Source organism: Amblyomma maculatum, chromosome 4 (genome assembly GCF_055883805.1).
Source record: "Amblyomma maculatum isolate TAMU_Amacu chromosome 4, ASM5588380v1, whole genome shotgun sequence".
In the NCBI taxonomy this organism is placed as follows: domain Eukaryota; kingdom Metazoa; phylum Arthropoda; class Arachnida; order Ixodida; family Ixodidae; genus Amblyomma; species Amblyomma maculatum.
Genome location: NC_139347.1, coordinates 180,230,050 through 180,374,228, shown reverse-complemented (window position 1 = coordinate 180,374,228; position 144,179 = coordinate 180,230,050). Strand labels below are relative to the sequence as shown.

General features: G+C 46.1%; 3 protein-coding genes across 3 annotated transcripts; all 3 read right to left on the bottom strand.

The window, feature by feature from the left end:
• Window positions 1-11,313: 11,313 nt before the first annotated feature.
• Window positions 11,314-33,048, bottom strand: LOC146193757 (uncharacterized). Its single transcript, XM_084600124.1, has 3 exons — window positions 32,647-33,048; window positions 13,692-13,891; window positions 11,314-11,567 (listed from the first exon to the last, which is right to left on the bottom strand). Exons 1-3 carry the CDS (start codon window positions 32,895-32,897, stop codon window positions 11,446-11,448), a joined length of 573 nt encoding a protein of 190 aa, XP_084456250.1. The 5' UTR covers window positions 32,898-33,048; the 3' UTR covers window positions 11,314-11,445.
• Window positions 33,049-37,028: 3,980 nt separating this feature from the next.
• LOC146193756 (glutamate receptor U1-like) lies at window positions 37,029-45,900 on the bottom strand. The gene is made up of 4 exons (XM_084600595.1): window positions 45,878-45,900; window positions 41,312-41,427; window positions 40,654-40,744; window positions 37,029-37,250 (listed from the first exon to the last, which is right to left on the bottom strand). Exons 2-4 carry the CDS (start codon window positions 41,365-41,367, stop codon window positions 37,029-37,031), a joined length of 369 nt encoding a protein of 122 aa, XP_084456721.1. The 5' UTR covers window positions 41,368-41,427; window positions 45,878-45,900.
• A 16,705-nt stretch (window positions 45,901-62,605) lies between these two features.
• LOC146193755 (uncharacterized) lies at window positions 62,606-143,742 on the bottom strand. The gene is made up of 8 exons (XM_084602820.1): window positions 143,518-143,742; window positions 127,266-127,475; window positions 115,356-115,430; window positions 113,272-113,310; window positions 101,811-101,894; window positions 99,173-99,272; window positions 95,368-95,473; window positions 62,606-64,072 (listed from the first exon to the last, which is right to left on the bottom strand). Exons 1-8 carry the CDS (start codon window positions 143,599-143,601, stop codon window positions 63,862-63,864), a joined length of 909 nt encoding a protein of 302 aa, XP_084458946.1. The 5' UTR covers window positions 143,602-143,742; the 3' UTR covers window positions 62,606-63,861.
• Between the last annotated feature and the right edge of the window lie 437 nt (window positions 143,743-144,179).

Genomic DNA, 144,179 nt, shown 5'->3' with positions numbered 1-144,179 from the left:
TACCCACTGCAGGGCGAAAGCCTCTTCCATATATCTCCAATTAACTTGGTTCTGTGCTAGCTGCCACTTACGCCAGGAAAATTTTGTTGCTGTCGAACATCTTAAGCCCCCGATGTGCGGCCACCGTAAATCAAATTGACAGGATAAGGACAGTGAGGTCAAGCATAGATTGCAAAGAGAGGGAGAACTATAGTACAGGGGAGAGCTATGTGCACGGTTTAAAAGGTTCAAGAAATGAAGGAGACGCTGTTCGCACACAAGTTTAAGCGACTGTCCGTGATATAAGCGCGTGCGAGGGACCGTTCCTCATATTTTCAAAGCAGGAAAAAGTGCTGCTTATACAAAGCCATGCACTCGTAGCCTATGACACCAATTATTCGCGCGCGGCACATTGCACAAGTGGTGGCGCCACAGGACGCTGGGAACTCTCATGCATGTGTGAACTAGCCACCACGGCTTATTAGGGATCGGTTACTTTTGGTCGAGGTCCTTTATAACTGTTTTTGTCTTTGCCGAAGAGGTTTAATGAGCCGCAAATGGCAGTGGCTCATATTTTATTCTTTTTACATGCACAGCCCATACAATTGCCTCAAGCACATCATGCGAAACGAGCTCGGAAAACTGTTTTTTTTTTTTTTCAAAATATTTGAACTGCACATAAAACCTCTTGACAGCTGTAGTTATGGAAGCAATCTTGTTTGCGAGAAGTCAGTTCTATTTCGATGACGTTCTTGTGAAGAAGCTGACCTGGAGAATTTCGCAGGATGGTTAGACTCAGTATTACACGACAAAGGATGGAAACAAAGAGAGAGTTCGTGTTGCCTTGAAACCAGTGATCCGCAGGAATTGGCGTACCTGATGCGGAATCGGTTCAGAGATTTCAACCGAACCATTTGCGTATGGCGCAAGATGGTAGGACATATCCACAAACAGCTTCGGAGCAGAATGCACTGCTGCACTTTTCTCTTGCATTGCAAGCATAAACATGAATAATTCCAAATTAAACATTAAAGGCTAGGTTATGATTTAACATCTACTTAGCGCATGCCAAGAAAACAAAATATCTTCAGGTTTTTTCCAAGATTTCCGGAGCACTTACCGTATCTATTTGGAGCCTGTGGCTGGCTATTTTCACCCAGGGTCTCAAAACACACTAGTTTTTTTGTTTTTTTTTCTGGCTCTTGGAGCTCTCACGCCCCTTATTTATATTTTTTTCGGTGATCAAAGAGAGGAAACTGAAATTTCTCCATCAATATAGATGATCTCGTGTCTTGGCTCGCTGACTTTACTCTAAACTTTATTTTCTGTTCTCAAATGACTAATGCTATGTTGCCAAAAATACAACTTTCTAAATTTTTATTGAATCCTCGCTTTTACTCTGCCTCATCTGCATGCTTCCTGCGTCAGGGAAGCATAATCGTAGCGGTTGAGTTAACTGGATTCAACGCTTCTACTCCCCGGCTTACTACGGCGGCGTATTCATGAAACTGGTAACCTGGTTTTTGCCGTATAACTCAAGTCCACCCAGCCCTGTCCAGTTCATGTAAACGGCAGTGTAGTATATCATGCATAGCAAAGCTGGAATTCGTTATTGCTTCCGCAACGCTCGAGTAAGCAAACGGAATCCAGAAATCGGCAAATTTCATCGTGCTTGACTAGACTACTGATTCAAGTTCAAAATTCTCTACACGTGAACAGAAAAAAACGGCAACAGAAGCATGTACCACAATGTGATATCAGCAAAAGTATACATACAAAATTTTGTCGCAGGTTTTCTTTCAAGAGCAACGTTCTCGTTACCTTCCCACTTGCTAAATGAGCCTTCAATCATTTCTTCACTGTAGTCCTTTCATCAAAGTGATGCGCTATAGATTAATGAATGCTGCTTTATTGTCAACGAAGGCTGGACTGAAAAATCTGACCTTATGACTCATACAGGAAATCTTTTTTAGGCTGTGTCCACAACGGTGGCTCATGATGGTGATGTGTCACCACCTTTTATATTGAACTTCAAAGAACGCACCTGTCCAAACTCCGACAGCAGTAGATACTGGATCATTTCAAGCGGGTCGAATGAGCCCGGGTTTTCCACTGTGGCATCTCTGAAAGCGTGGATACAGCTTGGTGTAGGTGATCACCTCCGCTCTCATGTGACGCCCTCTACTGAGGTCATTTGCACAGCTGCAAGCTCTTAACACAATCGCGGGCATACCTTGGCATGCATTTCGTGGTTTCGCGACACTCTGGAAAATTGTGCTTCGGTTTTAAGTGCAGTATAATACTTTCTGCGTACACAGCAAAGCACTGAAAGACCTTAAAAGAGCATATGGGTTCTTCCAGCTTTAGGCAACAAAGTCCGCTTTTTGGCTCGTTTAAAACACGTATATACTCAATTAAATATTCTGCTTTTCAAAAGGTCGTGTAAAATGTTGCATCCGGGAATGTCATAGTTCATTTCTTTAACGGTTTTCGTAACTAAAAAAAAAAGACTGGACATGGTGTGAAAAGTTCTACTTTTGTCTCGTTGAGAGCTGAATAACCAAGGGACAAAAGCCGTGAAATCGTCACGCCCTTATAGCCGCAATGAGTGTGACCGCTTCTATAGGAGCAAAGTATAAAGTGAGGTCTCTGAGTAACTCTCCTGCACCACTTTGTAAGAGCAATAATCAACTGGATGTATGTAATGTACTTACCTTACACAAACACCGTTCCAAGAGCTTTGGCGTTTGATGTGAGTGTGAATCTCGCCATACGAAGTCAGGGCTCACTTATTATTTATTCTGTGCTAGCTTGTCCGTCTTTGGCAAATCGCTTTCAATGTACTGACCACAAGGCATTGTTTACTTCACGTAAATGTTTCTGTCACCTCTTTCCATTTAGACTTCCGAAGCAGGCGACAAGGGGAGTTCCCAACCTATCTGGTGAATGGAGCAAGTCGTAAGAGCGTCGAGGGCCAAGCGAACATGGGCGTGATGCCGTGCTGCTTGCTTGGCTGTAATGCTGGAATTATGCTTGTGTTCGCGGGGTTCCGGACGGCCTCATCTGCGCTAAAACGGCGAATGAGCAGAAGGACGTTTTCTTCTGGGACATCACCAGACGGATGAACATGCAGCCACATATAAGCTACTGCAAAAGAAAATGTTCTGTATACTCCAACAACCCAGAAAAATTCAGGAGTACAAGAAAATAAACGTGTTTGTAACTGATTCCACGTTTCTTATTATTTGTCCGACATCCTACGTGTCTTGTTTTCAAACGTCTTAATATCCCCTTTTCCTCCAGCCACACCAGCACCTTTTCGTATCTACAACACAACACCAAGACACCAATGCGAATCAACATTTTGATTTTTTCAAGTAAACGACTGTACTTCTGCAATCCAATATTTCCTGAATGCAGTATAGGCATTTATTGCTATGGTGCTTTTGTTGTGTAAAGTAGTATGTCACGCCCTGCTTGGTGGACTAAGACTGCACAGGCAGGGTTGCTTGGATGAAGCCTTATTTTGTCCATATATTCATTTCCAACTTCGATAGTATGGAAAATAACAACTGCAGCTTTCATGACAAAGGAGGGTTTGCACTGAACGCATTAGCTTCCGCTGTTCACTTGTGCGCGTCATCTGAGCGTTTCAAAATAGTTTGATAACAGCGTAATTCCTGAACGGGGTGTTATCCGTAATACAATACTAGGTGTTATCTTTTTCAGCTTATAACAAGGCAATATCGCAGCTACTATAAAGCGGGGAAGTCGGATATAAGGAAGTATACCATGGAGAAAATTGAGCATTCCCCATTGCAATCGAGCAATGGGGAAGCCTTAGCGGCGAAGAATGAAAGTGGACATAGGCAAAAACTATATATACCCTAAAAGGCAAGGCGGGAAACATCTTCGCGAATATAGACCAGAAAACCAAAGTAGTTGAGGAGCTCTACACTGATCTGTAGTGTAATTAAAGTAGGCAGGACAATGATGAGATTAACAGTACGAAAAAGCAGTCAGACATTTGGCTAGTGACGAAGGACGAGGTTAAGAATGCTTTAGAAACTATGAAAAGAGGGAAAGCAGCAGAAGAGAATAAGGTAATTGCAGACTTGTTGAAGGACTGGGGGGGATATCGTGTCATCGACGGTACCGGAACCATAGAAGAATGCAAATTATATCTTAATTCATGAGAAAGGGGACGCTAAACCTGAAAGTTTACAGACCAATCAGCTTACTATCTGTTGCATATAAGCTATTTACTAAGGTATTGCTAATGGAATCAGGGCAACCTTAGACGTGACTCAAGCAAAAAATCAAGCAGGTTTTCGAAACACGTAGTCTACTATCGATCATATCTATACCATCAATCAGGTGGCAGAAAAATGCTCGGAATATCAGCAGCCCTTATACATAGCATTCATTGATTGCGAAAAAGCAATTTACACAGTAGAAACCTCGGCGGTCATACTGACTGTGCGAAACTGGGGTGTAGACGAGCTGTATATGAAAGTACTGGAAGAAATATGCAGTGGCTGCGCAGCAACCATAACGTAGCAGTCTGGACGTGTTGGTTATTCGTTATAAAAATATACAGCGCGAAGACACACTAGGACAAAACGAAGACACATAAGACACACGAGCCCTAACTTGCAACAGTCTATTTCGAGCCTCGGAGCCGTATATATTAGCTTACAAAAGCCAACATCACACATGTGCAGTAGGCGAAACATTCCTATCTTGACGTAAGTATACCAGCTCCTTACGAGTAAGAGCGATAGAAAGCTTAGCTACGCATGATCTACCCAACCGATCTATTATCTCGGCTTCTATAATATTTCGAGTCAGTTGACAGCGGTTCTTCGCGATAACAGAGCATTCTTGGTATGCAGGCTGACACACGGATATTTAACCTGAATCGTTTTGGTTCCTATTTTTCCATTTTGTATACGCTGTTTTGTTTAGATTTCCAGTATTGTGCATCGAGAAGCCCTTCTCGCTGATCAGACACATTGTTACAATGTTCTCGGAGGCGCTCGTTCAAGCACCAACCGCTTTGCTCAACATAGCTTTTCCCACATTTTAAGGGTTGCTGTAAACCACAGAACGCGTACATTTGACAAACTTCGTTCGGTGCTTCTTCTTTCAATTAGGATATCTCGAACCACCGGGCGCATGTGTGATGATGGCTTTTTTTTAGCTATATATACGGGCTCCGAGACTCAAAATAAAATGTTGCAAGTCAACGCTCGTGTATCTCATATGTCTTCATTTTTTCCTTGTCTTTCATTGCGCTGTATATTTCCAACCACTACCATAGTTTTGCATAAAAAAAAGTTACAAAATTCCTATAAAGAAAGTTGTTAGGCAAGGAAACACGATCTCCCCAGTACTATTCACAGCTTGCTTAGAAGTACTCAGAGACTTGGAATGGGAGCAGTTAGGGATAAGGGTAGATGGAGAATACTTCAGTAATCTGCAATTCGCTGATCACTTTGCCTCGCTGAGTAGCTCATGTGATGAATTGCAAGAAATGGTCGATGACCTAGAGAGGAAAAGAAGAATTACGTATAGGCTTGAAAATCAATGTGCAGAAGAAAATGTAAAGTTCAACAGCCTCTGGAAGGAACAGCACTTTAGGTAGGTAGCGAAACACTGGAAGTAGTACGCGAATATTTCTACTTAGGACAGGTAGTAACCGCAGATCCGGACCATGAAAAGGAAATAACAAGAAGAATAAGATTGGGATGGAGCGCATTTGGCAAGAACTCGCAGATTATGACTAGCAGCTTACCGGTATCGCTCAAGAGGAATGTGTACAACAGTTGCATCTTACCTGTACTCACCTATGGGGCTGAGACGTGGACGCTAACCAAGAGAGTTCTACTTAAGTTGAGGAAAACCCAGAGGGCTATGGAACGAAAAATGGTAGGGGTAACATTAAGATATAGAAAGCGTGCAGAGTGGGTCAGAGAAATAACTCAAGTTACCGACATTCTAATGAAAATCAAGAAGAAGAAACGGGCATGGGCAGGACATGTAGTGCGAAGAGAGGATAACCGATGGTCGCTTAGGGTAACAAATTGGATTCCAAGGGAAAGAAACCGTAGCAGGGGGCGGCAGAACGTTAGGTGGGCGGATGGGGTTAAGATGTTCGCAGGAGTCAAGTGGACGCAGATAGCACAGGACCGGGTTAATTAGAGGAATATGGGAGCGGCCTTCGCCCTGCAGTAGGTATAGTCCTTCTGATGATGCTGGTGATGACCAGGATTTGTTCGACATCGAAGTACGCACGGGTACTGTTTTCTTTATTTAGCTGGCAAAATTTGACAATGCTCAAAACTTCCATAAAGTAATTACATCCATGGTGTTGACCCGAGCGACACAATTTAATGTCATCAATGCTAAGCTGCAGAGCAAAGCGCTTCATTTGTGAACAGATTATGCTCAACCAAATAGGGTAATAAGCGTTCACTTTTCAGTTTCCGCTTGAGAAATCGAACAGTCGAAATATGCACTACCAGTGTCGTAGCAGAGAGGAATTCACCACAGATTATTACACACGGTATTTTTAGGTGGTCTGTCTCAGTTGCTTCTATTTCCTGCCACCAATCCCGAATGCTTCGGATCATTCTGTTATATTTATTCTCGTGACAGCTTAGCAGAGAAGATGTATCCAACAGAGTCACCTTAGTGTGCTACTGTAGTGCATCTGAAGGAGCACTAACAAGGGTCAGAAGAGTTCAAACCTCAGTTCGCCGGTCGAGCCAAGGTTTCGACAAGACGACTTGTGACTTGTCTTCGTCTGGGCATAGGCATCATTACTGGCAGGGGTTTAAATACGCTCTTGCTTCTGAAGAAGAAAAGCTGGGGAGGGGAAGAGTGAGTGAGAAGAAAGTAGATGATGGAGTGAAAAATTATAGAAAAAATTTATATATTTATTCAGTATGTATTTCTCAGCCTCGAACCAGGGATCCTGTGGACTGCAAAAGAAATAAAAGAGGTAGTACCAGGGAAAAATACGTTAGGAGTTGGATGATTAGTCACCACTTAAGCAAGTTCGGTGCAGATACACCTTTCTTAAAAAGGGACAGGCTTTGCAAAGGGCTCTGATAAGGAATATATCTACAGTTGAACAATTAATAAAGCTTTCCGCGAAGGAAGGGGGGGGGGGGGTAGCAGGAAAATAACCAGAATAATAACCTTACAGTGAATCACAACTAACACGTCAAAAAGCGTTCGAGGGCAAACTCAAGTAGCAAGGGATATGAAGGAAACATGTTTGGAGAAACACGTGCAGCTTATGCTATTGCGGAGGGGAATAGAGCGTACATGTGCTGTGAATAAATTGTACAATTAACGCTATGTGGCATTTATGATTACTCTTTTGGCAAGTAAAGTTGTTACTTTCTCTCTGCGATAGTTATGGTCAACAAGGAATATATTTAAAAGATTCTAATGTTCCTTTATGGGTATTTATTCCTGCTGGTTCCAATGTTCTAAATTTATGAATTAGATATGCCTCTCTATATTTTCTGTCCCTTCCAAATTGAAAGCCTGACTGGAGAATATATAATTTAATGTCTTCGAACTTATGGGCTTTCTGATTGAAATACTGGGAAACTGCTTTTGGGAGGTTTTTTTGGCTGTTTCTGCTCAACGACCATTCAGCCTTATGTTCAGTGGTTGCTCTGTCTCATCGAGGTACTGCTTATGACAGAAGGAGCATTCTAGAAGGTAAACAACGTTTAAAGATGTGCAGTTTAAGCCTGATTTTATGTGGAGCATAGAGGCAGGAAGGTCATGGATGTTGGCACAGTAGCCACAACGGAACTTTTCAGTCCAAGCATATTCATTGAATTCACCGTTTCCAGAAACTCACGCAGCGCAGGTTACGTTTAACGATCGGTTTCTTGGTGCAAGAGCCGCTACACTTTTTTAAATTAGCGCAGTACTGAAGTCTTAAAGAAACCATACCCGCGAGTATTGCAGATTGTTTAGAGAGCAGGCTTTGGTTCGGTAAAGAAACTCAAGCCACTCGTGGATTTTGCGAATCGGCGCTCTAGCGTATCCTAAATTTCACGGAACAGGGTGGGTTAGGGAACAGTGTTTCGTGAACACAACTGATGATTTTTAATTGAGATGGAAAGAACTGCCTGTTAAATAGGGCAGGCTCAGCTATATTTATCAGTTTACGACGTACTGAAGTGTCCGTACTGTGAAACAATCAAGGTCTCGCTCACAACTGCCTGCGAGATATAGTCCTACTCAATATATGTAGTGGCCTTACCTATATCGAGCCTGATGTGAATGTATGCGCCAGATCTGAAGGCACAACCCAAAAGTACGAGCAGACAGGCCCGAAAGGGGCATACGTTTCATCATATCAACCAACTGGCCCTTATGTTAGTTTTATTACTGTCGAATACATCTGTCCTTCTTACGCATGTATACCTAACTAACGTTTAACGCAGTTTCTTTGGGTAGGGCATGGTTGTCGGTGGCAACAATGGGATCTTGTTTGCCCTGCATTTCATCCAAGTGAATTGATCATGCAGGCTCTGGCTCCACTTTCTCCGATGTGATGATATAACCTCTTTTATCTTGATGCCACTACCTAGACAATAACTTTTAAGGATGGGATTAGTTTTCAGTATTTTAATGAACTCCGGACAAAAGCTTAAATCTAGCTGCTACTTCAAGGCCATACATAACACATAACAGCATAGCAGCTTTATATGAGTTCAGCGAATATGCTTTCAATAAGACGCAAAGTGGCGACTGTGAACGGCGTTGTGTATGAAAACACAGGTGGCTTTCCCTTTTAAAAAACAAAATAATGACTTGCAATTTAGCATACTGAAGGTCAATAGTGAACCAGGAGGATTATAGAACTTCAGTTTTCACTTCCGTTTTACCTAATACACACTGATTAGCATGCAGTTGTGATCTGAAACGTTATGTGTAGTACCGCCAGCCATAGAGTAGTAAGAATGGGACTGCGTTATCTAAAAACAGCGTGCTTGACTCGGATTCAAAACTCAATTCCCGTCCAAGAAGCGCTGCAAAGATTGACACCCCCTGCCGATTCGGCCATGACATGTCGCGTGATGTCGCACAAGCCGTAAAAAGGGACACGACTGTCCCTCAGGAGCAAGCACGTAAGTTGTAAACATCACATAGCGGCTAACTGTCGGAGTTGCAGCTAAAGTACTAATATATATAGGCATGAAGAGATGATGCACATTAAAAATAAAGATGCCTTTCATTTGAAAATTTCGAAACTGAAGCAAATATTTTCAAATAATTTGATACCTACACACACATTATTCAGACGCGAGTTAACATTACTTTGGGTGAAGAAATATTTCGTATATGCATTTCACCAATGAAATGCGTTAAGACCATAATTGGTAACTACGCTTACCAAATGATTTCCCAGTCAACTTGAAGCCAAGACCTCTGAGCTAGCATGTCATTTCTTTTCACAATGTTACATCAAAACCAGTATCCAACGCGAGTTACCATGTCTTTCTATTACCTATGTAAGTAGCGTTAATCTGGCTCTTCTTGGTCGCGTCTCTGCTTACTATAATTATCTCTTCCCTCTTGTAAAGAAACCCGAAAACCCATTTACCCTCTGTCCAGTAAATCTAAGTAATCGTGTGATGATGTAACTCATAGCTTTGTCACTGACTTTAGCTAAGGCTATTAAAAAAGGCGCATTGAATAATGGATGGTTTTAGCGGCATGATAGCCGACCGACGTCAGAGTTGTCGGCGTCAGCGTTGTAGTTGGCGTTGTGTGCGACAAATTGCGAGCCTGGCACCAGTAGGTGGTAGCTGACATGCTCGCGCGCGTATTGAACTTAACTGGCAGCTGATGTTGCATTTGACAGGCATTGTCAACTCAGGCCTCTCTCGTGTCATCTGTGAGGATGATAACAATATCAGCCTTCCAGCAATCTTCTATTACGAGACAGACACTTTACACCTACGCCACGCAGGCACCTTCATGAGGCATGGTTATAGAGGGTTTTAATGTCGGGTGAGAGCCTACGTTATCACTTCATACCCTTGGTCAGAGCTTGAGTGTGCTCATAGTGTTGTAGCGAAAAGCTGCACTACGCGGGTCAGAGCCGAGCCTCAAGTGTTCTGGAGCCGCCAGTTGTGCGCATGGGCGTGAACCAAGTGACGTCACGAGAGGCGCAGGTGCGTCGCTTCCTCGTCGCAGCCTTCGCCGACTCCACCGCCTGACCCACAGATACGCCGCGCTTTAGCCAGGCCGCATTTTACGACAGATACGCCGCGCGCTACTGTGCATGCACGAAGAGGGTGGGCGGGCGTGTTCGGCATGGAAACCAAGGATTGTGCCGCTGCTACTTAACGACACAAAAGAGCGGATAAATTGAGGTCTTCCGATCCAGACGTAGTCGCCTGGGAGCTGGCCTCCGAACAACGGAGGAAATATCAAGCCAAGGCGAAACGCGCATCTGAAACGCATGGAAAAACGCCAGGAACGCCTCGCGAAAAGACGTAGGCAAGAAGGCGAACGGCGCGCTATGGCCACCGCTGCGGCCAGAGGTAGTCAACAAAGTGAGGAGGAGGAGCAGGAGAAGGAGAAAAACATGGAAGAAGATTCTAAGTCACCGCTACACTGAACAGGTGTTAAGAGTGAGTGGAAGCGCGAGTGCGTCCAGAGTGTTTACGTCGGACTTATGAACAACCAGTTTGGCCATGTTTGTGAGGTGCGTGAGAGACTATGGTACTTGAGAGACTTGACTCCGGTAAGTGACAGTCTGCTCGAGACGCTGAGTTTGGCATCTGTCGAGTTGAGTGGAACCGTGGCTAGGGTGGCGGCGATGTGTAAGAGATCTCTAGTGAAACAGAAACTTCCTTTCTATAGTGTTACCAATGGGTATCGCTATCCACCCATGCCTCCCTGTTTACCAGTGTTAAACGACGTGGCGGAACCTTTGATTTCACCTCGCTTTTCACTACGTATATTCAGGCTTAACTTTAGCTAAGCCACATCTAATTTCTTAGGACAATTATGACCTCTGGTCCCGCAAATTTACTGAAATGCAACGCTCATGGACTCACTCAGGTTTCAAAGCTGACTTAGCGCCTTCTGCTCACTAAGGCATGCATTCCTGCTTGACGCAAAATATATGCAGGAATTGCCAATGATTACTTTGATCATAGAGAGATTCCATGGTGTTAAGTGAAGCAAGCAGTTTATTAAATTCTTCAGAATTCAAAATCCGACAGCTATGAACTAGAAGCGAAATTCTAGATTTCTATAACTGTTTTACTCCATACTCCACTAGGTTGTTGCGAAGGTCAATCAGATGTGGTCATAACGGATATCCTGGTGCCACATGTACGGGCAAGCTTTTAGCCTATGTGGGCCCTACCTCTACAACCGACATAATTGAAATACCATCTGTTATCATGCAAAATATCAGCGCAAAAAGAGTCTAGGTCTTGGCGTGTTTGCGAATGTATGTGAAGCTCTCCTCCAAGCATTTGGGTCCGCTGTGACAAGGATGCGAACGCTTGACTTCTTCTTCATAGACAGCAGTCCTACGAGAAGAAAATTATGCACAATGTAGTAGGGTATGACCTGTGAGCAAGTTGGCTTGCGCGTTAAGTCATACATGACTTTCATGTACCAAGCACGTTGCAACAATGAAACCAGGCATACTGTTATTCAAGCGAAAATTGGTTTGTCCTGTAAACAAAGGAACTCAAGGGCGTACAAAAAAAGGGGTCACAAAAAATCGGCGCGACGTCATTGGGACAATGCGATGGTACTGCCATTGCAGTATATACACCAGAATAGTTGCCATGCATCTCAATCCACCCCACAGTTCTCCGTAATTCAGCGCAACCTAAATTTTAGCTCCGTGGTGGTTTGTCTTTTCTGTCGTTCAATGTGTTAGCGCGGTGAAACCAATCTAAATTTTAGCCCGCTCAAGTCTACCTCTTATTCGATTTCAGGCTTTCGAATATAAACCAGGTTAGGAGACATAAGCACCCTCCGACATTTTTTTTTTAATTACAACCATGTATACCACCCAGCTCGTTTGATGTTTATCTTTTTCAAGTGTGAAAGTGTTCACCTTCGATGTTATTTATGTGCAACAGTATTCTCATTTTCTATACAGCAAAGCAAGAAGTGAAATATGCAACACACAGTGTCTGAATCTTTTCCTGAATATATCTTCGTATCACCAAATTGAAGGCTGCGCTGAGCTTTTGAAGTCCGAGCTTCATTATCCCACCTCGGGCCAAGGTTATGACGCCTCACATTTAACGTTCATTGAGCCAGAGGACAAAGCCTGTCTATAAGCAAAGACCATGCACCACTGGAAGGGCGTCGCACCACCTTTCAAATTTGATTGGAAGTGTCTCTGTAAGCAAATACCATACTGACACTTAAATCAAAACTGTTCCTATCGGCAATCGAGCGGCTGTCGCTCCTATCCCCAGCCCAGCGCACAAACATCTACTCCAAACCGGGCTCGTGAGAGAGAGATTGTGGTTCTCCTTGTCTATAGCGAGGATGATAGTAGCGATGACAATGACGAAGCAGTTTGTGGCAATGTTGAGGATAATAGTAGCTATGAATGGCGCTTCAGTCTGGGATAATGATTTTATGGTAGTATTGATGACAGTTACCGTGAAATGAGTTGCCGGTGATGATGGCGATGATGAATAACAAGAAAGGTAACTAAACATAATGAAACTTTCGCTTCGTCTGGGTTTAGCAGTGTTAAACCACAGCACATTTTGGAACGATAACTTCACTGCTAAGTAAAGCCTGGTTTCGCCGGGTGTTTCGTCGGTTTCTTAGATCGCTGTGTGTATCCCAGCTCCTTCACCACAGTCAAGTTAAATGTCCAATATCAAGATCAAAGGTGAAAATCAGAGTGTGGAATGGGTGAGTTATATTGCGGGGGCACTGTGTGCCAGACGTGCAGCGGCACCCTGTGATCACTGAAGTCGTCTCGATTAAAATGGGAGTGTGGAGCATCTCCGGCCAGAGCCATGCCATGCAGGCCGATGAATAACCGTATAGCAGAAATAAATAGTTTACCTGGTGTAGCCGCGTGAAGCTATCGCGACATACTCAGTTTAACCAAAGCTAAACCACAGCCATTTTTTATGTGTAGGCAACAAAGTAACGAATATTAAAACAATTACCGATCATAAATAAGATTTATGTGGCGGTCTACGCGATACCATCGGTTTATCCCTCTGACGGAACAAATTACTAGAAGGGAAATGATCCATTACTGCTGCCCTTCATGACAGCGGCAACGGTTCAAACTAGCATCGTTCACTTTACACAGGTCCAATCACATCAAAGAGAGGAGAACTGTCAAGAAACACCAGGCCGCTTCTAGGAGTGAAGAAATGAAAGAGCAGGCGCCCCGTTGAAGAGTAATAGAGCGTGTGTGCCCTGCAAACCTCTCCCAGTCTCTTAATGGCTGCCAAATTTCCTCCGCTCTGCTGAACTTCATTCTTTGATTCTAATTGGTTCCATTCCTCTAGTGAACATTCCACCACGTTCCTTGCTCTATTCAACTCTGGCTTAATTGCACTTGACGCTGCCGGGTAGGTTCTTCGAAAGCGACAGTCGTAACGCTAAAACAATGGTAAATAATGATTTCATGTGCTCACGTCAAAATATCTCTATCATACCAGCAAGAAGCAGTTCGAAGACAAAGGCAGCGGCAGAGCAGGCGCTGAACATGAGGTAGATGATGAACACGGACTGCACCTCGAACAACGACAGAGGACTGTACGCGTCGTCACCAGATCCTGACGAGCATGTCTTCCAGTCCCCGTACTGTTCTTCCATCCATGCCTCCACAAGTCCACTCTCAAGCATCCAGCTAATGCTGCACGGTAGGAAAAAGGGGATCGGAAAGCACGAAGAGAAAACATGGATACGTCTGACAGTAAGAAGAATTAGAGTTTCTGATTCTAAGAACCTCGAAACGTCATTCGTAAATACAAGGCTGACACACATACCGTAAGCACACAAAACGACTGCGTTTATTGCTCAAAGGTGTTAAACTGTACCAGTTGAAAGTAACATCAAGCGACAGACCAAAAATTATAATAGCAGAGAAAAACAGGCCCTACATTGCACCTTGTAACAAATGTCAAGTTTATTGTAGGCACACTTTAAATATGAAACCTCTAAACAACTCGGGAACTCCTTTGATCATGTTGCTCTGGCGAAAAGTGTGATATTGTCACGGTGTTGGCGACTGGGGCTAGGTTAACAGAGCCGGTACAGGTAGAATTACACGGTCCAAGGTTTAGGTACGTGCTGCGAGTCCGGAGCCGATTCACTTCAACGTCGTGTTTCACTCTGAGCGCCCCCTGGCATTCCTCCCTCCTTAAGCGTAACGCACCAGTTACACGTGCACACAAGCGTACAAAAGCAACCTCCCCCCCCCCCTCAAAAAAAAAAGTTTGTAGATGTAGTTTGCCAGTCACCGTGCAAAGTACGGCTTCAATCGCAAGACATGAACTGTCTCTGGACGAGGTAGCCGACGGCCTGTGTACTCTGATCCATCCGGGAGCACCTCGTAATTGACGTTACTGACGCGTCGCACGATTTTATACGGTCCGAAGTAGCGGCAAATTAGCTTGTCTGAAAGGCCGCGGCGTCGAACAGGAGTCCACACCCACACCTGGTTCGGGGTGGCAGAGTGACTCTGTCCTCATAAACTCGAAGCATACTGAGTGGTCGCTTTGCACCGCTGAGGGCCACTGCTTTCTCAGTAGAAAACGAGACCTTAGAATTCCGGAGGTCAATAATTGCGCCATATTCACGAAGAAAATCTACGCCCAGAATCAGGTCACGCGAACAGCTTTTCAGAACAAGGCAGCTTACCACAAATGTTGATTCTTGAATTTGTACTCTGGCCGTGCACATGCCCAGAGGAGTAATCAGATGGCCACCCGCGGTGCGAACGTTTGTGCCAGCCCACGGAGTCAAAACCTTCTTGAGAACTGCGTCAAACTGGCTGCTCAAAATAGAATAATCAGCGCCAGTATCCAACAGAGCTCGAACATGGCGACCATCCAGTACTACGGGTATGTCCAACGAAATCTGCTCGCGAATGTCAGGCTTCTAAGTCTTTGAGTGCTTTGCGTCGGTGTACGCGGTCTGCTTCATCTGCAATTCGTCGCCGTTGCAGGTGCGTTGTTGCAGCGTCCGTTCCACCGGCAGTTCGTCGTCGTTGCGGGTGCGTTGTTGCGTCATATGTCCCACCGGCAATTCGTCGTCGTTGCGGGTGCGTGGTTGCGTCGTTTGTTCCACCGGCAATTCGTCGTCGTTGCGGGTGCGTCGTTTCGTCGTCGGTTCCACCGGCAGTTCGTCGTCGTTGCGGGTGCGTTGTTGCGTCATATGTCCCACCGGCAATTCGTCGTCGTTGCGGGTGCGTGGTTGCGTCGTTTGTTCCACCGGCAATTCGTCGTCGTTGCGGGTGCGTCGTTTCGTCGTCGGTTCCACCGGCAATTCGTCGTGGTTGCAGGTGCGTCGTGGTGGCGTCGAGGTGGCGTTATGATCGGTAACCACGGACTCTTCCAATGTCGATGCGTAGTCTTTCCGTGTCCGCATCAATGGGGGGTCTCCCGCGCCGCGATGTCCAGCGAGCCTACCCCCGAAGGTCGCTGGTTTCAGTTTTCCCTCTGGGGACTGGGCGAGCGGCCCTGCGCTGCCCATGAGGAACTCGTAGCAGATGGCGACGAACGAGACCTGGGTGACGTTGATCTAGATGGTCGCAGACGAGATGGAACGATCCGGCGCTGATCATTGACGAAATCTTCAACGGCTCGAGGCCGTTCGCCGTAGCGAGGCCGCGGAGAATCAGCGGAAAACCCTTCGAGACCTAGTCGACGGTAGGGACAGCGCCGATAGACATGACCCGGTTCGCCGCAGTGAAAGCATAACGGCCGTCGGTCGGGGGTACGCCATTCGTCTGCTTTCCGTGTAGGCGGTCGATGATCTGTAACGTACTGGATCACGGGGGCTGCTGTTTTCGGCCCAGCTACGTTCGGAGGAATCAGGGACGGCGACGAGGGCGGAGAGTATTGCAGCACCTGGGAGTATGTAGGGCGGTGACACTCTGGTGGTGTAAGTGGAGGAGTATGGCGAGGTTCACCGATTGGAAATGGAGGCCGTAGCGCTTGCTGCACCTCGTCGCGGACAACGCTGGCAATGGAGGAAGGAGCTGGTTGAGGTGTGCCATACATCAGTCGGAGTTCGTCGCGCACAACGGAACGTATGAGCTCCCGTAGCGCCGATGTGTCCATGCTATGCGATGGGAACTCAGCAGAGACGGAGGCGGCGTGGATGGTGTGATCCCGTGCCGAAGCTCGCTGCTGAAGCACTTTCTCTATAGTGGATGTTCCCGCAAAGAATTCTGCAACCGTTTTCGGCGGGCTGCGCACCAGGCCAGCGAAAAGCTGCTCTTTGACGCCACGCATGAGGTAGCGCAGCTTTTTGTCCTCGGACATCGTAGGATCCGCACGCTTAAACAGGCGCGTCATGTCTTCGATATACGCCGCGACGGTTTCGTTAGGCATTTGGATCCGAGTGTGTAGAGCGCGTTCGGCCCGTTCGCGGCGATCTGAGCTTCCGTAAGTTGCCGCAAGATGACGTTTGAACTCACTCCAAGACGACAGCTGCTCTTCATGGTTCTCGAACCACGTCCGAGCGCCATCCTCGAGGCTGAAATATACATTTCGAAGCCGTGCGGCGTCATCCCAGAGGTTGAATGTAGCTACCCTTTCGTAGTGCTGCAACCAGTCGTCGACGTCTTCATAGGTGTCCCCGGGAAAGGTATTTAAGACGCGGGGGTTTTGCAACGTCACGTAGGTGGGGGTCGCGCCAGGCATTGCGACGACGTCGTGGCTACTGGTAGTCATGCCCGAGGGGGAAAACTCAGGTGGTAGGCCTCGTTGCCTGCGGCTAGTGCGGTGAACGGGCGTTTCCTGGAATATATGACCAGCACTCCTGCTTAGCGTAGGGGTACGGGACATCAGACCTGACCTCCACCAGATTTGTCACGGTGTTGGCGACTGGGGCTAGGTTAACAGAGCCGGTACAGGTAGAATTACCCGGTCCAAGGTTTAGGTACGTGCTGCGAGTCCGGAGCCGATTCACTTCAAAGTCGTTTTTCACTCCGAGCGCCCCCTGGCAATATGAAAGTTAGAAGCTAAACATTTTCAATGATGGGACTGTCAGGCTTGGATTCATAACAAAACACTTTTTATGTTAAAGGAATCCGAGGTTTCGGCTAAGAATTTTTATTTTTAAGGGTGGGGGGGGGGGGGGGGAGAGCCTTCAAGTTTACAAAGTGCTTATCTGCATTGCCCCTCAGCGTAGTCCTAAGTAGTTCGTGATGAATAGCTATCTTTTTTCACATTTAGAGCATTTTCTACGTTAGCGTAACCTGTCTACTACGCCTATCACCGAGGAGACACATCACCACAGTCTTATGAGTTCCCTTCCTTTATTTGCCCTTACTTTGGCTGCCTCTTCAAAAGGTTGCATGTTCACATAATTCAATGAATTGGCTGTTCTTGGCGAATCACTTTATTGAAATAATTAAGGCTCATCGCCTAGCATTAGTTGGTCGACTGCGCAATTCACAGATTCAGGATTTATTACACATCCATGTATCCCAGCAGCTGTTTAATGACCGTTGCCGAATACTCCACTCCGTGCAGTTATTCATTTGAGTGTGTGAAAACAATTAAAGAAAGAAGAAAACTGGATTGAGAAGGCGCGAAAATTTCCTATTCTCCCCAGTCTTGGTAGATGCGATGCTGTGTTGAAATTTATAAAGGCCCTGGATTGCGTGATTACCAAGAGTACTTAGTTATGCTTCTAATTTAGAAGCAGGATATCACTGCGCATCACACGATGTTCTTTGCTAAGAAACGTTTTGATCCACTGTACCTGCTGCAAGTAGAGTACAGTAAAATCAGCCCAAGAAGCAGCAGCCTAACGCGTCCACTGGAGTGCTACCTTCTACCACTTTTCAATCTCGTATAACATAATCTCCTCCGCCAACTTGGCTCCCTGGCATCGCCGTATGGGTACATTCTATTGAAATCAACATCGCTATCCTCAGGAACCACCGTCGCTTACCTTTTCCGTGGATAACGGGTCCTTCGCATGTCCATGTTCTTCTCCAGATATGAACTATAATATTGAGACAGCTGAACCCGAATGTAATGCAAACGAAGGGGATCGTGAAATAGTTCGATATAACGATAATTCAGTATATAGGTAGAAGGACGCGCCTTCTTTTTGTCGTTTTTCTTTTTTCAATTTGGGAGGCAGAAATCGCGCTCTTTTCCAAATTGCTAATAAGAAAAAAAGTCTAGTTTTTCGCACAAGCATTTCGAAACTCGGGATTTTTCGCTTAAATTTAAAAGCTGTAATACTTTATTCGATTTTCAATCGGAGCTTAACGACTATGGCATTGTTTCAGGCTGGCAAAAGAGAGGAAAATTGTAATTCTGAAAAACATATTCCGGAATTCCGCGTTTCTGGGGCGAAAAAATTATTACTGACAGTGAAGTTCTCGTCACAGAAGCTTATCACGTACTTTTTACGCGTCCTTGTTAACATGTGAATTCATCTGAGAGCTGAGAGAACGTTCCCTGAACATCACAACTAACACGTAAGAACGATGACAATACGGCATTTTCGATCCCGTAGCGGCACAGCTGTGTCGTGTAAATAGTCGTCGGCTTCAACACCTGCGGTAGTTCGGCTTGCTTCCCACGAGCACTGGCCAAACTCCTCGCGAAGCGAGTCTGCATCGTCGGTCACAAAAACCGGAGGGTCGATAGTCAACAAACGATTGACTCAGCAACCGCTTCTGAAACGGATCTAGTACTGGTTCCAATTTCTGTAACGTCACACTGACTTTCTTATTTGTCTTAGACGTTCCGTTTTTGATTCTAGTACCATTTCTTGGAGCCTTGCGCGCAAACTTCATCACAATGTTTTTAATAATACACACCTTCTTGCCTGTTCGCCTTTAGTGCAAAGGTTTTAGGGCAATCCTTCAAGGAGGAGTATAATTTGTAATAAGGTAGTGATTGCTAATAGAGGGTTTACAAAAGTACGTCTGGCAACCGTGAGCAGCACCCTGATCCCGCGCTGGCCGCCATATTTTGTTCGCTCCATCCGTTCGCTTCGTGTCCGTCCGTCAGCGCTCGCCGTTCTGTTCGCGCTTTTCACGTTTTAACCTAGTGTGCTGTGCTTGGACCTCTCTTCGGTCCCTGGCAGTTTTTGTTAGAGACGCCTAGAAGCGTATTTTGACAGCCGAGACGTGGCGAGGCCCACCGGCTGCGCTGCCGAGCGCAGTTACAAATTGCTCTACGAGTCGTGCATGCCCCCCCCCCTTTCTCGGCAATCCGCAGCGTCATCCCTATCCAGGTACAGTATCCAGAGTTCTGTAATGTGGATTTTTTTTGTATATGCGCCTTTGCTGTTTACTTAAATGCCTATGAGAGATCATCGCGAGTTTGTTTACTTGGTTTGCGCAATCACCGTCGCTCATCCCACTGGAAGATACTTGGTTGGTGAAATGAGCGAGGATGCATTTTATTCTATGATAAAAGGATCATGCGTAATTTGACGTAAGTTGGACTGGCGCATAGCACTTTCCTTCCCGTGCCGTCGACGCAGTAGTTGGCATTAGTCTCGGAAATAATCGGGGGCTGCGTAAAAAAAAAAGTGCCATGGTAGTTTGTGCTTCCAGTGATTGAATATTGATTGGTGTGCGACAGGCGATGACGAGTTAGTAAAATCTTTGTAATTAATTGATCAATTGATGAAATAAAGAAAAGAAAAAAAGTAAAAATTGGAAAGTAGGGGTCTAAAGGTGCCAGAATGAAAAACCAGTGCTTGGTGATGCTAAGGAAGAGAATTTAGAATGTGTAATTGATTAATTGAAATAATTGAAGAATGTTTTCAAAAGTGTCAAATTGCTCAGAATGGAAAGCCGATTGTTGCTGACGCATGCGTATTGATGTATAAAAATATAAAAATTCAAATAAAATAAAAATAAATAAAGAAATGATAGAAATGTAATATAACATACATAACATAGAAATATAACATACATAACAACATATAACATACTACACTTGTGTGTAGTATGTTACTTTTGATGAATTCATATTTCACTGCATTGTATTATTTTCGCCCCTCCTGCTAGGGCCCAGTTAGGGCCTGCAGTATTTGATAAATAAAATAAATAAATAAATAAAAGAGCTAAAATATAGCACGCGAAGGAAAAAAACATCATGCTTGTGTGTGTATGAGAGAGAGACACTATCGCGTTATACCTTTAACGGCGGAGCTTAAGTGACCCCCTAATTTGTCTATAACGATATGATATAATATAAATTTGATTTTATGAACACAGCCAGTTGCACAAAGCACAAACACTTCGCTGTAATGTGAGTTAACTTTTCAAATTTCTTTTCGTTTCAGCCGAGTTCTTCCTCCCCCGAGTTCCTCGAAGCTTCCAATGTCAGCGCTTTCATATGAGATTACGGCTTCAAATGTTTACTTCCTGACAGAGGGAATAAACAAGAAATCGACATATTTAAAAATTCCAGTGAATTTCAGGTAGCTGTAAATTACCAAACCATCAGGTGACTCGAAAAAACACAAAAGTGAAGCGCACGCTTCGTTATTTTATCGGCCGCACTGGCAGGTATAAAACCTGAGCTGCGCGCTCTGGACATGGACCGGTCGAAACAGGCTGTACGTGAGCATGTTACAACACACTAGTGGGATGTCATCTTCCGCTGCTTTTCTAGACGCCGCGGGTTTGGCAGCCGCTTGCTTTTGCCGCGTGAAACACGCGCCTCGGGCGCACTAGACAACCGTATTGCTCTCTGCACCAAGCACTACCATTTCGTACGAGTGCAAAAATTAGTTTCGGTAATCATGCGCTTGTCTTAAATCAAATACAAAATGGTAAATGTAACCTACGTATAAAATGTTTCAAAAAACGTATTTGCACGACAGTGTTCGTTACACATGCATTGCTCCTTCTCCCGTGTCCTCCATCGCAGCATAAGCTTATCCTTCAAGTTCACAAGGCTCTATAGCGCGCAAAACAATTAACCTTCTGTTTTAGGTGATAGCACATTCTGTGAGCTAGCTCCCAGTAAGAGGGACGTGCAGTAATGCTTTACATGATGCAAGTGACCCTTAAAACCGATTAGGACTGCAAACGAACAGTCGCATACACGCGTATACCTTGATTCCGTACGCGTCTATGACTGTGCGCTGGCTGCAGAAGGGCACGCAACAACATGCTGGCATCATTCCGAATAGAGCTTGGAGCTAACAGCGACTGCTGTGATGTTAAAAAATGAAACAATCGCTTGTGAGCATTCCAATGCACCTTTCGGTGCATGCACGGGTTCTACGAAGGCGCACGTTGACAGCGTACTCGATGGGAGGCGCGGGCGGACTGAGCAAAACATGGCCGCCGCGCACAGTTTCTGTTTCTTTCACTAGATGGCGCTAACTTTTGTAAAGCCTCTATTGGCACCCAGCTAAGCGCAATCATAAGGCTACAAAGGAAATCTGTACAGCTTTCTCAGAGACTTCTTACTTGAAGAAACATTCGCCCTTCTCCGGGGTTCGAGACCGGGATCCCCGCCTTTCCGGGCTGTCGCTCTACCAACCATGAAGGCTAGCAGATGGGCCAGATCGGAACGTCGGAACATGTGCGGCTCGCGTCAGGAGACGCGCGTCACAACTGCCTCTAAAGTTGGCGCTCGCAATAAAGCTACAGCGGACGGTGCTTTAGGGAAAGCCACCTTCTACTCCTAATAAAGCACTTCTTGCTTTATGAGTGGCGTGCAAGCGAGGTGTCGCCGTGAGGTGTCCTCACGAGCAGTCAATAAAGAAAAATATATAAATTCTGTCCACGTCAGGACTCGAACCATCATCATTCCGTTCCCTAAACGAGCGCAAAAACAGTAACTCTACGCAGACTTCCTCAGAACGAGTCCTTAATTTTGCTTGTGTAGCGTAAGGATCACTGAGGTCCGGAGGGCGCTAAGGAAAAGAACAGCGGCAGTAATTACGAAACCAATGATGAGAAGAGGCCGAAAAATAAAGGACAAAACAAGAACATTAGAAACAAAACACACAATAAAACATTAAAAATTCACATAAACAAACATAAACATAAACAAAATCAAAACCTATTAATTAATAAAAAGCGAAAACACTAAAAAAAAAGTTATTAGGGTAAATTAAAAGGCATGTAGTAGATCGGAAAACAGCGAAGTGCTGAACTAGCTCAAACGGAACTAGGCATAGAGCTCGCAAACATTCGTATTTCCGCATATAAAAAGACTTAAATACACCTATGTAAATTTTATAAGATATTTAAATCCACCTATTTTGCACTCTAAATGCAATCATAATGCAAACTAAAACAGGGTACAGTTATTTTCTGCATCGCCTTCAGCAGCAAAGCTGCCCACGCGAAAGGCGCCGCAAGCTTTCGGTCAAAGATGGTTTCACCGCATTACAAGGTGCGCTTGGAACTCTGGCTACTTCGCGTAACATGAGTGTCCCGCAAAAAACAAGCACGCTAGAACAGAAGGCTGCCACAACTTTTATAGTATGTTGGTTTACAATGGAAAGGCACAGAATCTCTGACACTTTAAGTAGACAGCTGAACCGGGCTTAGAACGGTAACTTATATATTGTAACCGGTATTGAGCCAAACGTCCAGGCAACGTCCTGAGCCTAGAAGACTGCCGAAGTCCGAGAGCGGTCCGAGCAGCGGTCTGAGCGCGGTTCCAGGCAACCAACTTCGTCGTCTACGCCAACTAGCAACCACTTCGTCTACGTCTACTATCCATTGATTGTCTCCGCTTCGTCGTCGACTATAGTTTGTATCAATATATAAACTTCTACCATGCACCAGAATATTCTGCTGATCAAACACATCGATAACCAATACCGCGGCATGCACGAACACGAAGACTGGCACATTCATTCGTCGTGATAAGCCAGATGCTCTAATCCGTAGCTGAGCTCCACGTGACCAAAACGAAGACATTCGTCAGACAAGCTTACAATGCGCCCGAAAATCATGCATCTAGTGCACAACCAGGCCTGACGAACCCTGCGTAAAGCACATTAGAATGAATGTCTACGCATACGCCGCCGAGTGTTCCCACGCCTCATTGCGCTCACTGCGTGCCCTCCAGAAACCTGCAACACGCATCAGGCTCAAAGCCGAAGAAGCCGAAGGAGCCATCGCGCTAGCGATATCGTCTTCTACTGCCATTCTTGCCTTGTGCGATTCCAAAACCTCCATCCAAAATTTGGTTCGCAGAAAGATTTATGCTTGCCTCTACGAAATTCGCACTCCAACCCTCTGCCCCCCTCTCCTCTTTTTTTTTTAAATAGTCTGCGCACAAGCCCATTTGGGCAATTCCGGTAACCAAACTGCCCATTCCTCTGCTTGAGCGCACGCCAACCTAGAGCGCTTAATGAAGACCGGGCTGTGCGAGAGGCCGGCTGATTACATATCACGACGTCACGCTACACAGCCCCGAAGAACGTCTACTTTACCCCACGGACTTCACTCTGCCACACGTTTACTTTGCCACACGGACCTCTCACAAAACAACAAAACTGAGACCGCCTGGCGACAACTCCAGGATCGCACCTTCCGCTCCCCTTTTGTTGCGAAAGCAACTACGCAAGCCAGTTCGGCTCGTCGCGTAACGGCGCGACGGCTGTGGTCGCACTCTAATCTTGAGCCGTTAGCTACCTGCCGAAGCGGTCGGCGCGCCGGGCGGAGCAACGACCGCAGAGCCGCTGCCGCTCGCTGAGACAGTTGTGCGCATGAGCGGTAAACGATAGGTGGTGTCGCAGTGTGTGCACATATTCCTTGGTATAGCGGGAGGCGAGTCCTTTACGGAGAGCGACAAGTCGGTTACACAGAAAGAAGTCAGACTTCGGCGTTGGAATGAAGCATGGCTTCTTCCAGTCATGAGGACAGTTCATACACAGAACCGGAGATGAAAAATGGGGAGACTCGGCGTCCTTCTTCCATTGCGCTAGCTCCCTGTTTGCTGTGCAAGGGTCAGGGATGTGACTTTTGCTGACGCCGATGAGGCAGAGCTCCGGTCTGCCTCACCATCCACTTTTTTCCCCACGGTCGGCTTGCTCATACTGTAATACGGTTCACTGCGAATGATCTCAGCGTTCCAGTTCCTCCTCGTCCTACTCTTCATCCTACCCTTCCGACCCCTCTACTAAAGAGGAGTTTCCCGACTGCGCGGTTGAGGCAGCTTCAGGTCCTCAAATAAGGTTTTCTTTTTTGCACATCTCTTGCTCCAATCCTTCCGCCTTACGCGGGACTTTCTTGTTTATTGATTTTCAGGCAGCTTCTTTCTTTCCATCCACAATTGCATCGCTTACGATAGCTACTTTGAACATTCGAGGCATGTCCCGTCGCCCCAAGCCAGCTGAGATTGCTCAGCTCCTTCTAAACACACAGATATTTTGCTTTTGCAAGAGACCTACATCCATCATCTCGGCCGGACCAGGAGCTTCGACAGAACATTTGGTACCAGGTCCTACTGGAACTATCGCACGTCGGGGTCCCGTGGTGTTGGCATTATTCTTATGTCACGCTTCCGCTGCTCGGTTTTGGGCCACTCCAGGGATACTGAGAACCGCGCCCTGTCTATGGATCTTGATTCTGGCATTTGAATAGTTAACGTCTACGCTCCGAATAATGGTCGTGTTCAGGGAGCATTCTACAAGCGCCTTGATTAACAGTTATTAGGTCCATCCAAGGGAGTTCTGGTTGGAGAATTCAACTCTGTCCTCGACAGGGCGGCTCGCCTCTCTTCTCGTGGCACTCCGCCTAACAAGCAGGATAAGCAGGGAGCGCGGGCACTTAGGGTCGAGGAGATAGATCTGGTTGATGCCCAAAGGCTGCTCCGCTCGGTAGTGTCAGGGATGACTTGGACTGAGAGGCACCTTCAGAGCAGGCTAGGCTGTTTCTATATTTCACCAACACTGGTTTCTAGCATGCACTCCATGTGGTTTGTCCCCTCCGCGTTGAGTGATCACAGTGTGTCATCCTTCGCTTCAGTGACGGGACCCTGGTCTCTCGCGGGAAAGGGGCTTGGCGCCTCAACTCGCAGCTTCTAGAGGACCAGGAAATTGTTAAGGAGGTCTTCGGTATTCTCAGAAATTCCCTCATGTCCAACTCAGGCTTAGACGGCGCTGGATGGGACTGCATTAAGGCTTAAGTGCGTGACTCTTTCATGGCGGCGGGAATGAGGCGGGCACGTGACGAGCGACAGATTACCGTCGTTTGGGATGTCATCCTCCTGCTCTCTAAGCCTCTTTCTGCTGGCCGGAGGGTCACCGAAGCACTTGCCTCGCAGCGCATCCGGCTCTGGAAATTACTCCAACGTTACTGGGACGGCTATAGCATTATGGCGCGCTGAGCTGTGGGAGAGGAAACATTGGTGCAGCAGGTACCTCCTCCGATGCCGCTTAGCGCGCACGGAGACTTCCCTCACAGAATTGGTAAACCCAGTTGCGGGTTCTATCTCCAACACGCCAGACGCTGTTCTTGAAGCAGCATGGCAGTTCTATTCCACTCTTTATCAGGCTCCAGTTCCAAGCACAGCTACTTTCCCATTCGAAACTCCCTCCAATTCAGTTCATTTATCAGGGACTCCTTTAGATGAGATTGAACTCGAAGCGGTGCTTAAATGTTTCCATAAACATTGTAGCCCAAGTTCGGATGGCCTAACTATTGAGTTTTACGTCAAGTTCTGGGGGCAGCTCTGGAAGCCTTTCATCGCCCTTGTAAATAGACTCCGGGGTGAGGGGATGCTTTCAGATACTCATAGGGAAGGGCTGATCAGCCTGCTTAGTAAGGATGAGCCGAGACGCACTGACGTGTGAGCTTGGCGTCCCATCACGCTCCTTAATGTCGACTACAAGCTCAAAGCCAGGTGCCTGTCCTCCCGGTTAACTTCTTTCCTTACAGATATCATAAGTCCTTATCAGGCTTGTGTTTCGGGTCATCCCACTCTACTTCACAGTTTTGCCCTCAGGGACCTCTTCCTTTGGGCTCAACAAAGAAATCTTCAAGGTATTATTTATCCTTTGATCATGAAAAGGCATTCGATATGATCAGTCATCCATGCTTATTCCAAGTCCTGGAGGAAGCTGGTATAGACTCTAATTTCCCGCGCATGGACAGAGTTCTGTATATAAGGCTAGTTTCAGTGGTCACTGAGTTAGGTCGCACCTCGGGGTCTTTCGACGTGGGCCATGGAGTTCAGCAGGGATGTCTTCCATCTCCTGCTCTCTACGTGATCGCACTGGAACCCTTCTTACAAAGGCTCTCTCGGCATAGTCGAAGAATTTGATTTCCTTTGCCAACAAGTTCTCCGCCAGCGCCCATCTTTGCCTATGCAGATGACCTCACCATTGTCGTCCCGGATTATGAGGCTTATTTCTCCTCCGTTCTGGATGTCATGGAGTTGTGCTGTAAGGAGTTGGGCTAAAGTTAATTGGTCGAAGAGTGAAACCCTCTATTTTGGTTGGGCACCATCATGTCCTCAGCCTTTTCATGGTCTTCCTGTGAAAGCTGAAGTCCGCCTCCTTGGTTTTCGCTTTAATTCAGAAGGTCATTCCAGCAGGAATTGGTCCTCTGCTCAAGAGAAAATTGGATCTCGTGCAGGAGAGAACGAGAACCTTTTGTGTCCGCTCATGGCTCGGGCCACTATCACACGGTCCCTTCTATTCGCGGTGCTGACCTACGTCGCCGGCGTAACACCTCTGTCGGCACGGACGAAGCCTGGGGTGGATTATGTTCCGTTTCTTGTGGAGTGGAGCTCCGGACAAGATCAAAAGAGCTGTGATGAAGCTGCCTAGGGACAGGGGAGGCCTTGGAATTGCCGACCTGGGCATTGTAGCCTCGGTCTTACACGTCAGATGTACCCAAGTGGCATTGAACTTGGACATAACTCAAGCCTGACTTCGTTTTTTTTTATTATTCGACGCCGCCTCTTTGTCCAGAGCACGTATTCTCCTTAAGGCCACGGTCGCGCTCTCCATCGCCCTTTTATGCTCAGGCAGCTACTTGCCTTGACCGTCTCCTTAAGGAGGAGGCGGACATTGAAGTGGTTTCAGTTTCCCTCAAGAAATTGGTTATGCTTCTTACTCCAAGCCTTCCTCCTCACCTCCGCCAGTATGATCCTGTCAGGCCAAGCTGGCGTTACATCACGGCGGACTTTTTGAAAGCAAGCAGAGCATCATTTATGTACCGCTTCGCCCATAAGGCTCCAGCGTTTACACGGGCCAGCTTGCGAGCAACTTGTCCTATTTGTGGTGGCAGAGTGGACACTGTGCAGATGTTCTCGCAGTGCCTTCTTCCTGGAGCACTTCTCCGTCGTGTAGCTGACCTCTTCCAGCTTCCGGGTAGACCATACCAGACTGCAATACCTGAATGCATTGCTAAGCACAGTGGTTAACCAGTTCGTCCTCCTGCTCGTGGGGTGAGCATAGTATGGCTGGCACGCTGAGTGGCCGCATAAAGCAGCAGGGTTCCGGGTCTCCATGAAGTAACTGCAAAGTGGCGGAAGGAGGTCTGGTTTCACTTGTTGCGGGAACGTCGCATCCTTGGTGAGCGGAGGTTCTCGCAGATTTGGTGTCGGCCGTCTGTGGTTTTCTCGGTTATGAGCGAAACGCTCTCTTTGTCGCTATGAATTCATTGCAGGGAATGGTCATGCTTGATAACACCTGTTGCGTGGTCATGAAGGTCTGCCTCGTTGGCTTAATGCCACGATGGTGCTGCAGGCCGTCTTTGCGTAAGCTGCTACCCACTCCTTAGGGGGCATCGCGCGGCGGCCCCCTTGTCCGGGTAGGGCCCTCACCTCGAACACTAACCGCTTCCCCAGTCCCTCTACCGGAGGTGTTAAACGGATGATGATGGGCTGATGAGTTATGCGTGACTCTATGGCACGGCACTTTTGGGGGTCAATTCCCCTTCCCATCTGACAACGGCAGAAGTCAGCGTGCCGAAGAGAGCGAAGAGCGTGTCAAACGCCTAGATAAGCGTCGTAATGACGACGCAGCTAGACGAGCTTGCTTAGTCTCAGGCAGTGAATCCATGATCACAATCGAAGACGACGCTTCAGGTTCGGTGACTCTGAAGGCAGCCAGAGACAATGCCTAACAACAAGCGAATCTTAAGCGTAGCCAAGCAAGTTGCTTTCGCAACACCATTTGGTTCACTTTATTACGAAAGCAATACTACTCGCACTTTCAAGCCGTCAGCATGGTCCCGGCGGCAACCATGTTTGACGTTTGACCTCTAGACGACCCCTGTAGACAACCCCAAGCTGGCAGAAGCTGCCAGCTTTGGTCTCTCGTTTTCGTAGTCCGTAGTGACATCACTCAGTTTACATCCCCATTCCAAAGAAAGGCAGTGCCAAAGATTGTTCCAACTACCGCACGATCGCGCTTATTTCGCATACTAGCAAGGTGATGTTAAAAATCCTGCAAGGTAGGCTGCAGCAGTATGTGGATCGGGAGCTTCCGGACATGCAAGCTGGGTTTCGCAAGGGCAGAGGAACTAGAGACCAAATTGCCAACCTTCGCTGGATCATGGAAAAAGCAAGAGAGTTCCAGAAACCCATTTACTTCTGCTTTATTGATTATGCGAAAGCGTTTGACTGCGTAGATCACAGCAGATTGTGGCAAGCTCTCCAAGAGATGGGAGTTCCAATTCACCTCATCTGTCTCCTCAGGAACTTTTATGAAGGGCAAGAGGCCACAGTCAGAACTGGGCATGGTCTTACTGATTGGTTTCCGATTGAGAAGGGGGTGAGGCAAGGCTGCATACTGTCGTCCTGCCTATTTAACCTATATGCAGAGTGCATCATGAGGAAGGCCGGTCTGGACGCGTCTTCAGCTGGAGTGAAGATTGGTGGAAAACTTATCAACAACCTTAGATATGCGGATGATACCACTTTAATGGTAGAAAGTGAAGTGGAACTCAAGAGAGTTCTGATGCGCGTAGAAGAAGAGAGTGAGAAGTTTGGGCTTAAACTGAACATTAAAAAGACGAAGATCATGGCGTCTTGCCCTATCAAGTCCTGGAGCATCAATGGACAAGAAGGGGAAGCTGTGACAGATTTTCTGTTTTTGGGCGCCAAGATTACCTCGGAAGGAGACTGCAGCCATGAAATTAGGAGACGCCTGCTTCTGGGAAAGAGAGCAATGGTCAGCCTTGACCGCCTAGTAAAGAGCAGAGACATTAGTCTCCCAACCAAGATCCGTATAACCCGTGCTATGGTCTTTCCAGTTGTGATGTACGGATGCGAGAGTTGGACTGTGAAAAAGGCTGACCGCCGAAGAATTGACGCGTTTGAATTGTGGTGCTGGCGAAGACTCTTAAGAGTTCTTTGGACTGCCAGAAGATCAAATCAGTCGATATTGTCGACCATAAACCCTGACTGCTCATTGGAGGGTCAAATTCTAAAGTTAAAGCTCAGCTACTTTGGTCATCTGATGAGAAGAGAGGAGTCGCTGGAGAAAGATTTGATGTTGGGAAAGGTTGAGGGTCGCCGGAGAAGGGGTAGGCAGCGAACGCGATGGTTAGATGGCATTCTCGAGGCATTGCAGATGAAGCTATATGATGTTAAGAAGATAGTGAGAGACCGGAAAGCGTGGCGTGACATGGTCCATAGGGTCACGAAGAGTCGGACACGACTGAACGCCTGAACTGACTAACTGAGTGACATCACACCGAGCGGAGGAAAAACTGAAGACCAGCTCGGCTCGTTGGCGTGGTCCCGGCAGTAACCACGGCGCGCCACGTGACGCTGAGACGTCACGCCCCACGTGACACACGGCTGGCAAGAGCTGCCAACTTGGGTCTCGTTTCACAGGGGACGGTTATGTCAGAATCAGCCTGCTAGCACCCTGGCATTCACGTTACCCCTATAGGCCACTAAGGCACGTTCATATCGCTTGGTTAAAGCCGGGCTTTATATGTGGGCTGAGGAAGAAGAGAAGAACGCTTGGTCACCCGCAGCTAATGCTTTCGCTCAATATTTGGTGCTGCAGCGTTGAATCGTTGTAATTTTTTTACCCTTCTACTCACACCGCCGAATGCTCACCCTCTCTCGGGCCCGGAGAGCCACTTTCGACTATGACTTTACCCTGCCAATAACTTTAACTACCTCGTGTGGGGCATCGTGGAATCGGAGGTTTTGGAGGTCTTTGTCTCTGTCTGTAGCTTCGATCCGGCCTCGCGAATGAGTTCGTGATATTTGATTGTGAAGGCAACACTCCGACATCCAAATCAAGACCTCGGGTGGTCGCAGCTACGCCGTGAAGAGGCGTGGCTACGGTCTCGACATAAAAAAATCAGCCTCCCATGACTTTTGAATTCACGTTATCCCTATGCCACGGGCAGGAGCTGCCAACTCGGGTCGCTCCTTTCACATGGGAGAGTGATATCAGAATCAGCCTGCCAGAACCGTTTGCATTCTCGTTATTCCTATGACACACCGTCACATCCATACGGCTTGGTTGCAGCGTGACATTATATGTGGGCTGGTAGCTTACGCTCTCGTGTCATACCGAGCTTAAGTGTCCTTAATAATGTAGCACCTTACACTGATAAGGCGTGATCCGGGAAACTGTAGCAGGCAAAAGAAGCTTCCGTCGTTGCTTTCGCAATTCAACTAGAGTTAACGAGCTAACACACTATTTTTTTTATTCTTAAAGCTGTGATCTTGAACGGAGGGGACCGGTGGCTACATCATTGGCTTTAATACCATCAATAAACAGCGACCGCTCATGCATTTTCCACGCTGGGCTTGAGTGGTCCTATGGGTGTACTTCTGAGCACGCTGAAGCGAACCAGGTAGTGGTATTAAATATGCAAGCATTGTCAACTGCCTTGCAGACTTTCAGGCTATTTAAAACTTTTAATCTCAGGATCAGGATTAGAAGCTGGTGGAAGTAAAAGGCTAAGAGCAATCATTAAGTGGTAGCTCCACTGAGGCATTGGTTTCCGATATTCTTTAACCTGTGAACACGCAACCACAACGTTATGTCGATCAAGACAAAAACACAGCTCGTGTTTCGTGCAGCAGTGGTCATTGGACACAGTTGTGAATATCCTGTGCTTCGATTTTCAGGGGTACAGCCTCGCCCACGTATAGCTATAACACAATCACCTCTTTCAAAGTGCCATTGCGTCCGACCCGGCCGAGCTAAGTAGCACGCCATGCGAAGCATCACCTTGAAGTCTCTCTGGGCTTTCCTTCGATATGCGCCTAGTAGGACACAATTTTGCTTTCAAAGCTGTGCCCGTGCTAATGCGCTCTCATTATTCCTTCGCTGATAAGCGGATTAGGAAGAACTAGGTCCGCAGTTCAGATCTAAGTCGCCGACTCAAAAAAAATATTAAAATCACGGCCATGCATCAGGCAGGTTTACGTTTCTATCTACTATCTTTTCTGCAATGCGTTTGTGATTGAAATACACTTTTTGCGCGCACATTGAACAGACATTTTCCGAAGCAACTGTAGTCAATTATAATTATTGCCTAGTATTACTTTCAAAAGAGTTTGTAAACGTTATACGGCATTTATGGTGGAACCGCTATACGCAGCTAACCCATAGCCATCACGTGGATAAAGTGCGAAAATCTTGAAGTGAAGGTGCGCTACCAAAATGCACAGGGACAACACAAGACACCTCTGCTTTAAAATTATACAAAACCAGCAATCCAATTGAAAGCTTTGCTGAATGTTTTCGAAGCCCTCGTATCTAAGTGCTCCAGATATGAAGAAAATAGAGCAAAACAAAATCATGAATTGGCGCCTAATAGAAACGGCCGGCAGACAAGCAAAAGAAAACGGAGAGCTGAAAATACGCTTTCATGTCCGTTATCGAAGCGGCCGCGTAACAACCGGAAAGGGAGTTAAGAGGACGGATACGTAAGGAAATGCTTCGACATCCTGCATCTACAGAAAAACATAATAAAATGAAGACGTAAGCCATAGAGAATCAAGAAAAGCTAAATTTTTGCTCTAATATCATACTAACTCAAGCCCTCTATCTTCTCAACTAACTTACGGTTCGTTTAGGGCAACGAAATGTGGACGTGGATGTTTCTCAGTCTGCGTAATCAAAGCCAAACGCACTTGCTTGCACGGAGTTGTGCAAAATTAAGTGCAACATTTATTAATGAAAGTTTAAGCTGGTTCTTTAATAGTTCATTGCCAAGCTTAGCTATTTTGTGTGTTGTATAGGCTCTAATTATGCATCAATGTCATCGATATGAGGAGAATATACTGGTCAGTACCAGACAGCGGCATGTGACACTTTTCACGGCAGCTAGATCGATGTTGTTTTACAATAATTCGGACGAGTTCTGTTCAACCACTAGATCCACATGTCCCAATGAGGTCAAGAACTTATTTTAATTAATAAAACAGCCCACTGGGTGGCCTTTCATATTAAGAAAGCGCTTTTGAATGCCATTTCAAGCGTCACAACACTCACCGTTGATTGAGGGCGACGACAAAGGTCGGATCTTCGTTGCGGTTCAGGGCCACAGCAAATTTGTGCGGAAAGAACTGCTCTCGGGAAAAGTAGAAGGTCCCATGTCTCAGCTCGCGGCAGTTGGTGGCAACGTGGAAGCGCATTGTAGTCGCGTCGCTCACAATCACAGCTTCGCCGCGCTGGACTGCGATCAGGTTCGATTCAGAATACAAGGAGTTGGTGTCGAAGGTGCCGTTGCTCTTCTCAACCATGTGCCATACCGACTGGTACTCTGGAACGTTGCGAGAGTTCTGCGATTGCAGATACGTAATACCTTGTACCGTAATGCTCTTTCAGTGTTCATGCTGAAGAAGATAGTAAATATTTTACTGCCACTTTTACCACAGCTACTTTGTGGGCCAAGTTATTTACAAACCCAATAGTCAGCACTCATCTCTTGACTCATTTTCGCAAAGCAGGCTAAACCCTAGCACCCCTCCATTGTTCAAACTTGAGAAACAAAAGACACAAGCGCTAGTATTTACGCCTTAAAGACAAATATGTATGCAGAAGAAAATTGTTGACACGTAAAAGAGGCAAATTTGCAACTATGCAATATTTCATATTCTGGTAGTGTTAATTTGTTTTCAATAAATACGTTGTAATCAAGAGTTCGACGAAACATTGTCTGGTCAGGTGGTGACATAAAGAAAATTATAGGGTCACTGACCAAGTCAAAGTTTAATAAAGCTTTTATTAAACTTTGACTTGGTCAGTGACCCTTAATTTTCTTTAATAAATATGTTACATTTTTATTTTTCTGCAGAAAAATAAAAATGTCGGAAAAAACACCAGTCGGAAAAAACTACAGAAACTTTTCTGATGTTACGACAAAATTTCTGTGCGGTTTTTGACGGGAAACCTTTTGTGACAACAGAACATTCCTGTAGTTACAACAGAAAAGAGCTACAGAACTACAAACAGAAATATACTACACAAATACTACAGAACTACAGAAAAATCAGATGGTTACGACAGAACTACAGAATATTTGGTCGTATTTTTGACACAGTTCTGTAGTTTTTTTCGACTGGTACCGCCTAATAAAAGTTTTGCTCCCGTCACGTAAACAACAGCCAGAGAAAACTGTTAGAACGGAAATTTCAAATTTTTCTACCGGACACGTGAAAATCTTTCGTGGGTGCTCAAAATAGCTTCATGGGGCAGATAGCGCTAAATACTACTGAAGTAGCCTAAATTTTTTTCTTTTTCTTTATCTCATTTTCAATACCACCGTTCCCAGATATAGTGAAGCAAGGAGCCCTACGGGAGAAAAGTAAGCGCAATGCAGACGAATACGACAGCTTTGCGCTTACTTTTCTCCCGTAAGATGATGAATCAGACAGCCGAGCAACAAGTTTTACTTGAAGGAATCCTAGTCATGGCTTCCTATAGCTGCGCTGTTCAAGAGAAAACAAACTGCGTATACAACTACACCTACTGCTGGCATTTGTTACAAGACAACCCAGGGTTGACATAACCATCGCTGTTCATGCAGAAATAAAGGCGAGAAAGGGATGTCCCAAGTGCAGCGCACTCTCTCTGCAGCTTGTGGCAGTATATTTTTCCCTCTTTAGAACTAGTCTATTCCTCGGCAATTCGCATTTGCTTCCAGTTTGGCTTAGTTTCAGGAGATTAATTTCCCAAAGCGACTCAGGGTACCAGAGATGCCGTAGTGTAGCGTTCCAAAAGTTTCGACCACCTGGGGTTCTTTAACGTGCACTGACATTGCACAGCACATAGGCGCCTGGCTTTTTGCTCCACTGAAAAGTGGCCGCCGCGGCTGGTATTCCATCCCGCATCCATGGCCACTGACATCGAGCGCCAAAACCACTGCACCACCGACGCGGGTTCGCAACTGCTTCCTGTAGTTACAGGACACTTTGCCTGTAAAATGGAGCGTCTTAGGTGAGAGGTGTAATGGCGGTGTTTATTATAGTTCCGGTACTCCGTGGCCGTCAATATGTCCTACGAAAACAAACTGCAAGCCTTCCGATGGGGCCTCGTACGTGGTAAGTGCGTGCTCGCAAATTTCTCTTCATACAGACATTCTATAATATTCCCCTGCGGTCTTATTTCGAAAGCGCTGTCCACTGTCTAAATACAGCAGTTTATTTGAGCAGACTTGACGTGAGGGCACACGCGGTGGCGTGTACCCTCATGTTTGTCTAGGTGCTGCCGAGAAAATGATCTTTTGTAATCATAATTTTTACGCACTCTGAGCAGCGATTCGTATGCGGTACCCTTCCAGATGAACGTCTTCATGTGCTCCCGTTCGGCCAACTCCTTCATGGAGTCGATGCGATCAGGCTCGGGTCGCACCATCATCGTCGCCTTCATGTGACCCGTGAAGGCATTCATGAGCACCACGACTGTCAGCCACCAAACTGCGAAGACAATTCTGGATGCAATGTTCCTTGGCATACGTGGTGCAGCTGCGTAAAGAAGACGCGGTAGCCACGCACTATTGTTTTTTCACCGTCGCTGTAGAGCTACATTTTTAATTTTCCCTGCATCATAATTTGCAGTATCACTCAGTGTAGATTTCTACCATGCCCAACAATAGTTGTGCTGCAAGTGCGGAACATGCTTTTAAACAGATGCGGTGCATGGAGAGCATGCAGACTAGCGTTCAGGCCATCGTTTGGGTGGGCCTTCTTCCCGTAAAGAGTCTAAAAGCGGTTTCCCAGCCTCGGCGCTTCCTCGCAGAACACAGAGGGTGAAATTAGAGTTGTACTACACCGATGCCGCTCTGCCATGAGCAGACTGGATCGCATGATCCCAAATGACACATTTTGACAACTGTAAATTTTTTGACATATCCATTACTTCTAACCTGGTGATTATTACCTTCTACGGCAGATAAGCGGGAACGTTTTGTTTAAGAGATGGTGCGAATTTGAAAGCTTATTTTCAATAAGGTCAACTTCGTACAATCACCTACTCAACGTCTCTTAACTGTGGTTTTATCCTCTGTGTTCTGTGCTAGCGCCCAGTGGTTTCGCTAACTGCTAGGACTCTTGACGTCTGTAGTGCAGTTACATGGATCTCTACAGGAGCAGTAAAGGGCATTGAATATTTTCATTCTAACTGTCGTAAGCCACCTGAACTATCCTTGAAAACTACACTGACCTCCCTCCGAAAAACAGTGTGGCTGACACAGTCACCTAGCACACAATTTCTCTTCCCGAGCAACACGCCCTTCCGCTATTAATGTGCCTTCGGGGACAACCATGTCCAAATCCTTGAGAACAGCACCACCAGCAAAGACACTCGTATTTTCTCATTCTCAGTCAGTTTCGTCCATACCTTCGCAGAAGAGAGCGGAAAAATAAAGCCACCAATTTTTCAAAAGAAGATCTCTGGCTGGAGGCCTTTTCTCTTTTCTCGTGACAATGTCCACCATGGAAGCAGTGAAAACGCAGCCAAGCAAGGAACACACCAGAGCCATCCAAACCTGGAAATAGCGAAGGTTATTTTAACTGCGTGCCATGCCTTTTTTGGCTGAGCAGGATACATACACCGATTATCAGTAAGCCATCAAAATGTGCACTCATAATTTTAAGCAGTACTAGCAACCATAGTGATAGAATGCAGTACTGTTGAAAAAGTATCGCATTTAACAAGTACAGTATATTACAAGCTGCCTGTAACCTTTACATAGGTGTTTATTCAGTTATGTAGTCTATGTTTAAACCTATTTTGAAAACAAAAATTCGCTTGTTTTCTTTTGCTCATGTTGTGGCAATTACAATAATTTAAAAAGCTTCTGTCGCCTTATCTTTGTGTTCATGCTTTCATAACGTAGGACACTTCCAGTTATTTATTGTTCATTACATGAGTGCAGTCAAGGTACTGCAGAGTTGTGAGTATCTTCTAAATTGAATCTTGGTGACCTCAGTAAAAGGCAGCACTTTTTATGGGACTACTCTTTTTCATCTGTACTGTATACTCAGAAGCCATGCTGGGGGGGATATGCGCCAAGAAGGCCACGAACCACAATTTTAAAAATTCAGCTGGCATTCAGGCTGCTTTGCGCATGCCTTAATGGTGAAGCCTTATGTTTAGAATGCTGCACTTCGTTGAAATTACTGCTTTAACTTCTTTAAAGCGAACAGATAAAACACACTGCGGCAGCTTAAGTATTAATTTGTCAGCTGTATAGTAAACTGATATATGTTTTCATTAGGTGTGCGTAAAATTTTTCGGAGGTTGGAAAATTATTTCTTATACTGTAATATTCGTCAAGCTAATGCTCACTCTGCGGCTTTAGTAAACGTGAGGCATACAGATTCTTAAATTTCCACTCTTCTCAAAGAAAACCGGTGCCGTGCAACGCGTCTCTAGCGCGTTCTCTGCAACTGGACACAGCTGCCGTTCTCCCAATAGTCCTGCCAACCCACCTGCCACTCGAATGCCATAAGCGTGCCAAAGATGCTGGCTTGGATAACATTGGGAAAGCCGGCCAGTATGGTCAGGTAGTCCGTAGTTACTTGGGAGCTGAACGTAGTCACTCTTGAGCGACCGTATGTCATTACTATAGGACCCAAAGCAAGGTCTGCCCTCTGAAACAAAATAGTTGCATGCACAAGGGTGAAGCTGCCGAATCATGCAATCAAGAAGGCAAAATTGAGGCAAATATTCAAGCACCTCCAGTGTTGCATGTGTTAATTATTCGTTGCAGCAGTTGTTGAGCCTTAGAATTTGCGGATTTAAAAATTTAGTTTTTGCCCAAGTACGTGAGGGGAAGTTTTGGAAACGCGCACTATATCCAATGGCTCACAACGCAAGGCAAGCAACACGCAGTATGTCTACTCTATGAAAGATGTACGTCGATTTAGTTCGCCAACGTGCCTAAAACTCTTGGGTAGAAATATTTGGAATGCTGCGAACAAATTTCGTTTCCTTGTCTTCAGTCATTTCAGCGTTCATGCGCGTCATTTAAGGCTATTACTAGCTTTACAGTGCCAATCACACTCATGGTATACATGGCTTGAGACCACCAGAGTGCTTCTTGAAAGAAATTAACCAACGTAGGTTTATTTTAACCAAATATTTTTGAACAATTGCATCATTTCATGTGGCGACTGATTGAAGACATCAAATTTTCACCGTCATATCATCATGTGTTGCCGTCCTGCACAGAAGACGAGAGACAGGCGCTGCACAATTCAAAGCGCTAAGACTGCACAGCGCAAGTGGGCAGACAAAAGCATAACCCAAACGTTGGAACGTATTCTTGAACCATCACCATCGAGAACTTCACAAGGTCAACGCACCCTTGCTCTCCACGTTACGACTACTGAAGCTAATGAAGCTGGGCACGTGGATCTCAGCCGAGCCATGAGGGCGAGCCCTCGACATCTGACTCACACCCGCAAGCGCAGTTTCATTTTCTGATGTCTTGATGTAACGAGCAGGGAAAGAGTGTGCTGCACCGACCGTATTAAACTTTCAGTAGTGACGGTTGAACTTTTTTTTCAGATGCTCTAGTAACGACTAACTTGAACTATTGCAAAACGCACATATTGTTGATCCTTCTCTTAGGGATTTCAGGACATTTTTGCTCAACGTCGCACATGTTTGTGAGCGTTGTAAGCTGAAAATATGTGACTAAAAGCTTAGGGCAGATCTATGGAAGGAAGCATACTTTTTCTGCTCAAATAATTTCCGTGGGTGTCAACTGATTAACATTGATGAAGTAGTACAGTGTTTGAAAGATGGCCGGGAAAAAGTACTTGTTATCTCTCCAGGCAAGTGGCCCAAGAACGGAACTGGGGTTGGAGTCTGCGATTTATTGGGAGAAGGCCCAATAAATGATGTGCTGAACGAAGCTACAATCAGAACCGATTAGCTCGAAACCCCAGCGCGAGGCGAAGCTGAACTCGGCTGCGCCTTGGTACACCGTCACTGATGGTTGGTGCCGCCTGTGGTACGGGAGAGGAGTGTTGCTGCAACAAATCTTCTCTAGCGTCAGCTAAAGAGCTGAGCTGATTTTAAGCTCGTAAGGTAATGTAAACATGACGACATTCTTAAAGCTAAAGCCTGAAAAGAACTCCCTAAGTAAACATTTGTGAGTAAAGTCTTCACCCGCTCTTAAAGATACTTAAAGCGACAATTTTCTTACTCCCTCTAGCTCTCTAAAACCGCGATGGGAACAACAATGGATGGCACTCTCCTCAGACTACGCGTGATCAGGAGACAGCCCTCGTGCTTGCTTTCTCTAAACGACTCCAAGCGCGCCGTCTAAAACAACGCTCGCGGCCCAATATCTGCCCCTGGGACCAAATCCTTATGTAAAGCCGAAATTCTTATCTCGTCGACCTCATATGGGTCCTCGCTCATAGCAACACTTCCGCCCACAACGCCGCCCGTGAATTAGCCTAACTGCCAAGGGCAGGAATGCATGCCGTGGGGCAGCACAAAGAAGCGCTTACTAACTAACATAAAATAACGCAAATGTGTCGACTGCCCCGCAGCAGGTACCCGGTGGGACAAAAGGCGCTGTCTAAATCCACGAGCATGCCTCACGCGCCTGCAGACCATAACATATCCACAGCCCACTCTCTACGCCCACATCTAACCCAATCGTTACAACCGTCAGTGTAAGCTTAACAAAGCACCTGTAAGCGTGCCAACATTATGTGGCCACTTCTGCAGATACCAATCCCACACTGCTGTATACGCACCATGGGAGCCGCTGAAGCGCAGCTCTAGCCCTGCCCACTTACCGGTGCTATAGTAGTCTTGGCAGCGAAGGCCGCCAAAGCACGGGGCCTTCCGGCCTTTTGATTGACCATCCTGTCTATTGTAATTGCTAAAAATTAAGTATCCGTCAATCAATCAATCCTTTTGTGTTTTCGATTTGTTATATTTTCGGAAAATTTCTTCTTTTTTAATTTTCGAAGCAAAATTTTAATTATCCTGTACAAGGCGTCAGTTGAGATTTTTCTTTCTTCCTGTGTTAGAGTCTCTAGTTTCGATGTTCATCAGCGAAACATTGTGACCTCAAAGTCAGTGCAAATAAGTTGGCCACACTAATGCAGTCAGCTGCACTTTAACCCAAGAGTTTCCAAGACATCGTACAGCTAAGCATTCTTGCATAGAGTTGAACGAATCGTTTCTTACAGACATGAAGTGTCAATGCCTACATTTTCCCAACGTTAGCACATGGCCCAACTCTAAGGAGTTTTTAACATTCCATGCAGGTAGCATTTGAGGTAATTAATATAGTAGCAACATTCTAGGTAATTCTGCCTAAACCAGGGGCATAATTGCCTATTTTCAATGCTTACAACAAGCTTTTAGTGGCTATAAAACACCGTGTCGGGATATCAGTTTTGCATTACCGCACAATATATTACGAGTGATATTTCCCAAGATTACTAACTTCTATTGTAATCAGATTATAAACTTTCCGTGTCAACTTGTTATATTAGGTAAACAGCATATAAAGCATGGTTACCACCACCTCTTAACATTTCACCAATACAACAACCAGTATGTCTGTTGATACAATACTACCTCGAATAAACCGGAGCTGGCTGAATTGGGTTCTATACATCGATAGTCGTACATAAAATGACATTTTGTATAAAATTGTTGCCTAACATATTTTTCAAACTAAACTACCGTCATCATGTGCACTCTATAAAAAAAAGAAAGAAGCGCTTCACTCTCAACGCTAGATTAAACTTCACTCTTACATTTTTTTGTTTGTGGAGTTTAACGTCCCAAAGCAACTCAGGCTATGATAGACACCGTAGTGGAGGAACGTGAGCTGAAATCGCATAGCACACGTGTGCCTTGCTTGTCGCCTCCATGGAAAAGCGGCCACCGAGGCCGGGATTCGATCCCGCGTCTTTGGGAACAGTAGTCGAGCGCCGTAACCACTGCGCCACCCCAGCGGGGTAAACTTCACTGTTCGGACATTAAATGAAAAATAAAACACTTACTCCGGGTACTCACGTTGTTATGTACCATGCCTACCATACCACTCCAGTCACCATTAGGTAAGGGCACACCCCATTGGCCATCCTCAGGAGAGTACACCGTGTAGCTGTAGTGGTGGGAAAGGCAGCTGTAAGCTAGCTTCAGTAGCGTATAAGGATGTTGGAATTTTTTTTTTCTTCAAATAAGCAGCAAAACACCAGACATTTCTATTGACTAAACCTTCGTTCGGTACAAAGCAAACATGCGGCTCTTAATCTCGCAATCATCCTAACTAGGCCCTGAAAAGTACTTTATATTGAAGCGAGAAGTACAATATTTAATAATTCCCTATGCATGACAGCTACTTACGGCTCTTCCCTTCTTTCTTCGTCGCAAACTTTCTCGGGGTATTCAAGGTGTGCAAAACAATTTGCCCTGACTCCAATGCGATGCGTTTCCTTCTGAACTGTATGCCAAGTTAAGGGGTGCCACGTTTGTGGACAAGCCCGTCCTCCTGCTACATGATTGTGTGAAACATCATTCTCCTCTCGTTTAATTATAAGTGTAGCAGGCCTCCTCACAAACCGAATATTCACTGCATGCGCAAAATGTAGCTGATTTTTTTTATGAAAGTACGATGCTGATATAAAGCATGCTTATCCCATTTCCGCTTGCCAAAGTAGAACTTTCTCACTTGAATCCAAGTTTGTCAGCCAGAAGGTTCAAGAGGTTGGCCATAGGTCCAGACATATTCAAGTCTTCTCGGCCATGTCCATCGCCATTGAAGGCCAACTGAAGCCAAGGTATCCACTAGAGAACACACCGAAAATATTTAGCAATCTGTGCATCATTACCCAGCAGGAAGAGTTATGCGAAATCGTCAATAAAGAAGTCTCTTAGGCGATTACTTAAAGAAAGCACGCTGACTACAGTCGCCCACTTAGCCCCTTCGCTTTCTGGAACAGGATATGTAGTCTTGTGCTTCATGGCGCAAATCAAGTTTGAAAAAAAAAATGGAATTGAAAGAAAAAACACTTCCTCTTTTTCTAAGCAGTAAACTTAACGATGGCAAATGCAAAAATCTGAAACACAAATTATATGGTGATTTAAGTTGTCATGTTTTATTGACAAGAAAATGCCAAAACATAATTTCTGCAAGCAGGAATAATACGTTGTTGTTTTTTAGACTTTGCTGGTGGGCTGATAGGTTAACAAAGTTGTGCGGTGAATCGCCTAAATGTTCTGACTACGTTTCAGCGCCATATTATCAAGGGCCTAGTTCTGCATTGAATCCGGCGTCGGCAATGAAGAGCATGCCTCTGCCCTCTGGCAGCTGGTACGTGACAGGTGACAGTCTGGGCACATATCGGCTGCCAAGCTGTGTGACGTCAACATCATAACGCACGACATGGCCGAGTTGGCAGGAGCTGCCAACCCTGGTAGTTCTTGTGGAATGGAAGTCAGGAATAAGGTAGACGAAGGAGCCCGTAGTGGAACACAGTGTTTCAAATAACATTTATGGAAAAGAAAGGGATAAACAAGGCTGTGACGGAACTATCGCTGCAGTTGCGATTAAAAAAAAACAGAAATAGGATCTTCTTTTATCCCTGGACAATCAATACGCATGCGCCACCCCTGAAAGCCTATATTCATTTGGCTTATTTGTTGTTGTTTTTTTTTTTTCAAAGCTTTAAAAGTGCATTATTTGTGAACCTCTTGAGTGAAACACCACAAGTCAGTGGAGGCAGCAACATCGTCCAGCAATGATCCCTAAGATCACTGCAAGCTTACTGACTGAGTCAAGGCAGCAGCGATAGCCCACCGGGGTTCCCAAATAAGAATGTTGACCAGCGACTTCTTACCTGCTCCGTATATTTGGATAAACGTTTTCGGTTAATCAAATTCAGACACAAAAGGTGAGTTCCGCCTCTGCGGCTTTCACTTAAGCTGTGGAACACTTAAGTTTCGCCTTAAGCATGTGACAAGAAATGGTTAATGGATCCTGTTTGCTCACTCCCCCTGCGGACCTTGAGTCGCATGCATGCCCTTTGCTATTGCCCTAAAAGCGAATGTCTCAATTTCTGCCACTTTTATTATTCCGTACACGATCGTTAACAGACATTCGTAAAGTGCTACGTTATATGCAATTTTGGGTTCGTGTTTTATCCATAATAATAATGTGTAAAGTATTACTGTTCACGGATTACCACGTGATATTCGCCAACGACCACTGAATAATTTATAATCAAATTTCTTTTCTGGCTTCTTTCGGTCTTGCTTTTCAAAAGCCGAGCGATGGCTTTGACGTCGAAGTGAAGTCTAGGTCACAAGACGGGTGAAAAAAAAAAAAGACAGCGATATAATTGTTTCTGTGTCGTTTGAATTCATTACAACGCTAAATCCAGCCTGTCTCAAGAACAGGGACCTGAATAATTGAAGAATTGAAAAATAATTGAACAGGGATTGAATAATTGCTGTTTTTTTTTTCATGCCGTGTGTGACCTGGACTTCGATTGCTACTTCACAGCTGTCTCTTGACTGCTGAAACCGAAACTGAAACTGGTTAGAAAAAGAAAGTTCAATTAAAAATTATTTAGTGTCCGAAGGCAATACCCACGTGGTGATCCGTATACAGGTGTGTCATGCACATCATTAACAATATGAAAAGTGTCCCCACACTTTCGTTTCTAGACTGCCTTAGCCTAGCCGTGCGGACGTGCCTGCGTTGCCTATAGGGTTAGCATGTCTCAATCGGGAGCCAAGGTTTCCGGAGGTCTGAATTCTCACTTCACCTTCTTAATTGAAAAGCGACGCCTGAATTGTCAGCGCCTTCCAACTCGGCAATGTAACATGGTCTTATGACGTCACATGACCCCTCAGTGCACTGCCATCATCTTACCTGCCACCTGCTGGGGTCATGCCCGTGATTTTTTGCTAAGAACGCCGACGGCGACATCAACGCCGGATTTTTTTCGAAAGTAGGGCTTTCAAAGCTGCAGAATTTAAAGTTCGCAGTTTGATCATCGCGAGCACCTTGACTTATGGCGCAGATACGTGTTTTCCCGTGCAGTAGGACTCACGAGTGGTGAACGAGATGCGCTGTAATCCCTGCGACTCTGTTAATTATTTTTGTCAGCTCTGATCCAAAGCCCTTCAGTAATCCCATGGCTGCACGTGATTTCGCATTGATTCAGTATAAAAAGATTTTGAAATTCTACAGCATATTACGTTTGCCTGTCCAATATTGAAAGAAGGGCCGCTTGCAGTTTCTGAAATTTGTATTTCTGACACCTTGCGCTCCGTACAGCATATTGCACCTAAAATGAACAGGATACACATTTACTAAAGTCAGGAAATGCTGCCAATGATCCAGATTCTACCACTCGCCTACGCAAACGGAACAACGGTCATACTAGTTTCAGAATCATACAGGACATCTTCAGTAAAAAATGATGCTGCTTCTCTCCTCCCCTCAACTCAAGACACGCGGATGAACAAGAAAAAATGAAGGAAACAACTCGCGCTGCGACCTGAGCTCCCCGTCCTCCTGAGTGACTTCGGTGCTCCCCGTTATAGAACGAACCAAAATGTCTCACTTTGCATCAACGGGCAGGGGACGGATAAGAAGGCCGGTGAAATCACGCCCTAATCGGTCACGAGTTGCCATGAGGAACCATCTTTAATTTCGTATGTAATTTATAAGGTACAGGCGGAGATCTTAAATTTCACTCCAAATATTTACGAAAACCACTTCTACAGAGTTTTTGAATATGCTCATGTACATCTTTATTTTTCAGGATCCTTTAAGTTACACGAGTGCCTAGTTAGTCTAAGGCATATTGACCAACAACTCGGTCATACCAAAAGCCAGTTGTGTCAACTTCTATTCCGCCTATATCTGCTGGACTACTTAAACTATCGCAGCACATTTTATTGAAAAATCAGACATGTCGCATGCTCTAGGAAGTTGAACTCCCCGAGTGATTTACAATTGTACAATGTATACCTGCAGCAGTAGGCACCCACCTGCATCACACTAGTACTTTCAGGAGATGGCGGCAAATGCACTAGTGATGTTCTGATACTGATAAACACTGCAGATTTGTACTTCACTTTATTCGCGTGCGGTCCTGCTACTAAAACAAAGAAAATGATGCTCTTGCGTGTGCAAAACAGCTATTCGTGCTGTTCAAAGGTTTCGGATTTCTGCAAAGACTGCCGAAAATTTCATGAAGCATAACCCTGCCCAATGCTGAGCAACTTTACCGGAAGAAACTAGCGATTCTGATTTTTACGCTGGCAAAAACAAAGGAATTTGAGCCAGCTTACCTAACTCGTATCGGTTACAATTGTCGACATATAAAAAACACGATTTCAAGAGCTCAAACTAATTACGGATTCCTTAAGTTAACATATTGCCACGAACCATTCAGATCTTTATTTGTTTTTAACAACAGCCGCCAGCCTGCGACTTTAGCGCACAGAACAATTTTGTACTGTTACTTTATTTATACTTGGCGTCCCAAAATGCTGCTTTATCATTATTGATCATTATCTTTTTAACGGGAGATGCGCCGAGTTTAGTCTCGAATATTCGGAGGCAAGGATAACACCGTACAATTCCAGACTTTTTCAGTATCACTTATCTGGTTTATCTCGATGTTTCTGTGCCGTCTTTAAATTGGACACTACCCGAATGGAACGGGCATTCGTGAGCTGAGTACGACTGCTGCTATCGCCGGCGCCAAGTTGCTTAATTCGTTTGAGGGCGCAAATCAGCCCAATAAAGTCAAGTTCGATTGTTGACTATGGCCTCGTCACTACCACGTAACAATACCTTATACCATATCTGCGTGTGACTTGTCGGGACCGTCAAATATTTATTACGAGGAAATGTATGCCCAGAAAAATTTAAAATTTATGTTGTTGTTGTTGTGTAGGTTATTGTGAAATTTGAGAATTATTTGCTCTATTTGTATTCTGAACCTGAATATGCACTATGTTCTCTTTGTTTTATTATGGAACTCCAGAATGATGATTTTCTCTATTTTTTTTATCTGTTAGCATGCTCTTCTCCGAACAACGTATTGGAGTCATAATGCATGCGATTAAGTGCTTCACCGTGTAAGCACGTTTGATTGCTCAAGAAGAGAAGGCCATTGTCAGATGGGGAAGTACCTTTTGTTTGCTTTTCGTTGGTTAATTTAGAGTATATCAGAATAAACATAGTCGGAGGAATACACTTCGGCAGCATACTTACATGCAGTGCGGCAACTCTCACCGTCTTCCCCAAGAACTGTTTCGCTACAAAAATAAGGGCTAGAGTTATCCAAATATCGATCAAATCAGAAGTACAAGCTCTGGTTTCAAATAAACCTGGGAGCTAGAATTACGCTCTAGAACCTAGTTTTCCTATTAAAGAAACTCCCTCTCCCAAAGTAAGGCGAACAATACATTTAATATGCAAAAATAATAAAGAGTAGCAACACATCAGTCATACCAAACACCCGTCAATGCCCATGGACTCACTTTAGCCCTCGTATCCGGCTTTGGGCCCTTCCTACTAATTCCTGTATACGTGCCACCTTATCGAAGTTCAGGCTTAGTCAGCACTTCACGAAAGTGATTTGCACTACTCTCACTGAAACACTGCATCCACTCTGTGTAAACTGCACGCAAAACCGTTTCTCGGAACATTGGGATACTGAAAGCCTTCCTAATAGAACGAAATCCGAGAAAAGCACTTAGACATTAAGTTTAAAACCTGTACTAAATAATGGCCAAATTATGTCAGAATTCAAGTTCCCGTTGAGACCACGTCATTCTTGTTCAACCTTCTCTCGGAAATATTTTGGGAGGAGAGTAAGGGGTCATTAAATTATGTGGGGCACTTATCTGCGTCCATAAGAGTATGACGCGATGGAGTGGGTTACCGCAGCTCACATATAAATCCCCGCTTTAACCAAGCGTATGAACGTGCCTTAGTGGCGTTGGAGTAACGCGAATGCAATTAATGGTCCTGGCAGGCTGAGTCTGATATCACCCTCCCACATGAATGAAGAAGCAGCTTCTGCCCCACATTCTACGTCCAGTCACTGCGCCACCATGTCAGATGCCAGTTCCCACCTGCCAACGCCTTGACTGTGATTTTTCGCTCACAACGCTAATGCTGGCGGACGGCCGCCGACACCGGATTTTCGCTTAACCGGGTCTTTAACGCGATTGCTTAGAAACGGCACATTATATAGTCCACTTACTGTCTACCCAGTGTTATCCGGTTTGAAGAGACGCCTAAGCAAACGAAGTAATATCACACCTTTTACCCGCGCCGCTTATCCAACAACAGCTTCCTCTCCCTCACTACTCTAAGTAGTCAACCTTCGAATTCTACCGAGTGCAACATGTACTCCACAGCCAGATAGCTATGTCTTGCATGTCAATGACCTTTTTCTGCTAAAATCGCGTTTGAAACACTCACCTCAGCGTACATTTATCATTTTAACCTTTCAACCTCCCACTGTCTCGGACTACAGTGTTACCTTTTTTTAACAGCTTTGATCGGCAAATGTACGCATTAAAATTCAGCAAACGTCCCCTTAGTTGAATTCCTTCAAGGAAATGTTCAAATTACAATTAAGGCAGTTATCTGATCCGCAAAAATAAAGAAAAGACTGGGAACAGTCGTACAGCATTTCATTTATTCCTTAACTTTATATAATAATAGTTGGTCATAGGAAAGGAAAGGCGCAGTATCTGCCACACTTGTTCTGTCAACACCTGAACCGCGCCGTAAGGGAAAGAGGGAAGGTGGGAATGAAAGTGAAAGTGCCAAAGTTTATTTTCAGGTCCTGATGTATCCGGGTGTGAAAACCCAATTTCCTGGCCATCGGGTTCATGAAACGGGACTTAAAGCCAGGTGTGCTATCGGAGGTGGAAGATTCACCTCAACAAAGTAGATCAAGTTAGAATATTCTCTCTAAAGAACAGATTCAATAAAATGATTAAGTTTTGAGTTCACTGAGAAGCTTCCAGCTTACGCTGGGGCTACAGCTATTGTCGCTTGAAAGAGAAATAATGCATCATGAAAATGTAGAAGCATTTGTCTCCCTTTGTATAATTTCCCATGCAAATCGTCAATAGCGCGAGAAGATGGTTCATTTGCCGTTCAGTGCAAGCTCTGCTTAGGAAGCTGAAACTCTTGTGTCTGTCAAGTGATTTACCGCAGGAGAAACGTTCCATGTAAAGAATTCTTCAGTATAGCATTATTTCGTGAAGCCTTACGGATAAAGTAGTAAAACAATGGCACCACCCTCTGCGCTTATTAAGAGCGTTCCTCGGATGTATTGAAAAATATTTCGGGAACGTACCAGTTCTGTTCATACTGAACCCGGCTCCTTCGCAATAGACAGCAACAACGCTAGAGCCCACCGAATTGTTTCGCTGCTCAGGACTGACACTCAATTGCCGTCAAGCTGCGATGCTGACGCATATTTCCTTTCCAGTGGATGCCCTGCCTACGCCACTTATTGGTTCCTTGAAGCCACTGAGACAAACTTCGCTGCACGATATTTCTCTAGGCACTTCCACCAATGGGAGCAATGTGCCTGTCATAATCTATGCAAAGCTTGGGTATCGTTTGAATCTCGTTAGCGCAGACAGCGTAGGCTGATTGCTCCTGCTATTTGCGCAGGCTTCCTTCTTCCCCAGCTTTTCCTTCTTTGTTATAGAATTTATTTCCTTCAAGGCATGGCATAACGACCCTCGTCTTTGTTGCTGTAGGGGCCCAAGCACAGGTGAACTGGTACGTCAGTATATCAGAGTTCACGAGATCGTTCGGTATTTGGCGAAACTTTGAAGACAGATAAAACTACAGTGAATGCTAAAAGAAATTAAAATGATCCCGGCAGACAAGTAAAAAAGGTAGAAGACATTAGAGGCATGGGCAATAGTGGACACAACTGTGCCATTTTGAAGGCCTCTTAATCTAACGTAGAGCTCGAGAACGACAAGGAAACAAATGTCAAAGTCAAACGTCAAAGGAACAAACCACGCACCAAGTCTGGTACGTGATCTGGTCCCGTTGACCCCAGCACGAGACGCATTCATTACCGAGGAGTAGATTTGGTCGCGGTACCGCGGCATACACTGATTAATGACTTGCCCTCAGGCCCCCCAGCGGCTGCGCAGCAAGTCACAAGGTGGTCACCAACACTGCGTTGCAGCTGAAGGTACATAGGATCCCTGCATCAGGACAAGCCGCTGTTGGAAAGTGACTCTCTAAACGTTTAAGGCTAGAGTCCTACCCAAATTAGGACCGTCTAGCTGTGCTCTTTGGATAACTGGCGTGTAAAAGGATTTCATATAGGGCTTAGTGAGGAGGGGCCAAATGAAGCAATATACTGTACTAAAAGGCGGTCATGCACTGGGCTAGGGTAGTTTAGCCGTCAGGTGATAATTAGTTTTGGATCCCTGGTCAATAAGGATTTAGCTAGCAACATAAAGATAGAGACAATGTGTAACACTAACTAGAGGGGGGGGGGGGGGGGCAGGTATCATATTTTACTTTTTATTTACTCACATACCCTGCTAGCTAATACACTGACCCCAACCGGAGGGTCTCTCAACAAGTTCAGAAGCGAGTAAAAGAACATATACATAAAAAACGTCAAAACTTCAGGCAACAAATAATCATGAAATATGATAACCAAACTAAAGCTCGTTCAGGTTTATTGCAAAACTTCACAACCGACAATGCTGTCCGGAAGAGTACATCTTTCTTTTATCGTTTTCTGATTGCGTGGTAGTCCTAGCAAATATCTGAGTTGAAGCCTTTTGCTTAGTGTTTCTCGATTCTTCTCGTGGTCCTAGTCGTCGCTAACAAATTGGAGTTATACGTTGATGTTTCTAGAAACGTATTTATTAAGTAATGCCAAAAGACTCCTCTTTTTGCTTGTAACAGGCGGTAGAATATTGTTTTCTAGCTTTAATGCAAACGCGGAGTCTTCCCTTTTATAGTTCCCGTGTACATAAACTGCACGGTATTTTTCTGAAGGCGCTTTACTGGTTTAGTATCCTTAACACTGCACAGCATTTTTCGCGAATGTGAGTTCTGGTTATTGAGGATTATGTTATTTCCTGTCGACTCCTAGAGTAGCTCTGTCTAGATTCCAGTCAGTCCATGTGTTTTGCGGGAAAGTATATGATAAGGTGACTTCATAAACAGTCCGCATATTCTTCCAGTAAATATTATTTTCTCGGTCGAAAATTCTAAAACACGTCAAGTCTCAAGCTTGACAAAAGAGGGCGAGGTAGAGTGCATGAAGGGAGGGGGCTATAGAGGCGCTCTTAATGTTTTTGAATCATGCCCTCATATCTGGTAATCCGGTATGGCGATGAGCGACTGCCCATATTCTGCAACAAGTCCCTGCCGCGTGGGTTATCTTCAATGAATTGAGCTGCACTGTAATTGTTTATCGCCAAGGGTTCAGAAAGTCGTCACCGGCTTAAATGGGCTAAACATTGAGGCCTGCGATCCGCGTTCCCGCGCTTGCTTACAGTCGTTACGTCCACACTGCGGCACTGGGGGCAACGGCAAGGCCGACGCCGCTGCAGTAACAGTACCTGACGATTCATCAAAGCACATTACATTTGCATTCTCACGAAGAGATGCAGCCAGACTTGTGGCTGCCGAATCCTAGGGGTCACACCGCTCTCAGATTTGTGACCCGGAATATCAATACAGATATTTGCATTGGATTGACCCCCTTGTGACTTTCGAGGGCCACTAAATTTGAATAGGTCTCATCGTAATCGCATGCACCGAATTCGCTTGGACGAACATACCCTCTATATATACCTATGATGTTCGTGAAGACTTTGGACACTTAATATGCTGCTGTGAAATGTTTATCGCGCATCATAGGACATTGCGTGCTAATTTAAGATTAGTTAGGGAAATAAATCTGCGTCTTGAACAACGTCCTCGGTCCTGGTGCATCATCTACTGCACGAGCCGCAAAAGGCTTATTAACTTTTCCCAAGGCCGCAGGGTTGATAGACACCCTTGAAGCTCATCTGAACGTGCGTGTGTAGCTTTGTATGATATATTTCTCTTTCGTCCGTTTTTTTCTTTACTTCTTTTCCACTCTCATCAGGAGTAGCACGCCAAACTTTACCATGCTGAAATCACATGTTTTTAAAATGGCTTCCTCTCTCTCTATTTTCATCGCCCGTCATTGAGGCTGTGGCTTTATCCTTTCACCGAACACCTTTTTCTCGTTACAACTATCGAGCTTAAAAGAGGGAAGCTCAGCCTCACATTTGCAGAGAACACATTGTCTTACCCTAAACTATTATTCGAACAAACATACACTAAAACTTTAGATATCACCGGCACGGTTGAACTTGGGAAATAGTGGGCAAAACTTTTCTGTTATCGTTTAATAAGCAAAGCTTGATGTCTGCGGTCCTAACTTCGTGAGGGCTCAAAGGCAACTGGAACGAAAGATCCCTGTCTTGATACACTTCTCCGGTGATAGCCGATACTTCGAAGACGAAGACGCCATTGAAACAATTTCATCTGTTCTTAAGAAGACCGTTTACATTTTTGCTTCATTGAGATTTTACTGCTCCCAGAAAAATTTTATAAAGTGTTCCAAACCGCTGCGTTGCAAGCCGCACATACGTCCATGCTTTTGTTCAGCTTCTTCTATTAACATTGTAGCTTTCTTTCAAGATCTTACTTTAATTACACGTAGTGACGAATAACTCAGGACTGAAAAATAATTTCGAACGATACCTCTTAGCTAAGTAAACTTATCCGTTCAAAGCGCCAGGTATATTATGATGAGTTCATTGACCACCATTAAACAATTTACCCTTCTGAAGTGGCAATATCGACGGCAATGTTTTACGAAAAAGGCGAATAGGGCTCATGAAGGACGCTCTAGTAATGCTAGACTCTTTCAGTGAATATCCACTGTAATCCATCAAACATTTTTGGTTACGATTAATGTGCCGTATTTTATAATAGTCATTTTATTGAGCCGCATAAAAGACATCAAGTCAGCTACGTGATTTTTATGTTCTATTACCTCTTTGTTCTGCTATATTATTATTGTTTTTTTATGTTCCTATATAGTTTTGTACATGCTTTGTTGCTTTGGTTTATAGCTGCTTGACTTGTTTACAGAGTATTGGCATACTCGTAAATTTTATTCACTGTAACGCATTAGGAAAGCAAACAATAATACAACCATACGTAAAATGGAATGCATAAATGTGCTGAACACAGGAAGGCGGTAAGTTTACGACTTTAGTCGGGAAGGTTCTCTTTATTAAGTTTGTTCGTGCACCAAGCCCCTACACATGCCATGTATATAAGGCTTATAGTAGCATATCTGTAAGCAAGGTGGGCCACTGTACCATTCCTCGCGAGGAAGGATCTCCCTCCCAACGATTGAGAAGTCGTGCACACTGCACCGGCTGCTTTTATTTCTGGCCTTCATTACTTACCTTCTAAGAATGTCCGCCTAACTTCCTCGTGCACATGCGCAGTCGCGGTTTGTTTGTTTTTGGTTTTTGGTTTTTGTAGCAGGCACACTAATCAATATGTGAAGTCTTTGCTTACGCAGATAAACGCTTTATGACCCTTAAATGTATTATGGACACAGTTGCGGACATCATCGAAATAAGACCGATTAATAGGCTCTAGCTCTCTCGTGCATACTACAAACTGCTTATATGACCCGTGCCGACAACGAGGTAAAGCACCGCTAGTCATTTGGGAGCCCAACGTGAACCATACGCTTTCAGAAAGAGCCTACTAACTTATTCAGCATCGTTTCTCGGTGCACTCTTGAAAGACAGCACGCATATTGTAACCTCCATTTACGTCGATCGTTTCTAGCTCTAGGTTTTAAGCGTATTGTAACTGGACCTGGATATATATCGGCCTATCCTAAATTTGAATGCTAGGAAAAAAATAAAATCACTGATTTTTGATCGTACCGAGCGAGAAAAACTGTTTGCTGTTATTCCCACATGATCAAATAGCACCTGCAGCTAGGCTCCAGATTTCCCAATAGCATTCTTTTTATCTGGATCGCATGACGTCTAACTCAACATTGTCCTATGCGTGTACGCCACAGTCCACGCAGATATGACACAGACCCAAGGCTCCATCTATCACATCTCTTTTTAGTAGAAAAGTACCACCACGAAAGCTACGGCTAAATTTTAAGAAGTTTTTCGGCATGCGTTTCGGTAGAAAAGCAACGAAGCCGTTACAAACAAGCGAGGGCTCGCCCCTTCCCATCACGCCTAAGTCGAATGGTGGTGCTGTTTGGAGTAGTAGTTTCTTGACAATGCAATTGCGGGCTACCGGTTGCCAGTAACAATGCTCCGGTCATCTATCCTCTGAGGCAATCTGTTTCTGGAACGCCTAAAAGATTCCAACGGTTGCATGCTTTTTTCCTTAGCGTTTTGCTCACCTACGATAACTACTCTATAGACATCTCGAGATTTTATCGAGGCATCTCTACTGACTCAAAACAAAACTATAATATCAGGAGTCTTCTTCTACCTAGCGGTAAACGCACAGAGCATCGTTTACATGCCGTCCTGTGAGCCATCCTGTAACTACAAAATTGGTAACAATTTGTTCGGCGCTGTACACAATGCCAACATGTTGCATGGAAGATTTCAATGTTGCGCTACGCTGAGCGTCTTGTTGAAAAAAGTGACACCGTCATGCGCAGCGCTAACACCAGTTCTTGTTAGATTTCGTCTCCCGCATCTCTCTGATGTCCAAGTTTATCCTCTCCTGATCTCTCAATAAAAGCATTGTCAAAAGACATAACTGGCAATTTATCTTTATTATCTATTGTCTTTTGGTCCTGCCGTGCCCACAGCACAGTGTATCAATGGCTTATGATGTGCACTGTATGTGCTTGCTACTCTTGTGCGGAGACGTTCAGGTAAATCCAGGCCCTAATCCAGATGAGTCTAGCACTCGTGAGTCACTGGAAAAATTGCTTTTAGGTCAGAATAAGCTAGCTGAGGATGTGGCAGCCCTCCGTACACAGCAGAGAAATATGGAAAAACGGCTTGCGGAGTGGGATAACCGCTTCTTAAAAATAGAAAAGCAAACTCCGCGCGCGGACAGCCTTGAACGAACAGTAAAATCCTTGGAGGCCAAGATTAGTGACTTGGAGGACAGAAGTAGACGCTCAAATCTAGTGGTCTTTGGCGTGCCCGAGGACGAAGATGAAACAGAGGCTGAATTGCGCAACAAAATTCTAACTGAATTTTTTTCCACTAAACTTGAAGTCAAATGTAAATCAGTTGGCAGAATTCGCCGTCTTGGTCGGTCTGGCAGATCGCGACCAGTAACCTTGTACTTTCAAGATTACGAAGAAAAAACCACATTATAAAAAAATGCTTACAAATTAAAAGGTTCCAATACATCTGTACAAAATGACTATTCGCGAGATACGCTCAGGAAGCGTAAACTTCTGTGGAACAGTGCTATAGAGGAAAGACAACAAAAAAAAAGGAAAGTAAGCTTAATTCACGAAAAACTTCGCATTGATAATAATGCTTTTTTTGTTTGTTTTTTTCTTTTTTTTTGGGGGGGGGGGTGATACGGAGAACGCTCGAGTAAAAATTGGAAAGTACAACAATTCTAAGAAAGACTGACTTCACAATAGATGATGAAGTCGTGTTCCCACCTTCTTATCGTGTTTTTCGACGCGACAGGTCGACGAGAGGAGGTGGGATGGCTATGCTGGTAAAAACAAATATGCTATCCACTCTTTTGCCTCAGGCTGACGATATAGAAACTATTAGCCTAAAAATTTCTTGTCGGGAACAATCTTTCCTGTTGTTTGCCGTTTATCGAGCACCCGGTTCACCGCACCAATTTATGAGTAAGTTGCGTACGCACATCACTTCGTTCACGTACAAAAAAAAATAATTCTATTAGGAGACTTCAATCTTCCAGGCGTTAATTGGGAGAATAATACTCCTTGCGCTGAACTTACTCCCCATGTCAATTATATGCGTGATATAATTCTATGCCACAATTTACATCAAGTGGTAACTTTACCCACCCCAGTGCACGGATCGTCGTCATCGATACTTGACCCTGCGTTTGTGAATAGAAATGTCGAAAAGTTCGCAGTGTCTGTTGAACGCGGCGTATCTGATCATGAAATGGTATGTTTTTCATGCTGCTTGTAAAAACACAATCCCAGAAAAACATTAAGTGTTTTAGTGAAAGACTTTTAGCGTGCCAGGGACGAAACAATTTTAGAATATCTAGATTTTCAACTCAGCAACTTTAAAAGAAACAATGTTATAGACCATTAGGACAGGATTAAAGAACTTTGCACATACTGTTTTCACTTTTTTTTACCAAGCAAGACAAAGAAACCAGCGAAAGTTAATCCTTGGGTTAGAGGGAAGTCATTCACTTGAAAAGAAAGATTAAACGCTGGAGACGAAAGAACGCCCCTATAACACAAATTCAAACCGCGCGAGTTCATTTAAGCTCGTCTATTGGGCATGCTAAACGGCGATATTCTCACCACTCTGCCCAATCTCATTCGCACCATGCCACAAAAATCTTGGACATATTTGCATAAGAAAAACCAAACCAATTGAACAAAAAGTAGATGGCGGCGACCTTGTCGTCGAGAAGCAAAGTACTGCTGAGCCTTTCAATATATACTTTTTTTTTGTACGCAAGCTTGCTATAAGGCATATTATATAAACTCATGTAAATGGTTTTCCGTGAGGAAGCGGAGCAGGCTCCCGCTGTTAGCGTTGTCGGTGAGCCATTTAGAAAAGTCCTCTTCCCTTGTTGTGGTTAGTCCCACTTCGCGCAGAACCTGTGTCCTTGATGCCCTTGTCCCTGCACAAGTAGACGGCAGGTGGCAACCATCCACTTCTGCAGCTGGTGTGGAACACTTCGGGCATGTCGTTGGTCCGATGTCTGCTTGCGATTCCTATCGGCATTTTACCGACGGGGTAAGGGCCGCCCCAGCTCTTATCCTTCTGAGGGAAACCTCCTCCAATCTCGTTAAGTTACGAGGGAGTGGGAATGTACACGGGGGAATGAGGGCACGTGTACTTTTCCTTAAAGAGGATGCTAAGATGAGAACAGCGGAGCGGGCATCGAAAGGGAGCTTGGTGGGGGGCGCATTAGTGTTTGGAACTTCGTGTGTGATGTGGTCAACTTTTTTCTGCTCAGCGTTCTCAACATTTTCTTGTGTCCAATGTATCTGGATGCTTATCTCTGTTTTTTTATTGAGTGCGTGGATTTCCTGGGTAACACATAGCGTCTTCGTCAATTTCTTCAGTCGTTTTATGGCGGCTAAAGAGTCTGTATAGATGTGGGCTTCTGTTATCGAATCTATTTTATTTATGGCCTCCATAGCATCGCGCATTGCATAGAGTTCCATCACAAGCGGGTCCGGGTATTCTGAAACATATTCTTTATGTACCTTTAGTTCGCTGTGTTTTGGACTAGTAGCTGCTGTTCTACCGCCATTTTCTATAATTTATGCGCAAGTATATGCAATACAGGTACCAGGAAGTGCATCAACGAGAGGTCGATATGTCAGCTTTTCTTTGCGACGAAGCCAAGTGGTCTTGTTTGTCGTAATAGTCGTGAATTCCCACGGAGGGGGGGTCAGCCATTGGTGGTGTTCGAACTGCCACCTCGTTGTACAAGGATGCTATGGGCATAACGTGCTTTCGCTTCATATCCCTTGTTGTCTCTTTGTTCAATTAATTCTGTCAACGCATTTATCTGTGCAAACTCTTGGAGAATAGGGATAGGGGTAAGTTTTGGTAAGGCCGTGATAGTGCGCATTGCGTTTCTATTTATTGTTTCCAATTTCGCCCATTGCCGCCTCGTGAGTCTTTGGAATTGGGCCTGGTATAGTATCCTCGGCTGTAACACTGATTGTACAAGACGTCTTGCCATGTCCGCTCGAGCCCCTCCTCCCCTAGACGAAATGCGCTTTATCAAGTTTTATCAATATATACTTCCATGGCGTTTTCGCAAATACAACTGATGGCGAACTACACGCGTAGTACCTCTGTCGAAGAAAGGGGATCTAATACTGATAAGTAACAATCGCCCGATATCGCTAACGTCATCATGCTGTAAGATGCTAGAACAACTACATTACTAAATTACAGTGTACTCTCACCTGGGCAACATGGTTTTCGAAAAGGTTTTTCTACTGTCACCCAATTAACATCTGTTATCCATTCTTTTGCGAATATTCTAGACAAATCCAGCCAGGTAGATGTAATATTTTTAAATTTCAAGGAAGCATTGGACCATGTTTCACACTCCAAGTTAATTGAAAAACTTCGAATAATTAAACTTTCTTGTTTCACTGTTAATTGGGTTTCAGCATACCTCACTAACCGAAAACAGTTTGTTAGAATCGATACTTACCATTCCAATGTACTTCCAGTTCCCTCAGGTGTCCCTCAGGGTAGTGTTTTAGGGCCTTTATTATTCCTAATTTATATTAATCACATTGCCAGCGTTGTCACAGAACCAGTTCAAATAAAATTGTTCGCGGATGATTGTGTACTGTTCTGTGAGGTAACCGGTCGCGATGATCAGATAACCCTGAACAATCATCTTCAGAATCTTCTTTCTTTGTGAAATCGTTGGAACATGGAGGTAAATGCTAACAAAACAGTTTACATGAAGATAACTAAAAAAATAAATAGCCTATCTTTTCCTTGCACTCTTGGATCTGAGTCACTAACCAAGGTTAGGGAATACAAATATATTAGCGTCACAATAACTCATAACCTGAAATGGAACATTAACATTTCTAACGTATGTGACTCAGTCTTTCGTAAACTCTGTCTTCTACGTCATAAACTAAAACAAGCTCCCGCTGAAACTAAACTTTTAGCCGACACATCAATAATAAGACCAAAACTGGAGTATGCCTGCATAGTATGGGAGCCTTACACAAAAACGAATATTGATTCACTAGAAAGACTACAGCGTAAAGCAATCAGATTTACTTTTTCTAAATACCGTATGGACTGATTCCCCGACAGAAATAACGAGACAACATGGCATTCAGACATTGGAAATAAGAAGAAAAATACAACGGCTGAAATTTATTTTTCTTAAAAATAATCTCCTCACCTTCACTCCTGAGCCTTATGTAACGCCAATGGTAGCACGCAGAACACGTCATCGTCATGCTGACTCTCTGACTCCCCATAATGCCATAACTTAAATTTTTAAATATTATTTTTTCCAGCGCACTATAACTGAATGGAATAATTTACCTCAGTCGCTACTAAAAACTACTGATTCCATTGACCGTTTGAATTACGGATTTCATTTTCTTGCGAATTAGTAATTACTGAAATTGATCTTCGTGTTATATTCCTTCTCATTGCTTAAACTGTACTGACGGTTCATTTGTACATTTAATCTTCACTTTTTGTTTTCGGAATTGTTTGGTTACAAGACTGAGTGCTCTTTTTGCCCATTTTGTTCTCGCAGCTATTGCTATTGTGCACACTATTAATTTGGTCCTTTTGTTCTTACGTCTGCTAATGTAACTAATCTGTACTTTGTATGCCCCTCCTGCCAGGGCCGCAACGAGACCTGCAGTATTGTATAAATAAGTAAATAAAATAAATAATAATAGGACCAATCATAGTTTCCTTTGCGTCAGGCTTCGAGTACATCCCTGAAGCACTGCATATTTTTAACAATACATGATGAGATTCGTTCTCACATCAAGAAAATCTCACTGTCATACCGGAAAAAAAAAGAGAGAGAGAGAACAATAATTTGTCCAACAGAATGGCTATCCCACGCTCTGGGGGTTAGACCCCGAAGGTGGGACAGTCACCTTAGTTGCAGGCCGGTAGTTCTTATATCCCGCCGGCATATACGGCCAGTCAAACAATTTCTCGTGGGGCTTTTGGGATTAAGCTTCACAGAATGGTCTCGCAGGTGTCTTTTGTTATATTTTTATCTCTACCTGGCGACTGCTAATCACCCCTTCCCTTACATGGTTAATACGTCTTATTTTAGTTCTGACCATAACTTGGCTGACTAGAACTGGGTTTGGGTATGTGTTTGTAGTTTTCTCCGCGTTATTGCTTCTTTTCTAACGTGATGTTTGCTGGTGGTAGACCCTTTCTGCTCAGTCTGTAGTGCGTTGCTATTTCGCAATAGTTTTTCATGTCCTCTTGATTGTATTGCTCCGCTGGCATTCCTCCAACCCGGTTTGCGAGATCTTTGGCTAGTTTGCGTGTCACCGGAAAGAAGCATCTACTGCAGCACATCCCACTTCTTTCCGCAGATGAAGTTCATCTTGGGACTTGATAGAGTAATGATATTGCTGTGTACCGACTACGAGCGGTTATACTAGCATGCATGGCACCCAGTATATACATTTCTTCCAAAGAAGTTCTACCCAGCCGTCCACTACTCTAGTTTTCCACTGCTATATATCTATTTCATGCGCAATATGCGAAGCGTTTCAGATAGATTCACCTGCGCAAATAAAAACGTTCAGCAGAAAGACTGCTTAGGTGTGACATTGGGAAGACTTTATTTACTATTACATTACATTGCAAAGTGCTGACTCAGACCGACTTGCATAATCATTATTACTCATCAATACAGATTCCATTTGTACAAACTCTCCACCTTACATCACAAATCATTGCCATAAGGGGCATGTATTTTTAGCATTAACTGAGAATTAACCGAGAATTTTCCTTCCATTCAACTTTGTATATGTGACATCGCCTTAGACCTGCAGTTCAGAACAATAGGGATAGGTCACTAACATATCCGAGACCTAGTGATGTTGTCTACACTACTTAATATATGCGGGAATCCTGAATGCTAACCTGAAGTGGCAGTCATGTTCATAACACAATCTTGTAACGAACTACTCCGTGCACAAAAATGCGCGACGTGCTTTTCTCCTAGACGAGATGAATGGCTTATTGCTTTTTAGAATTCCCATCATATCTTGCATCTCAAGGAGGTGATGCTCGTGACTATGGATTGCATTTATTTTTGCAGCGTGACCTGCAGAAACAGCTCCGCGATAAAAGCACCCTGAAGTCGGAACAAGTGTGTACTCTATTACATCTGTGCTACCTATTTAGAGGACAACACAACGGAGTGATCGCACTGACCTATAGCATCGCGTCACGACATGTGGAAAAACGGCTTGCTTAAGTTTATAGAATTAATGTTCCAAAGATACCGGGACTAATAAAGGCGCCCTAGTGCAGACCCACGGAAATTTCCATTATTGACGGTTCTTTACCGTGCACTGATATCGCTTCTGTAGCCATCGAAAACGGCCGCCAAGGCCCGGATAAAACCCACGCAAACATTCATCTTCTGTGTTCAGCAGTTTGCACCCTAACCATTTCATCCCCACAGCCGAGACACACGAACCAAGACAAGGGCTATCCTTCAACCAGTCCACAGAGGCTCTGACTGGCGCACAAACGCCACAGAAATGATGTCTACGTGTGTGTGCGTGTATGTAGTATGCGAGAAAGTGTATGTGGGCATTTGCGTGCGCATGTTTGTGTATGTGTGCATGTGTTTGCATGCGCGCATGTGTTTCCTTCAATGAATGCACGCGTATGTACGTCATTGTATGCGCGTAAATGTGTGTATGGGTGGGTGTATGCCCCCCGTGTGTGAGAATATATATGTGCGTGGCTGCGTATGTGTGCCTGTATGTTGTTTGTGTGCGTGCGTGCATGTAGGCGTGGGTGTACGAGGCTGTGTGTACGCGTGGATGCGTGCGCGAGTGTTCTTGTATATGTGCGTGTGCACTTGTGAGCATGAGTGTGCGCGCATGTACGTGCACGCACGAATGTGTGTGCATGTGAGTGTGCTAGCGGTTGTGTGCGCGCGTGTGCGTGCGTGCGTTGGGGGGGGGGGGGGGTGCACGTGCTCTTTTACATCCAGACGTGCCTTCTGGAATCGGCAGCATGGAACTCACTCATTTGGAGAAAATATCAAGAATTTTACTAGGCGTCCGTGTGCTGAGCGATGTCAGTGCAAGTTAACTGAGGTAAAAATTTCCGAAGCACTCCCCGACTCTCATAGGATGAGTCGCTTTTTGGACGTTAAACCCAACAAACTAAACGAAACCAAGAATTTTGCACGATCTTATAAGTGAGCACACTTTTTTTTTAAGTTCATTAGGAAAGGGCTATATCAGAAGTTGTACCTCAAGTAAGTGTTCTTTCCCCCACGCTTTTAGGATTGTTTTCTCCAGACATAGACGCTGCATGAAAAATCGCGAGCATATACGTATGTCAGTTGTGCAGAAAACATTTGCCTTCAGTTTATACGGCAACGAATGTGAACTCTATCCTTCAGAGACCCTACTTTCAGTCCATGATTACGTGCAAGATATAAGATTGTTTTTATCAGTCGTAAAGTCGAGTTTAGTCTTTTTGCAGGTCTAGGAAGATGTTACGTGTGGTTCAAGACAGACATTGGTGGCTCGCACATTCACCAATTCAGTCGCATGTGCTCCCTAACCGTCATTACTGTTTTCTATCTTCAGCGGCGAAAAGCTGTGAACTTTATTGCAAACTTCTCTATATTTGGGTCTCAATGTGATCCTCAAGACCGCAGGTGAACAATGTGAAAATCATTCTTCTTCAAAGTCCAAACTTTACGGATCCTTGGTGATTAGTCGCAAAATGTACTACCTTTCTTTAATTTCCTCCTCTTCATCACAGCATTACCATCTAAAAATGTTGAACAGAAATGGCTTAAGGAGAACCCATGTGTTTCAGAGGTGACCAAGAATAATGCAGTTTACGATTCAGTATCAAAACAATTCATTATTCTGGCTCCATGAAGATTATTAATTTAACATGGCCGCCTTGCAGAGGCGGAAGCTGGCCGTGCTCTTCTACTAATACTGTCAAAATGATCGTAGTCCGGGCCTAATTGCTACTTCACACTTTGAATTTCCTAGGTGTCGACGTTAGCAGGCAAAGCAAGCGCTGCAAGCCATCCTGGTTATTTGAGAGTCTTGACTATGGTTTACCATCCCAACAAGTTCGAGCAAAGTGCGCCTTCGGCAGCAGCGTGTTCGCTCATGCTTGAGATTTTTTAGACAAAATTTTTTCGTAGCCTCAAAGTCTTCATTGATGGCTCTGTTTACAAAAGCCACTGAGCGTACGGGACGTCGTTTTATATTCCTCTTTGAATACGGCCTGATTTGTATACATTACTGTATTAGTGCCTTTCTCAACTGCTGAATGTCCCTGCCATGAGGGTTAAGAAGATATAGGGGCTCGACTGCTGAGCCAAATGACGCGAGATCAAAACCTAGCCATGACTGCCGCCTTTCGCTGCAGGCGATAAAGTGTACTATTCTACGTGCGTGCACGTTAACGAATCCCTGCTGGTCAAAATTTTCGTAGCTCTCCACCACGCTGTCCTCCTTAGCCTGAGGCATTTTGAAATGTTGTTAAGCCTTATAAACCAGACCTTCCCGAATTATGCCACTAGCCTTACGAAAGCTAGAGTCTTATATGGTGCAACCTGCTGTCATTCTTATGGATTCCAAATCTTCCTTTCAGAGCCTGGAGAACAGTTTCATCTCTGATTGCGCGTGTTTTAGCTCCATGCGCTTGGTTTATAATCTGCACAGCAAAGGTCTCCATGCACGTTTCCAAAGGGGTCACGGGGCACCTAAAACCTGCTTTCGCACATTGTGCGCAAAAATACAAGAACGAACAGGGAAAGGCAATGGCGATGTATCTTGCCAATGATGCGCTGTCTGAGAATTCATTAATAAATGTCCGTCAAGATACCAAGTGAATCTTAACAGAAACGGTTTTCAGGCCCTACGGTGACCCCCCAAAGATCCATTTGTGATGATAGGGGAACAAGACCCAAATATACCTTACCAAACCTCATTCGCACTGGCTCTGATCACTCCCTGGCATTCGTGCGAGATAGGACTGACGTCATATGTGCAATCTTCGTCTTGCAGATTGTCTAGGGATTCAGAGAACTATTCCATGTGCTGTCGCCATACAAAATGGAAAGTGGCGTCTTACCCGCAAGCCTAAAGAGGGATGGATTGCCGCACACTTCTCTTCGAGACGTTGTTTACCCAAGCAGCAACCAGCCATGTAAAACAGAGTCTTCTTATTGTCCTCTGAAATTCCAACAAGACTTTTAATCTGGACTAGAAATTGTGAGAGCAGCATTGGTCTGTTGTGGATGATTGCATATATAACGGCGCCACCTTGCAGGTCACCAATCTGTGTTTTAATTCGGACATTGTCTGCGTGCCGCAGTGATGGAAAAATTCCTGGCAACAGTTGGCGGTAGCAATTTCTGGTAATGTGCGAAACCCTCTAACAGGATATCGCACACATTGGTTTGATAACTAGCGTTTATCTTAAGAAAAATGCATTATATGCTGTTTGCTTTGACACATGCTACGCAAAAATTAAAAAGCGAACCGGCTCAAAAACATTACAAACTTAATCTCATTTCCGCTTCAGTGTTCTCCCGAAATGTGAATGTCTTCTCTGAGCTTGAATGCAAAATGCAAAAGAAGCATTTTTAGACACGCAGACCTCCACAACTTCATAGTGGCACTTATGTACAGGCGCGTACCCATATCATAAGGATTTAGCAATCACAAAATGGGCTGATATGATCAACCAAGGATCATATTTTAATAAAAACACCAAGCAAGGTTCCTTCTGTACGCAAATTATTACGACTTTAAGTGGTTTATTCGATGTTCGTGAAAAACATTTGCCACATAGAACGTCAACTGTTTCAGTAATTTATTAGTTTTTATGTTGAAATAGGAACAGCAAATTATTTGGGTCAATAAGAAAACAGTCTCGCCACATTTGGTTTTGGATGTCACCACCTTCCTTGAGATTTTTCTCTCCTGATGTTTTCAGGAACGAACTCATTTTCAGAGCACACATTCGTATACACACATTTTATATTTTTAAATCATTCACATCCAAAAGGCACCTAACGCCTGCTCTGTCAAAACCAGCTTAAAATCTCCCCCTGTACTGTGTACCTTCAAGGAAATATTCCGCAGTATATAAGTATGTAACAATTTGTATCTTCTCACAACTGGTTAGCTTATTATATGTAAGCGTGGGGCAATTAAAACCCAGGACAAAGCTGAAGTGAGCTCAATCGACGTTCGCATAGTTGGCAAAGTCGGGGAGCCCTAGCGATCCTTGAGCGCCCTGCGAGTCTCGCTGGAAGGCGGCTGTCGCTCTGCCCGAAGCTTCCGATGGCGCCTCGGAGATGACTATCTCAATAGGGGGCCGTATACTGGCCGCTGGAGAGCTGACGGCTCCGAACCGGAGCTTGGTGCGCGGCGTGGTGCCTGGGGCACGTCTGCAGAAATAAGCGAGAATTGGGATACCATGCAGTAAGTGTTGGCAAGAAGCAAAGCCGCCGGACAAGTTATCCACTCTGCCTACAACGCGGCCAGGCTCACAAGCGAGGCTCGATCAGTGTAAAGTGCCACTGTCGAGGCATTTGGTCCAATACTGTTCAAAATGGTCGCACAACAGCCATTTACTTTTTCCAAAACAGGTTAATCTCTATAATGGGTCAGCGCCCCGGATTCATTTCAACGTAACTGTAATAAACCCTCCAGATAACCTTGTCACCGAGAAAAACAATAAACGCGTAGCATGAAAGCATATAATTGAAAATGCCAATAATATTTTTCCCTGTTTGATGCATTGTTAACACCTGGGTAACATTTTAGCTAATATCAGATTGTTTTATGTACGGCGAGATCCAGTTCAATAACCGTACCGGAATAAAGTAATATAAAAATTCATTCGCACGCGGGGCTCATGAATTTAATTTGCAGGTACCAGTAGAATGCAAATCATTTCAGGCCGTGTTTAGTCAGGAAAACATCAAACACAATTACCTGTGCTTGTATTTTCTCATGCTTGCAAACCCACCCCTTATGTAATGCCTCCAAGAGAGGCCTTTAAGGAAATAAAGTGAAGTGAAGTGAAGTGATGCATTTATTCAAAAATAACTATTTTTAACGCTATATTGTCAAGATATTGGCGCGCATTTTTTTTTTTATCAAGCCGGTGTGGCGCGCAAGAATTGCGCGCGCAAAACAGTGGAAAACTCAAGAGGCGCGGAGTAAATTATCTCCTCCTTACTTGAGCAGCGCGTAACTGTAGGACCGCGTTCGAGGCTAATCACTTGCAGGTGCGCGTCTCTGCGTGCCGCCGCTACCCGTTTGGTCCCCTTCTACAAGCGCGCCGCGTGTGCGGAAAGTCGACCGGACCGTCGGCGCAGGATTTGCGGGACCGTTTTATCCCAAAGGTCATTCGCGGGGACAGGCGCAGCGGAACGTGCTGCCGGATGCTCGCATGAATGGCACCCTTCGTACTGGCCGGTAGCGAGCACCCATATAACATTTAAGCCTTTTTAGAGCGCAGCTCTTTGGCGCTCGCTCCTGGGTTTCGCGTCGGCGTCGGCGTCGGCCTCGTAACCAGCGCCTCCCCACTTTCATCCCCCCCAGTTCGAGCCGGCGCTTGGCAACCGAAGCCTCGCAGGAAGCGCGGAGCAGCCGGAGGACACAAGGAAAGGAAGGGGATTTTTTTTTTTTTTTTTTTTGGGGGGGGGGGGGGGGTCGCCGGAGGAAGCGCTAGCAGCGACTGTCTGACGCCGCTGCCGCCGCTAGCGAGTCAAGACAACGTGACCGCGTAGATAATAATAATAATTGGTTCGCAGGAAGGGAAAGGCGCAGTATCTGTCACACGAGTTTGTGGACACCTGAACCGCGCCGTAAGGGAAGGGAGGAAAGTGGGAGTTAAAGTGTGAAGAGAGAAAGAGGAGCCGTAGTGGAGGGCTACGGAGTAATTTCGACCACTTGGGGATCTTTAACGTGCGCTGACATCGCACAGCACACGGACGCCTCTTCGTTTCGCCTCCATCGAAACGCAGCCGCCGAGGCGGGTGGTGCAGTGGTAAGACGCCCGACTACTGTGCCGGAGTTCCCGGGTTCGAGCCCGACCACGGCGGCTGCGTTTCGATGGAGGCGAAACGAAGAGGCGTCGTGTGCTGTGCGATGTCAGCGCACGTTAAAGATTCCCAGGTGGTCGAAATTACTCCGTAGCCCTCCACTACAGCTCCTCTTTCTCTTTCCACTTTCATTCCCACCTTCCTTCCTTCCCTTACGGCGCGGTTCGGGTGTCCACAGAGCAAGTGTGACAGTTACTGCGCCTTTCCCTTCCTGTGAACCAATTTAACTTAACCCGGGTATTCCGGACAGTAGTCGGGCGTCTTACCACTGTACCACCCCGGCGGGGCATGACCGCGTAGAAAAACTGATTTATTTTTTATAGAAAGGGAAAGGTGCGGTAACTGTCTCACTTGTTTTCTGTGGACACCGCAACCAAGCCGTAAGGGAAGGGAGGAAGGCGAGAGTGAAATTGGAAAGAGAGAAAGAGGAGTCGTAGTGGAGGGCTACGGAGTAATTTCGACCACCTGGGGATCTTTAACGTGCGCTGACATCGCACAGCACACGGACGCCTCTTCGTATCCCGTTCCTCTCGCTCGTAACGCGTCCCACGGCTGTGACAACCTCGCGAGGCACTTGTATAGATCTCGTCTTTGAGAATCAAGCATTGGTGTACCAAGTTGAACATACATATATCAATCTATTTCTCCGACCACAAAGCTTCCTTCATGACTGTCAAGAACTGTTAGTGGAGTCTTTGTTAAAGGAATACGTGTGAAAAATAAAAAAAATTCTGTGATAGCGCATACATGTGTTGCTCGATTTCTTTGCCTCAGTCTATCGAAAAGGTGAAACAGCTTATTTGCTGCGCTCAAATTTCGCATTAGGAAGTAACGTAATCGTCGGTAATTTTTTTTTTTACACTGAGACTTTGAGCAGTTCGATAGGCAGTCTCGTTTATCCTGTGTGCAGATGCGACAAAGCGCGCCCGAAGCAGCATTCAGCTTTTGACTCGGGCATCGTTCTGAGAGCGGGCAAGCCAGAAAATCCCCTTTAATCCTGCGCCGGGCCATCAGCATGGCGGCTAGTTGATCTTTCCCTTTCCATGATACACCACAACATCCATGCCACCTATGCAATGCCACCAACTTTGACTGCTGCTGTGACGGGTGGCGTGGGGCAATGCACTGTGGAAAGGATTCAGCCAGCAGCGGCAGCGTAGATAGGGCGGCGGTGTGCGGGAGACAAGTGGGAAGAAATCCTCCTGAGAGGAGAGAGTTCGACACCCTCAGTGGAGGAAGAGTTTCGCCGTGCTCTTTGTTTGTTTAATTTGCATTACTAGTGGGGCCCTGGGTTAGAGGCTAAGGCCAACCCACGGGGCTTTGCCCATCTAGCATACTTCCTTATTGGACAGTTGATGTGTGGGGCTGGCCTCTGAAAATGACCGCCCCTATTTCTTTGTTTTATGAATGTGTAAAATGAGACGTGATCCAAGAAAGTTCAGTCCAGTCTGAGCTGGGGCTCCATGCGTAGGCATGTAACGCGGCTGTTCAGATTAGGCTCTAACCAGTTAGGTCGAAGAGTAAAGTAGCTCAGAGTGTTGTTTTTGCAAATTCATTCCAACTTCCAGTTCTACTCTCTGTATATATATATATATATATATATATATGTCATGCTGTAAATATATGCTTTACCATCATCACCTTCAAGTACGCCTCCTCGTCTTCTATACGCCGAACTACATGACAGGAAGGGTTTAAAAGAACCTTCCAAAAAGGAACGAACAAGATAAATTATACTGTAACCTTGCGCGTATTGGTCGTCACCTCTCCATATCCTTCGGAAGCGGCGGACACAGCCCGCCGCAGAAACAGCCGGCGTTTTAGAGATGTACTTTCGGGACCTAATCAATGGCGATATGAGTCTCGCGGGACGGAGAGAGGACGATTCTTCTCTTAATGCTGTAATTTGTGCACACGAGTTTTGGTGATGTGTAAAAAAAAAAAAGACGCGGTTTGTCGGCAATCCGTCCTCCCACGGTTCGATAATCGACGGATCTGCGAGGGAGTCGCGGCAGTCACCGGGACAGCCATAGCGTGACTTTTCTAGCGTTGGTTTGCGAGAGTGCATTCGACGAACAATTTGGTGTCGATTTGTTTCTTCCTCTCTCGTTTATTAAGGCAAAAGTCTCTTTAGGCTCACGGGTGTGGGCTGAAAATGTGCGCCCGCTCTAGGTGTCCACCCCAGCTAGCACTTTAACGAATAAGGATAGCAGAAAAAGAATCATTCTATGAGATGAGGAACAAAATGAACCTAGAAGCCAGGTTTGATGACTCGGATAGGTATTTAATTACATCCAAAAATGTCAAATTTGCGTCCAAATAGCGCCAGACGTCGACAGATTCAGGAAATATAAAAACAGCTCGGATGTCGAAAGAGCGCATAAAACGTCGAAATTGGGTTAAAAACACCGTATTTATGACTAATCAGACTAAGAGCATGCAATTAAATACAACTATACTCATGATCATTGGAGGAGCTATAATATGGGTAAAAAGAAAAACGAGGAAACTTGGAAATGACATCACATCTGGCGTAAAAACGTCGAGGCTGAGCGAGATCTCACAAAATGAGTAAAATACTCATGCATTTGCGTCCAAACATATAGAAACGTCTAATTAAGCGTAATTAGCACTTCATATCGCAAAAGGATTTATAGCGTGAATATGGGCAAAACATGACCGTGGCTTAACTCCGCTAACACGGATATAAAAAGCAAAAGCAGTAGTCGGGGATGAAATCGAATCTTTTCTTTGTTTTTGGTTTTGTGTGCCACAAAACCAAAACTGCTTTTGCTTTTTATATCCGTGTTAGCGGAGTTAAGCCACGGTCATTTTTTTGCTCTCTGTCGCCTTAAGTCGTCGCTTTGCAAGTCTCTTCTCGCTCTTTGGGAGGTTCTATCTGTCGTTTGGCTCTCTCAGCTTCATTTTTCCTTCGTGCCGCTTCTCCACGGCGAGACATGCCAGCAGAATGAATAGATTCGACATGCAGGGGAGCGTCGCGGGCGCTCGCACTTGTTATCAACATACGTTACAGAGGTGTATAGGGCACAAACGGAGCAGCCGCGATGGATGGCTGTTCATGAAGAATTGGTTAGATTGAAAAACATTTAACTGCGTCACGCCTGCCTATACTGGCGTGATTTAGCAGTGTCTATGTTTGATTTACTGTCCGAGAAGGCAATAAAAAAGCTGTGTAACTTGAGATAGGAACACGTTTGTTTAAGCGAAGTTTCTATTTTTTCAGGAACAAGTTTTCATGCAATAAAGAAAAAAACTCATCCATGGCCCAGCAATACACACTCGCTGCGATTCTCGATGTATATATACGCCTTCGCAAGCGAGCGGCTGCTCTAGGGCTCATATCTCCTGCTGCGGCGCAACATCTGAAGAGCACAGCGCATGCGCATTGAGGCGCATAGATAAGTGAGGGTATGCGCGGCGGTCCGCAGATACTGGGATACTACTTGCCTCAGCCCTCAAAATATCTTTTCGAATCGCCTGAGTGCAATTGTTTCTGAAATTTTTATACTTCAGAATATTAAAAAATTACTAACATCTTTCCTGGAGTATGTTCCACTGTAGGTTGCATTATGTGATGTTTTTTTTTATTCTTAACTGCCGCAAACACAGCCGAAACAGAGGCAGGAAGTGGCGCTATGGCAACGGTTACACTATAAAATTTTCATCACCGCATTCATTTCCTGCCTTCAGTAAGTTATACTATCTTCAAGTTTCGTTCACAGTGTAACCGTTGCCATACCGTCACTTCCTGGCTCTGTTCACGGTTGGTTTTGCGGCAAATTAGAACCAAAAACATTTTGTAATGCGCCAGAGTTTGTATATATTCCATGAATTGAAATGTGATACAACAGGATTATATTTAGACGAAATTGCTAGTGTAAAGCGGGACCAACAAAAACGGGACGCTGAGAGATACAGGCGTGCCAGAGTTCGATCTCGCACGAATCGTGCTTTGCACTGCTAGAATCCTACGCGGCAAGCTTTACTAAACGAACACCGTAAAGCTACTGCCAAGCTGAAAGCGTAAATGTCCAATGGAACCCGCTCCTGCTACTCGTAACTCGGACCTACTAAGTACCTTTACAGCTCTTAAAACTCATTTTTTAAATAATGAATGTGCTGTTATCAATCGCCCTGTCACGTTGGAAGAACTAGAACAAGCAATTAATCAAATACCTCTCTACAAAACACCTGACCCTGATGGCATCTCATACAAATTTTACAAAGCTTTTAAATCTTTCCTGAACCTGTTTTAATTCCAAACAGCACAGATAAAGAAAACTTGCGCTCAGTGGATAGCTACAGGCCAATCACGTTGGCAAATGTGGACTACAAAATTTTCGCGAATGTTCTGTCAATTCGTCGACATGCGATGGCGGTTCTGATTGGCCCTCTGATATGTGGTTTAAAGGGCCGCTTCCATACAAAGTAACATACATATTGAAAGTACAATCTTCGAATCTTGCTCTGGCTATTATAAACAGCTTGCTCTACTCCAGATTGACCTTGCCAAGACGTTTGAGCGTGTCCGGTATTCGCTCCTCTTTTCTGTTCTCGAGCATGCCAATGTTGGATCAACCAAAAAGGGGTGCGACTTTGGTTCGACAACTGTTTCACTCGTTTGATGTCTCCTCTCAGAGCCTGTGCCAATTCGATCGTCCCTGAGGCAGGGCTGTTCGATGTCGCCGCTACTGTTTGGCCTCTACCCAAAGCCACTTTGTTTGAGTGTATTGCGAAATAACAATATCCGTGGTAATGTTCCCTTTTGTAATGAAGTAAAAGTGCTTGCGTACGCCGATGATTTCGCATTCTTCGGCATTGATAAGCCCCGTATTGACAAAACTATAACCGCTATTGAGCAGTTTGCATCGTTTCTGGCGCTAAAATGAATGGCTCTAGAAGTTCGGGTCCGTAGCTCGGTTCATGGGGATCAATGCCGGCTCATTATGCTGGGCTTGAATGGTCTCGTGTCCCCTCTAAACAACTTGGAGTTCCCCTTCATGCACACAAGTCTAATGGGCGTTACTGCAGAAAGCGGATCCCGGTCCTTCAAAGCTATGCTCAGACATTTGTTCCACACCATCTATCAATTTTTTGTCGAGCGCAAGCCGGAAACATGTTTGTGTCAACATATTATGCTTTGCAGGCACTTCATTACGCGAGGCACTTCATCCAAAGATTTCACCGAACGTTTGAGACATTCATGTGGTCCTCCTGTTTCAAGCAGATGGGGCGTTATAACCTATTAGGGCCTGTTTCTGCTGGCAGGCTAGGCTTGACCCATCTCTATGTCAGACAGTTACTCATTCCTTCTTCTGCACCCGTTCAATTATCAGAGTATCCCGGCAAACCAACTTTAAAAAACCTTGTTCTTAACTTAGGAATCTGTTCCAATTTTACCGATCAGCCTTTATTATTTGCTTTTATGGAAGAAGTCTACAATTCAGTGCATTTTGTAGCAGTGCGCTTTTCATACGAGTACTTATTCTCTGCTTCGCGAAAAAATCTACGCAAGAAATTAATATATATGCTGTTACTGCCACCCTTATATCGTTTTCTCTATTCGAACGGTGTCGGGAATGATGTAAGGAGAACAGTACGTAAAATGAGATTTTGCCTTGTACTAAGGCGCCTTCCTTTGAATTTCATGCCGAAATTCTACCTGTTAAAGTGTGGCTTCACAAAAAAAAATATTTGTTTACTCTGCTAATTGTCGGCTATGCGACACACCTGAAGCCATCGAACACTCTTTTATTGCCTGCAAAGATGTGTTATTATTTTGGGTCGTTCTACAAAGAGCACTCAAGAAAGACTTTGTATTCGTCATTGTGTCAAATGGCCACCCAACATGACCATGAATCCTTTGGCATGATTTCCTCCGTTGACTGCACAGCCTGTGGGAACCTCACATGTTGGACCAAAATGCTTAGCCTTTAGTTTCCCCTAGTACTCATTTCGGCCAGGTGGCGCACCAGCTGACAGGCACTTATCAAGCTGGTGACTATAAGCCGCACTGGCTACCATTAATGATGTGTTGTTTTATGTGCCACCATTTTAGTACAGTTGTGTTAAGACGTGTTTTAGTTGTGTGGTGCTCTATATTTCAGTTGAACTTGTTCGGCTACAGGCTGACTACGTTGTAAATAATGCACGTAGATCTCAGTGCCATGCACACGCGTGCAATAAGCACAATGCAGAAAAAAAATACCGGACGTGGCGCAATTAGATAAAGCGCTCTGATGGAGATCCAAGGGATAAGTTTCGATTCCAGGTGGAGATAGGAGATTATTTTATTTATGGAGCTGGTTACGAGGGACAACGCCGATGGTGGCGCCACGGAACGCAGAAACCAGCGCCACAGAGCTGCGCTATAAAAAAATTAAACATGATATACGTAGCGAAAAGCAGTGACCGTACGTCGGAATCAGAAGTTAATTTATCCAGTCTTCTGCGCCGTTCGTCAGCAGCTAAGCTCTCCTGGGCTTCCATGTCGAGCGCGTCCAAGTTCACGGGCGTTCTAATAATAATAATATTAATTGGTTCACAGGAAGGGAAAGGCGCAGTATCTGTCACACTTGCTCTGTGGACAACTGATCCGAGCCGTAAGGGAAGTGAGGAAGGTGGGAGTGAAAGTGGAAAGAGAGAAAGGGGAGCCGTAGTGAAGTTCTACGGAGTAATTTCGACCACCTGGGGATTTTGAACATGAGCTGACATCGAACAGCACACGGACGCCACTTCGTTTCGCCTCCATCGAAACGCAGCCGCCGCGGTCGGGATCGAACCCGGGTACTCCGGCACAGTAGTCGGGCGTCTTACCACTGCACCACCGTGGCATACCTCGTTTACAGGAAAGGAAAGGCGCCGCATCTGTCCCTCGCGGAAAGTCAGAAACGCCGCCCGGCGGCGTTGGAGCGCACTCGTTTCTTACTCGTTCCCGCTTGGTCCTCATAGCTGACGGCAGATAGGTGACGTCACATCCTTGACGTCACCCTAATTGAGTGACTATTTTAGTCTTCGGTACTTAAATTTGCGCGTCAATCGCAGTATCGATCACGCGCGGAATCCCGCGATCGTCCTCACGGTACTCAAGCGGAATTACGAGCAGCGCTTCACGACTCGCGGCGTGGACCAATCACACTGGCAAATGTGCGAATTACAAGATTTTCGCCAAAATCGGTTTGGTTTGGTTGGTTTGTGAGGCTTAACGTCCCAAAGCAACTCAGGCTATGAGAGACGCCGTAGTGGAGGACTCCGGAAATTTCGACCACCTGGGGTTCTTTAACGTGCACTGACAACGCACAGCACACGGGCGCCTTGCTTTTCGCCTCCATCGAAAAGCTGCCGCCGAGGCCGGGATTCGATCCCGCGTCCTTGGGAACAGTAGTCGAGCGCCGTAACCACTGCGCCACCCCGGCGGGGTTTTTCGCCAAAATCTTATCAAATCGCCTACAGTTCGCAATGTCGGTTCTCATTGGCCCTCACCAGACGTGCGGCTTGAGGGGCCGCGCCATTCAATATAATGTATATATTGCACACGCAATCCTCGAATCGTGCTCCTGCTCTCATGAGCAGGTTGCTTTACTTCAGGACGACCTCACTAAAGCATTTGATCGAGCATTTGTCATTACTTCATAATGTTCACAGATTTCTGTCCGCACTCCGTGTCCGCATACCACGTCCGCAGGCCACGCCAGCAGACCGTGTCCGCAGACCGTGTCCGCAGCAGTTGTAATTGAGAAGCGGTAGAATTTAATGAGTGGTGACAATCGATAGAGGCTGACGTAATGTGTCCGAAAAATAGTTAATTATATGCGATTATTTAGAATAACTGGTCCACATGAAGGAAAGGCGCAGTATCTGTCACAGTTATGTGGACACCTGAACCGCGCCGTATGGGAAGGGAGGAAGGTGGGAGTGAAAGCGGAAAAAGAGAAAGGGCTGCCTTAGTGGAGAGGTAAAGGATATGATTCATGCAACCGGAAGTACAACCGAAAAAGGAAATAAGAAGCGATTGGCGTGCAATTTGAAAATAGCAAAGACTAAAATGGGTATACAAGAATTGAATTAAGTAACTAGAAGCAACCAGAAGAAACCGACAGGCGGTCCGCGTGTGCTATTTCGCACAATAACGGCCGATCGCCCGCGACAGCCGTCAGTGTTTTGTACGGTGCGCGAGTGCGTGCGTTGTGAACAGTTGCCTGGACGCAGAGCTATTGCGGAGGCCCGCCGGATGTGCCGAGTGCTCAGTGACCTAAGACAATTGCGGGTGGGCCTCAAGCAAACTACTGTATACTGTACCATAGTGTATATATTGCTTTTGTTTTAGAGCGCAGCTCTTTGGCGTCCGTTCCTGGGTTTGGCGTCGGCGTCGGCCTCGTAACCAGCTCCGCCCCCCTTTCATCCCCTCAGCGCTAGCAGCGACCGACTGATACCGCTGGATGCCGCTGACGCCGCTAGAGAGTCAAGATAACGTGACTGCATAGAACACCGTTGCCGCCATGCAGAAAGAGGAGGGGAGGGTCCCCCCCCCGCATCGGCGGCGTTGTCCCTGAAACCAACTAGCTGGGGTTGACTCACTATCGGCGTCAGCAGCATCAGTCAGTCGCTGCTATCTCTTCCCTCCTCTCTTTATCGCGTTGTCCGCTTGCTGCGCGCGCTTCTGCCCCCATCGTTTGCCGCTGGGTGTACACGCCGCCCCCCTCCCCCCACTTCCTGCGAGTCTCCGGTTGTCAAAGCGCCGGCTCGAACTTAATTCCTTTCTTCGCGAGCTCTAAAAAATTCTGTGATAGCGCATACATGTGTTGCTCGATTTCTTTGCCTCAATCTATTGAAAAGGTGAAACAGCTTATTTGCTGCGCTCAAATTTCGCATTAGGAAGTAACGTAATCGTCGGTAATTTTTTACTACCCTTTTCTTTCTCCCTATCGCTCACCTCTTTGATTTCCTCTACCTTTTCCTCGCTATCCCTTTATTTCCGCCGCCCCAGTTCAGGTGCTTCAGATATAAGATAGCAGATACCGGGACTGGCAAACAACTTTTCTTTCCTTTTGTATATACAATAAAAAACCACTACCACCACCACTTTCAAATTGCGCGCCAATCCCTTTCTTTGCCCTTTTTTCGGCTCTACTTCCAGTTGCATGACGTCACATCCTGACGTCATATCCACTTCCAGCACCCCTTTCTCTCTTTCCGCGTTCACTCCCTCCTTGCTCCCTTCCCTTACACGTGGTTCAGGTTTCCCCAGCCCCGCCGGGGTGGTGCAGTGGTAAGACGCCCGACTACTGTGCCGGAGTACCCGGGTTCGAACCCAACCTCGGCGGCTGTGTTACGATGGAGGCGAAACGAAGAGGCGTCCGTGTGCTGTGCGATGTCAGCGCACGTTAAAGATCCCCAGGTGGTCGAAATTACCCCGTAGCCCTCCACTACAGCTCCTCTTTCTCTCTTTTCACTTTCACTGCCACCTTCCTCCCTTCCCATACGGCGCGGTTGAGGTGTCCACACAAAACAAGTGAGACAGTTACCGCGTCTTTCCCTTCCTATAAATCAAACAGGTTTCCACAGAACGTGTGTGGCAGATCTGCGCCTTTCCTTTCCTGCGACCCAGTTATTCTAATTACCTAATTATCTTATTGGCCTAATTATTTTTCGCCAACAACATTACGTCATCCTCTATCGATTGACACCAATCGTTAACCTCTATCGCTTCTCAATTACATCTGCTGCCGACACTATTTTGCGGACACGGCCTGCGGACACGGTCAGTGGACACGCCCTACGGACACGGCCTGCGGACACGGTCAGTGGACACGGTCTGCGGACAGAAATCTGTGAACATAGCGAAGTAATGCTTTCGCATTAATAAAGTAACATCTTGCTACGTGCCGTGCTTGCCTCCATGTTCACACTGCGCAGTTGCTAGTACGACACGTCAGACCACTCCAGAATGACAAGGGAGCCGGGTCCTTCTACTGTCTCGGCCAAAGTGCGCTTTGTCGAGCGGGCCGAGTTGGAACTGGAGAGAAGATAAACGTGAACTCATTGCCTAACGTGTGTATATCCTACAGCGTAACCAAGTCGAAACTTAGAGCAACAAAAAAGAAATATCGACCAACAGCTAAACCGAATTGAACCGCGCTTTCGCACGTTTAACTCGGATCACCCTTAGTTGAAAAACAGCAAATTTTCATTTTACTGCGCGACGTATGCTGCCTTGCCCATATGTTTTATACCTAGAGGACAAGCCTTCATTTCTCCCATAAAGTGCTTTGTATCTGGGTCAAGTTATGATAAGAGCCAGATGCTTTAGAAGAACCAAAATGCGAGACGCCCTTGCTCACAGCTTAATAAAAATTTGACTCTCTGAGATCATACTCTAAAGAAACTGGTGCAAATTTTCGAGTTTTTAGACATAGCGGAAACTATGTGGCGCGTATGTATTGGGTCTCAACTAATCGCTACAAAACATCTTATTGCGGTTTTCGTGTCAAGAATACATTTTGCACGCGTTGCTTAATCTGTATAACAATCATCAGCAGAACATGGACCACTCTACAAAACATACTCATCTAACGCGACTAGGAAAGCAGCTCGCAGCCAAGCCACACCATCGAGTAGAAGCACGTAATTGTTAATTGTTGTAATTGTTAAACTGATTGATTTGGAGCTTCGAAAGCAAAGCGTTCATTTGCCTTCATTGAACGCAAACTGGTAGTTAGCCGAGCTGTGCAGACGTGCGCCGCATGGGCTCTGGCCTCGCGACCTTTTTGTGAAGTTCTGCGACTCCAATGTGCCAGGACAACGCTCGTGTTACGGGATAAGGAAGGCGACACAAGGTCGGATACGTTACCTAAATGGGTGAGTTGGCCAGCTGGCCCTGTGATTTGATTGTGCGTCCAAACCACCATTCTTGGCTCGCGTCACTGCGAGGACACTTGCGCGTCCGGCGCTCGCTGGCGCGTTCTCGCAATGCCAGGTGCCAAGCGGCTGAAGCCTTTTACGTTTTTCGGCCGTGTGCCGCAAGGCACCACAACACTAGAACTGACGAGGATCCTAGTGAAACGTTTTTCGAAAACGGGACTTGGTGGCGTTCAAGATTTCACAGGTGGGAAGTTCGAGATTTTCCTGAAGACTCGGGCTGCTGTTGAGAGATTCCTTAAGGATCCCGTCGTAGATGTTAAGGGAACTGCGGTGACTATTGAGTATCGGGGAACGCGCGCGAAGCTGGTGCGCGTCCTTGGCTACTCATCGGAATACCATAACGTCGAGTTGGCAAGTGCACTGCAGCCCTATGGAAAAATTGACGCGAGACCGTCCCCGGTTTCCCGTTCGTCCCCCGGGTTCGAACCCGACCACGGCGGCTGCGTTTCGATGAAGGTGAAACGAAGTGGCGTCCGTGTGCTGTGCGATGTCAGCGCACGTTAAAGATCCCCAGGTGGTCGAAATTACTCCGCAGCCCTCCACTACGGCTCCCCTTTCTGTCTATCCACTTTCACTCCCACTTTCATCCCTTCCCTTACGGCGCGGTGCAGGTGTCCACAGAGCAAGTGTGACAGATACTGCGCCTTTCCCTTCCTATGAACCAACCAACCACGGGGATCCGACGGATCAAGATAGAAATGAAATCTGAGATTCCAAACTTCCTGGATGTGATTGATACAACGATCCAGTGCGAGTATGAAGGAGTCAAGAGGGCATGTCGCAAGTGCGGATACAACGGCCACATGGGAGCGAGTTGCAACACGCCACAGTTCGAGCGTTGCGGCGCGTATGGACATGAAATGTGTAGTGCCCTATGCCCTAAGTGTGGTGAGGGCCACGCTGTAAAGGCGTGTAAGAAGAGGACATTTGCGTCTGTGTTAGGGAATGAAGACGTGAACAGCCAGCCGATTATTGGGAGCAGCCCGCACCCGCACTCACGCTGAAAACCTATCAAACACGAAAGAAACCGAGACGCAGGGTGACGCGTCTACAAACGCCATCACCAAGGAAGATAGCAGGGAGGCGACGGCCGCGGCCGCGCCATCTGAAGAATTCGAGGACAAGACGGCAGAAGTTGTCTATGAAGACCACGAGGTGCCCCCAACGTCCGCTGCCGGAAATGCGGTTACGGACATTGCCGCACCCTCTACAGCGCCCGAATAGAACCCCGAAAAGAAAACTGAAACGACATTACCAGGTGCCCTGAGTGGCCGCCACGGTAGAAGAAGAGTGTGCAGCCGGCGTCGCTGCCGCAACAAAGGACCGATCGGTTGAAACAGAAGATGAAGGGAGGGACATGGATACGACCACAGCCAGAACCACCTACTGCCACAGCGCGCCCCAAATGCAAGCGCAGTCCCAGAAAGAAGAAAACCAAAACATCAGCGCCATCAACATCATCGGAATCTTCCGCCGACGCGCCGTTCACGAAGCGTGCGTTTCTGAAAAGCCCTCCACCAGAGAGCAGCTGTGACACCGAAACAGAAATGCCGAACTAACCTCCCTGTCACATTTGCAACACAACGAATCGTTATTGCTACTCGGACACCTCGGACAACATCTACGAGAGCGATTCGACAGCGGCGTCACCTTCCTCTTCTCCTTCTGCTCATGACACCGCTTACGCCTCATGAGGTGGTCGTGCATTCCCTCCCTTCCTTTCTTTCGCTACATCCTGGCCTTTTCCTTCGTTCTCGCAAAGCTAAATATTCGCGGCTTTACCAAAGCCGCGAAACAAGCTGAAACAATAGACAGCCCACGCCAAAAAGATCGACATCCTCGCACTTCAAGAAACGTATATTCACCGGCAAGAACAAATTGAAAATTTTGACCTCCGTTTCAGCACAAAATCCTATTGGAGTTTCGGAAGGAAGGGTTCAGGGGGAGTTGCGCTCATCTTCCTGAGACGCCGGCCTGTCAGTTCTACGCCATGATAGGCACAACGCAGGACGCTTTGTCTCGATTGACCTTAACAATGGCATGCGCATCATTAATGTATATGCCTCATGCCGTTTTGGACAGCGAGAATTTTTGTAGGGGCTAAAAGAGAGATTTATTGGCCCAGCCAAAATAGTGTTATATGGCGATTTTAACTGGGTCCTCTTCAAGGAACACCGCCGCTCTCTTCGAGGTACACCGCGGCGGCTTGGACGAGACCGCAATGGCGCACAGGCCTTGCGTGATCTGGTGGAGGCGTCAGACTTAACCGATGCTTGGCGCGCACAACAACCTGGTCGCGCCGACATGACCTGGTCTAGCCATGGTCTCGAAAGTCATATTGGCCGCGTCTATGTCTCTGCTAGCGTAGCTGGTTCCCTGCACTCTGTGTGGGTATTCCCCAATGCCCTAAGTGATCACAGGGTGCTTATCACGCACTTGTGTGCGGCTGATATTACTCCACGAGAAAAGGGTTGCTGGAAATTAAACACGCGACTTCTGGATGACGAGCGTGTCCAGCAGGAAGTCGTCAAAAGTATAAAGCGTTACGTCTCCCCTAACATGGATGCAGAAAGCTGGGATAATATGAAAACCTCCATCAAGATTTTCCTCCAAGAGTGGGGGGAGAAGATGGCGCGGGAAGAGAGAAGAAATCCGGATAGTCTCGGATGCCATCATCGCGCTATCGGCCCCATTTTCTCAGGGACCGAGCATCCCCGCGGCGTTGGCCACCCTGCGTAAGGATCTCTATCGTCTTGCAAATCGGCGCTGGGGCAGACTTCGCGCAACAGCACGCGCTGAATGATGGGAAACCGAGGGATGGTGTTCCCGCCATCTGCTACGCCGTCGCCTTGCTAGAAAGAACGAAACCCTCTCTGCAGTCAAAGATCCACTCACCGGCCATATTGTTCCGAACCCTGAGCAGGTATTGAGTTTAGCATGCGATTTCTACATCGAACTTTAGGCTGCTCAGCCCTGCACCTCCACATCGTTCCAGCTGCAGGCAGCAACTGGCGCACCTAACCTGGACGACACATGGCTGTCGTCTGAAGAGCTACACACAGCCCTAAATCAGATGAAGCCAAACAGAAGCCCGGGTATGGACAGACTTCCGCCAGCCTTTTACATAAAGCTTTGGCCGTCGGTAAAGACTGCTTTCACCGACTTAGCAAACGATGCCCTAGAGCGAGAGGAACTAACTCCAAGTATGAACGAAGGCCTCATCACAATCCTGTGCAAGGACACCTCCAGGAGCAGCGACCTTAAAGCTTGGAGGCCAATAACCCTTCTAAATACGGACTACAAGGCAATTGCCAAGTGTCTCTCCTTGCACCTGACGCCTGCTCTATAGTCAATAGTAGGCCCGCACCAGGCTTGCTATGTCCCAGGCCGCTCGGTAGAACTCCATGGAATGGCTCTGAGAGACATTTTGACATGGATGGAATCGCGCAGCCTCAGTGGCTTTCTCTGCTCCCTGGACCAAGAGAAGGCATTCGACCGCCTCAGTCACGAGTACCTGTTTAGGACACTTGAGCTCGCGCGCATTCCCGTACAATACATTATTATGTGCAAGGCGCTTTACGCGGCACCACAAGCAGCACTCATTGTACAGGGGCGCCTCTCAATGCCCTTCCCCGTGGAAAGGGGTGTCCGACAAGGTTGCCCCTCTCCCCGTTGCTCTATGTCATAGCGATTGAACCCCTCCTGCAAAGGATTGTAAGAGATGGTGGCATCCGCAAAACACCATTGCCAGCGGGCCCTCCCTGCACTCCAGTGTTCGCCTACGCGGATGAAGTTCCTGTGCTGGTGCCAGACACCACATCAGTAGAGTGACTACCTGAACTAACTACGGAGTACTGCCAAGCGAGTGGAGCTCGCCTCAATCCAAAGAAGTCCACTGTTATGGCCTTGAACACGACCCCCTCCCCTACCGCTATCCAATCGATCTCTGTTAGCCGTGAGACATGAATTCTCGGATATTTCTTTGATTCCGCTGGACCAGCGCCTAGAAATTGGAATAGGGCTGAAGAGCAACTAAGCATCAAAACCCACAATCTTGGTGCTTTAAAATGTCCCCTGACTGCGCAGGCCACCATCATCACGGCAATGCTGATTTCTACCCTCAGCTTTGTGGCCAGCATTCTTGATATCCTCCCAGACAAGAAAACACAGCTCCAGAAACATATATACCGCTTTTTGTGGCAGGGAGCCCCCGATAAGGTAAAGCGAGCCATTGTCTGCCTGCCCAGATTCAAAGGTGGCTTGGGGCTGCCCGATCTGAATGTTCTCGCAAGGGCTCTGCACATCAAATGGACATTCAGAACCGTCGAATGCGACATGCCTTTAACAAAAACGAATGCTTCGTACTATCTGTCGAGACGGCTGCGAGCATTCACTGAGAAGGCCCTACACCACAACACCTCGCATGCAGGGTCACCCCTATCATTTTACCGAACCGCAGCCTCGAACTTGAAGTACCTGAAAGAAACCTCGTCTGATGTTGACCCACGAACCATGCACCTGAAAGATATCAATATGATCACCCGTCCGCTCCCTGCCCACCTATCAAGCTACATGCTACGTGCAGAAAGACCCAGTTGGCAGTACGTACCCGCCACTTCCTCGATGTATGCCGAGCCTCCCGGATGTGGAGGTTCGCAAGAGGCATCATACCAATCAGAAGGCGTGCCTTCGTCCCTGCGACGTTGGAAATTATTGACCTGTGTTCCTTCTGCTTGGCCCGAGAGACAGTGGAGTACATTTTACTTGACTGCCTAATTCCCGCAGCACTCCTAAATCATCTCAGAGATATGTTCGGCCTCCCCGGGATCCCATACCCCACTGTGCGCTACTTCAACTCGCTTCCAAAGGAAGGGCGCAAGCAGTTTGTCTTGACACTGGCAGAAGTAAACTATCATGTGTGGTTGGCCCGCTGCAAAGCGGCCTACTCGAACAAGACTCCGAGCCTCCATGAATTGAAGGCCAAAATAAGATAAGAATTCTGGTTCCACCTAGACAGAGAGAGGTGCCACTTAGGGAGAAAGTTTTTTGAAGAATGGGGACACCCCATGTTGATCTTTAAAGAAGAAAATGGAAAACTAGTAGTGAGATATTAGAAGACTTGCTCGCGTCAGGCTTCGACCCACCGGGGTGGTGCGGACGTGGTGCATATGCACTGCGACCCCGCCCCGGTGGGAATAGGCAGGATTGCATGAGCCCCTTGGCTGGGAAAAACCCATTCCCCGAAACAAACAAAAAAAAACCCAAACCTTATGGTGCGGGAGGCCTTGCCTGGGGTAGCCGTAGGATGATGGTCGCAGGTTGAGGTCTGTGCCCTCACAGGAGGATTGCACTATAGTGCATCCTTCCTTCCATCTGACAAGGCAAGCGGCTCACAGCAAATTGTCCCTCAAATATATGATTTAGTTTGGTTTATGGTGTTTAAGCCACAAAACGACTTAGGCTATGAGAGACGTCGTAGTGGAGGCTCCAGAAATTTAGACCACCTGGGATACTTTAACGTGCCCTGACATCGCACAGCACATGGGAGCCTTGCTCTTTGCCTCCATCGAAAAGCGGCCGCCGAGGCCGGGATTCAGTTCCGCATCCTTGAAAACAGTAGTCGAGCGCCGTAACCCCTGCGCCACCCTGGCAGGGCCCCTCAATTATATGAACCGTCTAGAACTATTTTTGAAGCTAGAAACTTAAAACCTAGTTTGGACACATTCTTTAACATACAAAGGGCATCAGCGAATTGTGAAATTTTTTAAACAGTTGTGAGGGTTTATATGCCTTGAATCTAGTGAGAGTGAGAGCTGTGGGCCGCACCATTAACCCATGTAACATCGAATTTGCAATGGGCAATTTATTCATTATTTTAAGGTAAAAGCATTTCTTGGGTCGTGATCAAAAGCTCACGTGCACGAGATTCCGCGAGATGTGTTCACCTGCCACCTGCAATCCCACACTTGAACGATCACCAAGGAACGTCACCCGACAGGAGAGACGGTGTACCGTCCAATCTCGCACTTGTGAGAGATATTGCTTCTTTCCCGTTAACCAATTATATATAGCGCTGCAACGAACGCACGGCAAGAAAAGGAAAATTTTACTGTGCGGCACGAGCCCCGGCCATGCTAGCAAAGGCTTACAAGCAGCGAGCAATATACAGTGTGCAGCAGCAACACTCGTGCTTTCGCATTTCTCCAGTGCAGGTTTTGCAGTGCTCTCCGATTTTGCAACGAGAGCTACATTACCTGCAGTCTCGCCGTTTCGCTGTGGTTCTCGCTTCGCCAGTTCTACGCATGCGTGAGGACCGATTGACGTCAGAGCTGCACAGCTGCCGTCGCGGCTTTAGTGCGACGCGTCGACAGCGGAGCCGACGCTGCTCGACTGCGACCATTGCCTCCAGAGGAGGCGATGCTTCGACCAAGGCGTTCCGCTGTCTACTGCGCATGTGCGCGTCATCGAGGAGTCTCGCATGCGCAAGATAAAGAAAGGATTGTATAAAGAGTGGACACTTGACAAAATCTGGCCCCAGGAAATGATCCATTACTGATAACTTTAATTCAGCGTCACGAAATGGATGGCACCTCCAGCACTGGTGGCGGGAGCGCGTACCGCCGGCGCCGACCAAAGCAGACTCCGGAGATCAAGGCCGTCTACGCGGCCTGCGTTTTGTTCACGAAGACGGACTGCGTATTTTTACAGCTTTCTTGGCCTTCGAAGTGCAACAACTGCAGTTTGTCAGGACGGCAATGGGAGGAACATTATTTTGCCACAAAACGCTGCATTTCAAGCAGTTTAGGCTGACCGCTCAGCTCGTGAACAGGCGCCGGTGCGCACGCCATTTCTTAGCCAGTTCGTAACACCCCGGGAGTTTCCAGCAAAGGCAAGATGGGAAACGTTTTCTGCTTGCAAACTACGCTGCATTTCAAGCAGTTTACCTCAGCACGCTGAATGGCGCGGTTGTAAACGGAAGGCCCATGTACTCGCTTATGACGCAACAAGGCGAGCCCGTTTGGTGCGCAGTTAAGAGCGAACCCACGCCTGATGCTCCTTGCTTGGTTTACCTACGGCACGTTTTACGTGTTGGGGCATTTTTTACGGCCTTCACCAGTGCACAATATATTTTAGGTGGTATGTGTTGGCAGGGTGAAATTTGAACATCGAAAAAGTATGCTAATGTGTTAAATACGAGCGTTCTCGCATAGTACATACGGGACCGTTATTGTTAATACGGTGGGGAAAAAAGGTAACGCGCTAAAAGTAGAAAAACTAGACACTTCTGTGTCGAAGACTCATCTACGACATTAAACCCTCCTTGCACATGCGCGCCAAGTGGATGAGCTTGAAAAATAAGCATAGGAAACGCCGACATCTTTCTAAAAAGCGTGATACTAAAAATGTGGCGCCCCGTTAACACAGTCCTCTTCTTTTCTGAAAACATGCATTCCAACTACGCAATTATTTTTATTGTTCTTAATGCACACCATGAACGTCTGTTTGGTAGCCACCGTGTTCCCGCACATGTATCAGACATCTTTATTAAATGAAACGCGTATTCGGCTGCCAATTCAACTTTTAAAACTAAAGATTAACATTAGTAAATGGAACAATGCTCGAAAATTACTGGTAGGGACCTTCACCGGGAAGCTTCAAATGTGCAATTTACTTCGATATCCACACGAGGTTCGATAAATCTTATTGACCACATTCGTAATTACAATCCTTTACAGCTTTCTCACCTTTAACCTGTTTACACAGTTTTGGTTTTAAAAGGTGTATCACGATGACAAATACTTATACTGTAAATTTTCCAGCTCATTCTAGGATACGGCAGTCTCAACTGCGCGCCCTGGTAAAACAACTGCAACTAGGTCCGGACCAATATTCCGCATCCCACGAGTAAATAGATTTCAGCTTTCACTTTCGGCTTATCATTTCACGTGACTTAATGTACACACAGGTATTTCTACAACGATATAAGAAACGCCAGAGTATGAAAGCTTCCAATTCAACAGACCAGATCGAATTGGCCGAGATATCAAAGCTAATCAATAAGCGCAAGGCGGCCGATATAAGGAAGTATAACATGGAGAAAATTGAGCATGCTGTAATTAATTGGGAAACTCTTAAAGCGGTAAAGAAGAAATTGGGCAAAGGCAAAAACCAGATGTATGCGATAAGGGACAAGGCGGGCAACGTCATCACTAATATGGACAAGATAGTCAAAGTAGCCGAGGAGTTCTATACAGATCTCTACAGTAGCCAAAGTAGTCAGGACAGTAATGAGATTGGCGGCAGGGAAAAACAGTCAGACGCTCCACCAGTAACGAAGGACGAGGTCAAGAAAGCATTAGAAACTATGAAAAGGGGGGAAATCAGCTGGAGAGGATCAGATAACTACAAATTTGTTAAGGACGGGGGGGGGGGGGGGGGGATATCGTGCTAGAAAAACTGGCCACCCTGTATACGCAGTGCCTGGTGTCATCGATGGTACCGGAGCCATGGAAGAATGCCAACATTATCCTCATTCACAAGAAAAGGGACTCTAAGGACCTTAAAAATTACAGACCAATCAGCTTACTGTCTGTTACGTATAAGGTATGTTCTAAGGTAATCGCTAATAGAATCAGGACAACCTTAGACTGCAATCAAGCAAAGGATCAAGCAGGGTTTCGGAAACGGTACTCTACTATCGATCATATCCATACCATCAATCAGGCGATAGAAAAATGCTCGAAATATAACCAGCCCTTATACATAGCATTCATTGATTACAAAAAAGCATTTGACTCAGTTGAAACCTCCGCGGTGATGCAGGCATTGCGAAATCAGGGGATAGACGAGCCGTACGTGAAATTGCTGGAAGATATATATAGTGGCTCCACAGCAACCATAGTTCTGCATAAAGAAAGCAACAAAATTCCCACGAAGAAAGGTGTTAGGCAAGGAGACAATCTCCCCAGTATAATTAACAGCTTGTTTAGGGAAAGTATTCAAAGACTTGGAATGGGAGCAGTTAGGGATAAGGGTAGATGGAGAATACCTCAGTAATCTGCGATTTGCTGATGACATTGCCTTGCTAAGCAACTCGGGGGATCAGCTGCAAATAATGATTGATGACCTAGACAGGAAAAGTAGAAACGTAGGCTTGAAAATCAATATGCCGAAGACTAAAGTAATGTTCAACAGCCACGGGAAGGATCAGCAGTTTACATTAGGTAGCGAAATACTGGAAGTAGTAGGCGAATATGTCTACGTAGGACAGGTAGTAACCGCAGATCCGGACCATGAAAAGGAAATAACAAGAATACTAAAATTGGAATGGAGCGCATTTGGCAAGCACTCACAGATTATGACTAGCAGCTTATCGGTATCGCTCAAGAGGAAAGTATACAACAGCTGCATCTTGCCTGTACTCACCTATAGGGCTGAAACGTGGAGGCTAACCAAGAGAGTTCTACTTAAGTTGAGGACAACCCAGAGGGCTATGGAACGAAAAATGGTAGGGGTAACATTAAGAGATAGAAAGCGTGCAGAGTGGGTCAGAGAAATAACTCAAGTTACCGACATTCTAGTGGAAATGAAGAAGAAGAAATGGACATGGGCAGGACATGTAGTGCAAAGAGAGGATAACCGATGGTCGCTGAGGGTAACAAACTGGATTCCAAGGGAAGGAAAGCGTAGCAGGGGCGGCAGAAAGTTAGGTGGGCGGATGAGATTAGGAAGTTCGTAGGGGTCAAGTGGATGCAGCTAGCACAGAACCGGGTTAATTGGAGAAATATGAGAGAGGCCTTCCCCCTGCAGTGGGTATAATCGGCTGATGATGGTGATGATGATGATGATGATGATGATGATAATTGTTAATCTGGTTTCCGATTGAGAAAGGAGTGAGACAAGGCTCCATACTGTCGCCTGCCTATTTAACCTATATGCTGAGTGCATCATGAGGAAGGCGGTCTGGACGATTCTTCAGCTGGAGTGAAGATTGCTGGGAAACGTATCAACAACCTTAGATATGCGGATGATACCACTTTAATGGCAGAAAGTGAAGTGGAACTGAAGAGACTTCTGATGCGCGTACAAGAAGATAGTGAGAAGTTTGGGCTTAAACTGAACATTAAAAAGACAAAGATCATGGCGTCTTGCCCCATCAAGTCCTGGAGCATCAAGGGACAAGAAGTGGAAGCTGTGACAGATTTTCTCTTCTTGGGCTCCAAGATTACCCCAGAAGGAGACTGCAGCCATGAAATTAGGAGACGCCTGCTTCTGGGAAAGAGAGTCATGGCTAGCCTTGACCGCCTAGTAAAGAGCAGAGACATTACACTGCCAACCAAAATCCGTATAACTCGTGCTATGGTCTTTCCAGTTGTGATGTATGGATGCGAGAGTTGGACTGTGAAGAAGGCCGACCGTCGAAGAATTGACGCGTTTGAGTTGTGGTGCTGGCGGAGAATCTTGAGAGTTCCTTGGACGGCCAGAAGATCAAATCAGTCGATATTGTCGACCATAAACCCTGGCTGCTCATTGGAGGGTCACATTCTAAAGTTAAAGCTCAGCTGCTTTGATCATCTGATGAGAAGAGAGGAGTCGCTGGAGAAAGATTTCATGTTGGGAAAGATTGAGGGTCACCGAAGAAAGGGTAGGCAGCGAACGTGATGGTTAGATGGCATCCTCGAGGCGCTGCAGATGGAGTTATGTGATGTTAGGAAGATAGTGAGAGGCCGGAAAGCGTGGCGTGATATGGTCCATAAGGTCACGAAGAGCCGGACACGACTGAACGACTGAACTGAACTGATAATTGTTATTCAACCTGAAAAATGTGTGAATAAGCATGAAATAAACTTAACAGGGCATACTCTGGGGCCAGTTGGTCGGATCGGAAGACTTGTCCCGACGAACCTACCGACGTTCTGCGAACGCATGGTTTCCGCTGAAATTTCTGCAGCCGCCGACAGTTGTGGCATGGCCGCACTCGTGGAAACAGGCGCCGATTTCTCAGTCATGAACAGCCAGCTAGCCACGACACTCCGTAAGGTTCTGGCGCCTTAGTCTGAACCAATGATGCGCACCGCCGGTGGCGATGTGATGACGCCGATTGACGTGTGCACTTGCCACAAAGATCCGCGGTTTTAAATTCACGGGCACCTTTGCCGTATTACAACAGTGCTCAAAAGACGTGATTTTCGGCATGGATTTTCCTCAAGAGTATGGTGCAGTTATAGACCTTCAAGACCCCATGGTATCGTTTTAAACCCAGCAAGCCGTGGATATCAACACAAACTTCCGGAAAACAATATTGCGCATATATGACCACCGAATAACGATCCCTGCGCGCGCAAGTTCGTCACAGTCGTGTGTGATCACAGCACCGGCACGCGCGGCATTGCTGAAGCGAACATGTCACTGCTTCTCACTCGACAAGTACATGTAGCTTCGAGACTTGCCGAGCTTGTCCATAGGCAAGCCGAAGTCTTAGTTAGAAGCTTCAAGTATGAACCCCACCATTTGGCGGCTAACATGACGGGCGCTTATTTCGAAGAACTTGGGGAGTGTACAGCCCAATGCGCTTTATCCAACACGTCAGAGCTCGACGATGCTACGCCTACGGCCATTAAGACCGATGTGAACCTGCATCTCTTGGCCAGTGCGCCGAAGCGCTGTTTGAAGAACTTTGTCAATTTCTTCCGCGACTGTTTTGCGTCAGCCTCCAAAGTCGACAGACACCAACCACACCAATGACCAACGAACACTATGTCAGCGTCCTTACGAAGTGTCTTAAAAAGAATCTCATTCCATTCGCCGCCAAACAACAGAAATGCTCCAGGACGACGTTATCCAACCGTCTACACGCCCGTAGGCTTCACCTGTTGTCCTCACTATGAAAAAGGATGGAACCTTAAGATCCTGCGCGGATTACATACGCCTCAACAACGTCACGAAAAAAGATATGTACCCCTAGCGCACATCGACGACTCTCTCGACCAGCTTGGCAATGCCACTTAATTTTTCGTCACTTAACCTCCACAGTGGGCATTGGCAAATAAAGGTTGGCAAGCGAGACCGTGAGAAAACAGCATTTATTACGCCAGACGGTTTGTATGCGTTTAAGGTGCTCCCGTTTGCCCTGTGCTCACCCCTTGCCACGTTCAAACGAAGTCTGGACACCGTCCCATGGCACGAAGTGGCGGTCGTGTATCGTACATCTCGTCGACGGGATTTTCTTGAACACGTTCGACACGCGCCTGCAACGTTTGGGCTCTACTTTCGAGGTTGTACGATCTGTCGGTCCCTCTCTCAAACCCGACAAAAGCCACTTTGCGTTTAATGAGCTGACGTTTCTCGGCCACATTGTCAGCGCTCGAGGCCTTATCCCGAACCCATAAAAGACGGTCGTTGTAGCTGAATTCCTCAAGCCAACGGATAAGCAGAGCTTGAGTCGATTTCTCGGCCTCTGCGCCTACTATCGGAGGTTTGTCCACAATTTCTTCAATATAGCTGAGCCTCTGACCCGCCTGACAAAAGACGCCGAACCGTTCTTTTGAGGCCACGGCCAGGAAAAAGCCTTCACGGAACTCAAGTCCCATCTCCAATGTACGCCTATATGCTTGGCCACAGACGAAGAGGCCAACACAAAACTGCACACTGATGCCAGGAACTTTGGCATCAGTGCGGTTCTTGTTAGGATGATGCAGAACGCGTAATTGCTTACGTCAGTCGCACTTTGTCCCGTTCCTAAGTTAATTATTTAACTACAGAAAAGGAGTACTTCGCTGTTGTGTGGGCAGTCATGAAGTTTTGACCTCACTTGTACGGCCGCCAGTTTCGCCTCGTGAGCGACCATCAATCACTGTGTTGGCTGGCAAACCTGAAAGTTCCATCAGGGCGCTTGCTAGATGGAGCCTCCGGTTGCAAGAATTTGACATTAATATCATGCACAAGTCCGGCCAGATACCACGATGCTAACTGTGCCTCGCGCCCCTATTGCCTACCACACAGACGGCTACGATGATTATTCTGATTTCCTTGGTGTTTATCACGACGTCCACATTCGCCTGAAAGCAGCGGGCCGCCTCCAAACTTCTGCTCCTCATCCAATACCTCGAAGGAATCGTACCATATCCTCCTCAGCTCTTCAGGCGTGGGCTGTCGTCCTTTTGCTTGCGAGACGGTGTGGTTTACAGGAACTACGGTCCATTAGAAACTGCCCATCTGCTTGTATTATCTACAACGCTTCATGACGAAGTTCTTCGTGCGTGCCACGACGACCGTTCTTCCGGCCGTTTCGGTTTTTTCCGCACATTGGCATGGATATGCCGAAAGTAGTACCAGCTGCCGTTCATCTCTACTTCTGTCCCTGCCATGGGTGCCAGTGACGGAAGACACCACAGACTAAACCAGCTGAGCTCCAGCAGTCTATCGATCTCCCGAAATTCCCATTTCAACTGGTCGGTATAGGCTTGCTCGGCCCGTTCCCGGAGTCCTCCATGAGTGACAGGTATATAGTGGTTGCCCCTCATTATCTCAGCTGCTACTGTGAGACCAAAGCCATTCCCCTTGGTACCGAAGCCAAATTTGCCCATTTCTTTATCCATTGCGTTTCGTCAAGGCGTCATTACAGTAGTCTTAACTGTCAGCGGAACCTCCTTTACGTAGGCAATCATGAATGAGGCCCTTCGACTCAGTGGCACCACCCATCGCAAGGCAACAGCCTACCATCGTCAAACCAACAGACTTACTGAGCGGCTTAACAAAGCAACTGCCGATATGATTTGCCTGTATGTAGCCGATGATCACGGGTACCGGGACCGAATACCATCGTACGTCACGTTCGCATACAACACTGCGCTCCACGAAACTACATTTCGCTTGGGCCATGGACGCGAAGCCTTGACTATGCTGGTTGCCACGCTTCTTCCGCATAGTGCTCCCTCCATTATAGTAGGCGCTGGCCAATTCATTGGTGATGTAGAAGCCGCGCGCCAACAGCGAACTCGGCACCAAGAAGAGCACTACGCCCAGCGCTACAATCTGCGCCACAAATAGGTGACTTACACACCTGGCGACCAAGTCTCAGTGTGGAGCTCGATCTGTTTTCGAGGGTGCTCTGAAAAGCTTCTTCGGCGTTACTTTGGCCCTATACGAGGAGCTCCGCCGCCTCAGCGCTGTGAACTACGAGGTACTCCCACAAGCCATTGTTCGCTCCTCTCAACAGCCGAAGTCTGATGTAGTTAACTTCGCGTGAATGAAGCCGTATTATAACCGTCGAACACTTTCTAGGCTCCAAACCAGAGCCAGAGACTCGTCCGTATAACTTTCCCCGCTTATCCATCGCTCCCCTACGTATCCGACATCGGGTGCCTCTTGGAAGGGAGGTGGCAGTGCCACACCGCTTTCCCTATTCTGACGACACAAAGTGGCCGAATCATATATTGGCGGCACGTGGCCGAGCCTCGTCTTCATATTTCTCTAGCTTCGCCTCATTAAAAGACCAGCTGGGTTGTCCTGCTGCTTGCCACGTTTGTAGGTGACAATATTAAAAATAAACTACCAATCATTAGTTAACAAGGGGCCCTATTCCATAAAATCCTATGTTCTGTTTCATTTGGTCGGGCGTAAGCTTGAGGGCAGCATCAGACGAAAGCCGAGAGCGGCCAGTCAGATAAAACACGGCTTGTAACGCTATCGGCGTTATCTATCGTCCTTCGCTGAAGGCGCCGGCTACATCATGTTCCAACTGCTGAGGTGCGGTCTCTAACTAGCAGATTAACCGGGCGCCCCTCTACTGAAAGTCGGTGTTTGGTCGCCGAAGGACAGTGACTAATGCCATAGCACCATATGGATCCTAAATATAAACTTATGGGATAAGGCCCCAGCTTACCAGTTAAACACTATTCCCTTGCTTTCTCTTCTTCGTGAAACTGGAACTATTGTGCCGCACCAGCCTCCTTGATATCTGAAAAGACATATCTTTAAGAATTAATGTCGGGATACCTTGAAGCTCTTGTCATCTAACGTTCTTCAGCGAAGCCTCGTGATGAGTGTTCCGCAGTGTTCATTTGTAAGGTTGGTTGATGTGGTATGGTGTAGAAGGTTTAAACGTCCCAAAGCAACTCGGGCTATAAGAGACGACGTAGTGGCTGGCTCCGGAAATTTCGACCACCTGTGGTTCTTAAATGTGTACTGTTATCGCACAGCACATGGACGCCTTGCTTTTCGCCTCCATCGAAAAACGGCTGCCATGGCCGAGATTCGATTCCGCATGCCTGGGAACAGCATTCTAGAGCCCTAACCACAGCAGCGGGTTCATTGCTAAAGGGGTCACGAAGATACGTTATGCTGTAGTTGTCCACGACAAGTCAAATGGTTCCCAAATGTTCACCGAGGCTCTACGGGTTTCGTTTAGAATGTCATCTTCTAGCAATCGATAATTTGTATAAGTACAAAGATATTACATACAGTGTTGAATCTTTAGCTCATGTAAATTTTTTGCACCTCTTGATACTGAACTTATCTCTGGCAATAGGCCTATATGGGAATATATGCTTGATAATTTAGACAAGAGCATCTTGCACTGACAAAACTTGTCACTTCGTTAAGATTTTCATGATTTCTCCCCGTAATCAACGAGGCGCCGCATATCCATAACCAAATAGGCACGAAAACAAAGCTACAGATGATTTTCAGCGCTGCGAGGGGCATCAGTGGTCCCCGGTGAAAACTGCATTTTCCTATTTTTCTTAAATTAAAACTGAGAGAAGAATGCTCGTTGACTCTCCCATAGAGTCGCCGCACTGTAGCATCACGCGTAATTTGTTGCTAACCGCATCTCCGTTGGTATTATACTCAAGTCTCCACTGAAGCGATTTATGTTCTTCCGAACGCAAGACCTTTCTTTTGTGCAGACACTGATCAATGACCATTGTACGAAACCAAACTTCAGCAATAGGATCCAGTACAAGGCGTGTTGCATGCTTTTGAGGGCATCTTATTGATGAGTGGCTTTCTCCGCCCACAGCACTCCCGTACACACGTCATTGCACACATGCTAAGGCCATTATTTGTTCTCAATATGTTCAGTTTGTCTCTCATTTCCCGAGCAATGGGATATTAGACGGGCATAATAGTGCCATTAGTTCTATGGGTACACATCGTTACTACAACTAACATCGTAACCTTTCAGAAGCGCCTGCATAGTTGTGATTTCAGTCTCTTCACCGCGACTGCAGCTTTGTTGCTACAAGTTCGCTTTGGTACACATGGTGACGGATACGTTAGTAAATGAGCGCCGTAAAATTCTCGCACATTGGGCTAACGCAGAGACAATAGAGAGCTTTAGTTTAGTGTTAGCGTAAGTAGCGGTGTTAACGGAAATAAAGTTAGCGTTCCGCAAAAGACTCACCATCAGAGCTAGTTTTATTTATTTATTTATTTATTTATTTATTTATTTATTTATTTATTTATTTATTTATTTATTTATTTATTTATTTATTTATTTATTTATTTATTTATTTATTTATTTATTTATTTATTTATTTATTTATTTATTTATTTATTTATCTATTTATTTATTCATTTATTCATTTATTTATTTATTTATTTATTTATTTATTTATTTATTTATTTATTTATTTATTTATTTATTTATTTATTTATTTATTTATTTATTCATATACCCTCAGCAAGAGTACGCAAACATGAGGTATCAGCGTTTGAGGATATATTCGAAGTGGTTGCCAGCGCCGCCTGGTAAGAGAAATGTTCAGTGAAATGAAACAAGGTGTAGGTTGAGTCGCAGGCAGCCGAGGCAATCTACTTTGAAGCCGCGAGCAAAGCGAAACGTTTAGAAGCAGACGAACCTGGAAGGGCACGCCTTCTGCTTTGGAAGCAGACGTGCGAAACGTTTGAAGCAGGTGAACGTCTACTTCTACAGGTGCTACAGACGTTCTTCTGCTTCTAAACGTTCCGCACATCTGCTTACAAAGCACAGACGGCGTGCCCTTCCAGCGCTGCGCTAGTGAACTGCACATTCTTCAAGCGTTTTTCAACTATACCGTCGAGCGTCTTGGATGAATCGCGATATCTGTCGGTGTTGACATGGGTGGAGTACGAAGAACTGTATCTAGGACCGCGTAAGTCAGCACGAGCTCGCGAGCTCGCTCGCGCTGACTTATTTGAAACCGACAGTTTGGACTTCTCGCTGCAAAGCAGAAGTGAGCTTACTATATGCCGCTACCGCTCGAAGAATGGTCAGTGGGTGTATCTGCTGTGGAGTCTATGCTGTTCAGATTGGCGTTCCGATTCGAAAAGAGGATTTTGAGCAACTGTACAAGTGGCTTGCTGTGCCAGACACTTTCACCAGCGCCCAAGCTGTTAATGTCCCTGGTCAACACTATTGCACTAAGACGGCTTTCGTATTCCAACCGCTGGTGCGATTTGGAACCTATCTTTGGTCTGCATTCATCAGTGATGTCCAACGTCATTGTTCAAACTACTGTGTTGGTAGTTTTCTGCACCTGTTTAGCGATGTCAATAATCACAGCTGGCTGGCGGAAACAACAATCATAGTGTGCTGACGGAGAAATTCGCAACAGTGAGTATTCACACAATTCATTTTTTTTTTTTTTTTACTGTACGTCGCTTACGTTTTGAATCAAAGCTAATACCACGTGAAAAGTAGCTATGCGCGGACCACGATTGTTAAGCAGCGGTTGTTCGGATGCTCGAAACAGATACAGGCTCCGCACATCTCGCAGAAGTGCGACGTTGTCATGAGCAGTGAAACGTACATGCATATTTCCGTTACACAGTGCTTCGACTCTGGCGTTGGATATTTTGATTATGGCGATTGTCGTCTGCTCTCTTCTGCTCTGAGGATTTATGGATGTATGCTACAAAAACCCCGCTTGCATGTCCTTTTGAAGTGAGACTTTGAACATATAAGAAGTGCATTGCAAACTTCACAGCCCTCAATACGTTCTCGTAAATTAAAGTTATATAGCAGCCAAAATTAGCAGTAAAATATAGTAACCACCGAAACGAGACTTTAAACCAATTCGCTGCGTTCAGAGCGGTTGCATCGTCGTAGGCGACCCTACTAGGCCTAGGAGCATCAGATTCCACACCGAATTTTAACGACAAAGTTTTTGTACACTCTGCACATCGTCGTCGAAGCAAGATTAGTGAAAGCGAAAAACGACAGTATCAGCAGTTGCCCATAAACGTGCCAACCGGAACTGCAAGCGGACGGCTGCCTGATCGAAGAACGCCGCCATGTTTTCAAGCTAAATGCGCAAAAGACGCGCGCTAACTTCTCAAACCTGCGTGCACGCGCTAGCGCTATTTTGCTGTTAGCATTCAGCGCATGCGCATTTCCGACCTGCTATTTAGCTAATCACGGAATCGCCGCAAAGCCCGCTAAACTAAATCTCTCTAATAACTATTGCGTGTTCCTCCCCCTGTCCAGGCACCTGCTGCGCTTTTTGTTCTTCCGCGCATACAGGCAACGTTTCATGGCTCCCATAGACAGTCCTTTGAAAATTCCTATAGCGTGCAGAAAATTAAGGACTGGAACAAATTCAACGCGAAGTTCATGTGCCCTTACGTTTTTATGCGCCAATATAAGCCTTTCCTGTGCATAGAAAGTGCGCTGTGAAGAAGGAGCAAGGAATGAACAGTGAACTCGCACGCTGTGCGCAGAGCCCGCATGATCAAACAGCGAGCCGCTGTAGTCGAGGTCTCCTCCCCAGGAGCGGCTCTTCCTCGGAGCCCACTGGCCGATGAAATGGTTCACTGGAAAAATTAGGCACACACATGCAGTTTGCCAGCTTCGGTATGAAGCACACGCGTCTATGGACTGTGTTACTCCTTCGATCGAAATGTGTTTTGTTTTCTTTCTAAAATAGGCGAATGGAGAGAGTGATGCACAGAATTTATGTTGTCATTTTAAGGCGGTAGCGTTAAGGCTCCGTTGCGCAGAAAATCCGAAGTCGGCCTTGTGAACGGAAACCCACGGTTAGGGATATAATGGAACAGCGAGGTGTGAGTACCATAAACCGCACCTCTCGCCCTTTCGGCACGGCATTCTGCGCGTGCACATTGTCGACCCGCAACTAATGACCTAACAACAATGACCTGCCTAACAATATTTCTCCTCATATTCGCCTCTTCGCTGATGACTGCGTCGTTTACCGAGCAATAACAAGTTCCGCTGACTCTCTCTAGTTACAAAGGGATCTTTCTCGCATACAGGACTGGTGTACCACTTGGCTCATGTCTTTAAATGTCTCTAAAACTGTCCACTTGCCCATTCACCGCCGTCGTAACTACATTGCTCCCGATTACTGCATCAATAACATCCAGATTACAAAAACTGAATCAGTGAAATACCTCGGTGTACATATTTCATGTGACCTAGCATGGATACAGCATACTAACCAGATAATAAATTCTGCTAACCGCGCTCTAGGTTATATACGACGTAACCTTTCTATCGCTTCTCCCCCTATTAAACAACTTGCTTTCCAAACGTTTGTGCGTCCTAAACTAGAGTATGCTAATGCTATTTTTGACCCATACCAAAATAACCTTACTAATGCCCTCGAATCAGTTCAGAACAGAGCAACAAGATTCATTTTGTCAAATTATTCCTACTATTCGAGTATTTCGGCACTAAAAGCACAATTAAACTTACCCTCCCTAGCCTCACGGCGTAGAATCGCGCGTCTTAACCTTTTTCATAAATTTTTTTATTCTTTGCCATCTGATAACACGTACATAAAGAGAGCCCACCGTATCTCCCGCTCCAGCCACATTAATGCAGTGTATCCCCCTCAAACTCACACTACTACTTTTCAGCAGTCTTTTTTCTTGCGCACCGCACAGGACTGAAATGGCCTGCCCACCGAAGTCGCTACAGTCATCGACCCCAAAATATTCAAACGGCTCATTGAAAACATCTCATATTGATCATCGACCCCCATATTTTCAAGCGCATCATCGAAAACATCTCATTAAGATTTTTGTTATACTTATATGCCCTGTAACGCCCACTCCCTCATGTAATGTCTCATCAGAGACCTTTGAGGAATAAATAAATAAAATAAATAAATATCGTCCTAATTGATAGGGCCCCTATATCTAAAGCTCTGTTCTCTTTCCTACTAAGCGACGCTAGGACCCAAGAATGCTGGGGGCACGGAGTACGTCACTGGATCAGTATTTGTTTTTCACGTAGTCAACATTGGAGAGACAAAGATCCATAAAGAAGGATGCTGACCGATGTTCAACCAGATACAAACTTTACCAAGCGCAGACAACCAATTCTTGCCTAAGGAATCTAGGAAAAGGGAACATAGACCACAGCTTATAATACTTGCCAAATTTTCTGCTCAGGAAGCGACACCATGGCACTGAGCAAGCCTTCTGTCGCCGGCCCTCACGCAAGATGACAGTTACTCCCATCGTTTACCTGGCCATTGCAGTTAAACTTGGTTCCCTTAATGTAAAATCATGTGCACATCTGTTTCTTTCCTTGTTTGTTTGAAGTATATTTGACAGCAGACTAAGGGGCATCAGGCTTAATCTGAATTACGCCTCCTGGGAAATGGTCTGATCAGCTAAACTGAACAGTATGTTGATTTTAAAACTGTAAGAAGTTCAGAGCCTTGGAGGTCTGCTTATCAGTAGTGTGTGTGTGTGTGAGAGAGAGAGAGAGTGTGTGTGGGTGAGAGTGAGTGAAAATGTGAGTGTGCGTGAAAGTGTGAGAGTGTGTGGGAGAGAAAGTGTGTGTGAGAATGAGTGTGAAAGTTGGTTTGGTTTGGTTTGTGAGGTTTAACCTCGCAAAGCAACTCTTGGCTATGAGAAACGCCGCACTGGAAGATTTGGGAAATTTCGACTACCTGCGGTTCTTTAACGTGCGCTAACATCGCACAGCACACGGGCGCCTTGCTTTTTACCTCCATTGAAAAGCGGCTGCTGAGACCGGGTTCGACCCGCATCCTTGGGAACAGTAGTCGAGTGCCGTAACCACTGCGCCACCCCACCGGGGCTGGGTGTGAAAGTCAGTGTGAAAGTGTGAGAGGTAGTGTGAATGTATGAGATTGTAAGAGTGAGTGTGAAAGTATAAGAGTGAGTGTGGAAGTCTAAGAGTGAGTGTGGAAGTGTAAGAGTGAGTGTGAGAGTGTGTGATAGTGCGTGTGAGAGTGCGAGTGCGAGAGTGCGAGTGCGAGAGTGCGAGTGCGAGAGTGCGAGTGCGAGAGTGCGAGTGTGAGAGTGCGAGTGTGAGAGTGTGATAGTGTGTGTGAGTGAGATTGCGAGTGAATGCGAGAGAGTGGGAAGGTGAGTGTGAGAGTGTGTTAGTTGTGAGAGTGAGTGTGTGAGTGAATGTGTGAGTTGTGAGTGAGGGTGAGAGCGTGTAATAGTGTGTGTGTGTGTGTGTGTGTGACAGTGTGTGTGATAGCGCATGTGTGAGAGTGAGTGTGAGCATGTGTGTGAGAGAGTGTGTGTGGGTGAGAGAGTGTGTGTGAGATAGTGTGAGTGTGAGAGAGTGTGAGTGTCAGAGAGTGTGAGCGTCAGAGAGTGTGGATACCAGAGAGTGTGAATGTCAGAGAGTGTGAATGTCAGGGAGTGAGTGTGAGTGTAAGAGAGTGTGAGTGTAAGAGAGTAAGAGAGTGTAAAAGTGCGAGTGTCAGAGTGTGAGTGAGCATGTGAGATTGAGAGTGTGAGTGAGCATGGGAGATTGAGAGTGAGTGTGAGAGTGTGAGTGTGAGCATGAGAGTGTGAGCATGAGAGTGTGGGCATGAGAGTGTGAGCATGAGAGTGTGAGCATGAGAGTGTGAGCATGAGAGTGTGAGCATGAGAGTGTGATAGTGAGTGTGTGAGTGTGATAGTGTGTGTGAATGTGAGAGTGTGTGTGTTTGTTCCATTAGCATTCGTGGACATTATTTCCATTGGCGATGCTAGGACCAAACGTATTTTTACCTTTAGAAGTTTTGGAACTGTAGGAATGCGTTACGAGCCGCACGCTCAGAATGAAACACCACGGGCTCTAAACCTTTGACAAAGACATCTTGTTACTGAGGGCAAGGCAAGCGCACGCAACCACCCTCATGAGACTGGTGCCTTGTGAAGGCATCTTCGCTATCTTCTCTCATGTGGCACATGCGGTCGTCGTATGAAAGGGAGGCAGAATGCACAAAAAGTAACGGCCGAGACTAGGAGTGAAGGAGGGCTGAGTTAGGTGACTAGTGGTGAAAAAAAGGCAGCAACTGCAAGGTTATGAACAGCTGGATAGACTCACATTTTATGAGTCCTGAATCACAACCCGAGTATTTCGCTCCGTACAAAGCGTGCGTATACATTTCCCCGCACCTCCTAACATGCTATGCGAGCCAGGTTCACTACCTTCCCTGATTCAACAATAGAAGCGCTCCATGCGGCACTCCTGCACATTGTGAAAAAACAGAATGCATCTAAGAAATGCATGCTCACTTGTATTCATCTTGTATTCCTCCAGGTTGTTGGCCCGGTCAAGCTTGGCTTGAACCTCGGCTTGAGATTCGTCGACACGATTGACCACAATCGCCGTGCACTGCGCTCCAAAACAAACAACAGGAGTGAGCAGACAACACCAGCTGAAAGTTATTGGTCTTATCGACACAGCTACAAAGATTCGCGACTTCGTAGATTGAATTTTTGAGCAAAATGAGACAAACTGCATTTTCTGATTTGTATGTCAACGAAAAAATCGGAAAGCCCTTATCTTCTCCCGAGTTAAAATGATCGCAAAAATTCCGAGCAAACATAGTATATTGGGGAAATGACGCATTCGTGAAAATTTGTAACAAAACATTCATTCTACTTATATTTTGTCACTTTTGTAATATTGCCGCTGTATCTTTAACCATGAATACTGTGTATCAGCGAAGCCCACAGTTAATGTTGAACAAAACACCGATTTTTACCTGTGTTCACTATGAATTTCTCTGCTCAAAAAACTTTTAATTGTGTAAAAGAATATTGCATACAACCATGATTTTTTTTCTGTTTTAAAACCAGCTGATATAAAACAGTGACAAGAAATACCTCAGGTCATAGAGCAATGCTCACATTGCGCAGTGCACGTACTCACATGCAGCGACGAATACGTGTCCCTTAGCGGCGCAAAAACCACGCAAAGTTCTTGCTCCTACTCCAGCCCGAGTGATTAAGCCGCAGCTATAAGACAGCCTGAACACTCATCTAGGCAGGTAACTGAAGGGCTTTGTCACTTAAGAAGTTTGTCACTTAGATGCATAGAGTTCCTTGCGCTAACTAGAGGGAAAGCTGAGGGCGCTGCACTTCAGCCACCATGGGCGCGCTAACAATCATGGGCCGGTTTGCTACTTGTTGCGGGACAGTCGGTTTTTCTCGGGTACGTGGAGTGGAGTCACTGCGATGCTTCTTTTTCGTCATCATCATCATTTGAAGGTGCGTACATAGACCGCAAAAGCCATAGTAGCGAAGGCGCAAAAGCAGACGTCGCCAATAAATGGTTTCTGTTTCCCGAAATGCCACTAAAAACTTTCTTAAGTGATTGCACAACGATAAATATTTTCATAACATTTTTTTATTTCAAAGTTTACCTATTAAGTGCGAAATAATGGTATTTGTGCTGCTCAAAACTAAGCCAATAGGAGAAAGAGCCATCGCTTATATTAGATAAATCTCACACTGACATGCTGTTTCTCTCGCTCAAAACTAAGCCAATAGGAGAAAGAGCCATCGCTTATATTAGATAAATCTCACACTGACATGCTGTTTCTCTCTCTTTTTGCAATTTATAGTCACAAAATTCAATCTTAGGACATTATTTACTGTAGAACAACGTTTATCTTTGCATTAGTTTTGGCCAAAAGTTGTAGTTCTGCACTCGGTAGCTCTCCGGCCCATGATGCTTTGAGCGCCCATGGTGGCTGAACTGGCCGTCTGGAAACTCCATGTAAACTCCCATAGACGGCAGCACAGCTTTCCCTCTAGGTAAGGTAAGAAACTCTGTGCTTAGATGTATTTTGTGTTGTGTTAGACGGGGTTGAGTTTAGTAGCGCAAAATAAATGGAGGCTACCATGCACCAAAAACGAGGAGGTGTTTGATTTGGTTTGGTTTGTGGGGTTTAACGTCCCAAAGCGACTCAGGCTTTGAGAAACGCCGTAGTGGAGAGCTCCAGAAATTTCGACCACCTGGGGTTCTTTGACGTGCACTCACATCGCACAGCACACGGCGCTTTTGCTTTTCGCCCGGGGAGGTGTATTTTTGTCTAGGTATAACACTCTGTGCGTTGTTCTGCCATCACTATCAGAGAAAGGCAAGAACGCCTGGTATTAAGGTAATACAGCTATGGAAGCTTCCTAGCTATTAGGGCTCAGCAAAGCTCCCAAATGGATTGCGAATACTGTGGTTAGATGCAGGCAATGCAGTATTGCTTCAAGAAAAAATTGGCGAGAAAAAATGACAACCAATAATAAAATAAGGCTTTTCATCCTTGTATTCATGGCATCCACTGCTGTCGTTCATTCACCCTGTTCTTTCATTGCGAGCTTTGAGTATAGTGCAGTTCAGAGGCAGTACTCATCTTGAATATATTGCAACACCGGCGGTCACTAATACTTTCTGAAGGTTTCTCACAAAGAAAGAATCCAGAACACGCACTCAAACTGGTTGGTTGGTTGGTTTGTGGGGTTTAACGTCCCAAAGCGACTCAGGCTATGAGAAACGCCGTAGTGGAGGGCTCCGGAAATTTCGACCACCTGGGGTTCTTTAAAGTGCACTGACATCGCACAGCACGCGGGCGCCTTGCTTTTCGGCTACATAGAAAAGCGGCCGCCGAGGCCGGGATTCGATCCCGCGTCCTTGGGAACAGTAGTCGAGCACCGTAACCACTGCGCCACCCCGGTGAGGCTGCACTCAAACTCGTGTTTCAACATGAAGCCAAATATATTGCGGCTAATTGAAGCAGAAAGGGAAATGTACAATGCAGGAAATATACCTCCACTCTTAAGCATGTCACTTCATCTTATCCTACTCATCTGTCACTGTGTGTGAACGTATGAACGGCTGATGTTGTACTAAAATGCCACACTAACAGCTTACCTGGGCAACAGTGGACGCCAGAAGTAAACTGCCTATTGCCGGAATAAGTTTGCCACAGACGAATATGATGTTCCGTAGGCAGCCCTGCAGACCAGAAATGTGGCATGGGAAGATTAGACATGTCACCGGTATCCGAAGTCAACAGCAAGTCGCGTCCGTTTGTAACAAACTGAATTTTGTTTTATTGATATTGTTCACGGTTGGAAAACGTTTCTAAGACTGCAGAAAGTCTAGAGGCAGCATCATCTCTGGCGCTCGCTCTGCAGTTGTCCTTTGAATAGTAATAATCGAGAGAAGGCACAGTACGTGCTCACCGGTGTGACTAGAGTGATCTCTTAAAAAACGCAGTGAATTACTGGGAATGCTGGAAAAGCCCAAAACCAGTTTGTGAAGAACATATCATAATTTGAAGAAAGAAGGAGGAGAAAGAAGGAGAGGAAAACGTGGAGGTAGGCTCAAAGAGCGCAAGGCACGAGCTGGGGAGAACAGGCGAGCAGCGGAGCCGATCGGCTGTCCTAGGAGCTCGGAGCGGTTCGTCTTCTGCCAGGCCTGACCCGGAGATCCAGACCTGGGGTCTACCGGCCGTATCCTGTCCTGTTCTCCTGTCGTCCACGAAACTCGGAACGGTGGTCGGGCCCGGGAGTGCCACAGCGCCCGCTCTTCACTGGCACGAGCGTTCGGCGCCGCGCTGAGCCCAGGCACGTCGGGGAGGCCTAACGCATCGGCCGTGGAAAGGCCACTCGAGGCCTCTTGCCTCTACTGGGCCCCGTCCGGTGACCTAGCCTTCCGCTGGGCTTACCGAGGCCCTACTGCACCAACCCTACAGAACTCTGACTACCCGGAGCGTCTGCACCGGCTTCTCCACCCAACGAACTAACTGGTGACTGTCGATAACTTAGTGTTAAGTCTTTGACCCACTTGATCGTTCTACTCTCGTCCCGTCCCTGTGTACATAAAAGTATTCGTTGTTAGCTTGGTCAGTCTGGTCGTCTATTTAGATTACTGTCTCGGAATAAGCCACAGAATAAGGTGGCCAGAAGATCTAAAAGAAAGAACCTCACACAATTCCACACACTCATTTTAAACTTGCATGGTACGTTCCTTTCACATTGACCTATTATGAAGAAACATTACTCTTCTCTCCAAGACTGCAATGCATGCTTATTTGCACTTCAATTTGAGGGGCTTCAGTTTTATTGCGAGTAGAAAAAGCTTAATAGCTCTCAGAAAAGTTCTTTTTAGCCCTTGCATGATACATTTGATTATAATACGCTGTAGTGGTACTCTAATCCGACCACACGAGGAACTATTTTTGCATCCTTGTACACAACCTCCCGATGACAAAACTGCACAGACTGCTGAACTTATAGTTACTGATGGGATGCGTATATTCACGGATGATTAGAGCAGATGATGAGGGATGGACTCGAGGTAGACCCGACAGCCAGGCCAACATCCTTCGAACTTCGTCCGCCTCCTCTTCTAGCCACACAGTCGCTTCCATTTCTTTTACTTCAGCTGCTGTGTAGCGCGTGACCATTTTCACCGTTGCAGACAAAGCTCGTTCTTGAGCAAGTCAGCTCGTACGACACACGCAGCGCTTAAGGCGAGCGACATGGGCTACTTGGGTGGTGCGAGAGCGGCGGTTGTAGGCGGTAACTTCGGCGATCACATAGTTCACTTCACTTAACCGAATAACCACGACGAAGAGAGTACTTGAACAAAAAAAATTCGGTACTAGCCTGGCCCAAAGTTGCCCAAAGCCACAAGAAAACTACAGGAGCATACGTGGGATGAACGTGGCGCTTGTCAGAGTTCTTTAGAGTGGAGCTGTGAGGATAAGGTACGGAAGCGGGCCAGGCGACGATCTTCATCAGCACTACATACCACCTAATAGAAGTGTCTTCGTGAAGTGAGAAGGGGAACATGGTGTCTAAAAACGTTCGGGGCACCCTGGCGTAGAGCAACTATAGAATGCGTAATACCCGGTGGTCGCATGCTTCATGATGTTGTACGCGTATGTCACGATTGGTAACGCGGTGTCTCAGTTCCGGTGGTCCTATGCAACATGCACGGACAACATGTTGGTGAAGGTGCGGTTAGTGAGTTCAATGAGACCGTTGGTGTAAGGGTGATAAGGTGTGGAGTGGCGGAAGTCGGAGCCATCACCCGACGTAATTCCTCTACGACGTCAGCAGTGAACTTCCGTCTGCGGCCACATGATGATAACACGGGAAGCACCATGATAAAGAATAATCGAGTGCAGCATGAACGACGATACATCACTGGCCTTGGAGGATACGAGCGCTGCGATCTCCACGTATCTTGAAATAGTCCACAGACTATATTTCATTGTTAATAAAAGCAGCGCGAACAGGCAGACACAGGACAAAATAAAAGTAAGCTACAGGGCAATCGCTGATTGACAACACAGCCTCAGCCCTTAATCTAAGGTCCAGATAAAAAGAAATGACGAAAACGAAGCCCTTTAGCGTGAAACATCCTTGGGTTCATCTGCTGATCAAAACGTCCCTCAGAAAAGAAACTTCTTGTGCTGTTATCATCTGTTTTGGTTTGGCTTGGCTTGGCTGGCAGCTGCGACTGCGATAGTGGCGCTAGTGTATCTGTGGCGCAAGTGTGGCGCAAGTGTATAAAAGCGGAGTGCGAGAATAAGCGGGGGTTCATTTCGTCGCTTGGGAGCTCGGTGTCTGGACTGCTTTCTCTGGCAGCGTTCCGGCGCGGGTGCAACGGCGCTCCCCCCTGCCTGGGCTAACACGACATGGTGTCAGAAGTGGCCGTCTACGACATGATGTCAGATGGTCAAGAATCTTCGCACTGAGCCAGGCACCTTCCATCCACGATGTCGAAGACGCCTTCAATACGGCTGCATGGACTGTAGCAACCGCCACCGCTGGACTTTGACCGCACGTCAGAGTGGCCGACGTGGATCGAACATTTCGACGACTTCCGATATGCAACGGGACTCAACGAATGCTCCGGGGAGGCTCAGGTACGAACGCTGTTGTACACAATGGGGAGGCAAGCTCGTGACATATTCAAGACGTTTTCACTATCTGACGAAGACGCCAAGAACTATGAAACCGTAAAGAAAAAGTTCGACGGGCACTTCGTAGAAGAGAGGAACATCGTGTACGAAAGCGCCTGTTTTCACAGACGCGTACAAATGCCAGGAGAGTCGGTAGACCAGTTCGTCACTGCGCTACACGGCTTGTCGGAACGTTGCGACTACGGTGAACTAAAAGAACGAATGATCCGAGACAGACTGGTTGTCGGGCTCCGCGACGCAAAGCTCTCGGAAGCTTTGCAAATGGATTCTCAGCTCACGCTGGCTTCGGCGCTGTCGAAGGCTCGCTTAAAGGAAAGCGTCCAACAGCAGCAAAGTACTCTACGAGGACAGCACAGCCATCAGTCATCGGAAATTCGTGACCAGGACTCCAATGTGGACGCGGTGGTTCAACAGAGGCACAAGGGACGTCTGCATGGGCAACGAACGCCGGAGGTGCGGTAGCATGGGCAACGAACGCCGGAGGTGCGGTGTCCTTTCTGCAGTGGCGACGCCCACCCCAGGACAATGTGCCCAGCCAGAGCTGCCAAGTGTCTTCACTGTGGCAAGAAGGGACATTTCGCAAAGGCCTGCTTGAAGAAAGCAACGGCTTCCGCTCAACGAAAGGTACGCGTCTCAGCGGTCAACCAGGAAACTGGAGAGTTACGCGTCTCAGCGGTCAACCAGGAAACTGGAGAGACTTTCGTGGGATCAATAGATGCATGCAGAAAAGCGCGATTTGTTCAGGTGCGCATTAATTCTGTGCCCATTTTTGCAAAGGTTGACTCAGGTGCTGAAGTGTCAGTATTACCAGCAACGTTTCCGGGATTACCGTCCCGACTGGTAAAAACCGATGAAATCTTGCTAGGTGCAGGAGGCAGTAAGCTTAACGTACTAGGCAAATTCGTAGCAGAGATCGCATGGAAAGAGAAAACTGTGTTCAAACATGCTACGCTGTCAGTCCGTTACGCGACGTCCTTCTAGGATTACCTGCACTTGAGGTCTTAGGTATCGTGAAATTTGCGGACGCGGTCGAGTCGGGAAGCCTGCAGTACGAGACGCGTTTTCCAGAAATGTTCCGCGGTCTAGGTACGATGCCAGGGCAGTACACCATCAGGCTACAAGCTGGCGCTATCCCGCATGCCATAAGCGCTCCACGCAGGGTACCAATTCCCCTGAGGGAATCCCTGAAGCGCGAAATAGATAAAATGGAGCGTTTAGGCATAATCAGGAAAGTGGATGGGCCCACCGAATGGTGCGCCGGAATAGTTCCGGTAGTGAAGCCCTCAGGAGACCTGAGAGTTTGCGTAGACCTCACTAAATTGAACAAATGCGTAGTTCGAGAGCGATTTACGTTACCAACTGTGGATCAAGCTCTAGGGTCACTGTCGGGAGCGAAATGGTTTTCAAAGCTCGATGCCAACTCAGGCTTCCACCAGGTGCGACTCAGTAAAGACTCGGAAGAGCTAACCCGTTCTTAACACCCTTCGGTAGATACTGTTTCACGCGACTACCCTTTGGAATTACCTCCGCTCCGGAATACTTCCAAAAGAGAATGTCTGAGATACTAGGTGGCCTGCCGGGGGTCGTTAATTTCATGGACGATGTCCTAGTGTTTGGCGGAAGCAAAGCTCAATACGATGAGCGTTTAAGTAACGTGATCACACGCCTAGAAAGGGCAAATGTGACATTAAACAAAGAGAAATGCTTGTTCGGGGTTAGGCAAGTGCGTTTTTGGGTCACATTTTGAATGAGGAAGGTATTCATCCTGATCCATCGAAGGTCAGTGCTATAAAAGATTTGAGAGCACCCAGAAACGTTACTGAGCTTAGAAGCATTTTGGGCATGGCGAATCATTTGGGCCTCTTCCTGCCACATTTAGCCCACGTGACTGCTCCCATGCGTGTTCTTTTGCACAAGGATAGGGACTGGGTCTGGAACAGCAATCAGGAAAAAGCGTTCCAAGAACTCAAAGAGCTCATTTGTTCAGCGCAATGCATGGCTTTGTACGACGTTTCGCTACAAACCACTCTTTCAGCTGACGCATCGTCTTTTGGTCTGGGAGCAGTTTTGTTTCAAAAGCAAAAAGACGGGCAACGTAGACCAGTTGCATTCGCTTCTCGTTCGCTCACCAAAACCGAGCAACGGTACTCCCAGATCGAAAAGGAGGCGCTGGCGTTGACGTGGGCAGCGGAAAGGTTTGAGGAGTATATACGTGGTCTGGAAGTTGTTTTTGAAACTGTCACATGGCAATCGACGCTATGCCCCCCAAGAATTCAACGTTTTCGTCTGCGCCTGACGCGATACAGTTTTTCTGTATTATATGTACCAGGCAAATCGCTAACCACTGCTGATACTCTTTCACGTTCGCCGTTAGCTCGTACGAAAGTGGAAAGCTGTTTACCTGTCTCAGAGGTAACCGCTTACTTGAAAGCTTGTTTACTGGGTTTAGAAACAGGCGACGATTTCTTGAAAAGAGTAAAAGAAGGTCAAGCAAAAGACGAAGTGTGTCGAAGCTTGCGCACAGTGTGCAAAAAGGGTGGCCCAGGAAACAAAATGTTCCCTGTTATCTTCTGCCATACTGGCAGGAAAGTGCATGCATTACTTTGGTGAACGGGTTTCTGCTCAAAGGTATGAGGCTTATCATTCCTCAGACCCTTCGCAAGGAAGCGCTAAGCAAACTGCATGACGGTCACCAAGGCATCTCGCGATGCCGCAGTGTGGCTAAAGGTTCTGTCTGGTGGCCGGGACTTAGCACTGAGATAGCGTCATTCGTGAAACAGTGCAGCGTTTGCGCGAGGCATGCGCCAGAACAGATCGAACCGATGATTGCATCGCCAACGCTCTCTTTTCCTTGGGAGAGAGTAGGGGTCGATCTGTTTCAAATTCAGGGACGGCAATATCTTGTCGTAGTAGACTATCTTTCGCGATACCCAGAGATTGCCATTCTTCCGTCAACAAAGTCTGCTACCGTGATAAGCCGAATGAAAAGCATTTTTGCGAGACATGGCATTCCCGAGTGTGTGGTGACCGACAATGGTCCCCAATTTGTCAGTGTCGAGTTCGAGAAATTTGCAAAACTGTATGGCTTCCGTCATGTCACCTCGAGTCCGAGGCACCCCCAGGGAAACGGGGAAGTCGAACGTATGGTAAAGACGGTTAAGAATCTCATTCTAAAATCGGACGACCCTTACTTAGCCTTGCTGGCTTATAAGGCCACACCTGGTGTTCTGAACGTCAGCCCCGCGGAGATACTGATGGGTAGAAGGCTTAGGACGAGAATCCCAATGCTGCCTTCGCACCGCAATCCGGGACAATGCTGTCTGCAAGAAGCGGCAGCCAAGGACCGTAAAGTCAGAAAGGAGCAAAGCCGCCACTTCGACCGACGTCACCGGTCTAAAAATCTCCCAAAGCTGGAAGCAGGTGATGTGGTGTGGGTGACTGATCTCCGTACTAAAGGTACAGTGCTCGGAGCAGCACCACAGCCGCGTTCATACCGTGTTCAAACGGAAAACGGGGTTGAAGTTCGTCGAAACAGGAGAATGCTTAACCGTCTCCCAAAAGACCGGGTAGATAGCGGGAACTACGAATTTCCGGATAGTCAGGAACAGCCCAGCAGGGCCGGATTGGTAACTGGAGTAGACAACCAATTTGACGAAGCTCCGGAAGCTTTGGTGCCTCTAACTCAGACGGAGACTGACGGTGGCAATTCTCAAGCTAGAATTGTAACTACGACCAGATTTGGAAGAGTTGTTCGCAAACCCATAAGGCTGGGCGTGGACGACTGATGCTGGAGTGACTGTGTTCTGTCGTGTTTTCTTGGGTGTGTTCCAATGTTATTTTGAAGTGTATGCATGTAAAGTTAATAGTGCTTGAAAAGGGGGATGTGCTGTTATCATCTGTTTTGGTTTGGCTTGGCTTGGCTGGCAGCTGCGACTGCGATAGTGGCGCTAGTGTATCTGTGGCGCAAGTGTGGCGCAAGTGTATAAAAGCGGAGTGCGAGAATAAACGTGGGTTCATTTCGTCGCTTGGGAGCTCGGTGTCTGGACTGCTTTCTCTGGCAGCGTTCCGGCGTCGTGTCGTGTTCCCCCTGCCTGGGCTAACACGACACTTCTTTGCTTGAAAGAGCAAGAGAAGTCTTGCTGGCACATTTGATGTCCCTTGAAATAAAAAATTTTTTCACCACTACACAACAAAAATTTCAAAGGCCAGTTATTGGGATTCCGTTATTAATGAGGCCTGTTCTCGCCTACAGAAGAGCCTATAAAGAACGACCACGCAGACATCCCTGTCCAACATGAATGAGAAGAGATGAGAAGTTGCTGTGGTACCATATGTGCATAGGATTTCACATGACATCAAGAATGTTGGCAAAATGTATTGTGTAGATGTTGGATTGACCGCTCCGCTCAAAATAAAGAGGATCTGTCCTGCTATTCAAAGAGAACGAGAATCTAGGAAGCAGGAATGTGGTGTTGAACATGGAGAGCCGTTTCTCAGCTGCAGGACTGGTGTTGTGCACAGGTTTCCACTCACTTGTGGAGCCTGTTATATAGAACAGGCAGTGCAGTGTAGGAACAAGAGGCTACAGAAACCCCGAAACAACTTGGAAAATGGCAAGGACAAATTTTTCTGGTCTCCCATTGACATTCTTGTCAGACAATAAAGAAGAAACGTACTCCCCTATGAGACCAGGTTAGAATTTTATATCGACGCAAAGTGGACGAGAGAGGTGGTAGAAGCACATTTTATTTCATGGGACATCAAATGCGTCAGCAAGACTTCTCTTGCTCTTTTCAAGCAAAGAGGTTTCTTTTTCTGAGTGACTTTTTGATTAGCAGATGAACCCAGGGGTGTTTCACGCGATAGCTTCGTTTTCGTCACTTTTTTTATGTATGGGCCTTGGATTAAAGGCTATAGGGCTGAGTTGAGAGTCAGCGCTTGTCATGTAGCTTCCTTTTAGCTTGTACTATGTCTTCCTGTTTGCGCTGTTTTTATTAACAACGAATGTTTACCAACTCGCCCAACAAAGCATATTAGACAGGCTATAATCCAGCGGCGTTCTTCTGAAGACTTGGGAAATAGGCCAAGCAAGTAGATACCAACTTTTCAAAAGGCGCCGATGGTGGCTTTACCGGTTGCAGAAGACCTACAGGAGGAGTTTGGTTTGGTTTCGTTTGTGGGGTTTAACGTCCCAAAGCGAATCAGGCTATGAGAGACTCCGTAGTGGAGGATTCCGGAAATTTCGACCACATGGGGTTCTTTATTGTACACTGAGATCACACAGCACGTGAGCACCTTGCTTTTCGCGCGCAGCAAAAAGCGGCCGGATATATGTTACGGATATAAGCCGAAGGTTAAGGTCTGTTGGCCTTTTCCCCGGCTTTGGAACAGGGATGACGACAGCAGATTTCCAGCTCTCTGGACCATCACCGTATAGCCACACCTTGTTTATGATGCCTAGGAGTTGAAGTGTATCACCTTAAGGTTCTTGTGAACGTCGTACGTAATGGAGTCCGCACCGTTGCTGTATTTCGGTTGGCATCGTCTATAACTGCAAGCAGTAATTCAGGCAAGGAGAATTTCCTCGAGATTCCCTCAGTGTCGGTAGCGGATCGCAGCTTATTGACATGGGCTGGCATGATCACCCAGTGAGTTTGTGTCAATGGTGCAGGCAACATATTGTACTTGAGAAAAGGCTTGCGAGCTGTTTGTCTTGCGAAATAACCCAGAGGCAAGTTTACTGCAAAGCATGTTGTGGACCGCTGCATCAGGGTGACGGCAACCGTGCTCCGTGGCATGGAGAGTTCGCCAGAGATAAGTGTTCGATGAGTGTGGAGAAGTTCTTGCACCACAGACTCCATTGCCTTTGTGGGGGATAACGCGTGGGGAACCTTAGCAGTAATGCAACTCAGTCTTGTGCATACGTGCGCAGGAGTTGGGTGTCTATTTGCAGCAGATTCCGCTCGTCGACTAGCAGCCCACAAGTTGAGCTGAGCTACATGCGGTGCCACCGAGGTGATGGTTGTAGCCACATTTAGCGCGCTTTTTACGCTGTCTAGAAGCAATGGTGTCGACTCCACAGAGTGACTTTGAAGAATGGTACGGAAATTATCCCTATGTACCTGCGAACACTTGCGGCGTAATTGTCGAGCCTGTGACGGATAGAGGCTGATAACGATAGGGTGATGGTCACTCCCCTAGAAGCCCTTCTCCAAGTGGCACGAGGGGGTGTCGGGTCCTGACCACCAAGTAAGATCCGGAGCGTATCTTCCGCTTCGAGTATGAAGCACAGCCCTCGCTGGTGTATCGGGATGATTCAGAACAAACAACGCATCTGCAAAGGCATCCCGCACTCGCCTGCCACAAGTACTTGAAGTTAAGTATCACCAGTGCAGGTGAATAGCATTGAAGTCATCACCAACTGAAACAGTACATCACGGGTATGGTCGGAAATTCAATAACCATCCCAGTTTTATGCGGGAGGGAGAGCCGCCGTCAGATTTAACAGACACACAACCACAACAGCTGCCTACTAAATTTGGCTGCCACTGCAACTACCACCTAATATGGGGTACACCAGTTTCCCAGAGCACGTCAGACCTGATGAAACCATGTATCAACACACACCGCCGCCATTCCCGGAGGGATATCCGCATGCTCGTATGTCGTTCATTGAAGGAGACACGTATCCACTGCAACCTGGAATGGCTGGCAACCGTTGGTTTCCTACAGTAGCAGGACCCATACCTGGAGCTTATTCATTCGAAGACGGGATTAGAGCTCTCCGACCTTCGTGGAGAGTGCTAGAGTGCTTTAGAATTGCACTGATGCCCATCGTGATAACCTGTAGTGATTGTACGTCCTGGAAAAAGCACATATGTCAGGTTGTCACCGATTACAGATGTTGAGACCATTGCCTCTGTATTCCACGATGGACCTTTTGAGTTTGTTTTGTTGGGCAAGTTCGAGAGGTGATCTCATGGTCATTAGCCTTACATAGTCCGCACCGGCAACATACTGTTTCTTCTGGCATAGCTTCATCTGCTGTTGTAAAAGGGGAGGACCGATGCATATGGTCAAGTCGGGAACAGCTGTAGCAATAGACAACACTCGGTTTATATGGTCGAGGGTAGCAGGATGCAGTCATAATATACCTAATAGGCGATCTGGGGGAGTAATTTTGCCTTGCAGAATGACGATGCAAGAGCGCCTCTCTCCCACGCGACGAGCTTGGATTGCATGATGAGACAGCAGTGCTCACGCTGAAAGACGAAGTCTGGTCCTAGTCAACGCCTTCGCTCACACAATACAGCGTTGTAGGTCAGAATCATCTACAAGATAAACGTGGGCCTGAACTGAGACTTCGCCTGTTTTTGAAAGACTCTACAGCGACCAAACTCGAGAGCACACAGCAATGATATTTGACTTCTTCCTGGCCATTAAGCCACGGAAACCTCTGGTTGAAAGACATGCACCCAGGTGTCCTATTCGGTATCTCTGTAAGATACTTATTTGTTAGTGCATTAATGGTCGCTTTATAGCATGCTGATCCCGAAGTCGAAAAAACTGGGTGGTCAGTCGTTGTACAGGAATGCTTGCATGGTGAATTGCTGTTGGCGGAAGTGGAGCCCGGTGCTTTGTCTTATGAAGCAAGCTTCTCGGCACCGCGCTGAATCAGCCACCCAGATGGTAGCTCTGAAGACGTGTCCATTGGTCATCGCTCGTTTACACAAACTTTGTCACTCTCTTAATTACTAAACTCTTAAATTGTGCCTCCCTTGTTTCGCACACATTCATTACCATGCAGCCGCAAGCTATCACATACTTTGAAAGACCATCTGACACACGCACCTATGAAGCTCCGCTTAAACAAAGGTGAGCGGACGTGCCTGCGTAAGCTGGGAGTAGCGTCTTTACCTATAGCCCAATATTCCTGGAAATTGCCACTCCCCATCCTTCCCTCGAATCTCAAATGAGAAGCCCGAGTTAGTAGCGCTTACCATGGGCATGCGGTCTTGTGACGACACAACTCATCGACGAATCAGTTCCCCGGTATGTCACCTGCTAATAATTACCGTGCTTTCTTTTTGTCACAACGCTTCATTTCTGCATAGCGGGGTCTTTAAGGATATCGCCTTAAAATAAGCGTTGCCTGTATCTATCGTGCTAACGTGTAGAAGTTGTGATGCTTGCATTCGGTGCCAACAGTGAGCACCTGGTCTGCACCACTGCTTTGTGTCGTCACGAAGAAACCGATGTAGCTGTGGTTTGCAGAGTACTTTGGGGAGGGAAATACGTCCATTCGCCAAACCTGTTTTCATAGGTTTTTTTTCCTTGTACAATGCGGGAAGGGACTCCTTATAAGACTAAAACCGTACTATATGAGGAACTTACCTTGCAGTTGGTCCGTCCTGGTGGAATGTCGTTTTGGACCTGAAAGATTTCGCAAGAGTTCATCATTTGAGTTGGTACTGCACCACACGAAAAAAAAGTTCTATCACATTTTTGAACAGATGTCAGTGTTTTTAAACGTGCAGCTTTGTACGCATGCTTCAGCTTCCACTTGGGTATAGACATCATGGCACTTCTCAGTACACATTTTCTATAAGCGAAAAGAACGCGATGTGGCTGTTCGCTTAGAGTGAAAACTGCAGTGCAGATGACACCTTTGTAGCAAATAATGCATATAACCATATGTGATATTCTACCGTACAACCATTACTTTTCATTCAGTTGTCGACGTCACTTTTGTCTGGACCAGCGAGTGTATTCTTGAAAAACACGCACTCGAATGAAAACAAATAGAAACTGAACATATGTATACGCAAGTGAATTTTATGTGTGTTCCTCGCTGGTTCTTCTCTTTCGAGCGCAAGCACCTTATTTGATCATTTTCTTTACCTTTCGCAACGAAGAAATATTTGAAACATCCGCCCCTATTTCATCTCAAGGCTTTGCGTGCGTGCTGCCTGAAGGAGGGCATAAACTAACTTTTAATTACCCCTTTATGCAGAGGAAGAACATGCGCACAGATAATACCCATTCACTGCATGCCAGACTATATAGTTAAAGGTTGAATATCAGACGATACGTCAGGTGAAATGTATAGCCTGAACGCAATACAGGTGCTTACTTCCCGCTGTGTGAAAGTGGATTCTGAAGTTCCTGCATACTTTCTTACCCTATAGGTAATTTGCACGTAGCCCGATTAGCTGACGCAACCAACATGTGGCTTTGACTTAGCGTGCAAGCAAATTATAGTCCATGTAGGTACGTGGCGCCAAAAATCAAGGGGGGGGGGGGGGGGGCATTTAAGCTCCTACTTTATAAGTATGAGGCAATAGCGTTAATGGCCTTGTCTGCAGGATCCCCTTGCGGATACTTGTTATCTTACATGTATTGTGCTGGTCATTAATTCCGTAACTTTTATATTTCTTATCCCACATATACTAGGAAAAATGAGGGACTCGTTAGAATATTAAATTGAAAGAACCCAACAGTATGTGAGGACGAGGAAAGAGGAGGGATATTTCTGTTTATTTTCGCATTGTAAATAAATATGTAATCATTTTATGGGAGAACCATAGCAAACTAATACAAAGTAAAATAAAACTCACAGCCCACCCAAAATCTTTTTTTATTATTATTTTATATCATGAACAATTACGTATTATGGACAGATAGATAGATGGATTTATTGAAAGGAAAAGGCTGAGAGGTTGGCCCGAATAATTCAAATCTGGCCTGCTACTCTGCACTGGGGAATGGGAAGGAGAGAAGAAAGAAGGTCATGATGGGTGACGATGTGGGAGAAGGCATATGAAATATATATACATACACAGCAGCTTGCTTTACAAGCGCGAATCAAGTTCGCTGGCGCTCAAATAACGGCCAAGAGCACGCGCTGACAGGACTGAATTATGGACAGGAGTATTGTCAGCCCTAAACTGGAGTAGCTATTTATTCATTGGATACTTAAAGAGATGCACAACGGCACGCTAACTGGAGAGAAATGAAAATAAATAAACGAAGTGTGTGTCACGTGGTAAGCATCAGTCACTTGGAAACTCCTGACAACAGGAGAAATATCTACTGCTAACAATTCTTCCTCCCGGCAGGATGTTTGCCGGTGTTACAGTTCACTTCGTTAGAGAGGGGTGCATCAAAAAGCACCTGAGAAACACACACTCAAAATTAAAATAGCTTTGACTCCTTATAGTGCTTCATCTTACACTCGGTATTACGGAACACCATTTTTGCGTTAAAATATATTTTTCTGCGTTTTGGCGTCCGCAGAATCGATTCTTAGAACACCTCTCAACACTAAAATTCGTATATACATACACATGCTCAAAACAGGAAGTGCATAATTAGAGCCACCATTAAAAAAAAAGTTAGGACATCTTTGTATGCGCGGACGCAAGCGATAAAATTGTTGGCGTACATGCTTTACAAGAAACAGTACTCCTCTGACTCACCCATATCATCAAGGTAAAGCCAGCCGACGCAACTCCCACTTGAGCAAGAATGAGGACTCCGGCGATAATGTCGAGCTGAAAATTAAAAACCATGAGTTACTGAGCATGCTCCAAACAATAACGTGGAGTTAATCCAAGTGGTTAACAGTATTTGTCAGTAAAAGCCGAACTTCTGTTTATATTTGGATACCTGCTCAAGAATACAAAAGCATTCATCAAAGCTGTGTGTAGTTACAGAAAAAAGATTATTCTTATGTTGGCTGCTCTTGTCACAGAAATGAGGCACGCTTTCATTTCACCATTAATCTCCCTCTAATTCCGAATATCTTCTTCCAAACGTTCTGAAACGCGAAGAGATCAGCAGAAACAGCGCGCTAAAACTGGACAGAGAAAGAGTATACAACACACAGGCACAGCGCTGACTATAAACTGAAGGTTTATTGCATTTCTCGCTGTTCTTCTGGTATTTATTAATACCAGAAGAATGAAAACATTCTGTAATGAAGAGATCTGGTTGTGTTCTTAGGCGAGAGTAGCGGTAAAAATTGTTACAAAGACTTCAGTAGGGACTCACTGTTCATCCCAACAAGTCGGATGGCGTTGTTCCTATCAGCAACGGGACAGCGCATTCTTCAAGACAATGATACATAAACTCTTCTGTGGATATGTGAAAATGAGCGCGAATTAAAACCAGGTGTATCCGATTGACAAATATATGTAAAATATATCTCTAACCTACATGTAGTTATGATGACCAGGCAGTTGAAAGCTTCTATGAAGATGTAGAATCGGCAATGCGAAAAGTAAAGACGCAGTATATTGTACTAATGGGCGACTTCAATGCCAAGGTAGGGAAAAAACAGGCAGGGGACAAGGCAGTAGGTGACTATGGCATTGGTTCTAGGAATAGCAGGGGGGAGTTACTAGTTGAATTTGCAGAGCGCAATAACTTACGAATCATGAATACCTTCTTCAGCAAACGGAAGAACCGGAAATGGACATGGAAAAGTCCTAACGGAGAGACTAAAAATGAAATCGACTTCATAATGGGTTCAACCCCCGCCATTGTGCAGGATGTAGAGGTAATCGGGAAAGTGCGATGTAGTGACCACAGGATGGTGAGGTCCCGAATTAGCCTAAATCTGAAGAAGGAACGCAATAGATTAGTAAGAAAGAAACCCATCAACTAATTAGCGGTGAGGGGGAGGGCAGTAGAGTTCAGGATCTCGCTACAGAATAGGTATTCAGCTCTAACTGAGGATGGCGACATTACCCTAGAGGCAAGGAACAATAACTTCAGAGATATCATTACTGAGTGCGCGGTAGAAGTAGGCGGTAGGATAGTTACAGAGGATACCGGTAAGCTGTCTAAGGAGACGAAAGATTTGATTAAGAAACGCCAGAGTATGAAAGCTTCCTATCCAACAGACCAGATCGAATATGCCGAGATATCAAAGCTAATCAATAAGCGCAAGGTGGCCGATATAAGGAAGTATAACATGGAGAAAATTGAGCATGCTTTAAAGAACGGGGGAAGCCTTAAAGCGGTAAAGAAGAAATTGGGCATAGCCAAAAACCAGATGCATGCGATAAGGGACAAGGCGGGCAACGTCATCACTAATATGGACAAGATAGTCAAAGTAGCCGAGGAGTTCTATACAGATCTCTACAGTAGCCAAAGTAGTCAGGACCGTAATGAGATTCGCGGTAGGGAAAAACAGTCAGACGTTCCACCAGTGACGAAAGACGAGATCAAGAAAGCACTAGAAACTATGAAAAGGGGGAAATCAGCTGGAGTGGATCAGATAACCACAGATTTGCTGAAGGACGGGGGGGGGGGGGGGGGATATCGTGCTAGAAAAACTGGCCACCCTGTATACGCAGTGCCTGGTGTCATCGACGGTACCGGAACCATGGAAGAATGCAAACATTATCCTCATTCACAAGAGAGGAGACTCTAAGGACCTTAAAAATTACAGACCAATCAGCTTACTTTCTGTTACGTATAAGGTATTTACTAAGGTAATCGCTAATAGAATCAGGACAACCTTAGACTGCAATCAAGCAAAGGATCAAGCAGGGTTTCGGAAGTAGTACTCTACTATCGATCATATCCATACCATCAATCAGGTGATAGAAAAATGCTCGGAATATAACCAGCCCCTATACATAGCATTCATTGATTACGAAAAAGCATTTGACTCAGTTGAAACCTCGGCGGTGATGCAGGCATTGCGAAATCAAGGGGTAGACGAGCCGTACGTGAAAGTGCTGGAAGATATATATAGTGGCTGCACAGCAACCATAGTTCTGCATAAAGAAAGCAACAAAATTCCCATAAAGAAAGGTGTTAGGCAAGAAGACACAATCTCCCCAGTACTATTCACAGCTTGTTTAGAGGAGGTATTCAGAGACTTGGAATGGGAGCAGTTAGGGATAAGGGTAGATGGAGAATACCTCAGTAATCTGCGATTTGCTGATGACATTGCCTTGCTAAGCAACTCGGGGGATCAGCTGCAAATAATGATTGATGACCTAGACAGGAAAAGTAGAAAGGTAGGCTTGAAAATCAATATTCAGAAGACTAAGGAAATGTTCAACAGCCTCGGGAAGGAACAGCAGTTTACATTAGGTAGCGAATTACTAGAAGTAGTAGGCGAATAGGTCTATTTAGGGCAGGTAGTAACCGCAGATCCGGACCATGAAAAGGAAATAACAAGAAGAATAAGATTGAGATGGAGCTCATTTGGCAAGCACTCGCAGATTATGACTAGCAGCTTACCGGTATCGCTCAAGAGGAAAGTATGCAACAGTTGCATCTTGCCTGTACTCACCTATGGGGCTGAAACGTGGAGGCTAACCAAGAGAGTTCTACTTAAGTTGAGGACAACCCAGAGGGCTATGGAACGAAAAATGGTAGGGGTAACATTAAGAGATAGAAAGCGTGCAGAGTGGGTCAGAGAAATAACTCAAGTTACCGATATTCTAGTGGAAATTAAGAAGAAGAAATGGACATGGGCAGGACATGTAGTGCGAAGAGAGGATAACCGATGGTCGCTGAGGGTAACAAACTGGATTCCAAGGGAAGGAAAGCGTAGCAGGGGGCGGCAGAAAGTTAGGTGGGCGGATGAGATTAAGAAGTTCGCAGGGGTCAAGTGGATGCAGCTAGCACAGAACCGGGTTAAGTGGAGAAATATGGGAGAGGCCTTCGCCCTGCAGTGGGTATAATCAGGCTGATGATGACGATATTTCGAAACCCCCCGCCGGACACCCACCGGTAAAAATGGGTACAAGCGTCCCCCGGCCTGGCCCTCGGCTTTTCTAGGGGTGTGCGTTTGGGAGAAGCTCCGTAAACCCCGCTGCGCTGCTTGGGGGTATGGCGCTTTCTGCTCCATCACGAATGCCACCACATTGTGCCGCATTCACTCAGTCGACCTAGAAACGTTTTACAATACATAATCAATTTGTGGTGCCAGTAAAGTAAAGACTCCCGAGACTCCCGACACCACTACTGTACAACGAATTCGCCGCCGATCGCCGCGTGAACCACGGTGGTCACGCAGATTGAAAGTGGCGGTTTTCGTGTCCTAGCATAAAGCACCATCGAATCACCACAGCAGCATGGTTTCCCTCAAGCTGCCGATAAGGCTAGCGTCACTAAATCCAGATAGGTCAGCCAGATGTTCTACCACGCTTTCGCTCTTTGCTGCGCCTCTGCTAATAGAGCGCTGGGGGGCATGCAACGTTCTCCAATTTGGTAGCCGCTTGCGTTCTTTTGGTACCCCCCTAAAGGGTAATCAAACCGTCCTTAATACACTCAAGACGTTTCTTGTCCTGTCACAATAGTTGAGCGTGGTTTTAACGTTATTTTGAGACGGACATATATTTACCTCAACCACTTTGAAGAGGTATACGTACACATCCTTAAACGGCACCTCTTTCGGCATCTGCTGTATGCATATATAACTTCCAGCGTAAATATTTAAGCCTGCCAACACCTCTTGGCTTTGCATACCGCAGGGACAAAGGCATGTTCTCAGTTGAAAACAGTATCCACGAAGCGTTTCATGCTGAATGGTTTCAATTACTACGAAACACGAAAGAGAGAAAATTACGAATTTGCTGACGCTATAATGCCAGACACCCTGTCCAGAAAGAAGTCCAAGCTACAAGAAACGAGGTAAGAGATATTACTGATTATATTGTTTAATAAGATCTTACAAAGCATTATAAACGCACAATAACAGACTTCCTAGAAGGAAACAAAAAGGTGTGGAATGGTTTGTGACCACCTCGCATTCATGCATGTGCCACCTCGCAACACAGAATACCACAGGGATTAAAGCCAAAAAGAGTTTTGCGAAAATGGAACAGCATAGTTTGCATAGCACTGAAGGAAAGAAATGCACATTTGTAAGATTAGTTCAATGAAACTTCAAAACCGCAATTCAATTTTTCTTCCTATTCTCTCCACAACTTCCGACGGGGTGAAGGGTGCCAACCGCATAGCATTTTTTGGTGTGCATTCCTTATGTCGCTAATAGTACAAAGTTCATAGCCACCTCGCAACATAAATAATAGCACAGGAATTAAAGGTAAAAAGATTTAGAGGAACATATAGTTGAAGTAACGCTCACAGGAAGAAACAGCTGCCGTAAAGGAAACGCAAGGTTGAATGCACCCACCATACGAACGAGAGCCATCACATTTGCTCGATATGTGGCAAAGCCTACACCGGTAAAACTAAGTGTACCGCAGAATAGGGCAACGTAAAAGAAACGGGGACACAAGAGAAGAACGCAGGACAAGCGGTTGTCCTGTCATCTATGTGCCTTCTCTTGTGCCTCCATTTCTTTTTTGCGCTTCCCCTTTCTACGACGAATCACCGACAAGCCTGCACTGACTAGGTAATTAAGGATTTTCTAGCACGATAACATATTGTCACGATATTGGCGACTAGGGCTAGGCTATCAGAGCCGGTGCAGGTGGAATTATAAGGTCCAAGCTTTAGGTACGTTCTTCTAGTCCGGAGCCAATTCACTTCGTCCTTTTTCTCCGAGCGCCACTTCAACGTCTTTCGCTGCGAGCGCCCCCTGGCATTCCTCCCTCCTTAAGCGTGACGCACACGGCACACGTGCACACAGGTGAACAAAAGCAAACAAAAAAAAAAGTTTGCAGATGCCGTCTTTCAGTTACCGCGTAAAATACGGCTTCATGCGTAGGACATGAACTGTCTCTGGACGAGGTAGCCGACGGCCTCTCTGCTCTGGGCCATCTGGGAGGACCTCATAGTTAACGTCGCTGAGGCGCCGCAAGACTTTATATGGTCCGAAGTAACGGCAAATCAGCTTTTCTGATAGGCCACGGCGTCGAACAGGAGTCCACACCCACACCTGGTCCCCGGTGTTGTAGGAAGCTTGTTTGTGGCGGAGGTTGTACCGGCGTGAATCCTTGTCCTGTTGCTGGGCGATGTGGACACGTGCTAGTTGGCGTGCTTGCTCAGCATGTTGGGCAAAGTGTTCGGCGTCAGTAGAAAGCTCGGTATCTGTTTCGCAAGGGAGCATTGCGTCCAGCATCGTCCGAACCTCTCTGCCGTAAACTAGGCGAAATGGCGTGAAGCGTGTCGTCTCTTGGACCGCCGTATTGTACGCGAATGTCACATATGGTAGGATAGCATCCCAAGTCTTGTGCTGGGCGTCGACATACATCGCCAGCATGTCCGCAATGGTCTTATTAAGCCTTTCAGTCAGCCCATTGGTCTGCGGATGGTAAGCAGTAGCTTTTCGATGCGCCGTACCGCTGAGATGAAAAACTTCGGCATCATTTGTGAAGTAAAGGCAGTCCCTCTGTCAGTAATAATACAGGTCGGAGCACCGTGCCGCAGCATGATCTGGTGTACAAAGAAATGGGCAACCTCCGATGCTGTACCACTAGGTAACGCTTTGGTCTCGGCATATCGAGTCAGGTAGTCTGTGGCGATGATTATCCAGCGGTTGCCCCCTGAGGATCGAGGGAAAGGACCGAGAAGGTCCATGCCGACTTGATCAAACGGTGCGCGTGGTGGTATTATGGGCACGAGAAGGCCTGCAGGCTTTGATTGCGGAACCTTCCGACGCTGACATTGCCGACAGCTCTTAACATAGCGCTTAACGACAGTTGCAAGGTTAGGCCAGTAGAATGTTTTTCGTATTCTAGCAAGTGCGCGAGTATAGCCCAAGTGACCAGAAGTTGGTTCATCGTGGCACGCGGAAAGGATTTCCTCTCGCAGAGCTGCGGGTACCACGAGGAGGTAGGTTCTCGAATCGGATCTAGAGCTGTGCTTATAGTGTACACCACTTCTCAGGCAGAAAGTTGAGAGGCTCCGAGAAAAGCACTTAGGTATTGTGGCTGGCTGACCTTCTAAATAATCGATCAGGGCTCGTAACTCTGGATCAGCACGCTGCTGATGAGACATATCTGAAGCATCAACAGCTCCGAGAAAACTGCCAGAGTCACCCGTATGTGGTGAAGCGAGCTCGACGGGCGCACGAGAGAGCGCGTCAGCATCTTCATGTTTATGTCCGGACTTGTAGACTATAGTAAAGTCAAACTCCTGTAGGCGAAGGCTCCATCGCGCCAGGCGGCCGCATGGGTCACGCAAGTTGGCCAGCCAACACAAGGAATGGTGGTCAGTGACCACTTTAAATGGGCGACCATAAAGGTAGGGGCGAAATTTTGCAGCCGCTCAAATTATGGCGAGGCATTCCTTCTCAGTAGTTGAATAGTTCATCTCGGCGCGGGATAAAGCACGGCTGGCATAGGCGACGACTCGTTCCACACCCTCTTGACGTTGCACGAGAACCGCCCCAAGGCCAATGTTACTGGCGTCAGTGTGGATTTCTGTTTCACCGTGCTCATCGAAATGGGCTAGAATAGGCGGCGATTGGAGACGGAGACGCAACTCGGTAAAAGCAGCTTCTTGCTCGTGACTCCTGGTGGAATTATAAGGTCCAAGCTTTAGGTACGTTCTTCTAGTCCGGAGCCGATTCACTTCGTCCTTTTTCTCCGAGCGCCACTTCAACGTCTTTCGCTGCGAGCGCCCCCTGGCAATATTGAGCCAAAGAGCGCCAAGCACATACCTACTGGTCAGCTCACATCCATGGCATATGCTATGGGAAGACTGCTTTGAAGACAATGGTCTTGCTCAAAATTGCAGCATTGAAATAGTCAATGAACACGTGGCTTCGACCATAATTGTGTTTTCAGACCACACTCAATGCAGCTTCAAGTTCCGTGACGTCATAATCATAACAGGAATCAGCAAGCTGTCTAGCGAGACTGCAAAGGGACTTCTTGGTTTGGCTTGGTTTATGAGGTTCTTTGCGGCAATGTGTCAGTGCACGTTAATGAACCACCTGAGGTTCTTTAGCATGCATTGGAATCGCCCAACACACGAGAGCCTAGTTTTTCGCCTCCATTCAAAAGCTACCGCCGCGGGCTGCATTCGGTCCTTCATCATTGGACACAGTAGTCGAGCGCCGTAATCACTGCGCCACCGCGGCGAGGCATAAAGACACTTCTTGCCGACCAGAACAGTGCATGCATGCGCCCCAATAAAGGAAATATTTTCAGTCTTGAAACGACGTAAGTAAAAAAAGAAGCCGACCACCTCAAGATACCCCTTCGTGCCTTATGCCATTCTTTCATTCAACCTTATTTCCTCGCCAAACGAAAAAAAAAATTCGTCACCTCGACACTTTCTCTACGTTCTGCGCCAAAAAGTGGCACTGTATTTAGACACACATTGAATATAGGTCAGTTCTCACTTTAATTATCGCAATACGATCAGTCTAAGTTAATCAGACAAAGCTTAAGTGCTGCTGTTAAACATCAATGACAATCTCAGTCTCAAAGTGTGTTGCTGGGCGAGTTCGTGGCTGATCATGGTAAAAAAAAAAATAGCGCAGGAAACGGAACAAGGCAATAGACAACACGAGCGCCGACTGACAACTGGATGTATTGAAAGCGTGAATGTATGAACAGACAGAGCGACAGATGCGCGGGAAGGAAAAGGGCCGCAACGTCAACACGAAAAAATGCCATGCTCATCACTAATAGTTAAGATAGGCAAGCTCATGGCGCGACAATGAAGCAGAAGGTATGCCTGCGCATGAAGCCCCTTTGCTGGCAATGATAAGAGCTTCAAAGATTTCCCTGGTATGTATTTCAGGGTAGCATTTTAAAATGACGCACTGTTAGAAAAGTGGAGAACAATTCGGACAAGATTTACAATGCAAGCGACAAGTTGCTTATGGCACTATATCATCAAGGGACGATGCATGTTCTTTGAGGCGATCATCGATGCATCGCCCCGTCTTACCTACATTGGAGGCCACGCAAAAAAAAAAACAAAAAAAAAGGCATCTCGTAAACAACGCGGGTGCGGCAGGAAACGAAACGCTTATTATGTCTTGTCACATGCAACCATTCGAGGACCTGAAAAGTTAACCTTCTTGCACATACGCTCCAGGGTGTATGGGGCACTGAACAAAACATGTACGCTGTTGTGCCCGGCCAAAGCCGCCCAGAAATTCAGCCGGATGCCAAACTTTTCCGGCGAACGCCTCCTTCACAAAATTTGGATACTGCTCTGCAAGACGCCGGTGCACTGGACGCGAGCCGTGCCAAGGGGAGAGAAGCGACGTTTTTCAACATGAGCTGAGCATCCAGACAGCTCGGCGCAGTGGCCCAGGCGTTGGACCCCTTCTCGCTCCGCGGCATATTTGAAGCAAGAGTGCAGCAAGCTCTTCCATTGGCCCTGCGAAAATGCTACCGTCGGATTACACCATTTGAGCGTCCACGCATTCTCGGTTTACGTAGACGCAAGTGTTTCCGCTCGAGACTCCGAGAGTGAGTTCGTCACTAGCGCCCACCCGGAGCAGTTCGCCCCTTGGGAGAGCGAACGCGGTGGAATCGCCCCGGCCATCGCTGCACGAAAACCGTCGTGTGTGGCTATGTTAGCTTTCTGTCCCAGAGCCGACCTCGTTGTGTAAGTGCCTGTAAATGGTGTATAACGGTTTTTCTTCATCTCACCCGCGCCGGCTTGGATCCATAGCTACCGCCCAGGGAGCTGACAGCCATCGTTCACGAAACGGGTGACGATCGCTGCGCAACCAACTACTTGGCACTACCCTGTTGATTGTGGGATACTGTGTGATAACCCCAACGGCACAACAACGCCTACCCTGCGAGCGACACGCTTAAGTTTATGAGACACTTGATGCACGTACGGAACAACCGAAATGCTTTTCCGGTTCATCGGCTTCGGTTTTTTTGTGGCCCACATAGTACCGGCACTTTCTTAAAAAACCCTCAGCAACACTGAACAAAACAGGTTCTGGAAAGCCGGCTAACTTCAACCGTCCCATCTGAGCGTGAAAACCGATCTGCACCAGGTAATTTTTCGAGATTTTTTGGACTGACCCAAGTAACGTGACTTCCCGTGTGGGCCATCTTTTCATGATATTTGAAACTCGCCTTTCTCCTTTTCGTCTGAGTAAGGAATTACTGAACGAAGGACACATACGTTTCCTGTATATGACAGTGATCGATCACAGCGAACACCTTTGCTGGCGCTACGAGCCCCGTGCACGAGAAAGCTTCTTGCAGTTCACGTCCGCCCATTTCAAGGTCATCAAACAGCAAGTTGCTACAGGAGCCCTCCAAAATATCATAAGCAGGTCGTATAAGCACCAGGTGCAGATCAGTTTCCACGCTCAGATGGGACGGTTGAAGTTAGCCGGCTTTCCATAACCTGTTTTGTTCAGTGTTCTTGAGAGTTTATTAAAAACGTGCCGGGTCTCTGTGGGCCAAATAAAACAGAAGCTGATGAACCGGCAAAACATTGCGGTTGATCCGTACGTGCATCAAGTGTCTCATACACTTAAGCGTGTCGCGCTCAGGGTAAGCATCCCTGTTTTGTTCAGTACCCCATACAAACTGAAGCGTATGTGCAAGAAAGTTAACTTTTCAGGTCCTCGAATGGTTGCATGTGACGAGAGACATAATAAGCGCTTTGTTACCTGCCGCACCCACGTTGTTTACGAGGTCCCTTTTTTTTCCGCGTGGCCTCGTATGTAGGTCAGACAGGGCGATGCATCAATTATCGCCTCAGAGAACATTCGTCGTCCCTTGCTTACATTGTGCCCAAAAGTAACTTGGCGGTGCATTGTAAATCTTGTCCGAATTGTATTCCACTTTTCGAACAGTGCGTCATTCTAAAATGTTACACTGAAAACTTACCAGGGATAGAATAAGATAGGAAAGACATTGATTTCTTATAGAAACTATATGCGTGGCAGAATCACCCCGCTAGCGTGCAAAATTCTGAGTCAACGTAGGACTTCAGCTGCACAGATGGAGCTAATATGAGTACCAGGTCACCAGGGAGTTGAAGGAAATGAGCGCGCACACGCTTCCCCCCGAGCTTTTCTTCCCCGGAATCCTACGTCCTCCCTTGCTGATTTAGGCTCCCCCTCTCCGCTAACAACATATTCAGAGATATTACAGCATTTGCGCCTTGAAAGGCAGAAATTCCCGAAGCCCGCTAAGGGTCTTAGTAAATCAGAAGAGTGTCACCTTCGAAGGTTACAAACTATGTCATTTAATAATCCAGCAACACTTCACGCCATTCAGCCCGAATCCTTTTCGGCGCAGTGCAAACTTTGTGGCCAGAAGGCAAACTTATACCATATGGTATGGGCTTGTCAACAAAATGCCAGTATTGATATAATAAATCAGCCAACGTGGGAAGGCTGGGAGGCGGCCCTGTCCAGCTTGGACCTAGAGGAACAACGATCCCTTGTCGAAAGAGCACGGACAGCGGCTTTTACCAATGGTGTCCCTTACTAGGGACCTAACCAGCCTTCCCTTAATCTAAGCCAATGTCAATAATTGTTTTCATCATCATCATAATCATCATCCAGAAAGGTCTTGTGCTAGTAGCAGACGAGAAAGAAGAGGTCCGTCTTCCTTCTCACAGGGTCGATGTCCCTATTCCAGGGCTCCGCTGAGCTTCGCTGCTCGCTGGGCGTGCTGGATAAAACCTAGTTGGCAACCCAGATCGCCGTTGGAAAGCCAGCTCTCTCACTGTTCCGCACTCGGGTCTTTACAAAATTTATCGCTATCACCACATTCCCACGTGATGTGGTATAACGAAGGTTTGCTACCACACCATGGACAGGTGTCCCGACATTGCGACGGGTAAATCTTGCTAAGGATATGCAGGTTTGGGAATGTACCTGTCTGCAGTCTTCGCCAGCACACTGCTTCTTGTTTATTTAGATCACGATAAGGCTTTGAAGCTCTTATTGCCCGCAAAGGAGCTTCATGCGCAAGCATACCTTCTGTTTCATTGTCGCATCATGAGCCTGCCTATATTAACTGTTGATGATGAGAATGACATTTTTTCGTATTGACGTTTTGGCCCTTTTTCCTTCCCGTGCATCTGTCGCATAGTGTATTCATACGCTCACGCTTTGAATACATTCAGTTGTTAGTCGGCGCTCTTGTTGTGTACTGCCTTGTCCCGTCTCCTGTGCTATTTTCTTCTACCATGATAATTTCAGTCATTTAGCAAACGAATCACAAACCCAAACGAAAAACCAATAACAAACCGATCGCAAAACCAAGAATGGTAAAACCGCTGAACCCAATTCTGTCCTTCACGTCAAACAACCTTCCCAGAAATCTAAGCTGAAATGCACCTATGACAGGCTTATTCGCATGACATACATGCATGCAGCCACTTAACTTTTTACGCGTACAGTACGGATGGCACAAAGTGAGCTGTCTTTTCATTGGCCATCCTTTTTTCGCGTAGGCATTAGCTGTAAGCAAACTCAAAGAAAGCGCTTGCATATAGCACCACACCGTCAGATGCGGTCTTCTGGCCAGTAGGGCGTCGACGCATCCTAGCACGGCGGCCAGGGAGCACGCCGATCCGAGCACCACGGTGGCGACCGCCAGTGCGGCCAGGTGTCGCTGGTGTCCGTGCAGCCCCCAGCGCTGGCTCTCCACGCTCAGCACGTTCAGCCGCGTCAAGGAGGCGTATCCGAGCATGGCAACCACCAGGCCGCTGCCCTGTGCTCGCAAGAACACGCACACTCTTACTTTCGTAGCACGCACGAAAAGCCGCCGGCAATGCATCGCACTCTTATTCTGCTTCTTTTGGGCCGCTTAGTTTTCCTTTTTTAGTGTTACAATAATGTGTATGTTATTACCGTTATTGTGTTCCTTTCAGTAAGCTATTCTGTATGTCAGTGCATCTCTGCATTTTTATTTTTTAACCATAAAGGTAGCACTGCATAGAAATTATCGCACTGAAACCCAGATAACCATGAATATTCAGAGGATGTCCACAAATAGCCCTAATGTCCAATGTCACTTGTCGATATTGTGTGGATATTGAGAGGATTATTCGATGAAAATAATCATTTAGTGGATATTCTAAAGATATTATTTCGTGGATGTTCTTTCAGAGTATAGAAATCTAGGAAAAGTGCTTAAAAGCTTTGAGTGGATGTATATTTAACTTGAAGTTATAGCACAAACATATTGCGCATGTGTCGTCTCATACAGGGGAGAGACAAGGTCGGAGAGATGTTTACTCAATGTTTGGTCCTTTTTTTTTCTGAAGGAATTATTTAGGCTATCAACTGGCGCATTTCTTTTTTTTTTTTTTCATGGCTGCCAACACGTGCGGAAGGCCAAACTTTGTAGAGACTCCTCACGTTGTGTTCACAGTCCCAAACGCTAGTGTTCCGAAACGAGCGCAGTCACAAACGCCAGAGTTCCGAAACGAGAACCAACAACAGAGCTGGCAGCTTAGTAGCCACGGTCATCGCCACCGGCCGCGCCGCTAGCGCCACCGCCAGCATTGCTGTGGCAGCCGCCTCAGTTTGCTGCGTTGTTGTGGTGGTTCGTTCGCTTGTTTCTTTTTTTTTTTTCTTTCGCGTGTTTGTGTTGTTCTCGCTACGGCGGCCTTTTTGTTGTGTGCTTCACGTAGTCCCGCGCCCAAATTCGGCCAAGCACCAGACGACTGTGCGGGAGAACAGCTAAAATGGTGAGTGTTGATGTTACTGTTTGGTTTCTGGTATTGTGCAATTTTAGTGGCGGTGACTTTACCAGTCGATTATCGTTTCGGTTGAGGGCATACATTGCTAAAAATACACGACGTTTAGTTCGAGCTGGGATGATTGAACCGTCAATGTGGGCAAAATACACAGTGCCGCTTCTTTGCCTCTAGAAAGAAGCATGCGTGTGGGACTTGTTGTTCATTATAGGGATGGCAGCCAAGCTAGAGGCAATCAGATGCGATTTTGGGTGTCTAGAAAAGCCTGAACTTGAATAAAACACTTTGCAGGGCAGTCCTGCCGCCTACCATATACATTACCTCTTATTAGTAAAGTGGACAGCTTCCTAGCGCAGCTCTAGAAGGCAGTTCCGGCCTTGTCTTGTGATGGTGAAAGACTACCAAGAGCCCATCATTCATTGCTACTCTCGAATATATAGCAGGCATTCAAGGGCTTGGGTTTTGATAGCTATTAAAGTTCTTATCTTTAAATTTGCTATGTTTTTGCTCTTGTTTGGGAGTCAGCTGCAGTTTTCTGAATTTAATCATTTTTTAACATTATCTAAAATTTTCCTGTGTTCATTCCTTGAAATTTCCTTTCATTTAAGTTGTCATACTTAGTGACACCCTGGTGGTCTTGTATGTTTTTTCTTACACATGTTGCTTTTTAATTTAAGCTGAATGTTGCCCCGTGAACACTGGAAGATTGCAACAAAATCCTTTCCACTGTTTGCAAGGCCCAGCATATGTTTACGTTGTATGTATGTGTATATTGTTGGTGTAATTACACTAATGAACAGTTTCCTTCCAGCATACCCACCATTTCACTTTTTTTTTTCCTGTTTATATTAAAAGGGCTGTCTTTACCACTTCTTGCAGTGTGCTTACAATATGAGTTTTTGCCATGGATTTTCAAAATATTTTGGTGAAGAATAGAGTGCTGTCTCCATAAGTGTGCTTGTTTAGGATATACTGCCAGTGCATTGTGACTGCTGCTGAGTTCATTTTACCAAGCTCAGATTGCATCAATGAACATGCTTCATTTGCATCATACCCACCATTCTACTTTTTTCATGTTTGTGATAAATGTGCTGCCGTTACTATTGTCATGTATTTATATATGTGCATTTGTATATTTGCAGGTCATCAATGTGCACCCCGGACTTGATATCACAGAGGCAAAATAAAACATAAATGACCAAATAAACATGACTGTACAACAACAATTTTTCTTGGTGATTTTCAGCTGTTGCTGCAAAGTATGGAATCAATTACTTAGTGCACTCTAAATGTATTTAGGGCATTTCCCCCGAAGAGAAGTATATTTGCAGGATGGTAGTAGCTGCACAGTAACGCCCACTCACCCTACTTTATAATAAGCCAGTAATTGCTCAATAATATCCACCCAGGTGGAGCCATATGGTGCTTGGGTGGACATTATTGAGCAATTACTCGCTTATTATAAAGTAGGGTACTCCTAATGCACAACTCGCAGCACCAAAAAATATATTGGTTAATATCCACACAATATCATTTAATGTCTCATCAATATTGTGTGTGGACATGCTGTGGGCATTATATGGGCGTCCACAAGTGTCAAAATGGACATTCCATGGATGTTATGTCAACATAATATCAACTTCTGTAAACATCATATGGACATCGGATATCTATTTATGGATGTTCATTGAATATCCATTGAATATAGTATGGTTTTCTGGGAAGGGAGGGCAGGAGGTAAATTAGAGCCAACAGTCTACTAAAACACCTAGCGGACACACAGACACAAAGAATAGCATTGTCAAATGAAGTACCTGGCATGAAAAGCAACAATCCCAAGCACACAGAAGCAAATCTTCCATCCGCTCAAAGAGACTGATGCAACTATTAATACTCACGGCCGCACTCTGACCCCTTCTGTTTTCTTCCCGTGGCCTAAAGCAAACGTGGTGCTAAGCTAAGCTGCAAGCGCTAATTATCAAGTAGAAGGTTCCAGTCGTGCGCCATCGAGACTTTTACGGTCGACATTTCGGTGGTATTTCACTCCATATATATATATATATTTTTTTTTTTTCAGACGTTCTTAACTATCTAGCTTGTCAATTCTTGGGCCCCTTTGCCCTCACCTATAAAACAAACTGTTTGAAATGCGTTCTAAATTTTATTAACAGAGCCAGTCGCGTTACGCACGCGAAGCTGATTACACCTACACAGCCGTCGCAAAACTTCAGCAATGGATGGATGTGAGAGGAAAAAAGCTGCTTTGCTGCAGGTCAGTGTTTCAGTAAATAGCTGGCTATGGCTAAATCATAATGATACTGCATGCAGGGAAGAATCCCTCAACTGAACTAAATGCGGGTGTAGCTACTGCCTTAAGGGGCCCTGGAACGGCGTTTACGATAATATTTTAAAGGAAAAATCTAAATCGCTACTCTTTGTGAGTATTCGAGCCAACCCTAAAAAGTCCTGCGTGAACCCTATATTTTGCAAATGATCTTTGAAAACTGTTTCTGGCGACCGCCCACGGCGGATAAAGGTGACTCCTCAACACGTGTTTGTTGTCACCTCCTTTCCGTCGACGTCAAGTGAGCTTTCTGAGCGCGCCCTCTTTTTAGGCGCTCTTAAGTGACGCGGGCGGAACTGGGCGAGTGCGCGGTGGTGCCCCGTTAACTTGTGTCATAAAATCACGGCTTTTACATTGCTCACGAATCAGTTTCTGAAAATTGTCGCTGTGAAAATATAGAGGTCGTTGTATTGCGGCATGTGCTGAGATTTGTTATGCATGCGTGAGCCAAACACGTGATCTGAGTAGCATGCAGGAGTGACATTTTAGCAGCAAAATAAATGCTCATAGAAAGCTTTTTTTTCTTTTTTGCCTGACGTCGTATTGTGCTTTTTCGGCCGAACAGCCTTAGACCAGATTACAGATAATGCGTAAAAAACGTGTCGCGAAAAAACAGTGGCGCCATCATGCGGCGAATACTGGAACTCTTGAGAGCTGATACGTCGTGGCCAGGATAAATGACGCCTTTACGTTTTAAACTTCAAATCGGCTTTCTAAAAGCAGAACGTGCTTACGTCGATTTCTCAATGCAGAAGCACACCACAGGGCCCCAGGCCGCTATGGCGTCACACCTTTAAGGCGCAGTTACGGCGGAGTGCCCCCTAATTATTAGCCAGGTTCACTAACACCGAATAAAATAAGGATAATAAATGTTCGTCCTTTTCGCTCTCAACCGAGCGGAGGTCGGTGTGCATGATAAAATAAACAGAACAGGTGTTCACACGACAACTTAACGCGGCTAACTGGCCCGTGGCAAGGCGCTTTTGTTCAGTGCGATGTCATTGCAGGTGGTCTTAATTACCGAGGCCCTCCGTCACGCCTTTCCTCATATTTTGCTTTGAAATGTTCAACTCTATATTTCACACGATAGTCGTTAAGGGTAACGAACTGATTTCCAAGGGAGAAGAAAAGGGGGTGGTAGAAAGTCAGGTAGTTTGATAAGATTAGGTTGGGTTTGTGGGGTTTAACGTCCCAAAGCGACTCAGGCTATGAGAGACGCCGTAGTGGAAGACTCCGGCGATTTCGACCACCTGGGATTCTTTAACGTGCACTGACATCGCACAGTACACGGGCGCCCTGCTTTTCGCCTCCATCAAAAAGCGGCCGCCGAGGTCGGGGTTCGATCCCGCAGTCTTGGGAACAGTAGTCGAGCGCCGTAACCACTGCGCCACCCCGGCGGGGCAGTTGGATAAGATTAAGAAGTTTCCGGCAATAAGACGGTCGCATTTGGTACAGGACAGAGTGAATCGGAGGGATAAGAGCAATTCCTGTGCTCTGCAGTGGGTAGGGTCAGACTTACGATGATGACACGAGCAACAAAATGTCAGCTGCTTCGATATCCTATATGTCTCATTTCAATTCCTGTCCACAGGGAAGCCAAGCTAATCTGAAAGGCAGTTTAGTCATAAATATGAGTAAAAACGAAGGCAGTTTATTCCGCGTCATTTGAGTGTGATGTATTTTCGTTGTATAATAATTTCACTAAGGCTTAATTTCTTCTTTAAACAGCACTACTACTCGAATTAGAGAATTTTAAAATGTTTATGTAAAATCGACTTGAACACTGATGCAACGGTAAAAACTCTTCCAGACTAGTAGAAGTCTACGCCAAGCATCAACAAAATTACGTTACAGTTGAACCTTTCCTTTTGCACTAACCACAGGCTGCGACTATTTCAGGAAAAAAAGATAATGCGCGGAATTTGTTTCCGATATCAACACTAATTAGAGATGCTAAACAGGCCCCTATAGCGAGTTATAAGCATGAACATGCAGCCTCGGTGCTGGTGTATGTGTGCATGCTGGTATATCATGCACATGGTACATCATGCTGGTACATGCCGTCACGCCCATTCTACTATGTCAATCGCAGTGGAGTCTCTGCACCGCACCCAGCACCTCAACCAAAGATGTTACGAGTGGAAACCACGCACCAGTGGGCAACACAACTCCGGAGTCGATGGACACTGCTTAACGGCTCAACTCAACCCTCAGCGTCGTCTTCATTCACACAACCAGACACTTCGTCCTTCACTTGCTGGATGCCAGCATGCAACACCAGATAACAATATTTATAGAGAATTTTAAAATCGTCTTCACGACCTCGTAACTTGCTGCTTTCAAAGTGTTGGCAGAGTGGGTATTTTCGGCAAATATCGAGGATTTATTTATAGAATATTGTCTCAGTGAAAACTGCGCGCACGTTGCTAGTTTCGCGAAAACTCAAAAGCGTATTCCTCGAGTGTAAGTGTGATGTTCCAGACAAATTGTTATACACGCTGGTTTAGATATCATTATATTACCCAAAGAATATTTTTGTATTTTTCTAGTAATTATTTGGTACCAGGGTGTAAGCCATTACTGCTCAATATAGTGAGTAAAGACTTAATACATTTTGAATAGCCCCATCGTGATGGGTTAGGGCGCTCGACTACTATGCCCGAGGATGCGAGATCGAATCCTTGCCGCGACGGCCGCTTTTCGATGGAGGTGAAAAGCAAGGCGTCCCTGGGATGTGTGCACGTTAAAAGAACCCCAGGTGATCAAATTTTGCGGAGCTCTCTACTACGGCGTGTCACATTACCCGAGTCGCTTTGGGACGTTAAAGCCCTCAAACCAAACTATTTCGAATTTTCGCTTAATAGAACGTATCATATGGGTTCGATTGAGCCCAATCGAGTCTCAGCCGCCACTCTATACCCTCTCAATTTAAAACCCGCGGCCAGTTTTTATGGTACCTCAATAGACAGCTTCACAACTTCCTCTAATATCAAAAGGTGTTCATGAGCAGGTTGCATTGAACTTCGCTTTTAACTCCTGTTATTCTCGCAGTATTACACCTTCCTTTCCTTCCAAACACTTGTGTTCACCTCTCTTACGCACATTTTTCAGCTTAAGCTGCATCTTTTAACGTGGAGGAGTGTTCCCCCAGGGAAACCAGTGACACGGCCGCTGGATGGAGGCGCACTGGGTGCGGCCTGCTGCGTCGCGCCGCCGTCAATGGGCAAACGCGTCCTTGGGGAGTTTACAGTTGCTCCCGCTATTTCTGCTGAGGGCGCCACTGTTCGGGGACACGCCTTCGCCGGGGTCGCCGGCTCTGAGCGCGCGGTTTGCTTCCTTCTGGGCGCGTTCGCCTCGTGTCTGCATGGTAAACGCACTTTTTAACGCGGTAGCGTTAAGGAGCTCGTGTCGCAGAAAAGCCGGTGTCGTCGGCGGCGTTGGCCGTGAGCGATAAATCCCGGCATGCACTTCATAAATAAAAAGCAACTTCCAAGACGGGCTGGGTGGGAATCGAACCAGGGTCTCCGGAGTGTGAGACGGAGACTCTACCACTCAGCCAAGAGTTCTTTTTTTTCTTTATTTACTCAGCCAAGAGTTCGATGCCTGAAAGCGGTACAAAAGCGCTTCTAGTGAATGCGGTGTTGCCTTAGAAACGTGCCGTAGAACGTTATACTGCGGTGTATATCGGTAATTACGAGCATGTTACTTACAGAAGTCGCAGTACACGAGTAGCGAAGTACGTTTCCGCTACATTTCTTCTGCGCTCTGCGCACATGCAGCGCTATCTTGCGGCAAACACAGAAGAACCCCTCCTCGCAATGTGCGGCGCTGCCCCCACACGTGGCGCGCCACGCGCCCCTGACGTTTCGCCGTGCACCCTCACGGGTTGTAGAATCAAGCGTCTTTCCTTTCTTTAGATCACTATCTTCGCTCACCCGCTTCTCCCCTTTGGGCCGCGCGGGTACCGGTGCGAGGATGCCCCAATACCCTTGGGGTGTCACGCGAACAGTGGTGTTTAGGCGACGCGGCTCCTCTTTCCACTCACAGCTCGATTGCTAGGTGCAGCTTCTGATGCCGGACGCCTCTGACGTGATCGCTGCGCCGTAGCGCTTCTGCTGGGAAAGCGTCCCCTGCGATGTAATAACGCTATCACGTTCCACTCTTGAAGGCGAAGCTTAAGCGTCCTCCAAATTTTTTTCTGTGCGCGTGTGCAAGCACGTTAACGTTGAGACGGGATGCGTTTGTTTTTTAAGGCGAAAGCCGTTCTAGGCTCATGGAGCGAAAATCCTTGCGCAGAAGCTGTGCCTATAATCTGTGCGTCGCATCTGTGCACTGGTGTGTCAGTCGCAAGAGCGGACGCGCCAGGAGGGAGATTAAGAATGAAATTGATTGATGGTAATAGGTAATCAATAAAAGTTATAAATAGACATTGATAGAGGTAATGACTAATGCTAATTACTAATAATGGGTAATAATGACAAATGATTTGTAATGGCCAGTATATCAAATACGACATGTAATGACCGCAGTTGATTAGAAATGAGTAAAAGTGCTTAGCAATATGCGGTAATGACTATAATAGCTAGGCATGACTCATCATTACTGCTAATGACTACGAAATGACCAATATGTGAAACGACATGTAATGACCACTGCTGATTCTAAATGAGTAACCTGCTTAGTTATGAGTGATAAGGGCTACAATGACTACTCAGGCAGACTCATTATGACTGAGAAACGACCAATATATCAAACGACAACTTGAAATGACGAACTGTGGCAAACGATGAGAGGCAAATGATAGGAGAAGGGTAGGCTCCTCCGCTTAAGAGACATCTAAGAGACCCTGTAATTTTATCTGCTGAGCTCGCTTCAGGCAAAGGCAGCAGCGACGAGTGGAAATGCACTCGCTTCCTCTGAAATGAAAGCGGCGCTGAGGTTAAAACGTCCAGATGCTGAAGCATAATGCCCTATCAGCTGACATTGAATTTGCTACAAGGGACAGCATATTGGACTTGTTGGTGATTAATTATAGGTTAACAGTGCAAACAACATGACGGGAACAGGAGAAGAGGACAGGACAACTGCGCTAGTTGTGTCGTCCTCTTTTCCTGTGTCCCCTTAATGTTGTTTAACCTATTTAGTTACCAGGGAGCTGGCCAGTGAACTAGGATTTTTAACGATGTGTTGTGAAGCAGATGAACTCGATGAGGTGGCACCAGAAGCTTTTCTCGCAGGTTATGTTGCGAGGACATATCAGAAAGGCACGAATGTTTTTGTGTTTTTTATATATATATAGCATACAATTTGTTCTAAATTTTGCCGCGCTAATCTGAGTGGTCTTGCAAGCAAAGGAGGGAACGTCAACCCACCCCGCGCCTACAACCTCTTCTTTAAATAAAGTTTACCTCCTCCTCCTCCTGTGCATACAATATTTGTTTATGCTCTTGAGACTGTTTGAGCCGATGCGATAAACTGCAAAGGCACGTTCCACAGAAAATCCGGCGTCCGCTCTGTCGGCGGAAAGGCGGAAAATACCTCTCTGGTAAGAGGCACTTTAGTTGGTGATATGGCCAGACACCTTTGGCGCAATGAGAACACATGACATGTTCAAAGTGGCAGGAGCTGCAAAACCAGCGAGAGTCAATAAGATGTCAAGGTGAAATGGGAATTATTGAAAGTTGGACCCTTACATCCCAAGTCAGGCACACTATACTCCTATAGGGCACGTTCGTACGGCTTCGGTAGAGAGGAGCTTTATATAGCTAGTGTAGGGCGCTATTTCATATAATGTGGTGACTTAAGACTGCATTCTAATGATATGCAACAGAGGCAGCAATTATGGGATACGGTGAATAAGGCACGTAGCAAAGTGCGGGCACTCTAACGAAGCTCCTCAAGGAGACTTAAGAACCCCAAGTTTTGTTTATTACTACCAGGTTGTTGCTTAATTTATGCGATATTTGGTAATGGTTTTGAGGCGACATGTCAGTCGTGCAAGAGCCTGTTCGAAGAAATATGAGTCAACTGGACCAGTTACAGGTTAATGAAAACCAAGGACAATGGAGGCTTGATGTACCCCGCAAAGGAAGTAATCAAGCTTGTCAGCTTATGAGCACCATCATTAACAGGATGATGAAGTCTGAAGAGGTCCGGTGAAGTAACAAGCTGTGTAAATCTTTGATTTCATCATTGTTTTCTCACTGTACACAGTACCTGCAGCTAATCTATGAAAACAATGATCGTTCCCATGCTGAGGCGCTATGCAAGATATCGTTAAGTTGCTGCACCCACTGCTAGCGAGCTGGGCTGGAAATGTGAACTCAACAGTAGAGCGACGTTTATGGCTATGGAATAAACCTCTCTGAAGAAAGGTTTTCCATCTACAATTGGTAATTTTCTTCCTTTTTTTGTGTGGCCATTAATTAAGCGTACTCGGCTGCTCGCTGAATCTCGGCTGCAGTGGCGCTCTGAAGCATGAACATTCTTGTGATCGCAGCGAAGAGTTTCATAACAGGAACACTCGATGCGCATTCTTCCATTGAAAATTAGAAACCAGCAAAATTGTATGGGTTTGCGAGCAACCAATAAAAATAGTAATAAAAACTTTCGGCGCATATGCATAGCACCTTGAGGCAGACCGGCTCTATGAAGCGCGCTTAGTTCGATCATGCAAAAGGCGGAAAGCCATGACGGATAGCATTCTGGCGTACAAAGATTAAAATCTCCAACTGAGTCGAAGATCCCAGGTTATTATCTAGATATAACCTAATAAACATCTTCATATTTTCACCGTAAAATTTGTCAGAATGATATAGAAAGGTTGGTTACATGTCGCATTTTCACAGAGGTTGCTCACAGTAGGACAGTATATTTTTATTGGATAGCGCTGTCAGCTTAGAACAGGTTGACATTAATTTGCGTATAAAATCTGTATGCAAGAATGAGTAAATAATATGAAAATGACACACGGAATTCGCGTCATAGTTAAGTGGTTATGCATTAGGCTACCATGGCAGCTGAACAGCTTCGAATTGTTCACAGCCAGGTGACATTCTCGTGTGACTAAGAACTTGATCCGAATGCAACATCACAGTAATGCGAGCTCTCCAATCGAGTGGCCTTGAACCAGTATACATCCAGTATACATCCTTGCCGAGCAAGCACTAAGTGCTGACATGGTCACCTAGACATGACAGTATATACTAATTCGTCTTGCCAAATTATGTGAAGCGGAGCTCTTATATCCTTAAAATAAAAGGCTTCTACCACGCCGACGCCTCCCTGAAACCGCAGCCAGGCGCAGCTCTCCGCGCGCGGCTGTCCCCGAACGGTGGCGCCGCGGCGGCGGCGACGGGAAGTAGGCGCCTCCCGCCGGTTTCGGGCAACGTAGCAGGCCGCACCTAGTGCACTTCCATCGAGCGGCCGTGCCAGTGACGAATTCATGGCATTCGTCGAAGCGCGATCTCGTGTTTTGTTCTGCGCATGCGCGAAGGTGCATGCACAAAGCGAAGTATCTCGGGCCGGTGAATTCCTGGTATGAAGCCCCGAGGCACTAAAGCCGCTGTGCCGCTGGCAAAATGTCATGTCACGGATCATTTGATGGCTGCACAATAAATACATCAAATATAGCCTCGAATGTGATTCGAAATCGTGGCAGAGTGCGCAGGTCAGCTTCCGTAGTCGTTGTATCGGACAAGAAGCCATATTTTTTATTTCCAGTTTTCAACAAATTCAAAGGAAACACATAGAAAAGCATTCACGTGCCGCCTACCGACAACATAGCGTAGGCTATGTTACAATAAAATTCTCTAAGCATTGTCAACGGTTCCGGCGGTTGAAGCGATTCTGGCGTGCATGACTGCATTTTCATTTCCTCGAAAAACCTTTGCTCACACTCTCAAAAATGCAAGCGCGCAGTCCATGCACCGGAGTCGCAAATGGTTGGACAATAAGCTATCGCCGCATTGTGACATCGCACGCGTTAAACAGCCACTTTCCCACGCTGTGCATCGCGGTCTTTATCAATTTCAATCTATGCGCAAGATCAGTCACAGCTCAAGACAACGCAGGCAAGCCAAAATGTGAACGCGTGACCGCTTGACAAAAAGTGCCCTTAGTCGAATGTTTTAGACGAATCCACCAAAATGGTGCAATTTTGTAGTAAAAACGTAATTAACATCCCCCTGATGGCAGCCATATGGCTACAAGGAAAGCTCTGCCGCTTTCTCAGCTAATAAGTTTGTAATATAGTTTCATAGCTTTCCTTTGTAACCGTAAAGGACTATGCTCGAGTACATGCTTATGAGCAATTATGTGGCTGTTCCACTATCCTTGTAGGTCAGAGGGGAGGGGGGTAGTTGGTCGTACGGCGTGCTTCCCTTGGTCGAGACTGTAGCCCGGTCCGCTTCGGCAGCCGCACCGTGCCGCATGCCACAGCGGCTTTTCTAACTGTTCTTAGTTTTTGCTGTGGGAAAGAGCAAGCCTACGCCCCCAGCGTATATCCGCAGCTTTTTATGACTCCCACACCTTTTGCCTACAAATGCCACCCAGCTCACGCTTACTGATAGCTAAGCCACTAAGATTATCCCGGCCAATTCTCTTTTCCTCTCTTTATCACATCATTGCGTGAAACCTCCACAATATCTATATAGCACTTTCTGCGCCTGACGCGATCGCTGTAATGACATCATTCTCACTACAGTCATTTATTATTGCGTTTATTTCTGGCCTTGCCAGGGGGGGGAGGATGGGGAGGGGGGGGGGGGGGTTACATTGGACTAAATAGATTCTCTGTTCACAGAGAACAGCACAATACACATCTCTAATATTCTGCCTTTGACAAACAGAAAAGCTTGTTAGCCCGAAAAGGAACAGTCATCGTTTTTCAAAGCTAAGCTCAGCCGACAGTTTTCTACCTTAATTCACGTTCGTTATTTTCAAGCGACAACCTTGTAAACCTGACAGGCGCCATATCTGCAGCCGGAAGTCGTCCGCAAAATATGACTTTAGGAAGTGCTCCTAGTGAAAAATTGATGAAAACGAGTATGAAGATATTGAGGTAATGAAAAATAAAAATATTACATTGAAAATTAGTAAAACAAGTACAAATAAAAGAATAAAATGAGAATGACAAGTTGCAGCAAATATAAAAGCAAAATAAGAGATGAGGATGAAGTACATACATAAAAACAAAAAATCAGTTCACAATAAATATAATATAATAAAAATAACTACAAACTAGATATAAAAACTTCAACTAAAATGAGTAAAATTAAAACAAAAGAAAAAGAAACAAAAGTTGCAGACGGCGGAAAAGCAACAAACGCAGAACAAGCTTGTAACGAAACTATGCACGGAGCTCGCAGTGGGTGCGCACGTTTTCACACGTATGAAGGCATAAGTGCACTCATTTTTTTGTTTTGCTCTCAATTTTCTGTTGTTTGTGGATTAATCTAAACTATTTTCATCTGTATATTGATTCAAACTATTCTAAGCCTCTTTATTTGGATCCTTTGCATATTTCTAGAATTCCCTGTCTAAAACATCTATAATTCAGAAACTTTCCGTGCACTTTAATTGCTGATTACATTTTTTAGCCGAAAGACTTTTTATGGAACAAAATCCCGTTCGCGAGAGTTGTGCGCGAGATTTGTGCGAGAGATCTGTGCGCGAGATCTGTGCGCGAGAACTGTCATATTCCGCGAGATTCCACGAGATGTGTTTTTGACTAGAGTTCCTGCCATCTGCAATGCCACACTTGAACGCCCGCCAGGGAACGCTACGCGAGAGGAGAGGTGGTGTACCGCCCGAACTCCCACTTGCTGGAGAAAGTGTGACCGATACTACGCCTTTCCTTTCCTGTAAACCAATTAAATTAAATGTAGCACTGCAACGAGGGCCGGCAAACGGCAACCGATGAGAGGCAAATGATAGAAGAAGGGTAGGCTTTCGCCATTTTCCTCTTAAGAGACATCTGAGAGCCCCTCCAATTTTAAGGCGACAGCCTTTATTGGCTCATGCTGTCGTGAACAAAATGTGTCCCACTTTTTTGGAGTTCTGATTGGCCGAGGCGGGATGACGTCATAGAGGTCTTGACCAATCACAGTATGCTCGAATGCGTGCCTTATATAGCCGTATGTCACTTAATGATCAATTAAAGACTAATAATCAACTAATTTATTACCACTTGATGACTAAGTAACTCATTAATAATCTATATAAACAATAATTATATACTTACGTTTTCACTAATTAGTGCCAGTTGCGCAGCAGAATGCGCCACTCAGGCTTTCGCCTTTCACTACTTTAGTCGCTAAAGTCCCTCGTAATTTTTTCTTTGTTCATGTTGAATACAAAATCGCCAATTGTAGAAATGATGGGACCACTCTCATGTCGCAGCGCAGCACACAAGGCTTCTGTACGAGCATATTCATTAACGAGGGCCCTGTTAACTAGGTACACATGTGGCAGTCAGTGGGGAAAATTTGTACGCCGTACAAATAGATTTAAGAACACAACACCATATTTTAAAAAATACATAAAGACAGCTGCAATAAGAGGAAAATGGCAACATATTTTCCAATATTTCCGAGCAATCTCTTGGGTGCATCTTTGTAAGTGTGCAGTTCACTACGAATTTGGTAAATGTTGCCTCGATGCACGGAGCATATCCAGTTCCCCACTTGTACGATAAGGGCAGGCAAATAGCTAACGCGTTAAAGGGAAAGCTTAATCGTAGACGATTACGTTCCACTCCCGCACAGAGTTGCACGCTCAGCTGCGCAAGCGAATTGCAGCTGTTTCTCTAATCGGTCGCGAATAAATCACTAAAGTCAAAATGCCATGGTGAAAAGGACACCTTCTATTCCATTCTCAGTCATTCTTATTTATTCAATGGCCCCGCTAACGTCTCGTCGCTGAACCTCAACTCGTGCTGCGCGTGCACGTATTCCGCCGCTGATAGCTCAGTTATCGAGTCCCAGAAGACCATGGTGCCACAGAAGAAGCACTGCCGAGTTGTGCAGGCGCACCAAAAGTAAAACGGAGCACGCGGGCGGTGGCTAAACTCGGACAACCTGTATATCAGCGCATTCTGTCAGCAGATGTGCAGCAGAGAGCGACGATGGCAGATCTGATTGACTCATCTCGATTACTTGACGCTCCTATCACCGGCACGAGCGAATCCACGCTTCTGCCGCCACTATTCCTCAGGGTCACATTCAATGCTTCATTCGAGGGTTATCGTTTGCCCATCCCGTGTAGAAAAGCTGGCCTTTGGCTTCTCGCACTTTCTACTTCGTCAGGAATTGCGCATTTCTTGTCGGCATGACCACCGTGGTTCGCCTTAACTTGGCGGTGATTTTTGCTTTGAAGATTATAACGCTCGTCCATAGCTTTGGCGATGTGCGGTCAAAATTGTGCTGGGCCCAAGGGAACGCATGAAAAAATAACAGCGTGTATGAATTGGATGCGTTGTGCAGTAGTAGCGCTTGGTAGCGCTACTTGGCTCTTACCAGCGATAAGGCGAGCATCGCGTAATCGAGAAGGGTCAGCCGTTTGTATTGACGCACCATCGTTCGCTGCTGCGCATGTGCTAATAGAGTGCGCTGGCATTCAGTTTTAATCAGATCTGCCACCGCTCGCATGCTGTTTTACTTTTGTCGCACTCCTACTACATTTAATACACCGGACTGCTCTATTTATCGTGGACGAAATCTGGCAGATATGTTGATTAGGCAAATCACTACAGCGAGAATGCGCTTCGCGTGGCCATTTCACACTCGCAAGTGTAAATAGACATCGATCACCAGACAGAGCGCATGCAACGGCTTTCTGTTCGCCGAGATAGATGCAATTATCACGGTCCTACAATTACGCACAACCTCAAGCTGAAAAGCAATTGCACCTTGAGGTTTTTGTCGCATTGGACACATGCAGGGACACCGCGTCATCATTATATGAAACGAGGCCCCACCGTGTAAGCTTTTAATAGGCACGGCAGCGTTTGAACTGCTAACAAGCAGTTCGGCAGTTCAGTTCACGCGTGATAAATAAACTAGTCGCCGAGGTCTAACTGGAAAATCATTATCCGTTTTAATGCATTTGAATTTACCCAGCGCACGTCTTTACTGTGATCGAGGTCGCAGCTTGCGTGACGTGCTTCTTGCTGGTCGGTGTTATCGCGAAGCGGGTGCATGCTTCGAATATTCGGCAGCCCTGCACATTGCCACGAGCCGTCGCGCTAGCCCTGGTTCTCTCCGAAGCAAGACTGACTGGAAATAACGCGTATACACTACCTGCTGATTTACTATTCTACTCATGATTGGTATTTGTATTATATGGCAGACACCTCCTTTCTTTTCAGCTTGCTTTTTCTTACTATCCTATAATGGAAAGTTGGTGAGCTCTTAGTCCACTAACTGTTCAAGTCCGTGTCGGGTACCTTTTCAAGCTAATTGAACCGCAGCACACCCAATATATCATTATTCGTCACAAAAAAAAATGCAGGTCGCTCCTTATTAGCCTTTTGGTACAGCTGCAGTTTAGGTGTTAGCTCAGGTTACTTCCGCCACATGGAAAAACATCTCATGTAGTACTGTGCGAAACCAACACCCATAACCAACTAGCGCGCCAAAAACGTTTTAGCGTAAAACCAGAGTTTTCATTGTTAGCTGAACATCCCCAGAATGACATAATGTACTTACCAATGATAGGATGTAGGCTGAAAGTTTTAGGTATCGTTTTCTCTTGAGTACGCATCCGGCAAATGCCCTTGCTACCGTCGGCATGGTTATCGATGACTGAGTGTACGGAAATGGCCACGCCTTCGTCAGGATTTCTTCTTGCTTTTTTTTTTCTCGCTACGGGGCAGCTCGCTACGCAACCGATGAAACAGAAGCACCCCCGCTAAACGAAAACAGAACCCAAAAGGCCGCTAGGGTGATCGTGGAGCCCACCGCGCCACCCAGTGTCAGGTTGCGACTGTAGATTTGGAAGCGAATGCATCTGACATCAAAAAACTGGAATAGAATTTTGTATTGCTTGAAAACGGCCACTGTAGAGCTTTTTTTTTTTTGTTTACTTCGTTTAAAATTTCCCTCTTTTACGTATCGTCGAAGGCGAGCACCTTGAGTTTCCGCTTCTTTTAGGAAGGGGGAGGGAGCAAAACAGCAGCCTGAAAAAACTGTAATGGGAGTGGTCTAGATTGGCTTGGTTAGGTTTAGAAGGCTTAACGTCCCAGAGCGACTCGGGCTATGAGAGACGCCGTAGTGCAGTTCTTCGGAAATTTCGAACACCTGGATTTCGTTAACGTGCACTGACATCGCACCGTACATGGGCGTTTTGCTTTTCGCCTCCACCGAGAAGC

Bases quoted from the DNA above. Each gene is read 5' to 3' on its own strand.
- LOC146193757 (XM_084600124.1), bottom strand. From the start codon at position 32,897: ATGGTTGAGAAGAGCAACGGCACCTTCGACACCAACTCCTTGTATTCT. The intron at 13,892-32,646 runs GTGAGTGTTGTG...CCTACCGTGCAG, and splicing joins GTCGTCGCCCTCAATCAACG to CATTAGCTGGATGCTTGAGA. The intron at 11,568-13,691 runs GTATGATAGAGA...TTCTTCTCGTAG, and splicing joins CTTCGAACTGCTTCTTGCTG to GACTGCTGTCTATGAAGAAG.
- LOC146193756 (XM_084600595.1), bottom strand. From the start codon at position 41,367: ATGTCTGGACCTATGGCCAACCTCTTGAACCTTCTGGCTGACAAACTT. The intron at 40,745-41,311 runs GTGAGAAAGTTC...CCACCACTACAG, and splicing joins GCTGACAAACTTGGATTCAA to CTACACGGTGTACTCTCCTG. The intron at 37,251-40,653 runs GTGAGTACCCGG...ATTTTGTTTCAG, and splicing joins TAGGCATGGTACATAACAAC to AGGGCAGACCTTGCTTTGGG.
- LOC146193755 (XM_084602820.1), bottom strand. From the start codon at position 143,601: ATGCCGACGGTAGCAAGGGCATTTGCCGGATGCGTACTCAAGAGAAAA. The intron at 99,273-101,810 runs GTAAGCTGTTAG...TTTGGAGCGCAG, and splicing joins TGGCGTCCACTGTTGCCCAG to TGCACGGCGATTGTGGTCAA. The intron at 64,073-95,367 runs GCGAGTTCACTG...TTATTTCTGCAG, and splicing joins GCGGGCTCTGCGCACAGCGT to ACGTGCCCCAGGCACCACGC.